Source organism: Squalius cephalus (genome assembly GCF_949319135.1).
Source record: "Squalius cephalus genome assembly, chromosome: 9".
NCBI classification, from domain to species: Eukaryota; Metazoa; Chordata; class Actinopteri; order Cypriniformes; family Leuciscidae; genus Squalius; species Squalius cephalus.
Genome location: NC_137130.1, coordinates 24,456,952 through 24,601,130, shown reverse-complemented (window position 1 = coordinate 24,601,130; position 144,179 = coordinate 24,456,952). Strand labels below are relative to the sequence as shown.

Below are 144,179 nucleotides of genomic sequence, written 5' to 3'. Positions count from 1 at the left end.
ATATCTGTTTGTAATAATGAGAATCAATTAAAATTGAGAAAACAATATTTTTTACCCAGCCCTAGTGAATATATGTCTGCTAAATTTATATGTCTGAATATATGTCTGTTTAGATATTTGTACTGGGACACTATAAAAAAAAAAAAAAAAAAAATATATATATATATATATATATATATATATATATATAATTATTATTATTATTTTTATTTATTTATTTATTTATTTTTTTGTAGTGTATAGGCTAATTAATTTGTGTGAGGAACAAACATTATTATTGAAATGTATTGCTGAAATTATTATTGACATTTGCTCTTGAACTCTTTGCATTGTTTGAGAAGTAGCAGTATTGGAATGTTAATAATCCAACCATGAATGAATCATTCTTTGGGCTGATATTTTCAATTATATTCAATTTTCAGCTATTCAGAAAACTGGTCAAAGTGACAATCGCAAATGATTTACTCAGTGATCCATTCACATCAGTTGACGGTTCAGTGAAGGGAAATATATTCAGCGAGTAACAACCTTAATTTCAGTCTGTTTCTCACTGAAATCTGTTGTATGGATTTAGAAGAATTGAAATAAATTGCAAGTCATATAAACTGCTTTTATGATATGTTTATGGTGGTTTGGAATTATTTTTGAAGCTGGAAAGCTGCAGTCCCCATCCATGGAAAAGAGCGGCCAGCACATTTTTCACAATTCAGTCAGTCAATCATTCATACATATTCTGTATGAATAAATGACGACATCATTTTGATTCCCCTTACAGAGAAGTCAGTAGCCCATTCAAAAGCAGACTAGCAGTATCCTCCTTTAAGTTCTGTAATCTATCCATGACTACCCATGAGTTAAGACATTTCTGAACCGTTTACACAGCGATCTGTGTGCAAACATGATAGCGCTATCACGCTCTACCAAATCCACAAGTATATAAATAGCTATTTCTATTTGTAAAAAAAAAAAAAAAAAAAAAACACCAGAGAAACTCTGTGATTTAAGGGAGATGCATTTCACTGGGCCAATCAGATTTCAAAGGGCCTGGCTTTTAGAAGTTTTTTTCCCTCTCAAATTGTGGGTCGTCCTTGGAAATACTCAAGGTGGACGAGCGATAAGGCAGAAACGAGGAGGAAAGTGGAACAGAAAAGGGGGTTTAAGGACTGGAGATAATTTCTTTAAGCCATTGCCACCCAGATAGGACCCCCATTTTCCAGACTTCCCATCTTAAAAGTTCTTGGCAGGGATTAAGAGAACAAAGGAAGGTAAATTCCCAGGAAGAGCAGAAAATTGGTCCAACTTTTAGAGAATGTCAGCACCCGCTTTTTATTTATGGCTTCGTAATTTATCTTAAAGGAACCTTGAGTTAAGAACATAAGAATGGAAACAGCACAGAGAAGAAGGTCATTTAGTGTGTTCCAGGTATCCAGTGGCACTGAGCTTTGCTCACCAGACATAACGTTTCATATCAGCACCTTGAGTAGCCATTTGAAAAGAAAAACTAGACAAAAATAGACATGGGAAGCCATTAAAAGACTTGATGTGTGAAGAGGCAGTAGTCATTAAAAGCAGCATGCATTTGGTTATTGACCTTTAATGTGGTTAATTGCCTGAGTGTCGGGGACTTGAGTATGTGACATTTCTTATTTTCCTGTTTATCCGGCTTTATCCTGAAAGGATTTGACATTTCAAATTAAGCATTAACTCAAGAGTGTGGATTGCGATTGAAGATCAGCGCTCCAGTGGAAACGCAAACAAACAGCCCCCGTTCGGTCCACACACACTCTTTTGTTATCGCACTATAATACGGATACGAGATTTGAAGTAATTATAATTTGCGGATTCATCTTCTTGTGCGCGGTTAAGAGTGAGAACGCTTCCATTACTGACAGTGTTGAGAAGCTCTCCCAGGTTTTACGTAACAAACCCTGGCTGCTAAAATTAAGTGGATGTGGAAGAAAGTAAAGTAGGAGGAAAAATGTTCTAATTACATGTGGGAGCTTCAGCACACTTCACAGAGAGGCCTCAAAGATACACCCATTTCCCTACTGCTAAACACACACATTTTCACACTTAATCGTACTCGCATCCACTTTTTGACACTCATATTCCATTACATCCTCTCACAAACCCACACACTCGCTCATACTCCTGTGGACATCCCTGAGGTATGCCTGACATTTCAGTTCGGGAGAAGAAGGGACTCCAGATAGAAGACTAGTTCTGACACTCTTTCAGATATAGATTTGAAGTTTTTGAAAGACTGTGTTGACTGCTTCTCTTCTTTTCAAGGCTACTCTAAAGAAAGAGTGGTAACACTTTACAACACGGTTCAGTTTTTAATACATTAGGTATTACTAACAGTTAAACTACAGTTTTGCTCCAGCAAAACTAAAAATTCATGTTTAATGTAATATTGCTAATTTTTAATTCCTGTTTGGTCATAATGCATTTACTTTTTTAGCATGTGTACAAATTTCCATTAACCAACATTTAACCAAAAGGAATAAATGTTTTGGTCATTATTTTATTCTAGCTTTTGCATTTTAGCTAATGTTAACACATACAGTACCGTTTAAGAGTTTGGGGTCAGTAAGATTTATTAACAAGTAGGTTATACATTAAATTGATCAAAATGGCAGGAAAGGCGTTTACGTTGTTTCAAAAGATTTTTATTTTAAATACATGCTGCTCTTTTGGGCTTTATATTCATCAAATAATAATAATAATAATAATAAAAACCTAATGTATCAGTTTCCATAAAAATATCAAGCAGCACAACTGTTTTCAACATTGATGATAATAAGTCATAAGAGCATCATGTGACACTGAAAACTGGAGTAATGATGATGAAAATTCAGCTTTGTTATCACAGCAAAAAAATCTATTTTAAAATATATTCAAATAGAAAACAGTTATTTAAAATTATAAAAATATTTCACAACATTGCTGTTTTTACATTTTTTTTTTTATTATTATTAAATTAATGCAGCCTTTGCAAGCATAAAAGATCAATCTTACCATAGTTCATACAAAAATCATTAAACCTGTAATTTTTATGTATTTATTTAAAACTAAAGATGTTTAGCCAAATATACAGCTGACTTTTTCCACAAAGTGAGAGTAAATGGTTACTGGGGCTTTTGAGCTCCAAAAATAACAAAAACGCACCATAAAAGTACCTGTTGACCTTCTGTTGTGTGAAGGACAATTATTATATCTTGTAGACAAATTCAAACAAGCTATTATTGGTTATCGATTGACCAGTAATTAATCGCGATTTGAATGTCATGAATTTAATGCAAGCTTTTTGCATGTGGGGAAGATTTTTAAATATAAAGCAAACAAACACACAACAGCTCTACGTTACCAAGAAGACGTTTGCAGAAGTTTGTTCATTGCAACCAAAAAGCTGAAACTAAGTCACGAAATAGTGCATACACTACAAAATGCTGAGCTCTACTGTTGGATTCTCAGTGGAGTGAGCGCGAGTAGTCACTGCATTAGCTCCCGCTCTCCCCTCGCAGCGTTCATGTCCTAGTTAAAATCAATGCACCCTCATTAGAGAAAATTATGAAAAATTAAAGCTATCAAATAGATATTTTTGTTGCCGAGTAAGAGTCTATTGGCCGTCGCAGTGGCTGCCAGCGGGAACGGCATTCAGAGACGGCTGGAGAGACTTTGTTAAGAGCCTTCACTAATTAGGGTTGGAAACTGATGGCTTTTCACAAGCCACAGCAATTACTGCAGTAAAGGAGAGCGGCAGATAGAAGTGGACTTGAATGAATGAGTTTGTTTTTCTTCTTTTGCCTCGTGACATTTCGAACGAGTTTGAGTGTTGCTGATGCCGATCGAATGAGAGCGAGAGAGAGCTGAGAAAGACCAAAGGTCAAACACAAAAATTATCATTCCTCTTACTGAAGACAGACAGGAATGCCACACCATTTAGGACCTTACTTGAATTAGTCTTGAATTAGCATTGTACGTGTTTCACATTGTCCGTTTTTAAGGGCCAGGTGCTCTTTACAGAGAGGATGACCCAGGCTGACACAGCCACAGGAAGGCTACTTTTGTTCCAAAAAGCTGGTCGGCGCTTGAGTCACCAGCTCGGTTTTATCAGCCCAATCTAAAACGCTCCGTGAACTCGTAATGCTGTATTTTGTATAACAAGAGCCGCATTCACGATCAAGATTCGACTGCTGATACAAAACATTCATCTGCCCTACATGAGCTTTGTTTTTCCAATGCTGAGAAAATTGCATGTGGGAAATGCTTGGCTTTTTTGTCTAGTTGGATGCCTAGACAGGGCAATCTATAAATATTCTCTCACCACATCCTGATATATTTATTGTATAATATTACTATATGCAAAACACAATGAACGCAACATAAAAGCAGTCCATTCTACCTCGTATGAAGTCATACGATAGCTTTGTGGAATGAACAGACCAAAATTTAGGTTATTATTCACTCTCAAATGTGATCATTATGCATCTCTTTAATAAAATATGGCACCTATAAAAATGACAAATATGACAGCTTTCGGGGCCATGACCTAGCAGTTACCGCATAGACTCCAGACGCTGCGTGACTCCAAAGTTGTATTAATGAGTTCCAGAGCTTTTCAGATAGGTGCAAGTGAGTTTTCCAGTGAAGAATCACAGGTCGTCTTGAGTACTATAGACAGTCTGTCACGGTTCCTCCCAAGTTTCTTCCACATGAGTGCACGTAGTGAGTAATTCTTCCATCATAGCCGAGAAGGTTGCTTCAGGTGGAGTGCTAGGGTTTCCTCTCAACGTGCGTCGCATTTGCCTTCGCATTGACATTTCTGTCAAAATCGAGGACACGGTTTCTTTACATTGTTATTTGTTGGTTACCAAATTAAAAGTCAATAAAATGTAGCAAAAAAATCCATAATAATAAAAAAAGGAAATAACAGCCATTTTAATCCGATCTCATATGAAAACATGGTGGCGATTTTTCTCGAATTCGTACAGCACGTTTTTTTTTTACAGAAATGTTTTTTTTTTTTTAAGAAAAACCTCTAAGGTTATAATACACTACACAACTTTTGTACATATTTTTGCCTTGCAAACTCGAAACGAACTTTGTTTCGGCCTGATTTTGTTTGAAATGGCGTCACATCAGTTCGATTTCGCTTGAAGTATATTAGCGCCTTAAGTGAATGCCAGCCATAATCAAGAAGGTCCATCCTTAACATAACTGTCAGTGGAGTGCAAGCAGATTTTATGTAAACATGCAAATGAGATTGTACAAATTTGCCTCTAATTTGCCAAAATGTAAAATAGTAACGAATTGTCATGAGAGCGGCCTTTTTAAAGTAGAAGGGCCTGATCATTTGCAGCTCAACTCCAGTTCCAGCATGCATTATGAGCAGTGTAACATTTCCGTTTTCTCTTTTAATTCATGGACAGGCCGTAAAAATATTTACCTCACTGCATTAGTGCCGTAGCCGCACACCTGCCCTTTGACCTTCTCCTCCTCTTAATTAAATGGCAGAGATCCTCAGAGCAGCGTTCAGCTCACATCAGCTCTCTCTGGCCCTGCGCTGGGCCGTGTGGAATCGATGGCCGTGTGAGAGGTTCTTATAATCTATAACTCACATCACTTGTGCAATGGCAGCACTTTGGCTAAACTCAATTAACAGTCAGAAGAGGGCCTGTGGTTTTGGCTGATTGGATGTGGGTGGATGCGTTGGAGTGTTTGTGTGTGTCTGTGGGAGAGAGAGATTGGTGTTTGAGATTACACTTTTTCAAGCCAAACGGTTCTGGAGTTTGAAGGAATTTTCGACTTTTACAGACCCAGTGTTCTCTCACCCCCCAATTTAAAAACTTTTCAGTAACACAATAACATATGTTGTTAACATCAAGCATTAACAAACAGTATTACCTGTCACTGTTCTTTTTAAATTTGCATATAAATTTAAATGGTCCCACTTTATATTAAGTCGCTTTAAATACTATGTACTTACATCAAAAAAATAAGTACAATGTATTTATTGTGTTCATGATGTATTGTAAAACACTTATGCTGCTTTTGAGGTGTGATACGGGTAAGGTTAGGGACAGGTTTGGTGGTATTGGGTAGGTTTAAGGTTGGGTTAAGGTGTAAGGGAAGGGTCAACAGTGTAATTACAAATGTAATTTATATTATAACATATATTAATTACAGCTGTAAATACATGCAGGTATTTTCAAAAAATAAGTACACATTAAGTCCATTGTATCAAATTATTAATTTCAATGTAAATACATAGTACTTAAACTACTGTTTAAAAGTTTTGAATCGGTTGGTGTTTTTAATGTTTTTGAAAGAAGTCCCTTATGCTCAACAAGGCTGCGTTTATTTGTTGAAATAAACCGTAATATTGTGAAATATTATTACCACTTAAAATAACTGTTTTCTTTTATATATATATATATATTCATGTAATGGTAAAGCTGAATTTTCAGCAGTGTCACATGATCCCTCAGAAATCAATCTAACATTTCTGATTATTAACAGTGTTAAAAACTGCTTAAGTTGTGCTGCTTAATATTTTCTTGAAAAATGTAAAACATTACTGTAGGATTCTTTGATGAATTGAAAGTTCGAAAGAACAACATTTCAAAATAAAACCTTCCTAATTATAATAAGTATTTATGCATTGATTCATACAATTATTATGTATTCTTGCATTGAAATTTTAATTTAGGCAAATTTATGATAAATGTATTACTTTTAGGAAAAACTATGTTTTATATGTCACGGACCCCTGCTGGACTTAGATTACCAAAATTGCTGCCTAACAAGCCATTAGAACATTTTGAGAAGTTCTTGTCCAAACAATAGAAGTCAATGCTAACCAAAACTGTTTGGTTTCCAAAATATCTTCTTTTATATTCTGCAGAAGAAAGAAAGAAAAACATGTTTATGAATTATATGGGGGTGAGTAAATGATGACAGTATTTTTCATGAATTTATGGTAATTTTCCATTGATTTCCTTTTTGCTATTGACTCCAATTTATATGGTGCGCCTAACCCAGGCTTTCTCCCCCACTACCACATACTTAGAAGGCAAGCTCCGCCACTACGGCCCAAGGGAACCAGCCTGTTCCAGTGAGGGCTTTGGTTATGCATGCATCATTATGCCAGATCTGACTCTGTTCTCATGTACAATCACAGATTGAGACATATCCTTCTCTGCTCATCTCCCTCCCGTACTCCCAGAAGCAAGCGGTTCGTGTTTGGAGCGCTGTCAGTATTCATATGACCAGTTCAGTGGAATAACTGATCGCCCTTCGGTTAGAATGATATGTTCATATGTTTCAGTACAGATATCAAATAAGCAACAAAGTTTCTGTGAAGCAAACTAAAAAATACATGAAATATTGAGAAATTTTAAATAAATAATATGATCATATGTCTGATCGTAAGTAATGACTGGCCGAGACGCACTTGTGCACTGGCCACTGATGGATGACGAAACACTTGAGTCAGCTGAAAAAGTATCCCAAACTCTGGGCTTTTCCATTTTTCACCGTAGCTTGTCGTTTTGCGAAGCCAGATTTTAACAAATTGCAAAGGAGCTGGATGTTATTAGCTGTCTGCAGTGTAGTTTTTTTCTTCCCCTGACTTTTTATGTTGCCCGTCGCTGACTGTGTTTTATGAGTGCTGAACGTGATGGAGTAATGGAGCCTATTTATCAATGCAGATATTAATATCGCTCCAGTCCTTCACATGACAGAACAGCGTGTCTTAGATTAAATACTGTCTGTCAAAAAACATCAGCATATTCGCCACCCTAACTCGTAGAGCATTTTAAACAGTCTCTACCCATAAAGCCCAGCACACTTGCGGTTTTCTATAGTCATCTATGCTATACGGTCATAAGCCACATATTGAACTAAAAAAAAACCCTGCAAAACATAATAAAATTCAAAATGTTAAAGCATTGCTCCACCTCTGAGACAACTTTCTTTTTCAGCTCACATAACCAAGGCATTGGTTAATGAAAATCAGTTGGCAAGCTCTATTTTAGTCAATGCAGCTTTTCTCAAGTCTTGCCAGCAGTTGCTCTAGCACTAGATTTAATGCTAGTTTATGTAATAAAGGTTTCTGCAATAATAGCAAATAATGGTCTGGATAATTTTGGATTATGTGGAGATGCTCCTGAGGCTGAACTTAAAAGGAACAGTTCACTTAAAAATAAAAAATTGTTAACATTCATTATTTCTACTGTTTTTTGCCAAAACGATTAAAGCCAGAAGGCTCTAAAACAAGGTTGGCCTCATTGAATTACATTGTATAGACAAAACCCCATTTTTCAGAGAATCTTTTTTTTTGTTTTCTATCGCAGAAGAAATAAAGTTGTACAAGTTAGACATGAAGGTGAGCAAATTATGACAAAATGTTCATTTTTCGGTGAACTATTCCTTTAACCTTCAGCTTTAATGTTGAAAAGCTTGCTTTTTATGATCCAATCAATTTTTTCTTCAAAAAATCAATCCTTTTCTTGTTAAATATCCTGCTTCACTCTATATGTTGCATTATGGAAGAAAATGATTTCAAATGTCACTTCATGTTGACTTTCTTAGTCTTGCGTCAGGGATGAATATATCAAACTAAGTTTCAGCACGGGTGGGTCGGGGCAAACGGAGGTCCAGGTAATGGCGCTGATGGCTCATGGATTGTGCAGTGTACGAAGTGATGGGGAGGGCGCTTTACGACTGGCTGTGTCAGTCTCTTCCGCCTGAATTACCCTCTCATCTCTCCTCTCCTCTGCTCGGCACGCCGTGAAATGGCTTTCTGTAGGCCATTAGCTTTGAAGGAGCAGGGACGAGTAGGATGGAGGATACAGCACCGGCCTGCTCTCCCACCATGCCATCCCAATGGCCGTCATTACGAAGCTTAGCTCTGACACACATCACCCAGCGTGTCTGTCAGTCAGACGCCACGGTGTTTATTGCTGCCCATCGTCACCCCAGGTCAAATACTGCAGGGGGACCGATTGTTGAACAATCCACTGGGCCTGATTTTTTTTACTATCATGACACACTTTCCGCACTTTCTGGTGTCTTGTTAAGATGAGACTAAAAGACAGTTGAACATTTCGAGGAGGATTATGAAGCTACAAGTGATTAGAGGCCTGGACATGAGAAAGATGGATGATGCTTTGTAGGATCATGCAGGACAAAGTCAGGGTTTTGAGCCTTAAGGGCCGTACACACCGGGACGAATATCGGCGCGCGTTATTCGCCAGTGTTTTTCAACGCATTTTTTGTGTTCACACCAAAGCGATTTTCGCTGACGATGAGCCGAGTGAACATGCAAATTCATTCCCTGACATTAGATGGCGCTTAATGTAAAACAGAAATACCCCGGTTTTGTAGTCGCTGTCGCGTTTGTCATATAGTTCTTTATGTTCCGACACCAACGAGACCAGCAGCTCTACATTCATCTTGCCTTGCATCTTCCTCGTCTTATTTCTTCACGGCAGTGTAGACGCTACTTGGCGTATATCTTCTTCGCCGTTACGTATGTGTGCTCGGCAAGACCGTTTTGTGTTTAAGCGCCCCCCAAGTTGTGTTTTACTGTAACTTCAGAAGCTCCAGACACGTGAGCAAAAGCGCCAATCTCATTGGTCGGATAGTTTTTGACGCGGCGCGTCAAACCAAAAAAACGAACCCGAAGCGGTTTTTAAAAAATGACGCTTTTACGCGTGGCGTTTTTCGCGTCGGTGTGCACACTCACATTGGCGCCCTTTGTTTAGTCACGAGGCGTTAAACGTCGGCGAATATCGCACGCGAAATTCGTCCCGGTGTGAACAGGCCTTTAGGGTTAGGGATATGATTGTATAAATAGATGTGGTTTGAAAAAGACAACAATTGTGCATATTTATTTGTACAATCACTGCCTTTCTCATGGATTTAACCATTGCATCTGTTTGCTGGAGCTGAACGTCTGCTATTTGTATACCTTCTGAAACTAACATAGATTTTAGATGCATATGCCTTGAACCTTACTATTTCACACACTGTAGAACCAGGTATGCTGTGTTTTGATATTTAACATTCTTTATCAATCATTATGTGCCACTAGACATGTATGACGTGTGTTAGCACAAGTCGAATGTATTGATGGTATGTACCTAGCATTTAAGGAGGCTGATCACACAGCGTATTTTGTTCAACGTCAGTTAAAAGAGCATTAAAAGGACAGATTAATCTGTACCGCTAAAGGTTTCTTCATGAATAAACTCATTTATGAGTTATTAACATTTAACAAGTGCCATTTCCAGCCCTGCGAGTTTTGGCCGGCTTGAGCAAACTCTCGATAATGTCGCGGGTGAGAGTTTGCACGGTCAGATCAAGAGATTTCTTTAATGGCGCCTGCAGGTGAGGTGATTTTAATGAGGCCTGGGGTGATGCCTGTTTGAGGATGTGAGTCAGCACACCCCACCCTGCCCTTCCAGCACACCATCCTCCACCTCTCCCCTCCTCGCATTCATTTGTTTACCTAGCCCGCAGTGAACTGTAAAATCAGACTGATTTCATCTCTGCGTTTTACATATGCATGAGCCCTGTGCAGCTCAGAGCGGAGGGATGAATACACACTCTCCAGAGAGAGACCTGCGGTGCCCCCTGAGCAAACACACACACACACACACCCCACACAAACACTGGCCTCTGTGCCTACACACACACACATCGATCACAATTAACTTAGTCATACACACCTACTCGTATATTCATATGTCAGAAGGGGTTTTCACAGATAAATGAAAAATGAAAATTTAACCCGTTTGTTGCTGTGGTTTTTGTTTAAAACTTTTTTTTTTTATTGTTGTTTGTTTTTTGCTGTGGTGTTAGATACCAACCGAGTTTATTAACTGAATTAAAATCCAAAATGGCGCACAAAGTCAAGAGAAATGTTGATAATAAATATACTTTAATTCAGTTCTACAAAGCATCAATAAAAATAGCTCTAATCTAATTTAAAATAGCCCTACTATTTGTGTATTGTGTGCAATTCCAGCAGTTTAGCAACATGCTAACATGCTAAGCTCTGTTATAATCAACTGTTATATCTGTATATGTGCGTATGACTGTTTGGAATGGATGCACGGCAAAGACATGATCGTTAGTTGTTAGTTGAGTCATTACTAGTGGGTTACCATGATCTTCACTCTAGAATACAGACCCAAATAATTAGTAATTTAGTCCTTTAGAAGAATGTAATAACGCTTGAGTCATTACTATCCCAAAACCTTACAAAAAACTCAAAAGTTTACAATGACTTCGGTGAATATTAAGGAGTTATCATGCTCTTCATTTTAGAATACTGATCCAAATAATTAGTAATTCCTTCTGAAGGATTTGGTAATACTTGTGTCATTGCTAGTGGGCTACAATCATCTTCACTTTAGAATTAATTATACATTATGCATTATTCGCATTAATTATGAACCTGTATATAGTAGTTGTTAATAGTTCTCCGGGACGTATGAAAAAAATGGTAGTTATTGATTAGCTAATAGTGAACTACCCCATTCAGCTGAGTGCTATTACTAACTAATTCATTCATTCATTAGTGTCTCTTGTTAGTTACTAGAATGTTATTAGTGCATTACTCATTTGTTCCTGTGTAGTTATTCATTAATGATGGAACAGTGTGCATTTCTTTTCTTTTCTTAAAGGGATAGTTCACCCAAAAATGAAAATTGTCAACATTTACTCACCCTCAGGTTGTTCCAACCCTGTATGAATTTGTTTCTTCGGCTGAACACAAGAAGATATTTTGAAGAATGTCTGTAACCAAACAGTCGATGGGCCCCATTGACTTCCATAGTATTGTTTCAATAGTTAGGTTTCCCATATTCTTCAAAACATCATTGTTTGTGTTCAGCAGTAGAAAGAAACTCATACAGGTTTGGAACAACCTGAGGGTGAGTAAATAATGACAAAGTTCAGAAAATATCACTTGTAAAGGGATTGATACTGTGCTCAATTTCATGGTACCTTCAGCCAATCAGTGCTGTATTGGTGTACATTTCCCAGGCCTCTAGATTGATTAGTCACATGACATTTGCAGCTCAGGAGATTGGCTCAAATACTTCTGTGGCCATGAGGAAAGATGGCAGATTTGAAATCACGTGTTTTCAGCTGAGCAGGAATGAGAATGCTAACAGTAATCTCTCTCCAGGTGTTATAAACCTCCTCAGGCACAGTAGTGATGACTCACTTCTTGCTCCAATCGAATCAGCAACCTTCCAGTTCCCAGCCTTAACTGCTGTGCCACACCACTTCTGTATCTGATCATCCCTTAAATGAGGGAAGTCATCATTGATCTCTTCGTCTCCTTTCTGGCCACAGGCTAGGTCTCTGGAAAGATGTTTTTATCCTTGTATGCACTGTTATCAGCTTTAGGGTTATGGTGTGTTAGTTTCATGCTCCTCAGTTTGTCCATTTTTTCCCTGATTGGCTGGTTTATGGTCAGCATGGATTGGCAGCTTCTGTCAGAGTTGAAAGCACAGATGGTGAGAGGGCAGAGCGTGGACACAGTTAGCAACATGGTGTGAATGTGAGGGCACAGCCAAATAATGAAGCAAATCACTGCCATCATTACAGTAGAACAGATCCGGTCAGATAGCGATGCCTGTCGGGGAAGGATCCTTAAAATGTTTCTATATCAAATATTGAACTTTAAACACCAAGGTCTGTATTTCTACTGTGTCAAATAGTGATATCTGTTCCATTCGGAGATAAGTTCTCCTCTTTAACCCTCCAGGGACATGATGGTAATCTTCACCATCATCAGCATTCAAAGACGCCCACTTCGGTTACTCATGGAGTTCATTGCGTGCGTGAAGGAGAGGCAAAGATAGAGCAAGTCTGTTTGAAACTGAGAACATTTCCTCTTTCATTCAGAAGCACTTCCATTCTGACCCCTCAATCAACTATCCTTTTTTTCCCAGGTAATGTGTGCCTGTCCTTTCATCATATATATTGAAGCCCTGAAGACATTTCAGTTTTTCCGAGGCCGAGAGAAAAAATGTCGCTAATATGCAGGCAGGAGGGCAGCCGTTATGAGGACAGTGGAGAGAGAGGTGGTGGCACGGCGAGCTGTGTATTTAAAATCAGCTCATTGAGACAGATGACACAATTTCACACATATTGCCCTCGGAAAAGCAGCCAGTTTTCCATAATGGCCCCAACCTTCATCTGTCAGGCCCTGCTAAATCTACTGGAATAATTTCCTCATGGATTATATGACAGTATTTATAATTTATTAAGTTGCCTATATGTGTCAGGGTACAATTCTCACAGTCCCTATCCTCTGTCATCTTTCTGCTTTTTCGGGTGAAGAGGGAAAAGAAGATTGCCAGACAAATGGGGGAAAGTCTCGCTGAAATGAAGATGCTGCTTCTAAATGTTTTATACAGGCTCTAAGCAGCATGATTGCAAACGATGCGAGCAAATCCCGTTGAAAGCGTCGGTCTTTAGAGGAAGGAAACAGGAGATACTCCTAAATCTGCATGCTGAATGAGGAGCCGGTCTTTTAAGAGATTGCTCATCTTGCTAATGTAATGCGCACAGTTAATCTGGCTCTTCCTTGAGCTTGAGTCAGGCTTAGTCCAGGAGGGTTGGAGGACTGCTCGACTTCATCCTGTTTTCAGAAACACAATCTGGGATCTGGCTTTTTACCCCCTCCCCAAGACTCCCAGTACTAAATCCCCCAATAAGCAGCCTTTGTGAGCAACTCACACTGCCTTTCATGGCTTGATTACAGGGCACAGCAGGTATTTCAGGGGGAAGGTGACTCTGTGATGAATGCAGAGAGAGTGACAGGGCCAGCGCTGGTCTAGAATGTGGCTTTGAATGAGTCGCTCGCATGATAATTCATGCTTTACACTTTACTCTTCAGTAATGTGACATAACAGATATTGGTGTCTGCCTAGGTGGGGAGTAGGTGTCTTAGCACCAAGTTGAGAAATTAACCATGGATCATGGCAAAAATGCCAGAGGTATACTTTTCTTTTCTTTTTTTTCTTTTCTTTTTTTTTTTATCATCTCAGTTAGAATCAAACATTTGACTTGTTTTATTACATGGTGTTATATCTGTCTAATTATTGGTTTAGTGCTTCTTCAGGCACAATAGTGACCTTAAACAAATAAATAAGATATCGTATTAATTAATAATTAAATCATTATATTTAGTTTGTTTAATTTACATTAATTTGATGATTGTATGTGTAAATATACTGTATTTCTGATTGTAAGTACCTTAAGATAGCATGATTAATCACATAAAATGATAAATTATTTTGAACAGTATCTTTGCATATTTTTTTAAGTTAAATTAATCGTTTTATTTAACGAGGATGGTTTAAATTGAGTGACAGTAAAGACAAATAATGTTACAAAATGATACTTTTCAATTTCAAATTATTTTCTATGCGTCAAAGAATCCTGAACAAAAATTCATCACAGTTTACACAAAAACATTAATCAGCAACTGTGTTAACTATTAATAATAATAATAAATGTTTCTTGAGAAGCAAATCAACATTAAAATGATTTCTGAAGGACCATGTGACACTGAAGACTGGAGTAATGATGCTGAAAATTCAGCTTTGCTATCACAGGGATAAATATAAAATATATTATTTATAATATAATAAAATAAATGAAATCAAAAACATTCATTTTAAATTGTAATTATATTTCTCAATATTGCTGTTTTTACGGTATTGTTTATTAAATAAATGCAACCTTGGTGTGGATAAGAGACTACTTTCAAAAACAAAAATCTTTTTCGAACAAGTATAATTTCCTCATGTAAATATATGTATTTAAGTTATAGAATTTAAAATGTATGACGATCAAGAGTAGCGCAATGTTCAATGCAACATATTTAAATCATGGTCATCTATATAAAATGCATTCCAGTGTTGTGATATTTTGAGCATTATTTAAATTATAGCTACTTGTGTGTTTGATATTGATTTGATTATGTCAGTAGTAGCCAAAATTGCTCACATTGAAACATTATGTACAACATGCTTTGTGTATATACTGTTATACTGTTGACACCGCCACACCCCCATGTGTATACCGCAGTAGCTGTATTGCTGTCTAATATAATATGATGTGTCATGTAAACATCCTCATCTCTTTTTCACTCTGCTCTCTTCTTGGCCTTTACCAGATGCCAGTGAGAAACCCTGACCCCAGACTGACACCACGATATGAGGATGCCGAGCGACAGTACGCTTCCCTGCCCAGGTAAGAACATCAAGTCATTAATCCCGCATCCTTCGTGACAAATCGGGGAGAGATGGAAAGCTAGAAAAGTAGAAGGCGAGAAGGAAGAGAGGGGGGAGAGCAGGTAGTCATCTGTCTCTCTCATGCAGAGCTGAATAATCCTCTTTAATGCGTATAATTAAATCTGGAGTGTCTGCCTTCTGAGGCCCTCCTATCCTGGGAATTCACCTGATCCTCTCCGGGGAGACGGCCATGCGGTCGCAGCTCTGTAACCTGATCACAGAGCACATTTCAGGAGCCGTCTAAAGTTACGGCTGCCTCTTTTTATCTGTCTTTTTCTCCTCCGTTGTTTCTATCGGTCTCAATCACATCTTTCCGTGTTTGCTGAGCCCGACTGACCACGACGGCCAGCGCAAACAAACAGGCAAGCGCACAGGCGTGAATGTTGGCTCGTAAAGTCCACAGCCTGTTTGCCCTCTCTGGTCTGTTTAAACAGCGCTGGTGTTAGTGTGAGGGTCACGGTTTATGAGTTTGGCACATGGAAGTGTGGATCTGTCATCACATGATTGTAGGAGACTATAAACGGATAACTGATAACAAATGAGACACATTAAGAAATCTAAAACTTGCAAGTAATGAACTTTTAAAAGTGTTGGCGAGGCACTTTAATTGCACGCAATGAATTGAAATAAAATGCTAAAACACTTATAAAGTATTTATCATTTTCCCTGCAGCATCATTACATGGGTGAACTAAGATTTCACTCCTCCAAAATGGCTTATCGCAACAGATTTTAGTATCAACCACCCCGGGGTCTACTTTCAAAGCCATTTCCTTTCTAAATAACGCTCCTCACCTCTGTTAGTCTCTAGGTCCATTAGGGTACTATGTGTTTTTTGTGCTGACGCAAAAAAGGGGCCAAACCTGGGCCAAAAACGCCTGTGGCAGACCCTCGCTTTCATTATTACACCATCCCGAACTCTGTGTCCGGCCCACGCAGAGGTCACTGGTTTTTGCAGTCAACTGAAGGTTGGCCTGGTCGCGAGATCGTGCAGCACCTCTGTGTGTGTCTAATTATAACCATTAGTACATTGATACACCCACTAATTGCCCAGTGTGCTCAGCTCGAGATCAGCCAATCAGAGGGTCCGTTCACCACCTGCCTCCAGATTATTGGATTAACTGGGCAAGTCAAAGTTGTGTTTCATTGTGTTAGGGCTTTCATTGGACCGTTTTAGTGATAATTGGGTGATGAATGCACAGATGGTGGCCCATCTCGATGAACTCTGGTCAAGAGGTACATTTTTGGAGCTGTTCTTTAGTGGACAAATCAATCACAATCAGTCATTCTTCCTCATCCTATCTTTCACTTTAAGACAAACCAATTCCTTTCTTAAAAAATGAAGAAACACCCCGCTAAATCTCCCCCTAGTCCCACACTCTTTGGCTTTTCTGATGGTGGCCTTCCCAGAGCTCTTTAGATCGGTCACAATGGTCTAATTGTTTATTCTGCCTCATCAAGAACCTTCTGTGTTAGAAGACCTCTTAGGGCCCTATTTTAACGATCTAAGTGCATGGTCTAAAGCGTTCACTTAGGGCGTGTCCGAATCCACTTTTGCTAGTTTAACGACGGGAAAAATGGTCGGCGCGCCAGGCACATGGTCTAAAAGGGTTGTCCCTATTCTCATAATGAGTAATGGGTGTGTTTTGGGATTTACGTTCGTTAAACCAATCAGTCTCATCTCCCATTCCCTTTAAATGCCAGTTGCGCTCGCGCCATGGCAGATTCGCTATTTACATGACGGAATTTGATAGTGGAAAGACCGAACGCGTCTCCAGAACGCAAACGGAACTGCTCGTGCACGAGGTAAAAGTGCGCAAGCAGACCATCTACGGGACAAGCCGGATTCCACCATATCTTTATGTACACAATAATAATCTTTTACATTGTAATCCTTTTATTTTTAATATTTGGCATGTTTGTGTGCTGCTGTACGTGCGTCCCTGCGTGTTTAATAAGCAGAGTGTACGCGCGTTGTGGACCCGCCTATAGACGCACATTACTAACGCACTCTTTAAATAAAATAAAAAATCTTGTGCCATTGACTTTAGACCAGGTTTCAGTTGGTCAATGGCACAGTCTATTTCTGTTGCCACAAAATAACAAAGCGCCAACAATGCGCCAAAACACACCTCGTTTTCAGACTAGCACGCCCATGGGTGCACAAATGCATTTGCTATTTAAACAACGTGGCGCAGGACGTGAAAATGATAACTGCGTCGGGCTGAAACTAGCAAAAAACACTTGCATCGCGCTTGGCGCTGCATTGCGCTGGGTGTAAGATAGGGCCCTTAGTGTGTTTGCGGTCTAAATGAGTGCAAAATTGGCTGTTGTCAAACCTTAGGAAAGCTTAAAAGACTCAAAAGCAGTTTGTACAAATGACAGTAAATCGTTCTCGTTTCTTTTATATTAGGCAGCGAGCTGTCAGTTTCAATGCTGCAAATGCCAGAAAAGAGCTCATGATGAGGGAAGAAGGTTACATTTGATGAGAGCTCTGAAAATAATGCCATATTTTCATTGTTCTGCCTGTTCAATGTTGCCCTGGCAACCAACACCCACCATCTGTGCTAGGCTGGACCTCCTCAACCTATCGTCCGATTTCTCACTTTTTCCCCCTGCCTTTTCTTTCCTTCTCTAGTCTCCTTCTGAAATTCATGAAATTTTCATCCTCCTGCGAGGCGCGTCAGGTTTGTAAATTGTCGTTGGCATCAAAAAGACATGATGGCTGATTGCTGTTCGGAGTCTCCCGCAGGTGAGCACATAGGTGTCCGATAAGCTGCAAACTGCAAGCTTCTGCCCAGACCGTGTCCCGTCCAATAGCAGGACAAGCAGGCAAAGCGTGACTTCAACAGAGCGAACCTCATTTAGCACCGTTCAACCCCGGCGTCCATTACCACACTGGGCAGGTAGCAGATGGAGAATATTAGGCTAATGATTAAATGAAGCTGGCGGAAATTTTTTGATGGTTTCACTTGCTACGGCAAATGCGCTCAATCATTACTCATTCAGCGCTCAGAATTTGCTTTGAGCTTTTGGAATAGCTGGGCATTTGGCACGGTTTCAGGGAGGTATTATTCATGCTTGGGCATTCTCAGCCTGAGATGCAGGATCTGCAAAATCCACGGATCTATTTCAGACTTCACGAGAATGAGACCACTTAACCGGCTGACTCATCTTTGAAGACATGTAAGACCCGTCATACACCTTTCATACAGTTCTCCCACATACACACAGACGCCTATTCATTTCACACTCTCAAGGCTGAGTGTTGTAAAAGAGTAAGAGTAAAAGAGTTGCTCATTTTCACTTCCCTTTTGTCAAAGCCATCTGTGATGCGAATCTTCAGTTACTGCAGATATTAAAGCAGTCGATTTAAGGTCGAAATTCAATTAGATGTGGCAAAATAATCAGTTTTTCAGCCTAATATCATTCCTAATGTGTATAATTACATTCTAGGCCGTACAATAACATTTCTGATGGATAGACACCTATCTTGTTAACCAAGTTTGTTATGAGAGCTGAATGTTGTGTTCGGTTTCTCCACTCCTAATGTAAGGCTAGAATTCTAACCAAATAATCCTTGCAGGACTTGTCCTCTCCGTGGGAGCCAACCCGGTGTTATATGACGGCCAGGGGTCAGTAAGGCCGCGTGTTTGTGTATGTGTCTGTGTGTGCGAGGGTAAGGTGCGTGATTCCCGAGGGCAGCTGAATAAACAGCATGACCTTCAGATGGTCCACGGTGTTACTTCTGCAGCCAGGTGCACTATAGGAGCTCTGATGTAATCTCCATAACATGGCTCTTATTTTACGGCAGCTCCTGTCTAGGATAGCTAGGATACTCTGGTTTGAACGTGTCAAAAAATGATTGTCAGCTACAAACTCCTCAAGCAAGGAGCTTTACAGGCAGCAGAACATGACAGTCCTCAGTGAAAACGCCAAAAAACGAGATAACAGACGTTCACTAGACAACATTCACCAATCAGACACTGGAGTTGATGTTCCGGGATGAAGGTTTGAGGAGCGAGCAGCTGGCACCTTCTGTTTATTTTCCTCTTTTCTCTTTGGTGATGGACGACGGAACTGTTTATCATTCATTATTTCTCACTTTACCTATATTGCTCTTTTGTTTTGGCTTCTCTGTCATTAAAGAGTCATTCAGTTGGTAATGAAATCTCATTTTAGGAGGGAAACTTTGTTACCTCAAGTTTCATAAGTGCTTAATGTGGTTAGGAAGCCCAGATGAAGACCGCAGTCTCTTACTCGCTTTGGAATTTGGCTGATATGAAGAGCCTGAGACAGTGAAGATGTCTCCGTGTATAACACGCTGGCTTATGGCTGTCATCACCATTTGAAAGTAATGGTAAAACAGTCCCAGAATATAATTTTGCCTGCTTCTGCTCACTGCATGATGGAGAACTAGCGGCAGATTTTTAATATACCTTTCATTGTTCATTCGGTAAAGGAGGATCATTTTGTTTTTTAGCTATTTACGTTGCAGGAGTTTCCCAGGGGACTAATTTAGTCTGCACTGTTTATATCCATGTGGCTATCAAAAGAGAATCATGCCGTAATCATTCTGAATGGTTTTGTAAAGCTCAAAATGTTTGAGGTACTGTATGTGGTACTTTTTTTTTTTTTTTTTTTTTTTTTGTGGAGCTTATTCGGGATTGATGCCGATGCAGGGTTTTTTTTTTTACTTTTTTTTTTTTTGGAAGGTTGATAGGTGACAGGAGTACAACATTACAATAAAAACAGGGTTACATGTTTCTACAGGCACATTTTGACCATGAAATAAAATACAGTACAAGACAAAATACAAAGTGGTTATCTACTCATTTTGAGACCTTACTGTAATATGTGTCCAGAACTCTTCCCAAAGAGACAACTCCTCCCGATGCAGATTTTTAAATAATATATATATATATATATATATATATATATATATATATATATATATATATATATATATATATATATATATATATATATATATATTATTCAGTTAATTATGTATGTTTTATTTGGCAGCTGACCCATCGCCGTGACACAGTATGTCTTATTGAACAGCCTGTACTGTCCCTCACAGCTTCATTTTCATTCAAGTCATTAAATATGCCGTCTACCCTGACTAAGGTCCATGTTGCTCAAAACAGCTGCTCCCAGCTGTTGAGCCCGCAAAACCATTTAAATAACTGCACATCAAGAATGTCTTATAATTCCCAACCAAGCTCCAAAAGTTATTGCACAGAGTCTTTAAACCAGGAGGGAAATGTGTCCCAGTGGGCCACATACCACTGTAGCACATTTAGTACGAAAAAATCAGGATTTCACGGACTGAATACTAAATTTACTGCCATGAGATACTTAGAAAATAATGGGTTTAATGTTTCTTAACTTCCTAACTTGTTTACTGATCCTCAGACTACATGCTTTTTCCAAATAACTTGATGCGTCTTCCTGTTTTCCCAGCTTTCTCTTTTTTTTAAAGGTGAGGCATGAGGGGTCAGAATTAAAGAAGGGGGGGGCAGTATAATACTGTAGGCACGTTAAAGGAATATGGTACACTTTTGTGTCCTAGTTTTAAACTCATAAAATATCTTTTAAAAATTGCAATTTTAGCCTGTTCCACTAGGTCTTGACCTTCTTGATAGATTCGATAGAATATTAACTCAATTCTATAGAATATTAACTAATTTTACCAGAAATTTCACCAGAAACCTGTTTGATTTATTCTTATTTTATTGTAGATTTAATGTTTATTTCTACAAAATATTTTAACTCTTTCCCCACCAGCGTTTTTTTTTTTTTTTTTTTTTTAAGTTGCCAGCCAGTTGCAGCTTTTATTTTTGATTTATATGCTGTTTAATGTTGATGATCGTGTTATTTTACATATGCATATGCTTACATATGATATAGCTTGTTTCTGCTGCTTCTTCGCCTGTGTTTTGATCAGGAGATTCAGTACTCTTTCAGAAGATGCCTAATAGCACCCCCTACCGTATAACAGTGAAAACACAAAAAGCCGGAAATTCGGCACAAATGCATTCGCTATTTAAACAACATGACGCACAACGTGAAAATGATAACTGCACTGGGGTGAAACTAGCAAAAAAACGGCGGGTGTATGATAGGGCCCATATTCTATAGAATATTAACTAATTGGAATTTTACCAGAAATGTCCCACATTTATAACACAAACCTTGTTTATTTTATTTTATATATTTTGATTTTATTATAGATGTTTATTTAATGTTAATTTTTAGGAAGAAAATGGCTTTAAAATATGTCTCAAAAGTTGGATTACAACAGGGTTTCAAAAATGGGAAAACCTATAGAAAATAAAACAGCTCTTTTGAGGTTAACATTCAATATTTTCTGAAGTTCAAGGACCTCCATACACTGACCATTTAAAAAAAAAGAAAGAAAGAAAAGAAAGTGTTTCAGGCCCTATTTTGTACCCTGCTCATGGAAAGTGAAATGGACAGTGCCACTGGTTTCCCCAGCTGTTGCTCATATTCACATTTTTCACCCCACTAGGCCTCTTGTGTCCTTCCGTCCCTATAGCCTCATCAAAACTGTGGGCTATGTGTTTTGTATTAGCTTGTTGGAGGACTATAGGTTTGAGAACATGAAAGATTAATTGTTAATGTTCTGGACTTGAGGTGAGCTGGCAGAACCAGGTGGAGGCAGCCACCGCATGCGGTAAAGCTGATAATCTCCAACAGTAATGATGATTTTGGCCTTCACTGGCCTCCAATTTGCAAACACACACATACACACACTGCTTATCTGAGACTGTTGAGGCTGTGACGTCACAGCCAATGATATGCAAATGTTTGACTGAGAGGGTCAGGAGGGAGTGCGTGCATCCAGACGCCCAGTTGTCCCGCTGGATGGGTGGTCACAGCTTTGGAGAGATTAAGAGGATGCTGATGATTTTTGGAATGCCTGTTTTCTTGCCCTCCAGGTCTTCAGGAAACCCTCCCTTAGTGGGAAGCCAGACCACAGCGAAAGATTGCGCTTTCCGTCAAGGGCATTCAGACTGATGTTTTCCACATTCAGTGGGAGTAATGCAATACGTGTGAAACACATACACAGGCCGTCTTGCACTAAAAGTAGCTAATTGATACTGCAGAGAGCCGTCAGACGGGAAGCTTGTTCACAGACATGTCGTACACGTAAATAAGTTAATGGGGATGGTCTGGAAAGTAGAACACAACGATCCAGGCTCCTTAAGACATCTGGCATGCCGAGGCTGTCATTGATACTAGCCTGAGGTATGACGAGAATGGGAAGGAGGGGAAGGAAGACAGCTGATTCGGCACTACAGCAAAACCAGACGATCGTACTGATCGTTACATATACCTATAGGTTACCATATATAAAACTAAAATATATACACTACCATTCAAAAGTTTGGGGTCAGTTAGATTATAAATGGATTAAAAGTGACAGGAAAGACATTTGCAATGTTACAAATAACTCTTTTAAACTTTATAATCATTAAAGAGAGTGTGGAAGGAAGACAGCTGATTCGGCAGTCAAGCGCGAGCGGGCGGTCATACTGCCCTCTGCCTGATTTTGTCTTCGTTCTCGTTCTCATCGGCCTCAATCTGGCCGTTTTTCAGCTGAGGAGTAATGTAACTGCCAGCTAAAGCCTCTGGAACTCTGTGTTCAGGGCACAGCAGCCCAAGAGCCGGAAAAATGTGAATTGTGCTATGAAAGGTGACCCCTTGCTGAATTATGGCGCAGTGTCTCGCCTTACAGCGGAGAATATACCCTAATCAGCCAGTGTGAGGAAACCAGAGATGGCCGACTGTCTACTGTCTCCAGGGACCCTGACCGCATGTCAGTCCCTGTCCCAGACTTTGTATGTGCTTGAGACGTGTTAAAATGTTTATGTTGCAGGTCCTTGGTATGTCACGCTTGCCTCAGCACATGTAACACAGGATCATGATACTGGGACTCACTCACTCTCTCCCTCCCTCCGTCTCTTCTCACTCTCCACAAAATGCCACTGGTCGGATTAGGGGTTACTGTATTATCTGTTCAACCTCAGGCACCTTATCCCTGCAGCATTTTAGCGTACAACCTGCAGATCCAACTCTTTAAGCTCCTAGTGATTGGCTACATTGCTCAACACGCAAAAGTGCGTTGTAAATAGAAACCTTTGATGCTTTCCAGAGCTCAAACACAGATACGCACTGGATCATTTGCCAAATCACCAATATGCTATTATTAGGGGGGAAAAAATATCCTAGAGCAGCAGTTCTGAGCAGCTTTCCCTCTAAAAGTGATCAGAAGCAGTAGCAGGTAGTGTTTTGAGTGAGCAACTCCAGTCATCCAGGGGAAGACTCAGCCTTACACACACTCTGCCTATGATTATTTTCCTTCGTTGTTCTTTTTGTTGGATTTTGTTGCAGTCAAAGCTGCAACACATTAAAGCTGCAGTCGGCAATTCTGGCAGATTGGGTCGACTTAGCCAAAATTTTGAATGTTTACAACTCCCATGCCCCTCCCCCACTACCAGCGAGCACCTCCCATCGTGGTCGTGCTCGTCAGTGCGTGTGTACCTGATTTTCTGTGAACGCGTCCGTCTCTTCAGTATCGATCAACACCATGGACTCGGAGGTAGGCTGCCCTGGCTAATCTATCCATAGATAGCAATAACCGAGGACTTGGAAGCTTGTTAGTAGATTTTCTCTCCCTGTTTGACCTAAGTCCACTCAATTAAAGATTTCTGGCCTCATCACTGATAGGTAGCTACTTTTTAAGGTAGCATTCTAACTAAAAGAGAAACTCATCGAAGCATTCTTCATAGGTTCCTTCATAGGTAACGATTACTCACTTGCTTAATGCAAACAGTGTTCGTTATGTGGTCATGATCCAGACTCCTGAAGAGCTTGAAACAGCTAAAATCATGTTCATCATGGAAAGTCATGCTTACACTGACCATCTCCTTCCAGATCCTAACTTTATTTCCTTTAACTTTCCTTTCTTGCAGAAGAGCACCAGTCGAACCTATTGAGTATCCAGTGCAGCCGTGGGCCGGACACAGGGACCCCTCGCACTACCCAAACCAACAGTCAGGCTACCACCCCAGCTACCTTCCCAGGGATAACTACCCTCACCCGGTGGACCCTCGGCAGAACGACTCAGGGTTCTATCACCCTCCTCCGCAGCAGAGAGGCCCCCTCCGGCAGGATGTGCCCCCTTCTCCCACCATACCCCTCCGAGGCCCTCGCTTCGAGACCATGAACCGCGGGGGCTACCGCAACAGCAGCCCAGAGCGATACGCGTACGGAGAGGCACGACACTCAGACCCGAGACAGAAGAGTCCAATGACGGCAGCTGTTTAACCTCACCATTTGTTTTTTACCTTGTGTACGATGTTTCTAGAGCAAGCACCAGTGCGCCCACCATTTTGGACAGGTGTTTACGTGTTTTTTACTAACAATTTTGCTGGGTAATATCCGTCTTAATAGCCAAAGCTACATCTTAGCATTGATTCACATGTAGCTCAGTCCCACTCAGACGGTCCCTCCATATGTTTTTGTGTTTGTAGGCTAAATGTTGGCCTTTAAATGATCGGCTAGATGCAGTTATAAACACATTCCAGCACCATTTTTTATTGACACATTATTGTACAATCTTTACAATGGTAATTTGAAACTGTGGTATATTTATACTAATGTTTGTCTGCTTGCACGTTTAAGGATGAAAGGGCGTTATTTTAGAGCACTCCATATACTCTATTTGAATTTAGTTTTCTATTACGGAAGGATATTAAGCCACTGTATGAGATGCAAAACGACGTGTCACTATGAACTGCAGCTTAGAATATTAACCTTTTTACACAGATTTGATCATGCATAACAGAAAGTACAACTATTTCATTCTATTTCATACTATTTTAGTAAGTCTGGAATATTATGTGAAAAATACCACAGTACATCGTAGCACTCATGATAATTGTCCTGAATGTGAAGTCATATAAACAGAGGAAGATGAAGAAAAAGAGGTTGTTTTTCAGGAAAAGGAAAGGAGAGTCAAAAGAACCTCTGACACAGAGGAAGGATGAGAACCACACGTCTTCCTGGGCTTTCAGTGTTCCCACCTGAATCCACACCTATGAATGGGGCTGCCTGCCTTTTTATCCCACAAAAAATGGGGTTTGTGTTAAGAATCTTTACTTTTTTGATAGTATTTCATGTTTAATGATTTCACATGTATTTTTGGTACAAAAAAAAAAAAACTCTCTCTGCATTCAGAGTTCAGGCAACATAATAAATAAAAGTATTATTGAATGCGATAATCATGTGAACCTTCTATGTAACTTTTTACAAAACAGAATGATCTGTGCACCTAGTATCACTTTATACATTAATACTATGTACAAAATGTTGTCGTTTATATAACACATTTTCAATAAATATGCATTTGAAACAATTAGTCGCCATAGTTGTCATTTTAAAACTTTGAAACTTACCTCTAGCTGCATATCTGAGGAGGAGAATCACTGAACTAGACGAATAGTCCTCCAGTATGATTCAATTTTATCTCCCAGCCCCCTGATAAAAACTATACCTGCATGTGTGATAATAGGTGGCTGCAAATTAACACAGCAGTAATTATCAATTAAGATGAAGAGGTGATATGCATCTGTGATTACGGTCCAATTTTTAAATTTGAGATGAAATTCAGGCTATTGGAGAATGAAGAGTTTTGTGTGATAATTACAAAGGGCGCACACCACATTATCTGCTAGGGATTAATTAGAGCTCTGTGCAGAAGAGGAATGAGAATGAGAGAAAGAGACATTAGTGTATGTATCGGCATTTGCTGAATGAAGTCATATCAGACCACTAGCGGCATCAAATGACATTACAAAACATAATGTCTTTAAGCAGGTTTCACAACCACAATCCCTTTTCCATCCCAAATTCACGCCATTGGCTGAGCAATAAATTGTCAACTCAAGGTCAATGAAACAACCAAACAGTACTGAAAGCACTACAATATGTTCAATTGTCGAGAAAATCAACATACACGACTTAGTATTGCATTAAAATGGAAAGATGAAAGTATTTAAAGAAAAAATTGGACACCTTGACTTTTAAAAGTCTCACTATTGGTTATGGACACATTCACCTTTTTTCAGAGCCAAGAGCCAAATTATTTGCATTCTTTAAAAGTTGTTGGTTAAAAACATTGTCTAAAATGCTTTGGCAAAAATATGCAATAAAATTAAATAAACATTGTCATTGTCTTCTCGTCCTCAAGTTGTTCAGTCTTGTAGAACATAAAAAGAGTTATCGAATTATTTTTTTTACAACATTACGGCAGTTAAAAGAAAGAAAGATGTCCCTAATGCAGCAATAATAATAAAGTACGGTATACAAAGATATACATGTTTATACACAAAAATGACAATGTACATAACAACCTTGGACCCTGATCATTTCTTAACCCACCCTCCCTTCAAAATCAGATCTATATCTTTAACAAATCTGTAACATCGTTATAGCTGTGGTGTGGACTATTCTTTAATATTGAGAACTATTTTTATATCTTGATCATTATCTTTATAGTTAGCCTTAATGGGCCTTATGCTGCCTTCACGTGCTATCGGAATCGTCATAAATTCTAGTTTCCTAGTTAAAAAAATTGGACATGGATGCCCTCTCACGTCACAATTTGAATGCAATGTTCTCATGATCACAAGTAATCATCTCGATAGCACGTGAAGGCCGCATTAACTCGTGCATGGTGTGTGTTGTCTGAGCGAGCAGGGTGTGCGGAGGAATCAAGCGGCAACCTCCCCGTCTCTCTCTTGAAACCAACACGGAAGTGAGTTAAACTGCAATTCATTGACAGGCCGCTTGAGGCTGGCTGCACAAGTGAGTCAAATCTGTATCTCCCCCATGTTAAAATTACCAACTTTACAGCAGAAAAAAACATGTTTACAGCCTGGTTCTCTCTGTGGCTTTGGTCTATACAGCTAATTTTGCCCTTCAAAACAACTGTGAGGGGGGTGAATTTTTTTATAACTCATCCGTTTAGTTGATTAATATTTAAAGTTCTGCATAATTAAGGGTGTGTCCACTTTTGAGTGACAGGTGGATTCCCGCTGATGTCAATGCTAGCCGTTTGTCTGCTGTTAGCCGTCACTTCACCTCAGCAAATTTTTGCTGCTGAACTTGCCATTTCTGCAGTGTTTGTGCTTTTTTCGGGATTATTTCATACAATTTAATACACCCATTACTTCGCCCACGGCTTCGGATTCCGTCGTTGTCATCGAGTATGGTTCGAGAGAACAACCAGCGCTGTATTTCAGTTGTTTTCCTCTGTGAACATGCACTAATGGATGTCTCACAATTTCGTTGGTTTTTGGAGTTTTCAGATTTAAAAACGTCAATAAAGGCTCGTTCGTTCTGCTCTCACGAAACAGATTGATTATAATATGCTTATGTAACGTTACCGTCAGATTAAATCCTGCAGGTGTCGGCGCTTTCTCCGTCCATGCAATAAATGCACATCCTTGAATGAGCGTGGATTTCTAGCGCATTTACTTGAACTATTTCATAGGCAATATATCTATGGTTTAACCCATTTGAGAGGCGGCCAAAATCAGAATTTAAAATGGACTGAATAAGCTCTCTACGAACTTGACGAGCGATGCCGCGCTGACGGACCATAGACTATAAAAAAAGAGTGACTGACATGTAACTGTTACGCACATAAATCACTCTCACACACACTCTCTCAGAGTAATAGTTACTGCATCATACATTTTCAACTAGCAGAATAGTACAGAATCACGATACACAGTCTCACTTGTAGCCATGTCTTTTAATAATATTTCGAAGGGCAAAAACAGGAACTTTTAATTGGCTTTACATCATCAACTGTCACTTTAGCGCGAGGCCCTGTGCAGTCGCAGACTTGGTACTTTCCAAAGGGTACTTTCAGTAGCATATAGCATTACCTCCCAAGCCTGAGCTAACTCGATCACGTCGAGCGGTGAGCGTGGTTTCAGATAGCCAGGCTCTTCCAGCTCCACCAACGCCCCGCCTCTTTGCCCATATTCTGTTATCCGAGAGTGACGCAAGGTGACGCGAGGCCAAGATGGCGACGGCCGACTCCGCCCACTTTAGGCTTCAAAAATGCTCTTCAGAAACCTACGGGTGACGTCACGGACACTACGTCCATATTTTTTTACAGTCTATGGGAGGAATGGAAACAGGCTGCATATGTTGACACATTTTTGATTGGACATTTTATGGTCAGATTACACCTTCCACAGAAGATACATTTAGACCCACTTACCTTAGTGATTGCTATCAGGACATCCACATATGTGAAGAGACTTTCAACCAGCATAACAAAAAAAAAAATATATATATTATTTGGATAAATCATCTACCCTGCCTTAAAGACGAAAATGCGTCAATTTCTGCTACAGTGCTACGTCGCCTCTTAAGCTCACGTTTGTTCCCTCCCGATGAGGACATGCATGGACTAGAAGAAACTTATTGTGCAAGTTTCAATTTGGATATCAAAGGACAAAAAAAAAAGTTCCACAAGGAAAAAAGCCAGACATGCCGTCCTGAGAAGCAACACGGACATGGAGTTTATGAAAATCCGAAGTATATGTTTGGTTTAATACTTTTAGCTGCAGTGGATACAAGCGCGAGAAAGAGTGCAAACAGAGAGAACTCTGTGCGTTGTGATTGATTGTTGTGTCACACCGTATTTCGCTCTCACAATTTGTGTGCTTTCTTTGCTACTGTTGAGGATTTACAAGCTAATGATATTATATTTATAATTCCTGTTTTTATGTCCCTGTCAACATTTTTTTATGGGAAAATAATTTCCCATATCATTCGTTCAAGGTTTGTCTGTAGTTTGCGATGAGTTTTCGTTGTTCTTGTGTGTGGATGGCTCATTTATCTCAGAGGCAGAAAGTAGGCCTACGCCACGCCGCCATAATTGCCTAGACGTTGGTCTCTCCCAGAATCCATTTGGGATGTGTAATTATGAAAATTATTATTAGGCAAAGTTTTAATTAGCATTTGAGTCCGCCGTAATTATACATTTCCATTTAGCGTGGCTGCACGCGCTGTCACGGCTGACAGGAGAGAGAGAGAGAGAGTCCGAGGTGCTTGTTTTGGTGATGAAGCGTCTCCCATACTGTAGATATATGCTGAATGACTCTGACACACTGCGATCAAATTATTGTGCTGTCATTCGTGCCACACGTTCAGAGGCTTACGGATCATTTCTTTAACACGAGTCATTAATTTGATACTAATTTAATTTGATAAAGCAAAAAAAAGGTGATTAGGCTCATGCGTAATGTTAGAGACGTTAGACTGAAGCTTTGTTTTTATTAAGTTCATCTTTCTTCCTCCCTCTCACAGTCTGTCTCTCCTTCTAATTCAATATCAGAAAGTCTCTGGTTTGAAGTATTTGCAACCCAAGCAGTTCTTTGGTTTGAAGATTTTATCTTCTGAGACAGTGGAAATTTTGTTGAGAACTGTTACAATGTGCCTGTGGAAATGTACTTTATATTGGAAGCAAGCGTCTGAATGTTTTCTTCTTTTTGTCTGTGTGTGAATGCATGCTGGGAATCTGATTTATGACAGTTGTGACAGACAGTCTGGAGTTGTTTCCTCTCGTCCCTCTGTTCGAGCTTTACAGCTTAACGGCAGCATAAAAACCCTCATTTTAACTTTTCCACGGCTCTGAGCTGAAATGTTCAGTGTCGCCAGCGGTGCTTTTGTATTGTAGTTACTGGTGCTCAAAACCTTACATTTGTCTTTTGTGAGATTTCAGTAAATACAAACGCTTTCAAAAGCCCAAGTCACATTGACTTGACACGGATTATTGAGTACAGCAACAAAACAGCTTGACAAAATAACAGATTATGTGCATAAGGAATTATTTTGAATAAGTTCAACTTGTTCAGAGGTATTCACTTATCTTTGGGTGCAACCTCCCGCTTCTTCCATTTCCTCATTAATAGGTGTTTTTTGTGCTTCTCACGGTCTCGGATAAAAAAATAATGTAAAATATTTATAAATCTATTCATTTCAGTGAACGAATGAATTGAGACCAATTGAGAAACTCAGAGTCTGATTTTCAGCCCCATATTGAATTGTCACCACTGTTAAATATGGTGTTAATGGCATATGGATTTGACAAAATAACCATATTTTGAATATCACTCATCTATTGTATGCAGGAGCTATTTTGGTTTCAACCTCACTGTAAAAAAAAACTGTAAATTTACAGGAAACGGTCTGTATTTTTTAACAGAATTTTGTCGTTTTGTCATTATACAGTGAATACCTGTTATTTTACAGATATTTGTTGTAATTTAAAGGTCCACTATTAAATTTACAGGTAATTGCTTTTATTTTGGTTTTACATTAATTTTACGTTTTTTTAAAGGAAATTCTCTGTAATTTTATAGGGTTATGTGTAATTTTACATACAAAATTAAGTAATATTTTACAGATTATTTCTGTGGAATTAGAAAACAAAGAAAATAAGGTATAACTGCAGAAATTAGCAGTCACTAAACATGTTTTCCTTAAAGATTATTAAGCATGTGGGGGTTAAAGTGAGTTTTAAGATTTGTACACACATTAGGCAAGCCTATTTAATTATTTAGTCTTTTAATTTTGTCTTGCAAATAGATGTTCATTTTGATCATCATTTGTAGGCTATTTGCCCGAAAATTTCATTTAGGCCTATATTTTATGTCTTTTATGAATCGTTTTTCCAAATCTGCGTGGCTTTGTGTGCGTTTGTATGTATGTGTGTGTGTGTGTGTGTGTGTGTGTGCCCGCGCGCGCGCGCGCAGATTCAAATTATCCGCCATTACGTTTCGTTGCTGCTAGTCCCGCCCACAACAGTTAGCTACCTACAGATCTGTCTCTGCCGTCGATCTGTGTCAAGGGCAAGCGGGAGATTTGAAGTTTCAGTCTACGCTCGTGAAGTAGTCGTGGATTGTGATCACAGTGGATCAAAGCTATAATCGTATTCGACAGAAGCAACCAGCCGTGAGCAGGAGCGCTGAACACATATTAGTTGTTTGTAGTCTGGGTGTCAGTCAGTCTAGAAATAACGCGCCCTTTTTCAGTGAGCCTGGTTCGTCGTCACAGCGGACCTCATTACATTTGTGTTAAGTGGTTAGACAGTTTCCATGCTAACGTTAGCATTCTTAAATGATGTTCAGTTATAACTGGGTCAGGGCAAAACACTGAACATGCAGCATGCGTTTTTTAATTATCGATCTGTGTTAAGAAAGATCAGTTGAACCCAACCCACATCTCTACTTGTTAACTTAAAGACCTAAAACAATCTTTAGTAGACTTGTTATTCATATTAAAGTCCATAATTGTGTATAAAATCTTCGTTATGATAGTCAGTAACATTAAACCAATAAATGGCGGGATATTTTGAAACACTGTCTGGAAGCTGAAAACTTTTCTCTTAAAAAAACATACTTTATTTTATTATAATAAAATTGTAGTAAACACGTTTTTAGCTGATTTTTTACCATTGTAATAGCCACAGTTTTACTAAAAATAGGCCTACTAGGTGTGCAGCTAGGTCACAGTAAATCATATTCATTTAACATTACTTTCTATAAATGTAACTTAGCTAAAATCACATGGCAGCTCAAAATATTACTGTTAGCCTTTCCAGCTCAGCTTCAAGATCATAGTCATTTGAGTTTTTGCATTGTCCCAATGGAACATATTCTGACATGTGTAAATCTAATACTGAGTTTTAAAATAACTTGTGTGTGTGTGTGTGTGTGTGTGTGTGTGTGATTTCAGGTCACGTGGAAAGCAGATGATCATGGCAAACAAGGTATGGGAAGAATTCATTAAAACATAAAAATCATAACGGTTCTGATTCCATATGTTCATAACAGTCTTCTGATTCCATATGATTGCACTAAAAGTATGCACAAGGTTTGGATTTGCTACAGCAAGATTACGATTGTGTTAGATTCCACCCATCTTTCTTTCTTTTTTTAATTTTTTTTAACTACCCACTAAGCAAAATTATGTCCGAAAGACTTCTTTTCAATGTCTTTGTTACAAAAATCAGACGTTGAAATGCCGTCCACTGAGGAGCCAGAATGAAAGTTATGACGTCTTTTTTTGACGTGTTCTGCACGTCCGATATAGACGTTCATCGAACCTTCGTACAAGGTTAAAACTAGTTCAGATGTGGCCATTGTGGACATATTTCAACATCATTTATGGTCTCATTTAGACATAATTACTTTGACTATTGCTGTCTTATGATCTTACTGAGAATTAACAGAGGTTTAGATGTTGATATTCGTTTAATTTGAAGTGTCACCATTGTGGCAATCCGTGTTTGCTTTAGTTGGGCTCTTGGTCCCCGTTCCTTTTATTTTAACTTTTCTTTGACTGCTGTAACAGTGTGTAACTGTTGTGTAACACAATTGTTGTGGCAGAGAAAGCCTAGAAAAAGTATGAGGTGTTATCAGTTCAATGTTGATGATGACATAATTATCACAAAATGGGCCTTTAATATTGTGTTTAAAGTTTTGTGTTTATATTTGCCATTAATAACCACCAACCTTTTGGAACTGCATTATTGGTGAAGGTGTATTTATTTGAAGGTGTATAAAAAGCATGTGCACATTATGTTTTGAGCAAGAGTATCATACAGTCACACACAGACATCAAGATTTTGGATATGAATCACAACAACGGTGACAACCAAAAAAAGCTTGGGAATTAAGGATGAGTTTTGTACTATGAAAGCTACCCATCATGCATTGCAGCATGAAGCTTTTTTTTAAATTGTCACCATTGTTGGAAATCATATGCACAATATTGATGTCTGTGTGTGACTGTATGATACTCTTGCTCAAAACATCATGTGCACATGCTTTTTATACACCTTCAAATAAGGGATCATTTTAATGTTTTTGGCACCAATAATGCAGTTCCACAAGGTTGTTGGTTATTAATGGCAAATATAAACACAAAACTTTAAACACAATATTAAAGGCCCATTTTGTGATAATTATGTCATCATCAACATTGAACTGATAACACCTCAAACTTTTTCTAGGCTTTCTCTGCCACAACAATTGTGTTACACAAACACACTGTTACAGCAGCCAAAGAAAAGTTAAAGTAAAAGGAACGGGGACCAAGAGCCCAACTAAAGCAAACACGGATCGCCACAATGGTGACACTTCAAATTAAACGAATATCAACATCTAAACCTCTGTTCATTCTCACTAAGATCATCTGACAGCAATAATCAAAGTAATTATGTCTAAATGAGACCATAAATGATGTTGAAATATGTCCACAATGGCCACATTTTAACTAGTTTTAACCTTGTACGAAGGTTCGATGAACGTCTATATCGGACGTGCAGAACACGTCAAAAAAAGACGTCATAACTTTCATTCTGGCTCCTCAGTGGACGGCATTTCAACCTTTGATTTTTGTAACAAAGACATTGAAAAGAAGTCTTTCGGACATCATTTTGCTTAGTGGGGCTCTGTCATTTAGAAACATGACTTTTCCTATCACTACTATCTTAATGACACATATCTCTACCTTTTAATCCAGCTAGATGATCTGACGGTTGCTGCTCGCATCTCAGCCTACCTGATGGAAAATTCTTGCTGGATGAATGACCTTCACCTTCAACTCAACCTTGCCAAGACAGAACTGCTTATGGTTCAGCTTTCAGCCAAAACATACTTGCTGTGATCCTGCTGATTTGCCTTATCATTAGGAGGATCAGGCCCTTCCTATCGGAGCTACACAACTCTCTTGTTCTATCCAGACTGGGCTATTGTAATGCTCTCCTGGCAGCTCTTCCAGTGTCAGTCAAACCTCTGCAACTGATCCAGATGCTGCAGCAAGAGTTGTCTTTAAAGGTAGCCCTATGCCTAAACTCACTGCTTCAGATCTATGTCCTCCAGAAGCATGTGTTCTGCAAGTGAACGGCGCCTTGTGGTGCCATCATCCCAAAGAGACACAAAACCACTTTCACTGACATTTACCTGGACTGTTTCCTGGTGGTGGAATGACCGGCGCAACGCAACACATTTTCAAGAAACTGCTAAAGATCCATCTTTTTCATAAACGCTTGACCCAATAATACTAAATCTTTGTAAAAAAAAAAAAAAAAAAAAAAAAAACACCTTTCTATGTGTACTGTGCTAGACTAACTGGGACTTGTCACTGCACTTGTTGCTTTTTATTATCTTTAATTATTATCTTAATTGGTTAGTCACTTTGGATAAAATGTAATTGTAAATGTTAAAATAAGTTATACTGTAAAGGTATACGGTAATTGCTTTTTATTGTGGATATTTTTACATGTTCTAAATTATATACTAAGCTTCTATTTCCTATCAATCACTTATCTTGATGTTTAGTGTTTGTTCAATTACTAATACTGTAAATATGCAGGTAATTTGTACTCATACATTTAGTTAATTTAAAAGAAATTGACTGTACATTTGCTATTATTAAGAACTTAATTAGAGATGTTGTGAAATTGGATCTGTACAAATAAAAAATAAAACTGTAAATTTACAAACATTTGTATTTGAATTTATGTACTTGTGTGCATTTTTTATACATAATTTCATTGTTATTTTACACATAAAAACTATATTAAAAGAAAATTACTGTAGATAGACAGCATTATTATATAAAATAATTTTATAAAACCTTAAATTTACAGTATTTAATTGTTTTAAAGGTGTATATGACTTTTTAAAACATTAAAAATCCCAATAATTACATAAGATTTAATGTAATATTAAAGATATAATCTGTTATTTAATTATGGAAAATTACTGTATTTTAACGAGATTGTTTTTTGCCGTTATTTTACGGTAATTTTCTGGCGCCCCAGCTGCCGGAATAATACCGTTTTTTTACAGGTTTTTTTTTTACAGTGCTGTGTGATGTTGTTGAACTCATGAAAAGATGAAATGTTGAAAGGATTTTCAAGATAAAGATTGACTTAAATATTTCCTGATTATTATTATTTTACAAATGTCTCATGGTGTTGACAAAATGTCATTCATAAATAAATGTATTTTTCCTTGTCCCGGGACATAGTAATGTTTCTTTAAGATAAAAATAAAAAAGTAATACATGTAAATTATATATATAATATACAGTATATGAGTTATGGTCTGATGACAGGTAGTCAGTGATAATGTCATTTTGATAAAATAAAGAAAAAATCTAAAGAAATCACACATTTGTATTAAGAATATTCCAATTGAATATCAAGCCTTATTTTCAAAAAGAATGGAAGACAAAATTGTGGGACTTGTTTTGTCTAAACGTCAATCATTGTTTTTCTTTCTAGATGCACATTTCTCCTTCATTTCCTCTGGAATTAGACCCTAGAAGTCCTGGAGATACGGAGAACACACGGTCACGCCACTGGCCCGATAGCAAGCTAATGCCTGCGCTGTGAGGCTCACAGGAGTGTAAACCAGTGCTGACGACAGTATCACTGATACCACAGCCCTGAAAATGTATTCTCCATGAAGGTCATAGGCAGAGTATTAAGATGCCTGGCTCAGCCTTATTAAAGCACAGTTGCATCTGGCCGGTATAAATTCCATTTCCTGTCCTCGTATCAGTCTAATGGTGCTTGCAAACACCGGAGCAGCTGTTTCCCTTCTGGCTGAGGTTCCCTGCCGTACCCACTCTTGACCTAGACGTATTGTGCAGGGTGCAGAGGAATGGCCAGAGAGCAAGAACGAATTAGAGCTTGGGAAAGAGAGCGAGATTTCTGGCATAGTTTCATTTCCCTCTCTATTAGGTCTTTCAGGAATACAATATTCCCTTTGTCTCTTGAGGTTGGCCCACATTCCTAGAGTAGCTGAAGGCTGTTGTGCTTTTTACTTCCTGTGGTCAGGCTAGCTGCCAAGGGTCTTATGATACAGGTTCGCCCAAAGAGTCCCGAGGGTCATGGCCGGCGTTGAGTAAAACCTAAGACACAGTATTTGGCCAACAACAAGCTGATTTAGACAGTAATTTGAAATGGTCTTTAACGCAGAAGAAGAAATAGTAGTATGACTATGAATGTGGCATCTTATTTTGGAGTGCATGACTTTCAGCATCTAAACCGAGCAAGCTTTCATCACGTCTCGCACTTTCATCAAGGCTGATGTTATTTGTGAGGGAATCTGCGAGCTGATTGCAAAAGAGTCACAGAGGCAAGTTGCCTCTTTCACTCAAAATGCAAAGAAACAGGAACAAATTGACCTGTATTCAGAAATCAAGTCTGATCTCATCTAGTTTGTTCTCGGCTGATTCATTCACTCAATCACTCTCTTTCCTTGAATGTTAAGAATGGTAATCTCTCCTTTTTCCTGTTTTTGTGTTTTGAGAGGTGTTCCTGTTCTTTGCTCTTCGCAAAATGACTAAGATAAGCCCACAATCTCCCTTGTACATTTTTAAAAGTTGAAGTGATGGCTTCCTCAATTAATTAAGGATGCAATGTGCTGGAAACAGTCAGTGTAACCTCAGCCAATTAATTTAATTAATTTGATTACCAGTTTGATGTATTTCCCTATTGGAAATCTTCGCTGCGCTGGCTCAAGAATTGTCACTGGAGAAACGGATGTTTTGGCCAAATCACATCAATTTCTTTCAACCAAAGATTTGGAGACTATTTTGCATGCTTTTTTTTTCTACACAATTGGACTGTTGTAATGCCTTATATTTAGGCATAAGTGAATCCTTGGTTGCATGCCTTCAGAGTATGTGCAAAATGCTGCAGCGAGACTTTTAATTAATACCAGGAAAATGGAACATATATAACACCTGTAATGGTATCTCTTCATTTGCTCCCTGTAAAATATAGAATCCAATATAAGGTGTTATTGTTTGTTTTAAAGCACTGCATGATCAGGCTCCAAGGCATACAAAAGAGTTGTTAAACCCCTACCAATCTCATGACGGACGATTTGATTATTGTTGTGGTGTATGATGTTATTTTATGTCTTTAATTATTGCTACAGGTTTATGCTATTTTATGTACAGCACTTTGGTCCTTTTTATGGTTTTAGGGACAAAAGGCCCGTTCACACCAAGGATAATAACTATTACAAAAACTATAAAGTTTTCATAATCGTTCTAATTCCACAGCTGATGATAATGACACAGAAAAACGACATTGTTGGAATTACTTTCAGAATAATTTTTTCCAGTTGATGATCGATCGATCGATCGATAAAAGCATTGACATCCAATCAACCGACATTAGAGCTCGAGCATTTAGGGTACGTTTACACGACAAAGATATGCTTAAAACGGTGAAGTGTTTTCCCTTGAATTTTCCTCGTACAGACGACACCATTGTCAAAACGATCCCCATTCACACGGATCCGTGAAAACGACTAAAAGCCCTGTATTTTGCTGCCAGGCCATTAGATGGCGATGAACCATTTTCAAAACTTTGCGTTTTCAGGCACCCAAAACGTCATTGTTGTGTAAACGAACGGCCAAAATGCATAAAAAGATTTACGTTTTTAGTTGAAAATGGTGTCGTGTAAACAGCCCCTTAGAGGATACCTTTTACTTAGTTTGTTTCATTGTGTTTTTGGTTCTGTCATGTTTGCCCCATCGTTTGACCTAGTTTGTCTGATTAGTCATTATGTTCACCTGTTGTCTGTTAATCATTAAAGTAGTGTGGTTGTGTCATTCTCCGAGTTTATCAATAAAGCCTGTTCCCTTTCATTTAGCTTCGTCGTGTGCTTATTACAACCAGTTCATAACAGGAAGGAGAACATGAGGCCGTTTTTTAAAAAAAAAATGTTAATGGATGTCAATAGAGGCTTCACTAAACTGAATAAACCGCTTTTGTGAGAAAACAGCTTATCATTTAATGAATCGACAGCCAGTCGGCTAATCTTCAACATGTTTGCTTTTAAGCTGTGTTTTGGTTTGATCTATTTTTAGAATTTATTCAAAAAAAAAAAATGCTGTAATGATAAGACCATCTTTGGCGATAGCCTTTGGTTTAGATTTACAGTGTACAATGTTGTGTAAGATTCAGTCCCCTGTAGAGTCCAGTTTGTAATACCTGATATAAGGCTTGTTGTGTTATAGCTATATCTTTCTCTCTAAAATCAAAGCATTTCCGGGTATTCTTTATTTTAGCACTCTTTCATTTGTTGCACTATGTTAGCAGTTAACACTAGCTTACTTCACTACAATGTAAAAAATATATAGTTTGAAGTTGTAAATAAAACAGTTTTTTTGGAGTAAGTTTTACAAAAAAATGCTATTTCAGATTTTATACTTTCTACTGTTTAATTCAATGGGCCCTATCATACACCCGGCGCAATGCAGCGCTAAGCGCGACGCAAGTGTCTTTTACTAGTTTCAGCCCGACACAGTTATCATTTTCACGTCCTGCGCCACGTTGTTTAAATAGCAAATGCATTTGCACCCATGGGCGTGCTGGTCTGAAAATGAGGTGTGTTCGGGCGCATTGTTGGCGCGTTGCTATTGTGAGGCAACTGAAATAGACTGCCCCATTGACCAACAAAAACCTGGTCTAAAGTCAATGGCGCAATGTTGTTTTTGTTAAAAGAAAAACACGTTAGTAATGTGCGCCAGAAGCTGGTCCACACTCTGCTTATTAAACACACAGGGACGCACGTACAGCAGCACACAAACATGGCAAATATTAAAAATAAAATGATTACAATGTAAAAAATTAATATTGTGTACACAAAGATATGGTGGAATCCGGCTTGTCCCGTAGATGGTCTGTTCACGCACTTTAACCTCGCACAGGCGTCTTTCCGCTTGCAGATTCTGTCATGTAAGTAGCAACCCGCCACAGCGCAAGCGCAACTGGCTCTTAAAGGGAATGGGAAATGAGACTCTGGTTTGTTTATTTCATGTTACGCCCAAAACACACCTATTACACATTAAGAGAATAGGGACAACCATTTTTCACGTTGTTAAACTAGCAAAAGTGGATTAAAATAGGGCCCAATGTGTTATTTGCCATGAAAAATGTACTAGCTAATTATGTGTAAATAAAATTCTTCTACACCAATTTTATTTTCTGTGTATCATAGCAAGTTAAACAAAATAAATGTTTAAATGCATATATTATAAGTTAATAAATATATTATAAGTAATATACTTTGGTATTTTGAGCTATACAAGCAAATGGATGGTGTCAAAAAGCACATTACTGCCATGATCACAGCACTCTTCTCTGCTCCATTCTGCATCACTCACGTCACGGTGCAACTAGAGCAACGCTTCGCCAACTGGAGCCTACAGCTAATTGCTTTGTTTTTGCACCCAGTTACTGCTGTCTAGGGAGCATTCTGTCTGCGTACTCCTGTACTTGAATCTCACAATTACTGTCAAAAAGGCATTCATTTCCAGAGAGTAAATTTCATTAAAAAAAAAAAAAAACGCTTGGAATTTCTTCAGCTGCCAGTGACGGTGTAAATAGTCTACGTCGACATGTGCTAGTATTTAAATGGTTTTGCATTAGGGAAGTTGAAGTCTAATCCAAAACCACTGAAGTGTCCAAGCGGAGTGATTTGAAAAGGCAAAGCCATTTAGATCTGCTCCTCACAGATACAGAGCTCTTGAGCAACCCTCAGAGAACTCGCAATTTACGCCACTGGAAGATCGCTTACGTTCTTCACACAGCTATTTGGGTGAGAAAATGCAGAAAAGGGATTTTCCACCACATAATTTACAGCCTAGATTACCAACATGTGTTGTTTTGTGGTGCCTCATGATAACGGAATAAATACATATTTAAATAAAAAATAGGCAAAATAAAAGGGTAAATTCCTTCCACTGGTTTGGCTCAGTTCAAACCGCAGAGAGAACAGGAGATGGAGTCGTTGTGGTAACGGATGGTGTTGACGAGTTTCCGTGCGGGAGCCAGACGGCGCAAGGCTCTGTCATTCTCACGCACTCTCCGCATTAATCCGCTCTGTTGGAGAGTCTTATCCTGCTTGTTAACAGGGTGTAAATTCAAATCCTCTCTGGTTAAAATGCGTACAGATGCACTTCCTGAGCTGGGTTTGGGGGCTTTCTAGCAGGGTGTCCTTAGAAATATCATTGACGGCAATTGCCATCTTGTTATAAACAGTTGCTATGGCAACCTCCTACACAGCATTGTGGGTCAGATCTCTCTGGCCCGATTGGTGGCTGAGAGGGCCAGGAATATTGGCCTTCTCCGGTCCTCTTCTCAAATAGTGTGGTGAGCTCATGTTGGAACATGGTGTGGAAAACAGGAATACAAAATAGTTGGGAGTATGAATGCAATTTCAGTGTGTCTGAAGTGTCGGACTAGCAGAGAACACCAAGACATCGTGTTTGTGCAGCAAAGTATAATTCGTTCCTGCTTACATAAATGCTCAACTGGCTCAAAATCTGAAAAATGTTTATACCCTGGCATATTGAAACGCATTCTTTTCTGCAAAACCAAACAGACAGATCGTTATTGTATTCTGATATCCATTTGCAGTCCATGCCAGTGAAATAAAGCTAAAAATAGGTTGCAGACACAAATATTTCAGAAATTAGTGTCAATCGGTTTCATAACAGCACTGGTGGAATTTGGTTGTAATGGGCATTCAACAGGTCTAGTCCATTTAGCTGAGTATATTTTAGAGCTCATCTCTCAAAAACCCCTTTCAAAGAGATTAATATACATGTTTGGAGAAGGAAAATGGCCGTTTTAAACAATTAGACAGTTGAAGTGAAACACTGTGCGATGTGGGACTGCTCCATCTTGTTGTTGACTCAGAGAGAGATAAGTGGTGAGAACACGCAGAACCGTGTCCGAGCGAATGTAAACAACATGACACCTAGCACTGCGGCGCTTAGACTCACTGGCGTTCTTTTCTCTCTGGCTCGCTCTCTTTCATACTTACGCCACCCGTCTCTCCTGCTGTTAACGTGCATGTTTCAGTTAGCAGGTCTGAGTTGGATGCGTTGCAGCACAGTTTATCCTGGATCCCTGGAGAGGGCCCATATGTCGCTGTGCTGCAACTCGCAGGGAAGTTTGCTGAACTTGAGTGTACACGTTTGTGATCTTGTTTTTTTCTGAAAGTTCTTGCAGATTATTCAGAAATAAATCTGCTGTATTGAAGCTCACAGGATGGATAGGAATCCCTGTTCTGAAAGTCCAGTCTCAAATTAAATTTATTTCACATCTCAGTTGATTCTCCTAGACCAGGGGTTCCCAATCCTGCTCCTGGAGAACTTCCTTCCTGCAAAATTCAGCTCCAACCCCATGATCAAACACAACTGAACCAGCTAATTTAGACCTTCATGAGCAAAGCCACTGGAAGGCAAGCCTGCAACCTTTAGCCAAAAAAAAAAAAGCATAATGGCTAAAGCTAACGCTCCGGCTTTGTCGGTAAGAAGGCCTCACTATGCTGAATAAACTGAGGAAATAGCTTATCATTTAATGAATCGACAGCTGGTTAGCTAATCTTCAACATGTTTTACACTAAATAATACTTTCATTGGGAACTGTATGTAGATTTTACCTTGATAAAAAATGTTTTTTTAAAGGACAACTATTGTGCCCCTTTTCACAAGATGTAAAATATGTCTCTGATGTCCACAGAGTGTGTATGTGAAGTTTTAGCTCAAAATTAATAATAATAATCCCAAATGACATAATAGAATATTGCAGGAAGTTGTCAGGGGTGACAAAGGCAGAGATCTCAGAGGCACGTGAGGTCAAAGGCACCTGCCAATACCCCTTTAGGAGATCGAGCTTGGTAATGTAACGAACAGAGCCCACAGTCCTCCATAAGTGTCAGGAGAAGGAGTCTGGTTTCGTTACATCATTAACCTTACAGTAATCAGTACAAAATATTACCGTCGAGTCAGGTTTTGGAACTAAAATACAGGGTAAGCTCCATGGGCTTTGACTGGGAAAGGCCAAACCATGTTGTAACAAATATCCGACTTCTTTTTTCATAAATTCACGCTTCATTGGGTTGAGCCGATATGGATGTTGCTTAATTGGCCTACACTTGGGGGCTCGTCCGGGATAATAATAATGATAATGCTTTTTAATGAATGAAGGTCAACCAAATATAAAGATTTTAATAAATAAATGTATACTTTCTATGGCTTCCAGATTTCAACAATTAAATTACAATTTACATTTTTAATGACTACATCACTGCTATGTATGCTCAATAAAGCTGTTTTTTAATGAACGGATTCAAATTAATTTATTGTATTTATACGTTTATTTATATAGGGACAGTACAAAAAAACATGATTCCAGTCGAAAACTGGAAAATATGTATTGCACATCGAGAGTATAACATAAGCTAATTTGCGTCTCGGGTCCCTCGAAAGGCTTTTCTAAAAAAGTTTTTAAAAAAAACTTCCAATCATAGAATAAAACTAACACAGCATGTCATTTATACACGTACAAATACATACCTAAATGACCTGTACCTATTGTAAGGATGCTTCCAACCCTGGCATGAATAACTAATTAAAACAAACATTTATTAAATGAACCATCGCTTTACCTTCAAGGTAAAATACTTTATTTCACGTACTGCCTTAAACTCATTTGGCAAACTCATGTTCCAGAGTTGGGTGCCCTTTACAGAAAAGGCTCTTTGCCCTTGAGTAGTTCTACGAAAATCAATCCTACAATTCCCACCTGCTGTACTCCTAGTGATTCTACTTGTATCATCCTGTCTCTTTATCAGTTTACTGTATATAAAACAGATGGTGCCTTATTGTGCAAACATTTTAAAATCAGTTTTAAATATGACAAATTTTTAAAATATATTTAAAAAAAGAAAATCAATATGGCAGTGATGCCATCGATTTGGCTTTTTATCCAATATTTTTAGAGCCCGATTATACAACATTTCATTTTAATTAGGGAATCACTTGTTTGAGTCCAAATTATAATACAGTATGAAATGCGGGACAAAATCATTGCATGCATAAAAAGATGAGCTGCTTCAATTGAGATGTATTGTCTAATAAGCTTAAAACAATTTAGGTTAATCCTTACCCAACTCATCTACAGTACCTCCTCTATTTCTTCATTATGAACCCGAATTGTTACTTTTTCTTTTTGCTTTCTATTAGAAAAGACCATAAAAACATCTAATCTTATATGTGGTTATAACATCTTGGGCCCTATTTTAACGATCTAAGCGCATGGTCTAAAACACACGGCGCAAGTTCACTTAGGGCGTGTCCGAATCCACTTTTGCTAGTTTAACGACGGGAAAAATTGTCGGCGCACATGGCGCATGATCTAAAAGGGTTGTCCCTATTCTCATAATGAGTAATGGGTGTATTAAATAGCAACGCGCCAACAATGCGCCAGAACACACCTCGGTTTCAGACCAGCACACCCATGGGTGCACAAATGGGCGCAAATGCCTTTGCTATTTAAAAAAACCTGGCGCAGGATGTGAAAATGATAACTGCGTCAGGCTGAATCTAGCAAAAAACACTTTCATCATGCTTGGCGCTGCATTGCATCGGGTGTAAGATAGGGCCCCTAATCTTATAAAAAAACATATCTTATATGTGGTTTTATGCACATTGTAGTGACCATTAATCTGCTGCTCTTTTTACCGCTCAGTAAAACACATTCCACAAACATTGCAGATCCACAAGACACTGTGTGTAACATAAACTGTGACTTACTACAGTGGACTGAAGTCACTGCCATATATATGATAGGATGAGGTGCCTCACATGATCCAAATTAGCGTTACACTTTTTCCAATGATAAGAGCATTAGACCCTCTCATCTCCCTATAATAAGACTTGATGAGCACTTGATAATTACAAACAGGTGTGTTTGATCAGGGTTGGACCTGAACTCTGCAGGTAGATCTCCTGGAACAGGACTGGGCACTCCTGTCCTAGACCATTAGTTTTCAATCCTGGTCCTGGGGACACACTGCTCTGCACATGTTGTCTCTCTTATCTGACACACTTCAGTTCATGGAGCTTTCACCTAACAAGCTGAATATCTGAATCAGGTGTGTTAAATAAGGGAGAAGAACAAAATGTGCACAAAATGGTGGATCCCCAGGTCCAGGGCTGAAAAGCACTGTCACTAATGAGATTAAATGGAGAAGAAGTGGGGATTTAAGCACCCACACACTACAAGGTAATCAGGCTGATTTTGGACCCAGTTCTCCCCTCCTGACAATCATGATTATCTTGACGGTTCTACAGATTACCTTATTAGATTTTCCTGTGTATTGTGAGGTGTGTTAAGAGTGATTGAGGCTACGTTTACATAACCAGTTATTTTCATAAACGGACATTTCACCTTCTCCGTTTTCAGAAAAGTGTTCGTTTACACAAACCCGTGTATATGCCGTCAAGAGCATGCCAAACCTGTAGGTGGCAGTGTATTGAGAAGCTCAAGACCATGTTAGCCAATCAGAATCCCGAAAATATAGGTCGCACCTTTGACGCAGTGCAAGTTCTGTCGCATACTGTGACGTCGACTGCCTAAAACTCTGTTTTTCTCAGTTTACATGCAAACGTGCAAACAGAGTTTTCCAAAATCTCCACTCTGGCCGGAGTTTTGAGAAAGAATCGTTTTCAGAGGCAAATTCTCCGTTTGCGTGTAAACGAGGGGCACAACCGAAGGGAAATGTCTGTTTTTCAAAATAACCATGTACGTGTAAACGGGGCCTGAATCTGCTCGGAAGAACGTCAGGGCCACACCAATCTCAAATGGTAAATATCCAGCATATTTACATAAAACGACTTCTAAAGTCACATTTGACTGTGAGAGATTTTGTGAGATTTCCCATGTTCAGTCGGGACTCTGGTTGTCTGTGAATGAAATCTGTTAGTGTGTGATGTGCTGTCTTGGTCATATGGAGATTTTAAAAATATTTTAGTGTGGGCCGGTCTTTAGGCTTAATTCTCATGCTTTTCAGATTTTACTCCTGAGAAATGGACATCGATGTCAACAAGATTTTGCTCTGATTTAACAATTTAGGTTTTTAAATTGAATCTAAAGATGTCTGATTAAGACCAAATTAAATGAGTTGTGTAACTCAAATCTCTTACTGTATGTCATTAATACAATATGGTATTATTTATTTTTTTGAATGTAGAAGAATTTGGTGGAATCATTATGAATATAAAGTTATTTTATACCACTATTGTCTTAACTAAGAAGTAACAAATAACTTACCTGATATATAACACTGGTCTCTGTGACCACATTAATCTCTGTAAATGGTCAAATTGATTTGATACAGTAGAAAAGTGATTCAGACTCTTTGTTTAGTCAATCACAAGGCTTGTAAAGCACTGTTGCTGTCAAGTTGTAAGCATAAAGTATGATAGATAACCTTGGGGCTGGTTTAATGCATTTTGAAGGTGTATAATGTTCACGATTTCTCATGTCAACAACAGCTTGAAGTTGGCTAACACAAAACGTGTTTTTGCATTCCAGTGCGCTGCGTCTGAATTGTTTTTGTATGTAAAAATGCACTAGTCTGACGTCTTTAGCCATTGTGCAGCCTCTCGCGCATGAGCACCACATTTTTAATACATCGCGTCAAGGTAAAAATGTGTTTTGAGACTCTGGAAGACCTAGGTGTACTTAATTTTAAGCATTCAAGATTGAATGTGCACAGCTGTTCATCACTGCAGCAAGCTTAAATGTGCTTGAAAACAGATGTCAAACTTGCTTTGCTTGCGCTCAACAGGTACAAACACCATGGTTGCACCAAGCGTTGGGGTTGTGGAAAGTGTCTAATGTGTCTAAATCAGTGGATGAGTCCTGATGTCAGAACAGAAAATGAAAGATTATACATATTTGCTTGGGCTGTTATTTGCTGATTTTCTCTGTTAGATCTTCACTCACTCACACAGAGCTGTCTGTCCTCTCTCCAGTCATGAATTAAAAGTGTAATGTCTCACTGTTCAGTATGTCTCCCTAGCAGCTCATAGCCGTCGTTTGGGTTTCTTATGTTTCAGTATAATGCCCATGTGGCGTTCCTCAGAGGACTGGATCGTATGGCCCTTCTGTGATGTGAGTAATTACGCCTGAGCTGTGAGAAATGATTATCACCTGGACGCAGATTGCATTTCAGCATCTCGGGTTTCTCGTTTATGAGCAGTTTAACTCCTAATGCTGGTTTCTTTCACTATTTGTTCTCTTTCAGTCTAAAGAATGTCTGAAATCTCGCTCTCTCATTTTATCAATGCATAGACAGTCTGCTGATCTGTTTTACTGGGTGTTTGGTTACTCTACAAGCCATCCCTAATGCCCTTGAAACATTCCAGGTTTGTAATTTTAAACAAACATTGCTTCGAGAGAGTGAGGGAGAGCAAGAGAGAGGCACAATCCTCTTAGAAAGGGGAGATATATGAGGTTTCCAACAGCAAACACACTGAGAGTTCTTGAGGCGCTGGGCCCTCACCTCTGCAAGTCTCATTAGGGCTGAAAAATGTCACCCTCATTAAAAATGCAATTAGACTTAATTGAGGTCTAAAGTAAAAATAAACGACAGGGTCATGTTTATTATTTTACCCTCACCTTAGACATTTTTTTTTCAGTCCTCACCAATTTTCTCAATTGGATTTCCTTCTTGAGTGTGTTTTCTTTGCCTGAGTGGCCCTCTCGTTTTTAGCACTTTACTGAGAGATTGAATTATTCTTTACTAGCCAAATGAGTGATAGCTTCATCATCTGTGATGTTTGAACACACACACACACACGCACACCCTGCAGTTCCACTCATTTACAATGTCTTGCTCTAGTTCGAAGTGTGAAAGTTTTTTTCCCCTGCTCTGCAGGTTTACATTTGGCTTGCTGTTTCAACTTGGCATGTTTTATGCAGATGACTGAATGTTGGTCTGCTAATGCACTCAATTTTTAATGAATTACTTCAGGTTTGTTTTTTTAATTCATTAAGAATTTAAGTAGAAAAAAAGAACGAATTAGCATATTTACAGTATGCCATCACAAGCTACTTTTCTAAATAAATGAATTATACAATAAACTCGCATTTACACTACCGTTTAAAAGATTCCTATTTGGAACAATATTTATACTTTTTTTATAAATTTATACAAATTTATACTTTTATTCAGCAAGGATGAATTAAACTGACATTTATAATTTACATTTTAATTTACAATTTACAATTTAATATTTATATTACAAATAAATGCTGTTCTATTTAACTTTCAAATCATTTCATCATTTTCTTAAGCATTATATCAGCATATTAGAATGATTTCTGGATCATGTGACACTGAAGACTGGAGTAATGATGCTGAAAATTCAGCTTTGCCATCACAGAATAAATTACATTTTAAAATATATTAAAAAAAACAAAAAAAACATCTTATTACTAAGTATTACTGCTCATACTGTAATTTTTGATCAAATAAATGCAGCATTGGTGAGCATAAGAGACTTCTTTCAGAAACATTAAAAACTCTTACCGACCCCAAAGTTTTGAATGGTAGTATATGATTTATGAAATATTTTATTGTAAACAGAGAAAATAAGTTTGCTGGATTTGTGCAAAAAAGATTGTATTGCCACACTAGCATTTCTAGCTTCTAAATATTGTCAAAACAAAGACTGTAATGAGAGTAAAGTGTTTATTTGCGATTTATCACTTGGCTTTGTGTTGGTCTTGCAGGTTGAGTAGTTTTTTTGTTGTTGTTGTTGTTGAATTTGATGGACATCATATCAGCCCATTCAGGTCCTGGTTGCTGGTTTGATCTTTGCATGTTCCTTGTGATGAATTACAGATGCTGTTGGTCCATATTAAAGATGCCTGAACAATTTCCACCATTGATAAATAAAGTTTGAGTCTTTCCCGTTGAATAACACATTGAATTAAACTGTCTGCTTCTCTGCCTTCATGCCAAAGAAGTAAGTTCTGAGGCTTCTCTGTCCCAAATTCCCCAGCATAGGTTGTGTTCTGGCACAGACCCCTCTGCCTGCATACCCAGCCATCCCAGGCCCTGCACACTGTCAGGAAAGTACTTTATTCTGTAGTGCTATCAGCACTAGAGGAAGACAGCGGTGAAATTTGCCGTGAATCAGCACTGTGCGTGCTAATGTCTCGGATCCTCTCCCGTCCTCATTTCCTGTCCTGAGAGAACCAGGCCGCAGTGTGACACTTCACTCCTCTGTAGTCAGCAGACGAGTAGGTCTCTTTCTCTCGCTGTCTCTCTTATCTCTCAGCCCAGTCGCAGCCTCACACACACAAATCACTTTGCTCCATTTGAGTTTCCAGGGAAGGGCTAGAAAAGACACACTTGACTCGACAAAGTTGGCTTTTCTAATGGAGACTTTCTGTGCCATCCTACAGGGGGAAACGGTACATTTTTGTCTAGAAGGTCATGGGAAAATACATCAAAAGCAGTCTTCATCAGTTTTTTGTTTTAGTCATAGTTATAGTCTTTCTTTAAAATATAGTGAGTCTTTTTTTATTTTTTTTGTCATTTTAAGTCTTTTGATTTTGAAAAATCTATAAACATTTAAATGTATCATATAAAGCATTTAAAAGATTGATATAAAATGTATAAAAAGATTTTTTAATGAGATTAGTAATAGTATCACAAACTGCTCTGAGACTCGGGTTGAAGATCCAAACGCAGCTTTTATTGGGGCAATCCAGAATCATAATTCTATGCAGAAAACTCAGTCAAAAACTGTGCAGATTATCAAAAAACTCAACAGGGCAGAAAAACAGAGGCAAACGGGATAATCCAAGAATCCAGGCAAGAGATCAAAAACCATAACACAAGAAAAACATAGAGAGCGCTCAAAGATGCAGTATTGACCCATACAAGACTTCACAAAGAATGACTGAAAACACAGGGCTTATATTGGCAGAGCTAAACCAGATAATGAGAGACAGGTGGAAGTGATCAAACAATAATGAGTTCAGGCAATAGGTTAAAGGAATTGAAGTTCATGATGGGAAAACATGGGATTAGGGAGCAGTGCCGTCTGTTTGCTACCATGTAGGCAATCCGACTGGCAGGCGTGACAAATAGTGTTAGTTATTATTAGATAATTAATATAATGTATTTTAAAGACTGCTTATGATATTGCATTATGTGTAGCATGTTGTTTTGACAATGTTTTTTTAATTAATCATGATGCATCCTTTCTGTATCATCTTTATCAATGAACCCTTGTTTTGTTTTCCAAAACACTGGTTGAAATAGAGTCTGTAATGTTACAAGGGAAGTTTCTGAACCCTTCTGGATGGCCAAGAGCATTCAGTCACATGGACTACTCAAGCGTCGAAATGTGGTGGTCAGTTCCCATACAAGCGGGCTGGTTTCCTCATCTCACATAATGACCCTTGTTGGCTTTCATAGTCTTTACCCACATGGTCCGCTCTAGCTCATTTCAAAGCTTGCTGTGTAAACCCTCCACAGGTGATGAGTTAGAGGCAGTAAAATGCACTGGGCTGTGACCAGTTTGGACCAGTATGAGTCCAACTGGGCCCATTATCAGACGTGCTTCACTGAATCGCCAGGAATAACAGAGAAACACTGGTTCAGACTATGTGCTGGGAAAGGTCAAAGGTCACAATGATGATTCCAAACCCAAACTGTGCTGACACTGGGAAGTGTGGTAAGACAATTATCCTTCATACCACATCTCTACCAACTCATACACTAGAGAAACTGTAAAAACTAATTTTCTCAATCAGAATTTTTGTCAGTATTCCAGTAAAAATATACAAGCGTCCTTAGTCCTTAAAAGAAAAAAAGAAAAGAAAAAAAATGTCAGTGACCTGCTAAAAATAAACAGAGAATTTCTCTCAAAGCAATATATTATGCAGATTTTGTCCAAACATTTGATAATTTGATAATATTTATGGTTCACTACAACCATGAAACTACAATGTCATGAACTACCAGAAGCAGATTTGGCATAGCAGATATTTCTGGTCACAACCGGTTATCCACTGTTTAGCAGGATTTTTGTCTTTAAAGTGCCCCCATTATGCTTTTTCTAATATTACCTTTTCATGTAGTGTGTAATAGAGTGTAATAGGTCTGAAAAGTTTTAAAGATCAAAGTGCATGAAAAATAAAGTTATTGTCTCCTAAAAGAAAGAATAGTCAACAAGTCAACAGCATTTCCAGTCTCACTTACTGTAACACACCTATGTAACAATGTAACAAATATGCATAATGCCAGCCTTTGTTCTTCATTGGCTGCCGGCGAACAACATCTACTTTCAACCGCCCTCAAACTCTGTAGTTGTAGATTAGGCTTGGAAGAGGTTGGTTCGTGTTGTCATTCTGTCAAGAAGATGCTGTTTTCAGTGCTACGAATCTGCGCTGGAATTGATACGGAAAAAACGTTTGTATCACTGTGCATCAAGCGCTGAGGAAGTGTTTCAGAAATTCAGATGTGGTGATGGGTGTTTTGTTTCTGAAACACCCTGTAAGCGGTAGACCAATCACAACAGACTAGCCCGCCTGGCCAATCAGAGCAGAGTAGGCTCTCAGAAAGGAGGGGTTTTATAGAGACTGAATCTTCTAACTAACCATTTTCAGACTCTTCGAGAAATGAGGTGATTTGAGAAAACTAAAGTATTTGTTAACCTTGGTACATGTAAACCTATTGTAGGAGACCTCCAAATTAGGAACCTTTAAGATAGCTTAATAGGGGCACTTTAAAGAGGTAAATGAACCAGGAGCCTCAGTTGCTTTGCTGATGTATCGAGAACTAGCCTCTCAACACATTTGAGGCCCTGATGTTGAGTCTTGTTGGAATAAGAATATGACCCAGATGGGTCATTCTTTTATCTAATAACACAACACCTCAGTCTCAGCTGCCCCCAACCTCATCTAAACATCTGCATGTAGCTGCACACAAAATCTGCATAAGCTAATTACAGCTAATCACATGCAGTTGGAGATGGAACTATTGAAAAGACCTTTAAAATATTGGAACCGTTCTTCCTCCTTGATGACGTTCATTAAAGAGAAGGTGAGGGGGAGGGCCTGTGGTGTTTTTGTTGCTCGAAGTGAGAGTGTTTCAATTGTTCTGTGTGTGTGTGTGTTTGAATATGTTTAGTTTTAATTGCTGAAAGCAAATTTAGGTTTGAAGATTGCTCCCGGTTTGTCCAGAGTTCACCATGGCAACACCAATCAAATAATAAAAAGTGTATTAATAATCAGCCTCAGATTCATCGCCATTTTAATAAGCCTCACTTCTACCGCTGAGGAAAGACAGGGACCACAGATTGTCTGGCTTATCTTGCAATTATGCAGTACCTGTGACATTTCTCCAAGGCGTTTTATATAACCTAAGACCTGTGCATTGTTGTGTGGACTTTTTTATACTGTAACCTCTGCCGAGAGACCTGAGTGTTCAAAATAAATGCGTTGTTTAAAACAAACAGGTCAAACTGTAAAACTGAACCCATAAAGTGTAATACTCCTACCCAGACAGTAACAATTCATAATTATTTCGTTATTTGTTTACACACACTTCAAAAGTTTGATTTCAGGTGGAGAAAAAACATTGTCTTTTTAAAATGTCATGTAAATGCTTTAGTCTGACTAAACTCACGCCAGTCTTTTCTTTTTTGTATTTATTTTTTATTTTGGTGAAGTCTGACTTACAGACCTTGATAATGTCTATGCAAAAACTCGGTTATAACTGAGCAGTGTTGTTTGGTGATATTAAGACAATGGAACAGACTTACCAGCTGAGACAATGGAGAACCAGTACCTGTACGGCCAAAGAACCAGAAAATATTAGAAGCCAGAAGACTAACAAAGATTTCACGTCGATAGATGGTAGTGCTGCGTCTAACACCATTGTGGTATTGTACTTAAACTACACAACTATTGAATGATCTTTTAATGTTGAAATGGTTAGATGTTTCATCTTCTCTTTAACCCTGTTGAAAATTTGATTTTGTAATTGTGTAGAGACTGACCTAAATGTTGATTATGGTTAACATTTTTATTTAGCACTTGCCTCTATGTTCGGGTTACAAATAGTTAGTGACAAGGTGTAAATACAGGAAGTTCCACTTCTTGGCAGCGCCTCAGTGCTAATGAAAGCATAATTAGATGCTTTTCCAATTGCTGAACTGTTTTAAGTAAACTGCTTTTCAAAGATTTAGCATAGAGCAGCGTCTGAGAGGTGAGAATAGATTCCATGTGCTTTCTATTAGGAGGTCATCCAGTTGGAACTACTTGGGCTTGGACAAATTGCAAAACCAAGAAAGATAAGAGATCTTTTCCAAACACTCGAGGACACAGGCGGCTCTGTTTTGTGTTCCTGTGTCCACACTGCAACAGACGAGTGACCCCTCCTTCAAACAAACAGCATCCTTGACCTGCCTGGCAAACATGGCTGAAAATTGGCCTTTTTATGCCCATCTTATCTGACTCTCCATCCCAGCCCACCCTCCACAGGGCAGCCAAATGCACACCCATAGTAGCCGGGTACACCAAGCCCTGTAGTCAGCATGAATACAACCATTGATAACAAAACACAAGCTGATGTTGTTCAATCTCCCCACTGCACAGAAAAAGGCTCACGACACACATGTTTGGCAGCCGGTCTTTCGAGTGGCGCATGAAAAACGTCTTTTATTGCTAGCTTTGGCTTTTGTCACAAAATAACGTGCAATATTTCCCCCTCTGTGCCTTGGATCAAGATAAGTATGGCGTGAGTGTGCGTTTGGCTCTGCACAAGGACAACAGCCCCATTCTGACACAGTGAGAGATTTGGCTTTCGCCCTCCGTGTTGTCTCAGTGGGCCAAGATGTATGTGCCACATAAAATAACACATCAGGGCTGCTATAAAAGACCTCATATCTCTCCATAGACACTAAAACGCAGTCTTGCGAGATGTTTCGGTGTGTGTTTGTGCGTGTGTGTTGGATTTAGGCAGTCGCTAAGCTTCTTAAAGGTGTGTGTTGGTTCCCTGGAAGCTCCAGTCTGAGGGAGTGTGTCAACGCTTTAATATTCCAGGGTAATTCTCCTCAAATATCTCCTCTCATTCCCAGCCACTGAAATCCTCTTAACGTTGGAGTCGGAAGCATCTATTCACCACGTTTCCCTTCCTCCTCTCTTTTGTTGTCTCTCTTTCCTCTTCTCCGGAGAAGTAAGAGCTCAGGCAGTGAGTTTTTCTTGTCTAAATTATTTGTTTGTGTCTGTTTACCGAGACGCTCTTCTTTAGCCGCAGATCAATTGTACATCGGTCTGGCTGTGTTTGAGGGAAAGCCATTTCTCTGTCGCTCTCTGCAAAATCTCAGACAGATCATCTGAATGTCAAGCGCATATTGATGCAGCGTGGTTATGTTTGGGTCCGGAACGAGAGCCACCCTGACATTTGACGATACATGGGACGATAATTGACTTGTTAGAGTTGCTATCAGTTGCGCAGGTGCTCACCTGGTGGTGTCAAATTGGCAGGTCTCCACCATCCAAACCACTTGTCTGAGAGTCTGGCACGCGTTTACACACAATCTCAGCTTGATTATAGAAAAAAAACACACCCCACCGATAGATACCAAAGCTGAACGGTACATCTGTTGCGTATCAGTGCTCTCCAACCTGACAGGAAACAACAGAGTTCTGTCCAGTGAACGCTGGAGTCAGGTACAGGCGGCTGTGAATTAAATCTATAATCCCCAACAGTCTGAAGTCAGTCTGATTCCCACATACATTTGTTTAAAGTTCATGAATTATTTATACGTAAACGCTCTGTAAATATGTACATCAATACCCAATGCACGCGCGCACATGCACAGCTTGTCAGCATGATAAAATGAGGCTATTCAAAGTGCCCATTTTGCTTGTTTATGGCGGGGTGGATGCACTCTGTGCTCAGAATGGCACAATAATGACGGAGGCTCTTAAATTATGAAACAAAGGACGGTGTGCATCAATTAACAGCCATTTGCACATACGCGCAAACAGTCTTGTCAAAGAGAAGGGGTTTGTCTGTTTTTGCCGTTGACGTGTATGTGCGTTAGTTCATTCATGAGTGTTTGTGTATCTAGGCGACTACAGGTGATCTTGAGACAACAGACGACTCTATCAATTAGTCATGTTAAAGACATCATCACGGGCTGCTTGACATTAAAATGATCTAGTGTTACAGTAGAGGGGTGTGTCTGACTAACAGTCTCCCTCGGTGTTGATGCAGTGGGAGGTGTGTGTGTTGCTTTATCTGCTCACCGTGAGAGTGTGTTTGGAGGGAGGTGGTTCTGATCACTGATAAGGGAAGGTGCTCTGTTTATTTTTTTGACCCTTTACCCTGGGTGCTCAGACAAGTAGGGGGCTGTTGAAGTCCCCAAATTGCTTAAACCTGGAAACACAATTGCAGGGACCTTCTTCGCTGTATGTTGAATTCCATAGGAAAGGAAAGTGTTTCATATGAGATCTTAATGTTTCACCCTGTGCTGGAGAATGTAAGCTAAATAGATTTCAACATGAGCTCATTGGAGCGACTCTGTCCACTCTTATTGTTTGGCAACAACTGTCTCATTTGTTAATTTGTAACATGCAAAATAATTTTTATGGTATTTATTCATCTTAATAAGAGGGGCCCAAACTTTTTACTACGAAAGGCCAAAAATCTAGCTTGATTGAGGGCCATGGGCCAAAATTAAGTGTTGCATTATATCCAACTATAATAGCTATATTAAAATTGACTCTTTAAAATCAAATTCACTTCTCTTCTCCACTCTACATTTCAATACAAAAAAAAAAATTATTAAAAAAATCAATTTCAAAGATATGAAGATATGCTCTCTTGTGATATGGAATGGCGGCCCCAATCAAAGGTCATCACGGACCAATTACATTTTTTTTAATATATATACTGCATTATTTAAAATGCAATGGACAGTTTACAATAGTATATTTATAAATTACCATTACTGCATTTACTTAAGTTTATTAGTTCATGATATTTAATGCATTACAGTTACCAAATTAAACCTTATTGTGTAGTGTTACCTTGAATTCTGCTGAGGAATTTAAAGAGAAAAGTCTTAGATAATGGTGATACTTAAGTCTTCATAGCAGCCAGTCTGAGCAGTAACATTTTTTTTCTGGCAGTCCATTTCAAGTCAATGCTGAAACCCAAAACATCACTTTCCAAGTGGGCAGTACTGTCAAAACACTGTATTTGGACATCTGCACCGTTATTTCACACTCTGATAACTCTTTTTAGAAGAGATGCCTGGAGATGCCGTTCCACTGAATTCTGTCTTGATGAGAGTAATGAAGCTCAGAGAGAGAGAAAGATGGGAAGATAGACTGATGTTTGACCCGAAAAGCTTCGCCATGCTATCCAATCAGGACTCATTAAAGCTGATGGAGTTGGAAAGCCATGTGTGTGCATGTGTGCTTTTGAAGTGAGGAGGGGGGCGTGCTTGGATTCGGCTGTTGTCATCTTCTTTTGGGTTTTGCCTGACAAAATAAGCCCCCCCCCCCCTCCCTCCCTCTCCTGCTCTGTTCATAACCCCCCTCCACTTTACAGTGCCCAGTCTCAGCCCACAGGACTGCAGTAATTTACAGATGGCCATTTGTCTTTTGTCTGCCTTTTACAGCGCTGTTATAAAACTTGTGGTGTTGCTTATGCCATAAAAGAATAGAGTTAGAGTGTGCAAAGGCGCTTCATTAAATCTATTGTGCCATTTTAAGAAGCTTGTTCGGACGCTGCGGTAAAAAACAAAGACGGGATGGAATTACTGTCTGCTGTTGGTTTCCTGAGCTCATCAAGCTCTCATTCCCTTTTTCAAATAAATCAGACCTCTTTCAGTTGGTGTATCAGCTACCTGTCAAGTACCTCCTTCTCTGCTGCCACCTTTCTTATGGAAAATGAGCTTTACTTTCACTTTCTTGACAAACAATACTGGAGTTCTTGCATCTGTGTCTTTGTGTGAAATGTTTCCCTATCTTTTGCTTTTTATTTGAATTTGCAGCAAACACAGCAAGGCTCAAAACCAGGGATTATATTTATTTATGGTTTGCATATTGAAGGGTTGGTGGTTTTGATCTTATTAAAGGATTAATTCACCCAAATATATATATATATAATTTATTTTTATTTATTTTTTTCTTTTACTCACCTTCATGTCATTCCAGACCTGAATGGCTGAATTACTTTCATCCTTAGAACACAAAAGGAGAAAAAAAATAATGCAGTTGGTTTAAATAATGCAATTTTTCCATACAGTTATAATGAACTGAAACTTTAAAGCTTCAAAAAGAGCACAAAGCAAAATAAAAGTATATCATAAAAGAAGACCATATGACATGTTCCAAGTCTTCTTAAGTCATATATATGTTCCAGTGAAAGCTAGGGCAGATATCAAGATTTTCATAAAAATAGGTTTGGATTCCCAAGCCTAACTGATTCCCATTCTATGGAAACCACTATCCCCCCCTCCCACCCCCCCACCCCACCCCCCCCCCCCCCCACCCCACACACACACACACAGACTTTTCTAAACTAATAGAAGGACATCAAAGCGTGCATTGAGAACCTCCCCAGGTTCCCTGCTCACCACACTGATTGTTGCCGAATCCATTCACTGAGCCCTCCGTCCATACATCAAAGATCCTTTAGCCAATAATGTGACTATTATGCTCCCTTGCAAAAGAGCACAAAAGCAATGAGGATTTAAATGGAATTATATTGGGATCTGTGTGTGTGTGATTGTGTGAGCTTGATTGTGAAACTGTGTCTGTGTGTGTATGTGGAATGCAGAGGCTAAATTCTTCACTAATACTCAAATCCTCCCAGGCCTGTTTGAAGAATGACAGGCAAACACTTCTTGGTTGTGGGTAATGATGGTGTGAGGTTAGTTTGAGTATGTGTTTGTGTGCATGGGTAAGTTATTGAGTGATTAAATGGGTATGCGAGCAATATTAAATATATCAGTGAATATGCTGCGCAAAAGATCCAATATAGGTTCGTTCATATACAATATGCAATGATATTGGAGCCAGTGCTCCAGCATGCAGAACGGTTGAGTTTGTATCCTTCCAATCTGTCTCCCTCACTCTGCCTCTTGTCTATTCTCTATTCAGATCTAAGAAAGGCAAAAAATGCCAAAAATAAATAAAATATATTTTTTTAATATATATATATATATATACAGTATATATTCGGCTGTCTCAGTTTCTACCATCTAACTTTCATTTTGACAGAAAATCACATGAAGCACTTGTCTTTTGCGATTGTCTTTTCTTCCCTATTGTGAAGAATATAGCCTACTCTCACCGGCCACTTTATTAGATACACCTGTTTAACTGCTCGTTAATGCAAATATCTAATCAGTCAATCACATGGCAGCAACTGAATGCATTTATACATGCAAACATGGTCAAGATGATCTGCTGAAGTTCAAACTAAGCATCAGAATGGAGAAGAAAGGTAATTCAAATGCCAGATGGGCTGGTATTTCAGAAACTGCTGATCTACTGGGATTTTCATGCACAACTATCTCTAGGATTTACTGAGAATGGTCCAAAAAATAAAAAAATATCCAGTGAGCGGCAGTTCCGTTGGCGAAAATGCCTTGTTGATGCCAGATGTCAGAGGAGAATGGTCAGACTGGTTCAAGCTGATAAAAAGGCAACAGTAACTCAAATGACCACTTGTTGCAACCAAGGTCTGCAGAAGAGCATCTCTGAATACAGGGCGAACCTTGAAGAAGATTGGCTACAGCAGCAGAAGAACACACTGGTGCCACTCCTGTCAGCTAAAAAAAAAAGGAAACTGAAGCTACTATTCACACAGGCTCACTAAAACTGGAGAATAGATGATTGGAAAAACATTTGCCTAATCTGATGAGTCTTAATTTTTTGCTGCAACATTCAGATAGTAGGGTCAGAATTTGGTGTAAACAACATGAACGCATCCATCCTGCCTTGTGTCAACGGTTCAGGCTGGTGCTTGTGGTGTAATGGTGTGAGGGTATTTTCTTGGCACACTTTCAGCCCTTTAGTAACAATTAAGCATTGTTTAAATGCCACAGCCAACCTGAATATTGTTGCTGACCATGTCCATCCCTTTATGGCCACAGTGCACCCATCTTCTGATGGATACTTCCAGCAGGATAACGTACCATTTCACAAAGCTCAAATCATCTCAAACTGGTTTCTTGAACATGACAAGAAGTTCGCTATACTCAAATGTCCTCCACAGTCACCAGATCTCAATCGAATAGATCACCTTTGGGATGTGGTGGAACAGGAGTTTCGCATCATGGATATGCAGCCGACAAATCTGCAGCAACTGCGTGATGCATGCTATCATGACAATATGGTCCTCAAATCTCTGAGGAATGTTTCCAGCACATTGATGAATCTAGGCCTATGCCGTAAAGAATTAAGGCAGTTCTGAAGGCAAAGGGGGTCCAACCCGGTACTAGCAAGGTCTTCTTGAACAATGGACTTGATTTTCAAGTCAGGAATTGATTGGATCTTTGAATAGTTGTGGTTTGTTATTATTTCAATATTCTTTTTTTTTTTTTTTTTTTTTTTTTTTTAAATCGTCAATTTTGATTTCATTGTAACTTTAAAACGTCTCTTCTGTTAAAAAGTGCTTCTCTTTACTTAGGATAGTAAATGACCCAAACTCAAAGCAGAAGCAGAGATGGAGTTTGTGTGGAGAAGCATACTGTGATCCGAGCCACTTTGAGACGCTGTAAACATCAGCGTATAATGAAACGCAGCACATATATTTATTTAAATTTTGTGTCATTTGCATTTGAGGTCAGCTGGTTAAAAGTGAAAAATGGCTCGGGAAAAGTTAATTCAGAGAGAGTTCTAGCATCATTAGTTTGAAAATGCCACTTGGATTCAGTTTTGTGGTTTTGACATTCATGTGTTTTTAAACGTGGCTTTTTAAGTGTCCACTGTATTTCCACCATCACTTATTTTGGCATTATTTGAGCTTCAAACAGGACCTCTGAACTCCTCACTATTAGCCAGTATGACTCTAATAACCTCCACAGAGTAATCCAGCACGCTCTCCATGAGTCCGACACTGAATGAAGGTCATTTTGATAAATTTTGTTAGTTTAGCTGAAGTCAATAATCAATAGCTCTTCATTTCAGTGAGGCTCTGATTTACTCACTAGGTCACATTAATCACAGTCTGTTTGAATGGATCAAAACCAGAAAAAGAAACAACAATTAATCATATCTAATTAAAAATTAATGCTAGCATTCAATTTTCATCATACCTTCAGTTTTTCCACATCACTTCCTGTGACTGCTGGATTCCCAGTGTTGTGTGTATGTGTGTGTGTTTGGTTTGTGGGTATTAGAGCAGAGGGTTTTGAGGGGTAATGGGATAAGGTAAAGCAGGGGGGTTTCTGGGAAAGCAGCAGATGTTGACCCCCTTGTCTCCATCTTAGTTCGCCAGTGTGACGCTTCTCAATCAATTAGCTTGAGTTAATCAGTCACTCATATCAGATGCTCAGTGAACCATCTCACTGACACTCCAATGGCAAATTGAATCTGAGGGCCACGTACACACACACACACACACACACACACACACACACACACAATTACCATCATCATCCCCTGCTTTTTCAGCCTCAAGCCCACTAACATCTTTAAATCAATCCTTAAAATCCAAAATCTGAAAGCTATGACGTTTAGACCCTTGAAGTTATTTCACTTACTCTGTTTCTATATATAGATTTACTAAGTCGATCACTCCATTTATCCTAAACAGTCTTTTCCTTTTCCTGTCTTTATCCATTCTGTGTATGCTCAGAGAGCCATAGCACCCTGCACAGTTTAAACAATGCTGTTTAGTGATTCATTACTTTTAAGTGTCCTTTTATCATGCATCTTCTGTTGTCTTATTGTCATTGGCAGTCTTTTTAACCCTCAATAGAGGGTTTAAGATCACTGTTCCACAGAATGCAGACTGTGTAAGATTGCTTTTAATTTAATTTAACACGCTTTTTTTAATCTGAAATTCTGTATATTTGTATTTATAAATATTTGCCAACTTTCACAGCCAGACTTTCTCTACATGTAATGTTGATTTTAGAGCATGAGTGAAATATGGAAGTTCCAGCAACATTTGGCAGAATCAAAACAATTTATTAGAAAATTGTAATTATTCAATTCATTTTAATTGTGATGTGACTATCAGAATTGACAAAGTGCTTTGTAATCTATCAGATACGCAGTGATGTAAAGCCTGCAGCAACAGGGTAAAACTCCATGTTTCAATTACATTTCATTTTACTGCATCTCATAAGAATCTCAGAGAAAAATGACCCAACAAGAGAAAAATGCAGATGTGTGAATTTTTGTGTTCATTACTCAAATTAATTACCTAAATGGTGACTCGCTTTGATGGCACGCAATGAACACACAGCAGAAATGTGCTCGCTGCATCACTCCAACATTCGCTTGACATGCCATTTATTATGCAATCACATGATTACTGTCTCAGTTTATACTGCATTGTTTTACGTGTTTACTTTTGATTAATCAAATGTTTACGATCGCAAGGCTTCTTACTGGGAAAGTACAAATTTGCAAGCTTGCTGTGCCTGGGGTACCGCTGCAAATATTAATCTCAAACAGTAACGCACAATCATCAACTCCCCTCATTTATACTCATAACTCAAAGAATATATTACAAAAGTGCTGATATCAAAGCACTCTGTGGTTCCTGCACTGATGTATGTTGTGAAATAAGACTTTGCTGTCAAGGCTTTTTCTGCCCAAATAGCTTCACTCTATATTCCTCCAGCCAATAAAGTCGTTCCCCTTCCTCGTGAACAGGAACACTAAAGTTTACCAATCAAACAATGAGATGTCTTTGTATTATGTCTCCAGATTGTGTTCCTTGAGGTCTGCTTCTGATAAGACACAGAGAATGGGGGAAAGCCCGAAGACGTTCTTCACTGAGGACAATCCCCTATTTGTTCATCCTGCTGGCTTCTACTGGACTGTGGTATTTACAGTAAACAACTGAATGACCTCAACACAGAAGGGAATGTTAGTTCCAAACATGTAATTTAAGAGAAACTCAATAGGGGAAAAAAATAGTTGGAGGGCCAAACATCTCATTCATGCTGAGTTGTAGATAAGCAGTGGCATAGGAGACTGAGTAGAGTAAGAGGGAGGAGACCTCCGTATTTGATCAGTGTTCCTTCACATTCCCTGGCCTCCAAGCTTGCTTAGATCCCAATCAGCTCCATGGGATTCCACAGACGCCCTTATCAGTGTTAGAAACCCTGACCTCTGACCCCCAGGCTTATCAGTGACCAGTGTTTGAGGTGAGGGGGGGAAACCCATCAGCGGTTGCACTTACCCCAGGCGTTTCAATTACAGCGTGTGAGTGTGAATATGGGTTTCATGGCTCTGAGATGCTGCAGTTGTGTAATTAAAGCTGAGATTAAGAGGTACACATTTACCTACTATTACCTAGAGAGGCACTCTACCTGTTTTTTTCTGGTTATTTGACAGCTCATTCAGTCCCTTACAAATAATTGCCTGCAGTTAATGTCATATACGTGAGAGATGGGTATATCCAGTTATTACAAAATGAAATCCCAAATCAAAGAGGAGGAAATTGTGTTTACAGATATACGGCAGGCCGCCTTTAATACCGTATTCTGGAGGAGGGTGTCAACGCACAAGGAATGAGCTATTGTGAAGATAATTAGAGACGACTGAATATCATTTGTCATCGTGATTCATCAGGTTTAGATATTATATTGTTATTTAATAAGGACGTCTCTCGTTCCTCTGTGGTTTGACTGAAATTCAGCCTGCTGTTGGTTGAAACTGTACTGAAATTACACCGTCCCATCGCTTTTATGCTTTTGATTCAGCATGAACGTACACATTATCATTTAATTTGATGTGAGTGTTTTATCAATAGTCTTTAATTCTCCTGTTTGTTCCCTGATCCTGCCATGCTTTCATCTGTCTCCCTTGGCAGACACCTGCCCCCTCATGGTTCAAAGGTGAACTGCACTGGATCTGAAGACAACTAAGTTCAAATAAAAGGATGGCTGTGAAGGTCCTCTGTTGGATTTTCTGAATTCTAACAAAATAACTGCATTAATTGCTGTGATTTCTTGAACATTAAACAATATATATATACATTAGGTCAATTAAATTCTGCCCTTGTTTATAGGCTACAGTATTAGCAAGGACCAACACACACCGCTCCTGCAGGTAAGTAGCTATTTCTTCAGGCTGGTTTAAATGAATGTGAGCGTATGGAGACGAAAAGGCCTTGTGGGAGTTGGATGGCTTTGTGGATAATGAGAACTACAGTTTCCTCCACCACTATTCTTCTGTATGAACCCCAGGACACAGCTTCAACCTGCAGTGATAATCACGCCGGAGGCGGCCACAGCTGACACACAGCAGTAAATAGAGGAATAAAAGTCAGCTCCTGCAGACACTAGGACCTAAGATCTACAGCGTTCAGATTTAGGTTTACTGCACCCAGCGCAACTTCTGTACACAAACAGGCAGATCAGAGAGGATAGATGTGATTACTGGATGTGAATGTTTGTGTGTGTGGGCAGCGGGTGAAACAGAAAAGCAAGATATAACTCAAAGAGTCGTCTGAACATGGGGACAGTCTGATGAGCTGTGTGTTTGCCCCCAGTAAATAGGCAAAGCTGCAGTGTCTCAGCCGAGCCACATTAGAGAGTTGCCAGTGTATATGTGCTGCTGATATAATAATTTACTGTTCTTCTGGGCAAAGGTGAGTTTAATGAGTGAGAATATCAATGTGCGTGCTTTTGTCTGTGTGTGGCTGTATAACTCACTTAGAAAGACATGAGTAATGCAAGGTTGTGATTTGTCTTGTTTACTTTGGAACAATATGAGTAAAAGTCTTTATTATACATTTTGCATGAGTGAATAGTGATGCACCGAAATTATTTTTTTACTGAGACACTGAAACTGAAATTAAAGTTTTCGGTTACACTTTATGGGTGGCGTAGTTATAGTACTTAAATAAGTACTGAGTAAGATTAATTAACTACATGTACTTACTACAGATTTATGGTTAGGGTTTGGTTTAGGCTTAGTTTCTTGTAACTATGCATAATTACGTGTAACAACGTCACCTTAAAATAAAGTGTTACCAAGTTTTGGTAATTAAATATGGGTAGCTGGATAACCCAGTCATAGTAAAGTTCTTGGGCAACAAGCTGCCTCTCAACATTTCAGCCGAATTAAGTTTACAGATAGCTATTCTAGCATCATTTTTGGTTACAGCTGAAGTGCGCCCCACTGTCCACACAGCTGACATGTTTACCGGTTGAAGATTATCCACGTTGTGTGCACAAAAACATAAATCCCGATACAGTCAAAACATGACACCAGAGAAGCGCTAACTAAACTAAACGTCACTGTTTTAGTCAATGATTTCAGCCCTTGTTGATAAGAGTTGTGAGGGAGACAACAGACACCATGTTTGCTATTCATCTTCCATGCAAACACCTTTTTGTTGATGCTCAGATCCATAGTAAACATATTTGACTCTGGTTAAACTCTGGTTCTACTTTAGCCCTGTGTATCTGTTGTTTCCTCCACTTTGTGTGTTTCTCCTTTAGATTTGATATGGGCAGAGAGCTGGTTCCAGCTGTGGTACACTATTTAGCCCCAGGGCTTGCTTACCAAGAGTAATTGGATCTGGGTGTTAATCTGTGCAATACGTCCAGAGCAGTTCACTGTCCCACTGACAGTGAGAAACTCATTCGTGCATTTGACTGCTGCTGGAGTGTTTTGGCTGGCTTACCAAAGAGCTCCTTCAAACTTACAAAGAGTTGAGAATGAAGCTGTAGGAATGCTGACTAATACCAAACTGAGGAATCACGTAACTCCAGCACTTAAACCCCTTTACTGGCTATCTTATAGACTGATTTCGGGATTGTCGTATTCGTTTTTAAATGTCTTCTAAGTGCTACCCCTACATACTTAGCAATATGATTGTGAAATATACTATGGCTAGATCACTCAGTTCATCCAAATGATATTTGTCAAACATGGCTGAAGAGCACTTTTTGAAAGTATCTAAAAGCATACTATGGCACTTAATTATCTTCTGTTTTTAAAAATAGCACGTATTGTGATTAAATTTGTGATATATTATAAAAAAAATTTGGTACAGATCAAATGGAGTCACCTTCAGAAAATGTATTGATATTCATGATTTGATAATCTTTCGTTGTATAAACTCACATGCAATCAAGGTGGAAACAAAAGAAGTATTTTAGTGCTCTTTAATTACTGGTTGCACTACTTGACAGTTTTGCATTGTAGAGCATTTCCTTAACCTAATTCTCTTCTCTCTTCATTTATTTAAAATATATATATGTTACATATTTTGATTGAAATGTGTGATGTTTTTACAAAAATGCATGTTTTGTTCAAATCAAGAAGACTATAACTTTAAAAAAACTTCTTTATTCATGACTTGATATTCTTGTATTCTTATATCATGATATAAGTTGTGTAAACTTGCATGATTCAATGTACATGAAAAGTATTTTGTGCTTTTTTTCTTACCCCACCTGACAATTTTTGGTTTGTTTTAGAGCATTTCCTTAATTTAATTCCATTCTCTCCTTATTTTTTTAAATATCACACGTTGATTAAGAAATCATTAAAATGCGTGTTTTGTTCAAGTCAAGTGGAGTAACCTTAAAACTTCTTGATATTCATTAAATTTCTGTATATCATGACTTAAGTAGGTGCAAGAAAAGTGCTTTTTACTTGATGGTTACAGCACTTCACAGATTTTTACTTTACCCTTTTTTGTTTATTCATTTATTCTTTGTTTGTGAACAATGTAATGTAATGTCCGTATATGTCCTCAGTGACTTTCTTCTTGTACTTCCTTCCTTCCAGACGTCTATAGTCAACAGTGGTACCTGTAAACAAGCAGATGTGTCAGCAGTGGCTGCTTTTTTGGCTCGAGCAGGACTTAAGCTCAAATGGCGTAAGAAGATGAAGTAGAGCCACTGCTGGGACCGCAGCGGGGACTTTCCGCCCTGTATGGCAATCATGAACTCACACACACACATACACTCAACACTTCCCCCGTGAGGCTGAGAGTGTGGATAACCCCACCACCACGCACAGAGGCTCCACTGTTCTCCACTGATCTCCTCATGCTCAGCCTGGCATTAGCCAATAAGATGGATGATCACAGGTCTGCTGTGGGTCGAGGTGTGTGTGGACAGCACAGGCCAGGCCTGTCAACACTTCAAAGGGAAGCTGTTATTTCGCCCTGATCCAAGACCAGCCCTCACTATACCCAAACTCTGACCTCATCCGTGATAGGTGACACCACAAGACTGTTCTGAAGACTGTGTAAAAAGAACAACCTTTATCAAGCATTACTGTTGACAGGCCCAAGCCTCGAGGTCAAATAGTGCAGTGGTCTCAAGAGCTGATAGATGGAGTCAGTACTCTCAGAGAGATAAGAGCGCTGCGACCTGATCTATGAATCATCGCATTGAGTGGTTTGTGATAATGAAAAGAGGTCCATTGTTGCGAAAACAATCATGTTTTCCTCACTTCCTGTTTTCTCTGTGATTCTCAGAATTAATACATGGCACAGCACATGACAAACCATTTGACTTCAATAAGACATGACCTGAAACTGACAAGGCATCAAATCGAAGAAAAACTTCCCTGTGCTTCCCCGTGCTTCCCCAGCTGCCTGTTGTCACAGCGTGTGCAGAGCGTGTGCAGGATAGTTGAAGATGGAGAAGTTTATTTCAGGATCTGCTGGGTAATGCTGTGTCATTAAAGCCACTATGGTTAGTGGCGAATTGGGGCCCTCGTTGGCCCAGTGTTGGGTGGATATGAAGAGATCTGTGCACAAGAGTTTGGGTTCCTAGCTTTGATTTGCACAGTGTGGTTGGTGAGGTTGATTCTAGCCGTTCTTTCTAAACCCCAACCTCCCGCTGTACTGTAGTGTCTCATTTCTGTCTTCATGTGTGTTTTTGAGTGCAGAGGGCCAAATTAAAGGACTCAGGATGGGCAGAGCCAGAGGGACATTGCTCTTCCCAAGATCTGCTTTCTCTTCTCCTTCAGTGTCCCACACATCCTACCACAAACTTCTGCTTTCTGTTCTTATTTTAACTGTGTGTTTGTGTGTGTGATTGTTTTCAACAGTGCATCAGTCACAAGGAAAGAAAAACAGATGTTTTTAGTTGCTGTCAAACATCTGTCGTCATGGAACGTTTACCATTGGATTGTTCAGTTTCTTGTATTTTTGCTCAGGGTTTGACCCCTATACCCTTGTTGATCTTTCCTTGGCTTGCTGTCAAAAGCATTTGCATTAATTCAATCTCAGCCACACATTACCATGCACATTGCCTTACCTAATGCATGGCTCAACTCAGCATTTTCACTTTTCTGCTTAAAGTCAACTGGAGGGCATCAAAACTGTTACGTTTCTAACATCAATCATGCGCCAAGCAGTCGAACATAATGGCAGCTTATACATAATGATCATGATTACAACAGTTTCCTTTTGTCGTTCCCTTGCGTAATTGCTATATTTGGGTCTGATGTGACAACGGGTTTTTTTTTTTTTTTTTTCGGATTTTTTTCTATGCTAGTTATGTCATTTTTACATTCTTGTGGGACTTTTTGGGATAATTAAAAATGTCTAGGTGGTGTAACTGTGCAGAGTAAAATAAAACAGAATGATTACAACTTTTTAAGAGATTAAATTATTATTTGTTGGAAATTATATATATATATATATATATATATATATATATATTTTTTTTTTTTTTTTTTTTTTTTTTGGAAAAAAAATAAAATAATAATAATAATAATATATAGTATTAACATTATTAACATTTTTCAAAAATGTATAAAAATAACACTAATACAAATATTGTTTTGCTAAGAACGTGTGTTTTAAACCAGAATTTTAAAGGATTTTATTATTTTGTACATCATTATTTGTCAGTGACCAATTGTAACCAGCATATATACATCGTCTACCACCTTGAAGAACCTCTCCAAACCAGCCTGTGGTTTCGCACAGCCACGAGCGTTTGACGAGCCCGTGTGTCTGTGGGCGCTTGTGTTTCCCTCGCTCGCCTTTTTATAGCGTAACTGTGGGACTAGTGGCTGGTCTTTAATCAGAGACTGGAGAGGCGGGCCGAGGTGCTGACTGTAATGCGATAGCTGCGCCCGTCCTTAATGCTATTACATCCACATGCTGCTGCCGCGCAAGACTCAGCGCTCAAACGCAGAGACGCGCAGTGCCAAAGAGACAGCGCGTGGAGTATCTCTTTCACAAGACTTCAGTTACGGACCCGCTGCACGGAGGACCTCATCAGAGCTGCACTTTCCTGACAGTTTTCCGCCGTGGCCAGTGTTTCCCATGCGAGATAGAGCTTTTGGTGGTGGATTCTGTGGGGACGAGACCGGGAAAAAGCTTCATGTCAGTTGGATTTGAAGGCGAGAGAAAGCGCAGCTCACCTCACTCACTCACTCACGCGCTGCTGTAGCTAGAGGAAATCAAGCCAAAATATGTTTTTGGTCTGAACTCTGGGTTTTAAAGAGAAAGTTGTTTAGTTTTAAAGTCAGACGCTTTTCGTTGTTGCTGCTTTTGTTTAGGATATAACTGGAAATGTTAAACGGCCAAGTCTGGGTTGAATTTACGCATCCAGCATTTTGAAACATATCGAGAAAGCAGGCGGCAGAAATTGTTATCAGACACAAGACACAAGTGGATACATCATCACTGGACAAGAACATTTTCAAAGAACATCACAAGAACTTGAGCTTTTCCTCTACACGCACTGGGTGAACGTTCACCCAGAAAAGATGGATTTATTCACAAAGCTCTGTGGATCTTTACTTGTTTTGTGTGCGGCATTAGTTTATGGAGAGGAGGGTAAGTTTTTGTTGTCTTGTCATTTGTTTATTTGTTTTTTTCTGAATCAGTACATGTTTCCATTTAATGTTTGAGCTATTATGTGAAATTGCACATGGCACGGGGACCATATTATTGATACATTTCAGTTTTTAAGACATTTAGGTCATAATGAATTGTATAGGTCTGTTATAGTACCTTACAACTGACAGGCAAAAACGGCAATTATGCCATATTTAACACTTATTATTAACTAAAAAAAAAAAGAAATACAGCATCAAATAAGAAAACTAAAATGACATGATCAAAACGAAGAGCTTCTCGTATGCTAGTTTCAGCTGGTTTTAGTGTGATAATGGGTGAAAGCTCACCGCGTGTGCTGGTAGTCTCTTGCCCGCTAGTGGCGACGCGCGCTCGGCATGAGCTCCGTCAAACGCCGCGCTTCATACTGGACTCCACCGCACATTTTCCCAGCACTTTTTTGTTTTCTAATTAGCTGTGTAATACAATCTATTTGGGTTTTTCAAGGATTCAGGGTCTTTTGTCCCCATCAAAAACGCACAGATAAACTCCGGAGTAAATTACGCAGCATATTCTCTTCACACCACAAACGGGATCCTAAATCAAACAACCTATCAGATAAACCTTAAACATGCAATAGCCTATATGTATTTTTTTTTACCTTATAAAGTCGTAACCCATCATTTACGGTGTTTTTCTAGTCATGGTGTTCCCGTGTCATGGTTACTTAGTCTTGACGACTGTATTTGTGCTACCGCGGGCACATATGAGGCACCTCCTGCGACTATCGTGAAAAATATCAGCGCAAATACAGAATATAATGACAATATTATAGTCTGCAATATATATGTTTGCACATGTGTATACTCGATTAAATTTGCGGTTTTCATATTTTAACAGTCTTTATCTGAATTTTTTTTACACTTCTCGCTGGTGTTCCTCGATTTGAAAGACAGGTTTTGCATGCCAACTATCTTTACTGAGAGTTTAATTAACATGTCTGACTGATAAAACTCACTTCAGTCACCGATACATTGATAAATCTTTCAAATAAACAGCTGAAATCCTGTAACGGTAACATTATTTTCGCAATTCAGGGAAAATCTGGAATAGGCTGCTAACCTCGAAATTTGGGAATTATTTGAATAAACGTGTGTAAATGATAACTTCGCTTTTACGAAGTCAACGTGGTCTCTTGTTTCTGTCTTGGCTGAAAACTAATGCCAAACGGTTTGAAGGGGATTTTTACTGTTGTAACCTTTTGCTTTCAATATTAGCATACGTATTACGCGACCATTCTGTGTCTCAAATATTTATATATTTCTCATGATTTTTGTTACAACTCTTTTTTACAATCTCTATGGCAAATGCTGCATGTTTCTATATACTCATTTACTATAAATATAACAATATGCAGTTGCCAGCATCTTCACAAAATTGTTACTTTTTTCGTTTCATTAGATTTACTGAGATCTTAACATGACTAAATTGTGAGTACATTTCCTGTCGGAACACACGAGATAACCTACTTATAAGAGGATTATTTCACCCAAAATAAATATTGTGTCATCATTTACTCACCCTCATGTTGTTTCAAACTGTCCTCCTTGGAACACAAAAGGAGATGTTAGGTAGAACATTTGTGACTGACAGTCTCAGTCACCATTCACTTCTATTGCATCTTGACTTGATATAATGAAAGTGAATGGAGACTGCCAAACATGTCCTTTTTTGTTCTATGTTAGAAAGCCATGGGGGTGAATAAATTAAGACGGAAGTGTAATTTTTAGGCAAGCTGTTCCTTTGAAGTTTTTGTTTGGTAATTTGTTGCTTCCTTTCTACTCTTTTAAAACATTTTTCCTCCAGTAAAGTTTTTTTGGGACAAGTGATAGCTTCATTTTCCAACCAAATGTCGATGACAGTGCTGCCAGACCCAACAGATCTGCGTTAGGATCTGCACCTGATCCAAGAGAGAGCTCTCCACAGGGGTCCTTCTAAAAGCCCAGCTATCTCTCCAACACAACAACAGTGCCCTAATTAGTCCTGTTAAGCTTCAGACGGTCTGAATCAGATGGATGAATGGTTTTGAGAGAGGTAGAATGGCTTAACCATCTACTGCTGGGACAGGAAGCCCTGCTGAAGTGAGCTGGACTCAGCACACGCTAGACGATGGGGGGGCTGAAGCCTCTTGTTCTAGTGCGGACAGAATGTAATAAGACAGAACGACGGAGCTCTAAGTGTCTCATCACTGCGATTAAATATCAGCTATTCATCAGCAGGCGTTCACTCAGTGAAAATGAGAAACCATATTGACTTCCGGCCAGTCAGCCGCTCATATTTTCCAGCTCCTCTCCCATGGCTGCAGAGCAGATGAGCCGTGTGTGGTGGTAGCATGCGGATGCGTGTGAATCTACATGTTTGAGCCTGAAACACAGCATGTCCGGATGCTATTCCATATTTTCCTACTGGTACGAGCGCGAAGAGCATGTTGTTGGCAAAGCCTTGGCCACCTGCGCCTGGAGGCAACGCTGCGATTGATTACATGCTTATGCAGCTGTGCAGACACACCTGACCACCTGCAGAAGCTCAATACACTCCAGAGAAACTACAGCTACTGGGGCAAACTCAACGGGTAGCTGCTTTGAAATCGCGGTTTAGCACACATCAGTATCCCGATAGAGACCGCTGCGTGTCATTCTGAATTTTCGGAGGGAATATGAGAGCAATTCTCTCCTGGCGCTGGTTGTTTTCCGTGGTGTACAAAGCGAATGGGATCTCTTTAAAGTTTCAACGGATCCCTGCTAAGCCCATTTGTCATGTTCATTTTTTTTTTTTGCTGTTCAGTGGCCCCGAGCTTATTTCATTTTCCATGCGCACATCTTTGGTTTTATAGGCGATTGGTTCTGAGGTTCACTTTCGAGTGGTTCATCCAGCTCTTAATGTGAGTCACCTGCTTTAAGTCTGTTAGAGCTTCACTTTGTGTGTGTGTAGCGTTAGGTTTCGTCCAGCAGCACCTCCTCTGAGCCCTGTAGACTGTTGACGCTGATGAAAGGCAGATGTGGACTTCTGGCAACCTCTTTGTGTGTGTTTAGGGTACTCTGTGTACCACAGTCCTCTGTTCTCTAACACTGAGTTTGATACCAATGGCACAGACGAGACCGAGGCGATGCATTCCATGTCTAATCTCTTCAGATTGCACGTATTCCGATGCCCTTTGTAGAGTATGCCACCTCTGGTGAAACATACTGGTGATGTTTCTTGATCAGCAACCCAGTGAACCACGGCGTCCGAGCAGTAACACATGCTTCAGTTTGAGTGATGGGCAACACATAAGTTTTTGCAATTTATAATCAGTTTGAATTGGTAAACGCACAGGATCTCCACCAACAATGGCCATTATGTAAATCACAGCGGTTTGTTGTCATGTCTGCTCACTGCCCTGTTTTCTTCTCGTGTAATGGGTAATATTAGCACTCCCTCAGCAGAAAATGGGCCTGTAAATCAGCTAAAAGAAGGTCAGATATTTGTATTCGCTCCAGCAAATGCGGCGGCACTCGTTCACTCACTCTCGTGTGGCAGGCGCTGGAAAAATGCTGAAACAGTGCTATCGGGATGAAATTCAAAACAAGCAAGAAACCCATAAATAATGCAGCTCCATTCTCATTCCCCCACCCACCTGCTCAGCACCGTTTACAGTTACTTATGGCCCTAAAGCGAGGGGGCCGGCGGCAGGCCTACCCACCGGCAGCCTCTTCAATCCTGCAGGAAGTGAGGCGGGGTGAGACGTCTCATATCTGAAGAGAGGAGAGGAGCGGGGTTGTGCGAACTGACAAAGTGCCGACACCGGAAGCCCTGACAGGATGAGATCTGTGGCTGTTGTTGTGTGTACTCAGCAGAACTCCAAGCTGACTGGGGTTGTGCCGAATAGTGAGCATTTTGGTGCTGAGTCTTATGCTAAGTGAGGATGGAAGATACTATTGATTTGCGCAACAATCAAAGCTATTGATTGGTTCAGCCAAGATTTCATTTTGTCAATCGAAGGAGCTCTGTTAGTAGATTTAGTTTCTATTGAACAGTGGGACGTACTACTGTAGTGTGGGGCGGAATATCACAAGGTGAGATTTTTTTTTCACATTGTGAGCCCAACTTTGGACAGTTTTATTTATCCAACTATTATAGTTCAAATTACAGTGCGCACAGTAATTTTTTGTTTGTTGCGCTGGGTGGTAAGGCAGTTGTCTTGGACCTATACTGACACCTGGTGGTATGGATGTAGGATTTTTTTAGTTGATGATGCCATTTTAGAAATACACTGTTCGTAATTATAAGGGCTGTCGCAATATCAGGTTTTTACCTACATGATTATCGTGGCCAAAAGAATTAACGATAACGGTATATTGTGATATCTACAGAAATCTTGAAAAAAAAAAATCATTTGTTTTGTTACTTCTCGCTTGTGGACTTTCTGTGCGAGGATTAACGGTACGTGCCCTATGAATTTAACAAATAACATGTGAGAGTTTAACACTGTGTGCTTTTCATTTTATGGTTTATGGTTATCGTCATTATATTGCAACACCCTCGTGAACACAATAACAATATTTCATTCTTAAATATCACGATTATCGTTAATACCGGTAAAAACGCAACACTCCTAGTGGTTATAGTTAATTATATATTTAAAAATTTATTTAAAATGTCTCATAACCAAGAGTTGCATGGTGGTCATGTGATCTCTACATGTCTGCTCCACGAGGCGACCTGTTCCATGTAAAATTAAAAAGCTTTAATTAGCTTTTATTATTAATCTCATGCGAGCAGACATCATTTTTAACGTAAGTGCTGTTCATTTCTTTATGTGTAAAGCTTTTTGATGAGCAGTGCACTTTTAAAAAGGTATGTGAAAAACCAACAACCTTCTATGTTTTCAGCGTAAATAATGTTTCCATTCCCCAAGACACCACCTTCATCTGTATTTGGTGCACAGCAAATGTAAATCATCCACAAGAATGGCAAACACAACCAAAGTCACACACACTGGGTGTTGACTTCGGCCCAGTCGCCAGGGCTGCGTACTGCTGGGATAGCATGTGGCAGAGACTGTAGATGGATAGACTCCTTTAGCAGTACAGACACTATAATTCATGAGGCCACCACACATAGCAATACAACACTACTGCAGTATCTGTCGCTTTCCCTGCTCGGAGTGGAAATGAATCTCTGCACTGCCAGACCGGTTCTGTTGAGGTCCAGTGCTTAGGGAGGAAGAACACCTCCTAATGAGGCCCATCAGCCTGTCAACCCTCCTCTTCTTTCTGCAAGAACACGCATACACAAACGAATCGACCCGGAACATACGAGAAAGTGATGATGCTGGAATTGTTCTACTGCAGCCCACAGGAAGTGTTTTTGGTGCAAAACTACATATTTCCAAATTCAACTAGTCAGTGGGTTGCCGGAACGACTAGTTGGTTTGTTTCAGATTCGGATGGGATGCATTTACGTAAAGACACACTGTTGTGTTGGAAACAGCTGGACTGGGCTCAACAGAACAGGAACAGAACACAGGGTTTTGTTCTATTTTTAACTTGGCATGCTGACTTAAAAATGTGTATGATGGGACACTCAGAAACAGCATGAGATCCGACACATCGACGAAGACAACCATCTGCATGTGTGTGCATGTAGCGGTGATGCTTTTGAAGGGATGTATTTTAAGACTTCCAGAGATGTAAACTGTTTAACAGCTAAAACACAGCATGGTAGTTACAGTTAAAAATCTAAAATAATTTTTATACTTATACTATACTTATATACACACACATATATATATATATATATATTTTTTTATGTAATCATGTTATTGATACATTTAAATATTTTACTATTTTTAAAAAGTAGCCTAGAAAAAGTGTTCTGTTGTTAGACAACTAGACCAATTAGACCATTGTGACCAATCTCTAATAGGCTATATAACGGTATATGCAGGAATGTTTTTTTGTTTTTTTATGTTTGGTGGTACATAACTTGATTTATTGTTGTTTCCTGAAGTCTTGTTTTCTGTTGCCAGTATAGACCTTTACACACCTCAGTTGTCATCATAGCTTTCCAAAATGTCACCACTTGAAATTCTGTTGTGTTGCGATCACCTGATGTCATCGCCCTATTCAATATTCGACGAGGCACCATGTTAGAGCAGAGGTGAGTGGTCTGCTGAGTTTAAGAATCAGGACGCATTTAGTCAGGTTTAGTTGCAGTGTGCTTTGAATGCAGTGTAAATCTGGAAGGTATGAAGAGGTCGCATCCCACCACATCCATCTTGTTTTCCGACGGTGAGAAAGTCGGTGACTGAGTGTGAGAGATCAAGTGTGCAATACAGATGAGTTGTAATTGTTCGCAGAAAGTGCTGTGGAAACCAGCCACAGACCTCAAACTGTCAATCAGAGCTCTCACTTCCTCTGAACTCCTTCCCAGCGTCCCCACTGGGCCACTATGTGTGACGCTAGAACATCAGCTCTGTGCATGCCGGTTGCGGTGTATTTGTTGTGAATTTCAAGTAACGGCAGCAGAGTGCGTATGTTCCTCCTTGCTGCGTTACTGCGGGTGCGCTGCAACCGCTGAGCAGGACCACACGAATCGCCGCCATAGAATTCCACAGATTCCCATTGAATAGAATGGCTGTTATTTGCTGAGTTTTGGGTGACTGTGCGGTAGTTAATCATAACTACCAATATGATTGTAGTACTCTTGGTTTAACATTTTTAAAGGAACAGTTCACCTGAAAATAATTGCTAAAATGCTTTTGTCCATATAATGAAAGTCAATGGGGTCCAAAACATCACTGGACCTCACTGGCTTGCATTGTATGGACAAAAGCATTTGAAACATTTTTCAAGTTCTTGAAGCCATCTTGAATCATTCAGTGCCTCCGCACCTTAAAACATTCATACACCGCCTCTCCTCGAACATGTGTGTTCGGTGCATGCTGACAATCGTACCACTCTAGCAGAGGTTAAACAGCTGTGCCTCAATACTACGATCAGAGTAATAATGAATGAGAGCCATATCAATTATTTGAGCTGTGGGAGCCGAGGGCTTGTTCAGGAAGGGAATGGTAAACACAGGCAGGGGAGAGAGCAAATGAGTGCACTATCTATGCGCTTTCCACACAGAAAGACGTCTTTGTGGCTGATCACTACACTCCTCACAGCATTGGGTTGACCTTTGACCTTATGCAGACACACATCCTGTCACTGAATAGTTTATCCTGTGTGATAGACTGGTTATAATTCTGAAGATACTACTGAAGATTGTCCTAATGTTTGCAGATTGCTTTTCAGTGATACAGTTGACAACTGGGATAGACACAACAGATTCTTTGATTTCCCAGTTTGTGTTGATTCGTATTAAAAATCAGAACACAGAACAAAGGCTTTTAGTTAGTAAGTCATGACTGCTTCGCTTATTGACTAGCAGAGGTCAGCCATTTCCTTTGTGTCAATTAGAATCATTAGTGTCATGTTGACCCTGTGTACTTAAATCACTTCAATAATTTGAGAAATTACCATTGAGTAGCATCCAAATGAACTTGTTTTAAGTCAAAAATATGATTTAATATGATTCAGTGAATATAAATACACTTAAAACACATTTTCACAGTTTATTTGAAGCATTTGAGTGAAGCTTAATCACATTTTTGAACTCTCATCTCCACAGAGCCATGCGGTGGGAATTTGGACGCCAGTGACGCAGGCTACATCACAACACCCGGTTACCCGCTGGAGTATCCGCCCCACCAGAACTGCCGATGGGTGATCACGGCACCCGAACCGTCCCAGCGCATCGTCCTAAACTTCAACCCACACTTTGAGCTTGAGAAACTGGACTGCAGGTGAGCTTCATGGCCTATACACAGCTGAATTTTGAATGAGATTAAGAAATATTCATCATTGCCAGAAACAAAGAGTCAGTGCAGTGCAGTATAACAAAGCTGATAAGGGTGCGTTTCGTACACACAAAAGAGGCGACGTGGCAATCTTGTTCTCTTTCTTTTATAAAATGAATGATTTTTTAAAATTCATTCTGCTGCTTAATATGAGTCATAACTGTAGTGGTTTCTACAGTGAGTTGATTTGGAAAGACTGCTGATGTTTCTTGCCTAGTGATTTTTGGGCCTTCCCGTGATGCCCTGCTGAGTCTGGCTCTAGTCGACATTACACACACTCGCTTCACTTTAATTAAATATCCAATCAACAAAGCTTTGACACACATTTCTGGGAATCATGAAAATGTGCAGGCTTGAGCTCTCAGCGTGTGTTTCACCGGCAGCTGTGTCGACTCCTCCCTCTATTGGACAGCAGCAGAAATGCACAGAACGTGGTCAGGATTACAACGGTACATGGAGTTTTAGTGTATTTTCACAGTTTGGGCGGATTTGTTTTAAAGCGTGTTTCGTAAAGTGGGACGAATTTCGGGGGGAATTAACAGCTGCTACTGAAGACTCTGACATTCATGAGTCATGTTTTACAAACCCTTCTCGGCAGAGCCACAAAGCCTGTCACAACCTGCCACTTTCAGCTCTCTCACTCTTCTCACTGAATATTGCCCTTTGTCCTTTTGGCATTTATTATCATTTTGGGCGTATTAATTATACATAGAAGTGTTTTTAAAGAGAGATTTATGGGATGGCTTTTGACATTCCTTTGTTGAAATTGGAGCATTAATTTTTTAGAAGCTTTTGTTGAAAGTGTCTTCTCTGAGCACTTCCAGTGAGCACAGCAACAGAGAGAGAGAGAGAGAGAGAGAGAGAGAGAGAGAGAGATCAAAAGACAGAGACAGGAAAGTCTGATATGTGTTTCATTCCAGCACTTTGCTTACCCCTTAGTGGTTTGAGAACGGGATAGTAGCCTACTGTTGTTATTTTCGTCTCTCTTTTTCCCTTCACCCCTGCTTGATTGACAGAAGATGCAACACGTTCCATTACATCACACATCCTTTTCCGTGCTTTCCTCCCACAGGGGATTTCTTTGCGCGTCCATTAGTAAACAGAACTCCATATTGAATCAGACACATTGCTACATTTGGAAAAGAGGAAAGTGGACAGTTTCCCAGTAGTTCTCAGGTTAGCACAACCAGATCTAAGACTTAAAACAGATGTCTCTTTTTTAACCTTCCATCTTCACATCCATCTGCTGCTCTGCTATAAATGTTCAGAGTAGATTTTTACATCTTTTGAAGAAAATGTGTGTGCTGTTTGTCTTCGCAAAACTACAGTAGATGCTAAAGTGTTGTGGGTGGTTAACAGGGCGTCACTATAGCTATTTTGGATGATTTGTAGCATGTTGCTGTACAGACATACAGTATGGCTATATACATATATGGTTGTATATATATATATGGTTGTATATATATATATATATATATATATATATATATATATATATAGTTGTAATGGTACACAAACTCGGTGTGGGTTAGGTACAGCAGGGGGGAGTAAACTAAACACAAAATTGCTTCTTTTTCTTTTCTTTTTTAATCAAACTGTGTTTTTTTAACAAAAAGTGTATATGTGTTTAAATAAATTCTATTATAAAAAAATCTATCTTAGCTAATGCTGTAAACTATATAGGGACCCCTTAATTACCCATTATTATAATATTAAAGGTTACAATTAACAACAGATCTCAAATTATTAAATTGAGTTGTTATTTATTTTTAGTTATAATAATCAACACACAAATAAATAAATAAAACATGTACTGTAAATTGCACATTCTAAATGTGTTTTAATTCTAAATGTAATTTTCTAGTCAAATTCATTTTAGAAATATAATCATTTACACAGTGACTGTCATAACTTGTTTTCATGACAAATGTATTTAAACATACATTAAATAGCCTAATCAATACATTACTAACAGGTTAAGTAAATATAATGAATAGGCTAATATGGTGAATATACGAAATGCTTCTCTCAGTTCATTTCTCTAACGAACTAACCTGCTGTCGACACTAAATGCCTGAGATAAATGTAATGCTAAGTGAGATATTATTCTCAAGTTGTTTTATTTATATTTTTCGCTGTTGAAACACTTCTTCTTCCTCTTGCATTGCCGCGTGCGCCCCCTTCTGGATTGGAGTTTGGATCGCCTGTGACTGAATGTATTTTTCGTGTGACTGCATGCACCGAACCTTGATGTCCGTACCGTACGGTTCGGGACAAAAACGTACCGTTACACCCCTAATATAAATATAGGTGCCTGCAGGATTGCATACGCAAAGAGGTTTTTTTTTTGTTGTTGTTGCCAGAAACGACACTAAAAAGTAAAAAAAGAAAAGAAAACTAATTTGTGCATCATATGATGCTCATGTTAAAAATTAAGCTCAGAGCGAATTCATGTAACTATTACGCACTTCTATGAGACTTGAGACTCTTCGGACCATACGATCAGTGAGAGCAGTGGTACACCTGAGCACAAAGAGCACAAAGGCCTATATTTACATATATAACAACAACTGAGCATCACAGGCGGACACAAAAACACTTTCGGTGTGAATGACCGCTTACTTACATGGCACAGCAGTAGCCTAGCTAAACTTTCTAAAAAGTTAACTCTCAAAAATAGCCTTTTTTTTTTTTTTTTCTGGTGAATATCCAATTCATCCAACGCTGTTCTCTCTTTACTGTCTGTTTCTTGACGAGAAATCGCTTCAGATGATTAAGTGAGAGAGCGGTCCGAATGAATGAGAATCCATTCATAACATTTTGCGAACATGCTTGGCCAATTCATTGAAAAGTAAGAAATCGACTCAAAAGAATGATTAAATAACAAATGATTGGAATCGACAGAAATACGGGATACAACTGCTGAAATATTTGCACGCAAATGTTCTCAGGTCAGTCGGCACTCTCATAGTACACAGTGGTGTGGTACAGCTGTAGGCACCAATATATATATATATATATATATATATATATATATATATATATATATATATATATATATATATATATATATATTTAAGCTAATCACCATCCTGACCCTATTCTCTGCCTTTCTTTCTCTCTCTGAAGCCTTGTAACCTTTTGTACCACATAAAGGTTAAGTATGGTTATTTACAGCCAGTGATTTCTGTGCTGTAAACAAAGATGGGGGAAGCTACTGTTATGCCTGATCTGTAGGCCTCGTAAATGCACAAATTATATATCAGCATCTTCTGTTTAACACAAAGCCAGACTTTTCTTGGCTAAAATAATCTCCCTAGCTCTTTTGTTACTTTAAACTCCCTGACTTGTTCCCTGCTGTTTTTCTAGTGATTATTGTTTTTGTCCCTTGGCCAGGGAGATGAATTAAGGACAAAGTTGGGAGTATCGAGTTCCATTGGGGTTCGACACAATCACAATTGTTAATGCTTTTTAAACGCAAGCACTTTTTTAATAAACAAGTCGTAAAATGATCTATCCATTAACATGCTTAAAACACAGCCGCCTCTGATTCTTCCATTCGCATTGCAAGAGAATACTGCCACGTGACGCCATACTGGAGAGGTGTTACAACAAACTCTTTGTGAAGTGTACAGATCGTTCAGTTGCGTCGTTGAGACTTACAGACGGAGGGCAGGGTGGAGTGAGGCAGTTCCACTAGACTAGACTATACAACCATTCAACCCTGCCTTCATACAGCATGAGCTAACCCGTGAATATAGTTTTGTTCTTGTAAACGAATGTATAAAGGATCATTCTGTTATGCTAAATTAGATTTTTGACTTGAATGAAATCAATTAATTTAGATATTACCACATGAGCACATTTTTCAGTCTTTTCTGATGAGAATACCATTCTATAACAGCTCTTGTTTTGAATATGTGTGACGTGATAGTGCTGTATGCATCGCAAGCTCTCACCCTTCACACATATTGTGGTATAGACACTGTGGGCAGACTATTTATTTGATCTATGTTGATCCCGAGGTAGTAACAGCTCAGTATCTTTCCACTGGACACAAACTGGCTCCATCAGCAGCTAAGCGCCATACTTAATTTATTTAACCTGAAGCGTTTTCCCTGTCAGATATGATTATGCAGCTCAGGGATCATATCCAGGCATGCCTCTGAGTCCTAACTGACAGATGTTTATATGCACACTTGCTGAAAACTGGCTGCACTACATGATTTCTACTTTGACCTCGTGAAGTTTAGTCTGCTCGTCTGCCACCACACCCTTATGTTTCATCTTTCCATTCATTTCTCCTTTAACTCTGTCATAAGCTCCTTTTTCATCCATTCTTTCCTCCTTGGTTTGTAATTCGTCCTCCTCCTCCACCCATCTGAAAAAAGCAGATCATACTTACATGAATTTCCATACTGGTCCAGGCTGGTATATTGTTGGCTTGAAGTTGGTTCACAAGTATTGCTTTTCTAGTAAAGCTAGTTGACTGAGGACTGATTAGCTAGTTAAAAATCCTGGTACATATGAAACATAGTGATGATCACTGATGTTAGTCTCTCTCATTCCATTTCCCCTTCTCTTATTCCCTTCTCTTTCTTTCCCATCATACATTGCGTCTGATTAAAATGACTCATCTCCCAAGGCATGGCCAATTCTCAGCATTGCTTTATTCCACGTTAGCATCAACTCTCTCTCTCTCATTACACATACAGTAGATGCGGTAAGCAGTGTTGATAGTCCAGCCACGCTGTCACTGCAAACACTTCCTCCACAGCATTTCCAGTTCTCTGTAGAGACTGGAGGTGGGAAAAGTTGTTACAGTACTTGTTACTAAAGGAAAGGATGCCACTTTGCAGGCAGCCAGTTTTTAAAGCAGCATGGGACACTCAACTCAAGTTAGCATGTTGCTAAGCTAGCATTGCAATACAGAGCGCACACATTTTACATTCATTTTTTTATCAGTGCTTTTAAGAAACATTTTTAGGCAACACTTTATTTTAGTGTCCTTACACTTGAATGTTACTGTAGTAATAACAGTGAATTATGCATAATTACATGCAACTAACCCTAAACCAAACCCTATTTTAACCCTTATAAGTATGTTGTTGTTTAATATTACTCAGTACTTAAAATAAAGTATAACCTATTTTTATTATTAATTATTATTTCTATTATTAATTAACTGATTGTTTTTATTTATAATTATTATTATTATTTATTATTATTATTATTCATTATTTATTTTATTTTATTTTATTTTATTTTTTATAGCATTAAATGTACAGTGCTATGCATAAGTTTAGACACCCATACTAAAGTTGACTAAAAAGAGGAATAAAAAATCATCTTTTGGAAATTGAACTTAATGCCTTAATTTAAAAAATAATTAGTAAATAAATAAATGTTCTTCCTTAAAATACAGGGTGCATAAGTTTGGACACCCCTATGTTAAATTCCCATAGAGGCAGGCAGATTTTTATTTTTAAGTATTTTTTTTTTTTTTTTTTTTTAGGATACTATGCATCCTGATAAAGTTCCCTTGGCCTTTGGAATTAAAATAGCCCCACATCATCACATAGCCTTCACCATACCTAGAGATTGGCATGGTTTTATTTCAGTTAGCCTAATAGCTAAATTGATTTGCATTGAGAGATGATCTTATGGAAAGTACCCCATGCCAATCTCTAGGTATGGTGAAGGCTATGTGATGATGTGGGGTTATTTTAATTCCAGAGGCCAAGGGAACTTTATCAGGATGCATAGTATCCTAAAAAAAAAAAAAAAAAAAAATACTTAAAAATAAAAATCTGCCTGCCTCTATGGGAATTTAACATAGGGGTGTCCAAACTTATGCACCCTGTATTTTAAGGAAGAACATTTATTTATTTATTTACGATACATTATTCATTCACAAAGAAAATTGGTGTCCTTAAAGGTTGGATTTTTCCTAATTTTTTAAATTAAGGCATTAAGTTCAATTTCCAAAAGATGATTTTTTATTCCTCTTTTTAGTCAACTTTAGCATGGGTGTCTAAACTTATGCATAGCACTGTATATACATGTAAATATATTTATATATAAATATTTATATTAATTGTATTGATTATTATTTGTTTCATTGGCTATTTAATGAATTTTAAGTATATTTCTATATATAAATTATTTATAATTGTTGCGGTGCATTATTGGATTGTCTTTTCTGTTAAGGATACCTAGCAATTTGGCTAAAAGAAGATATTTTATAGGGCAACATAATTGTCTTTTTCCCACTCATGAACTTTACTAGTGAGCTGCCTACATAGTCAGCATCTTGAGTGCACTAATCATCCTTTCTACTTTTGAAACATACTTTATGTCTGTAGCTCATCTTTAAAAGTAGTATTGTGTTATTCTCCTGTTGCCAGAGAATGTGATGAAATCCAGAGCTCTCTGAAACATCAGGTGGATGACAAGCACCAGACACAATGCAAAAGAGTAAATTTATCCAGGTTTACAGGTACCACTCAGAGCTTACATGAAAGACACTGTCTCACTCGTCGTACCAGCTTCATCCTAATTCATCAGATTGTTCCACGCCTCCTTGGCACAGCATCAGATGTGTCCCGCTCCTAAAAAATTATAAATAGATTATTGTGGAATAAATATAATAAGCATGGGTTGATTTATCATGATATATCTGTAATGCGATCAGCAAAGCTGAATGACATGGGTATAGAAACGGGGCTGAGCAGGTTGAAGTCATGGTTCTCTCTATCTTTTACCACTTGCTTTCTCTATCTCTCTTTCATCTTTATCTGTTTTTCCTCCCCACTCTTTACACTCTATTTTCTTCACTCTGGCACAGTATTCCAGTTTTTGATACTATCTATAATCACCATATTAATACATAAGGAATGGATATTCCATTCAGGTATTTTATTAATTCAGTCGAGTGATAACATCCCTGAGGCTTCAAGACCCATCCCTGAGGCTTATATGTGCAATATATATATATATATTAGCTTCACACTCTTACTACAGCGAGGTGAGCCAAGGCCTCGCGTTTGGTGACGTCTCTGTATTGTCTTCTGTGATGAAGGAGATCCGAACTGACGATCGCTCGAGAGCATTTTTAGACCTCTCAACTCCAGGCACATGCAGAGCAGTGATCAGAGACCCCGGGACACCCCACCGTCTCCAGCTGGGGAACGGAGACAGCTGCCTTTGTTCCTGTAGTAACCTCACGGGGGACAGTAGTGACACTACAGTATGCTAGCCCTGTGTGAACGCACTAGCCTCTTAATTGCTCGTGACTGACGTTAACGTCTATGAAAGGAACAATTTTACACAGCAGCTTCCCCCTCTGTCTCTCCACGTGGGGCTTTTTCCATGATAGATTTGACAAATGGACGCATCTAACCTCACAGCTAGATTTCCTCTCGAGTGAGGCCAACAGTAGCGGATGATATCATCGCGCCGTGCGGCTCCCCAGGGGTCCTTCTGATCAATGCGCGTTTTCCGCTTGTAATGAAGAATCGATGGATGGTGTGAAGCCGGACAGGACTCAAGGGGGTCACACAGGTCTCCCACACATATCACATCATTCTCAGAGTACAGGCATATCTGTTATGACCATTACAGGCTTTGCTAGGCTTACAGGCCAGAAGGTCTTAGATATGAGAGGGTTAGATTGGTGTGTTTATGCTTGCATTGTACAATATTCCATTAGAACTGTGAGAATAGCGGAAGATTCAGTAGCCATCGTCCCAGATTTCTCTCTGACATTTCAGATTGCAGCACTTCTGTTTCTTCCTTCATACCTTTCCTGGTTTTATGACCAAACAAATGGTAGATGAGCACGGCCTGGGAATGCTCTCGGACAAGCAGTTAATATTTTAGAGGCACTTTCAGCATTTTAATTCTTCCACTGGGTGAGATTGAGGTTTTTAGACAAAGCCTGTGATTATTCACTTTCAGTCAAACGGGAGAGACTTCCTTTCACTTGGAGTGAATCTTAATCGATTCTTCTAAGTAACAAGTCTGAGATATTTTCATTTTTTTGGTACAAATGTAAACATGTAAAATCTTTCAGTTATATTTTATTCTATAGTCGTGGGTTAAGAAAAGGTTGCTGGCCTGTAGCTGTCCAGTATCTGTGTAAGTGTAATACTGTATGTACAGAATGTGGTTTTTGATGAAAAGCTATTGGATGAAAATCCTGATAAAATCCAGTGAAGCACTGTTTAATCTAACAAGACAATTATTTAAAACTTGCTCAAGCAGAACATTTATGGTTTTCCAACTGTTTTGTCCATCAAGTCCCAGATTTTGCTATCAACATGGCACCAAACATTACTCATATTTAATGTAGTTTGGATCTTATTTCAACCTTTCGTAGTTTTTTTTTATGGCTTTAAAGGATGATGATACATCACACAACCTGTCCATGTTGGCATTTGTTTAATTATACTAGCTTCTACCAAGTCACGAATGAACTTATACAAGCAAAATACCATAGAGTTTGATTGGACGCACATCTTTTGAAATCAGCAACAAAACATTTTCTTGTCTTTTGTAAAAGATTGTTTCATTTTATCATTTATATTTAGCTAGGGATATATATACATATCAATTTAAAACAGCGCATGAAAAACAATTCCAGGGTGCAAATTTTGCATCATAAAGGTGGGTTATGTGTGATTTCCATGAATGCCTCCAAACTGAATTGAAAAAATAATGACAAAAGAACTTTTAAACATTCATCCTATCTTCTGCTGTCAGTTGAGCCAACGTCCGACCCATTTGATCCACTCAAAAAAGAAAAAGGTGCAAAAATTACCTTCACTTTTACTAAAAACTCGATATATGACTCTCATTTACAGTGTGTTGCTGTCAACTACACTGTAAAAAGTGAATAGTTGGATCAACTTAAAAAAATTACTTCAATTGGTATCACCTAAAGAAATTAAGTTTTCTCAACTTAAATTATCACGTTTTTCACGATAAAACGTGATAATTTAAGTTGAGTAAACTTAATTTCTTTAGGTGTTACCAATTGAAGTAATTTTTTTAAGTTGATCCAACTATTCACTTTTTACAGTGTACAAAATAGTCTCATTTTACATTGTGTCAGCAAAACTGTGCCTGGATCTGCAGGGGACGTCTGATGCTTGATAAGTAATTTCAAGGACCAGGTTGAAATTAAGTGGTGACCGGGCATTTGTAGCTCCAATGCGCTGGAATAATCTACCTCTACATCTTAGACTGACTCCTTCTTTAGGTTATTTTTAATGAAACTGGAAATTACACTACTTGAATTAGTGTTTTGTTCAGTAGGCTAATTGGCAAGAGGCTCTTAACAGATGTTGTTAGTCATTGTTTGTCTGAAAGTACATTTTATTTGTGTAATTTTACTGTGTGATTGTACAGCACATTGGTCAACATTACATTGTTTTAATTGTGCTTTAAAAAATAACAAAAAAGATTGTGCTGGTGTGAGAAAGTACTGGCTCATAGATACAACATGTGAAAGGCAATTAGCATGCGTCTCTGATGGTGGAGGAGGGGTACATCTGCAGATACTTACTCTGCTGTGGTCAAGTCAAACACATTATTTAGAGAGCACACACACACACATACACAAACTCAGGGTGCCAAAGCCTGTGTTTACCCTAGTTTGCTGGTGCAAAGTAAGAGCGAAAACAAGGCAGATCAAAAGAAAAACAAGTGGAAAAGTGGCCAACAGAGAAAACAGAATCAGTCTTTGACACACAAAAATGTGGCGTTTACGTGGTATGAACACATTTTTCAGGGTCGATCAACAATGGCAGCATTCTCACCCCAAACAGATTCACCATAGTAACAACATTCAGGAATAAGATCCATGAAAATCGTATTACCGTCGCATCCACTGCAAATACAAGCCAGTGTTTGTGCTGTTGTTTGCCGCCCATGTGACTGTAATGGTCCCACACAGCATGTGTCCTCAGTGTTAGATGAATGTTGTTTTTGTAAAAGGGTTTGTGTCTTAGTTAATTGGTGACTGTGATGAATCAGAAAAAGTGAGAGTAACTTTTAACTCTGTACTAATTTGAAATGAAAAGCACCTGAAAGTTCACTAATAAAGAACAGAATAGTGTTTGTGTGGTTGTGTTCTATGTGCCAAGACGTTTATTTGACGGTGCTGGTGTGTGTTTAAGGCAGGTTAAAGACAGCTGCTGGCATCTGTCAGATGGTTAGTCTGTGCTTTCATCTCTCTCTCGCTGTCATGTTTTCATCCTTTATCACAGAGTGTCCTGTCATTTTGAGGAAAGAGACAGAAGTGCGAGTTGAGGTGGGACATGTTATCAGAGGCACAGAGGAGAGCTGTGCAAATGTTTGATTGGAGAGTGTTTGGTGCCTTCAGCTCCTGAGATAGCCTCCTTTATTCTTACGAATTCTGTGAACCCCACAACCTGTCAAATAGAAGACAAACAGACAGGGTTGAAGGAATTAAGATGTTAGTACACTCGAGACAAACTTTGAAAACCGAAAGTTGGAAAGTTTAAAGAAGTTTAAGTTTGAATGTTTTACAGGCTTTTAATGTAAATAATGGACCAGGATGGAAGAACACTTAATTTTCTAGAATGCAGTGCAACCTTGAATTCAGTCAGTTCCACTTTTGTTTAATTCCAAATCCAATTCCAGTTCAGCTTCCTGTAAATTGTGGCCAGTTTAATTTGAATTACAGTATAGTAATTAAAGCTACATTACAATTTGAAAGTTTGGGGTCAGTAAGATATTTTCGAAAGAAATTGATACTTCTTGTTCAGCAAGGATGCATTAAATTGATCAAAAGTGACAGCAATTTATTTAAATAAATAAATAAATCCTGGGGGAAAAATCACCGTTTCCACAAAAATGTTAAGCAGCACAGCAGTTTTTAACATTGATAATAAGAGATGTTTCTTGAGCAGCAAATCACCATATCAGAATGATTTCTGAAGGATCATGATGCTGAAAATTCAGCTTTACCATCACAGGATTAAATTACGTTCTTAAAGAAAAAATGGTTCTTTCAAATGGTTGTAATATAGTGTTTTACTGTATTTTTACAACAAGCAAACAGGGGTGTCTACATTTTTAACAATATTACTGTAGTCAATAGCCTGTTTGTATCTATTTTTATGTCATTTAAGGAATTTTAGCTGAAACCTGTGAGACTTGAGTTGGTACATCAATGAATCCTAACTGAGAACTCCATTAAGCCTCCCAAACTATGACAGAGCAATGCATTTGTCCTCTAGGAATACACCACACTGAATAAATATGTCAGAGGCGAGAAAGCATAGTTTCTCCAACTCGAGGCTCATTGATTTCTCTGTCTGTGCACTGGTCTCTTGAGTTGGATCAGTGTTTTAGACAATGACTCTCCAGCGCTGAAGGGTACAGATGTTCGAAGGGTCCACAGGCTTGCTGAATTGGTGGTTAAATGAGGCGCAGCATGCTGTGTGGAGTCACGCTCTTCTGCTAGTACAGCTACATAAACCTCAGCCTATTAACACTACAGCGCTGTGCTAAGTACTGTAGCAACGCATTTTACTCTCGCTGCCTGCCAGCTGGACCCAGAATCCCTTCTGTCTGTTATATTATAAAAGAAACTCTTTGATTCACCTTTCAAAAGAGAGCAGATAATACACCTTCCCTTTTGCTGAAAAGCTTTTCAGAGAAAGAATTTATTTATTAACCAGGCAGAAAGTATAATATGTGAATAATTGACATAGTTTCATATAGTTAATTGAGATCAAACACCTTTTAACTACAATACCATTGTGATTTTCTCTTCCAAGGCTGTTGGTGTTTCCAGAGTTAACAGTGTGTGTGTGTGTGGGGGGGGGGGGTGTTAACCTTTAACACACATTGTGTTGTGTGTCTTCTCCATCTGTTGTGTTTACAGTAATGCGAAGATCTCGGAATACCTGTCTTTAAGAGACTGTTATTATGGATTGCTCTCAAATGTTTTGCTATTAAATATTGCTACCGATATTAATAATATTGTATTCCCATTGCATCTATTTTTCTATTTAGATTGCTGTCACTTAAAGCTAATATTTAAAAACACGTCCATTTCACAAAAACTGATAAACGCAATCTTTTGCAAATCTCAAAGATTTTTTTTATACTGTACATTATAATGGTGTGATGCATACGTTCACTTGTAGCAGTTAAAATGACTGATTTCATTTTTTGTGTTTTATTCATTATTTATTTGAACAAAATAGTATCCATTTTTAATATCGGCCATTTATCAGTAATCAGCCATAACATGGAAATAATTATCGTATCAGCTAGTGTTTCTAGCGCACAACTGTCAAACTGGTATCTATTCCCGTTCAGAGAATGACACAACTTGGATAAACTTTCGTTTTGATGGTTAACCATGCATCCGACCTCTTAAAATACGTCTTTGTGTTTGGTTTTCTCCATAGGTATGACTTCATTGAGATCCGCGATGGTAACTCAGACAGCGCGGATCTGTTGGGGAGACACTGCAGCAACATCGCACCCCCTGCGATCATCTCCTCAGGCCCCGTTCTGCACATCAAATTCGTCTCAGACTACGCCCACCAGGGGGCAGGTTTTTCGCTGCGCTATGAAATCTATAAGACAGGTAAGCGTGTGCTACCCAGCAGGATGTAGTTCATCATAAACAATGTGGTGTCAAAGCCTCGCCTGCTGTTTACGCATCTCTCCTGTGTGCTTTAAGCAAGGGTTTTCTGTTTTAGCGCTTGTACTAACACAGCGTTTACAGCGTGGGGTGAGTTCATGTGGGTCCATTGAGCCTGTAAAGGAAGCAGGATTTCTGTGTCTATGTAACTGTCTCTCTTAACACGTATCACAAATTCTCCCTTTCACACAGGAAACATGTACCTCACCTCTTCCTTTATCTACCCACCACTTCTTGCAGCATGGGCTGCAATGTGTCAAATCCCACCTTCCTGAGAAGTGTTGATTGGCTTTTGTCAATCGGAGGGAAAAGTCCCTATTGGTCAGTGTGGTGTCATTGACAGCCCACCAGTTTTATTACATGGTGGAAAGGTGTAGATTTATTTTTGTAAACTGGCGGGAAAGGCTCTGATTGGAGAGTTTAGAATCAGGAAGAAAGGATTACCATTTATGACAAGTTCCAAATGGCTTTTATGGATTGGAAGGAAAGGCTGTGATGGGTTATTGGTTAATGCAGTAGGTTACTATAATATCCTTTCCTCTGGAATGATTTTATCGCTGGAGGTCACTACCCTGTTTATCACCAGCAGGGTTATGCACCATTCAGAATCGAATTTAGAATGCCTTTCCAGTTCCTGAATTGGAATTTGAATTGATGTTGCAAACAGGACGCAGAATTTGAATGTGAATGTAAGGAAGTAAAATTTAAAAGAATTGAAATAACTAAAAAAAAAAACTAAAAAAAACTTTGAATGATTCCATATCAGTATTGTTTGAATAAAAGACGAAAAAAAGAAACCTTGAAGGTTTTTAGGCCTGATAGATAGTTAGATAGGTGGTTGGATGGATGGATGGATGGATGGATGGATGGATGGATGGATGGATGGATGGATGGATGGATGGATGGATGGATGGATGGATGGATGGTTGGATGGATGGATCCAATTCAACCTCCTGTGGGGTGTGGCCAATTCAAATTCCCATTCATGAATTAAAAGGAGGCCAGTTCTTCAATTCTAAATTTTGCACAACTGTGGTCACTAGTAGGTGTTCCCACTGCTGGATGCCTTGATGTTATTAATGGTCTGCGCAATTGGCCATAACTTAACATAACTTATTCTATTGTCATTATTACTTATCAAAATAAAATAATCAAATAAGCTTTTGCTGCTGCTAAAAAACAAAAACAGACACATTTTTTAAACCTTTCTGCAGGGAAATCACTTTGGGTTTTGCTACTGTATGTGTGAACGCCCTCTGAGCCACCAGGTTTACTGTAGTTCACCCCTGGTGCCTTCTGACACGGTACGATTTCTCTCTCCTTCACGGAGCCTGGTCAACATGCACCGGCAAAAAATTCAGATCAAGGCGGCTGCTGGCGGGCAAAATAAACAGCGCGGAGACATCCCTTGTTCCTTTTTCAACCTTCTGAAAGCATTCCGGGAATGCCTCTTTAATTGACTCCTGATCTACCCTCCCCTGAGGCTGGGTGGATGTGGGGGGCAGCTGGGGTTACTAACACAACATGTGTGATGGTCTCTCCTCTTAGCTCACCACAGTAGTGTACTGGGATATTCATGCGGAACAGCTGTCATGAAGCTGGAGGAAGACATTGGTCGGAAATGACCAGTTAGTAGTGTGCAGTTGGAGGGTCCAGGCCTGGGTTGGAGTGACAGTTGTGTCTGAGGGACTGAAACACAAAATCACATCCTTAATGAGATCCACCAGGCAGATGACAAGCTAAACTCGCTCATTAGTGTGGACACCCGACTCTGAGAGATATCAGCGAGCGCTTTACCGTGAACAGAGGCCCCACACCTCTCGCTTTACGGAGGAAGTGATGACACAATCCGTTGAGTGTGATCTGATAGTGTGAGAGCTCCATAGCAACCTGGCTAACACAGTGCAGAGGTATGAACAAAGACAGTGATGAGCGCTATAACAACGGCAGGTTGCATGTTTTTTTAATCATAAACAAGCAATAATGATGAGACCCGTTGGCGTGTGGAAGCTCAGAGTTGCCATGGCATTAACAAAATCTCATTATACTCAGAAGATGCGTGTGAAAATGTGTGGGAGTGTGTGTGTGGATGTGTGCGTGTTCAAAAACAAAGAGATTTTTTTTGGACTGAATTTGAAAAATTAACTCAATGACTTGAAGATTCCCATAAACACCTCTATTTGTCATTAATACATATCCTCTGACAATTTGAGGAGTAGTGATCGTCGAGACATCCGATGTGTCCAAAAGTGCATACTGTCTGAGAAGGTACTATATTTCAATTTGAGCTTACTTCGCAACTGTTAAAAAAGTGCATTCCGTCTAGTATGGATGGAATTTGGATTTACTACAACCGTCATGTTATTACTGTCACGTGACCTCGCTTCACTTCCCGTCATTAAACCTCTCCCATGGCCTCATGGGATAGTAAAGTGTTCATCAAATTAGCACTTCAGAATCTCGGCAAAAGTAGTAGGTCTTCCGGTTTCTTTTCGCATACTGTTTTTTAAATATAAGTGCTGCATTCAAAATCACATACTCTCTTACTTATTTTGAATAAGTAATTACTTCACAACCACTAAAAAAGTGCGTTCTGTATAGTATGAATGTGTGTAGTATGAATATAATCTGGACGTACTACATCCGCCATGTTGTCATTATCATGTGACCTGCGTCAGTAACGCCAATTCACTGGCATTCACAAATCCTCTCCAGTGGCCTCATGGGATAGTAAAGTGTCCATCAAATGCACACTTCAGAATCTCACCGGAATTAGTAGGTCATCTGGGTACTTTTTGCCTACTCTTTTATGAGTACTGTGAATTCGGATATACGCCTACTAAATAGTCGAGAAGTATGCGATTTCTGATGCAGCTTACTGTATGTATTCGGGCATACTACTCTGTTGGCATACTGTTTTTCGCATACTATATAGTAGGAGAAGTGTTTGATTTTGGATGCAGCGATAATGACTTTAAATCAGACTTGTTATTTTCTGATCCTGTTATCCACCATTATTATATATATATATAAAATAATGATGGATAACAGGATCAAAGAAGGAACACTTAGTAAAACAGAGAGGGAAACATGAAGGAAAATTCAACAAAACAGAAGCAATTGGAACACATCCCAGAATCCCAGAGTGTAAGTGTTGTTTATTTATATTGGTGAATGTACTGGACGTGTCCTGGCGTGGCCAGGGCAGTTTTCTCTAGCAGTGATAGGGATCTTGGGTAAATATACAGCCTGGAGGTGTGTCTGTCGTGCGCTGCACAGCCTGCTGGGAAGAAACACTGCATCAATTCTCCACCTCCTGCTGCACACGGGAAATCAGTATATCGTCGCCCTTGAGCCGCACAACAGCTACCTGTGCCACTACGCTCTGGGATTTCAGCCCCTGCCCTTGAGAGCAAAATGATGTGTTACTTCTTCAGCTATCTGGAGCTTCGGTCTGGAATCCAATCTTGCAGAATTAATGTGCGCAGTAGGGATGGGTCAGGGGAAAACACCCCAAACCAGACACTTGTTTTCAAATGGTCAGCTTCAGCCATCTTTATTATGTTGTTAAGTTGTTGCATTCAGAGTGTTTGAAAGCCCAGTGACCTTACAAACTGACTTAGATCTGAACCTTGTTCATAATAACCACTTAGTTTACTCAACCATACACTTAACCACATGATTCTGTTGCCACGGTTACAATCTAAAAACTCTCAGCCAATCATCTCTTCATCAGTGGAGTTCCAGAATAGTGAATTACAGCTCACAGTACAACTGCCCTGTAGCTATAGTGATGCTCGCCTAGTAGTGACTGCATCCCTTCTACTGTCAGAATTAAGAGGCTAATGGATGGAGATACTGCCCTAGAGATGATTTGATGCCCTGGAATGCTCACCAATCAGATCACAGCAATGAAATGTTTTATTTTGTTGTGATGCAGAAAAAAGAACTTCTTGAAATATCTATCTGTCAGATAAATAAGAGACTGCTGGAACCTAAGGAGACCAATGAAATCAAAAAGTGCAGAGCAGGATTTGTGTTTAACTTGAAGGGATAGTCATTATACCCCTCATGCCATTCCATGTGCTTTTATGCTGTTAATGGAACACAAAAGTGGAGATTTTATGCTCCACTTTTCCATACAATGGGCAAAATGGCAAAAGTAATCCATACGAGCTGTGCAAGTTTTCTGAAGTCGTATGATAAATTTGTGAGGAATACACCAAAATATAAGATTACATTTTATAATAAAAGTTATAAATTTTTTTTTTTAAATGCTGTCATGTATATGCTTGTATATAAGATTTTTTTTCAGCAATAATGCATTACATTTACAGTAAAGACATTTATAATTTAAAATAAATTATGTTCTTTTGAACGTTCTTTTCATCAAAGAACCCTAAAAATGTATTACAGTTTCCAGAAAAATATTAAGCAGTTTTCAACATTGATAATAATCAGATATGTTTCTTGAGCAGCAAACCAGCATATTAGAATGATTTCCGGAGGATCATGTGACACTGAAGACCAGAATAATAATGCTAAAAATTCTGATATGCATCACAGGAATAAGTGAAATTTTAAAATATAAATATATATTTTAAATTACAATATTTCACAATATTACTGTTTTACTGTATTTTTTTAATCAAATTCATGCCGCCTTGATGAGAATAAGTCTTCTTTCAAAAACATTACAAAAATCTTTCTGACCCAAAACCTTTGAACGGTAGTGTATATTCGCTGTTAAACTACCATTTTACTATAAAAGACTTGCACAAGACATTATTATTTTAATAATAATGATTTAATCATTATTTTATATATTTTATTTTTTCTAGTTATTTGCCCAACATCGGCATTTTGCTCATGCATGTGTATGGCATTACAGCATAGATGAAAATCATGCCAGCACACCTCACACACACTACTGTAATCTCTCTTACACACAGACTCACACCATTCACTCATCCATGACAAACATTCCTATTCTACCCAGCAACGCTCCTTAATAACAGCCCCCCCATTTCCCTCCGGCCACAGACAGACCCAGCCACGCACGCCAATCCCGGCACTGAGCCTCCAACGCACTGCCCAGACGCGACTTTCCCCTACTGGATGAGGGGTGGGGGAGAGTTTCCCCATCCTTGCAGGCGGGCTGGCTGTTTTTACCATGATCACAAACATGAATTAATGAGATCCAACAAAAAGGCTGATGGCGTCGGGGTCACTCATGCATACTGCAGCGCAGTACAGTAGAGGCTCAGCGGGGGTCTGGCATACTGTCTGAGGTGGCGTGAGTATGAGGGGTCAGTGCATGACTGGCAGGGTCTCATACGCTCTGATATACTCATGCACGCACATACACACACACAGCCTATCTGAGAAATAAGCTGTAGTAAAGCTTAATGCCACCGTTGCAGGGTAAAGGAAGTCTGACAGCACATCTGACCTAGTAATAGAGCAAACGTGCCAGACTGGATGCTTTCACGCAACTGTATTTATGTAGTATTAGAGTGTCACGGAGCGGAAGGAAACGAAATGCAATGGAAAAAGGAAAATTCACAAATGGAATATTTTCTTTAAATCTAAAAATGTAATATATATATATATATATATATATATATATATATAAACTCTTCACATTTAATAGATCTTAATGTATATAATTTTCATTTAGGAGAAACATATGACACAAAATTGTTAGTTAAATGAAAATTTCCCAATCCATCAAAGAACAACCTTTGTGAAATTAAATTTGGTTTCTGATTTGTATTGTATCGTACTTTATGTCTGTGGTGAGAAAACTCATGGCAATCACCATAAAGGCTTCAGAGTAGACTCATTGGTGAAACATTGAAAAATGGTGTTGTCTTTTTCATTGGATTTTTAGGCTGCCGGTGTGGACAGGGATAAGACTGCTGGATCAGTCACTGTCATTGTGTCAAGATGTGCTGGGTATTGTTGTAGAGCTGCGTTTCACCCACACAGACATACTTTTGTAATGGGTTATTTATATCACTGATCACTGCAGATGGGAGAAATAATAAGGAAAGAGAGCTTGTGCTGAAGAGAAATAACATTCAACTCCTGACGCGTGCAAGCAGGTGCTAGTGGAAATGCATGGCCATTTTGCAGAGGATGTGAATCTGACAGATACACACGCGCACACACACACGTAGGCCTTGAACAGATGTAGTGTGCTGTATTAGTGCAGAAGGGTGTAACATTAACCCTGACCTGCTGTCTCTCTGGGACCTGTCTCTCTCTCTCAGCTGCTAGGGTGCCAGACAGGCCCGGGTTTCCTGTGTGCTGCCCTGCCCACACTGAGCGCTGGGTGCATGAGCATAGGTCATTCCACACCCTATTTAAGGGGGGCTTCAGGCATCCTCGTCTATCATCTTAACCTCCCTAAAACTCTAGCCTGTTTACGCCTCAGAAGAAATAACAAAAAAGGGAATACACATTTATATTTATGCATTTGGCAGATGCTTTCATCCAAAGGAACTTATATTGTATCCTAGGTATATACAATTTTACCCCATGAACTTGTTGGCACCATGATCAACTTTTTGAGCTACAGGAATGCACTTAATAAAATAGTCATATTGTGGGATATAAAGCTGGAAGTATGAAAATAAATGTTTATGTGGCACTGGGGTATCAGGGAGAAAACTGAATGCAGTGGGGAAAAAGAAATGAAAATTCACACTTAATTCATTAATTAATTTGAATAAATAAATAATTATAAAAGTTAAATAACAAATAATTACTTCAATAAGCGTTTTTTTTTTTTTTTAGAACAATATATTCTCAAATATGAGAAATCACATTCTTATTTTAGTTTTTACTCAGTCCCTCTGTGATTGCCTATATATATAAGGAATATATATATATATATATATATATATATATTCAAATGTGGTGTGGATTTATATATGTGGTGATGGATTTATATATTTACACATATTATATATGTGGTGATGGATTTAATGTGGTGTGGATTTATATATATATATATATATATATATATATATATATATATATATATATATAAATCCACACCACATTTGCTTTTTGGTTATTAAATGTACACTATGTAAATGTTGGCAACTGTAGCCGTTAATAAACAAAACTGCATGCATCTTGCGGAAGAACATTGTCAAGAACTGGAGCTACTTCTCTCTGTTTATGTCTATGACGAGTCATGTAGGTACTGGGCTTCTGGGCTACTCCGCAGTGGTTGGCGTCCCTCGCGGCCTAAAATAGTCGGAATATAAACACTTATTATAGGCCTAGCGTAGTGATTTAGAATAAGTCAAAAACATGGTTTGGATGATGTACTCATCGCTAAATGTTACTGGGGCAATATTTGGGACGAAACTCAAAAGATGTACCTATAAACTGCAGCATCCTACAGTCTCTGTAGACTCATGTGCACGAGCGTGTTTGTGAGTCTCAAGGACAGGTCCAAACCCGTCCACATGGGGTCACTGACCTGTCATTAAGGCCTCAGACATTATACTGCTGTCTCCGGCTCTAGTACTTTAAATAGCGCTCTGTTAATTTTGCATCAGGACTGAAGGAAGATATGTGTATAGGTGATTTGAGGTTATGTGAAACAGTTGTCACTCCCAGCCTGTGCAGTTGGGCTTTGACTCACGCAGCTGCTCTGCAAGCGCAGAAGTAGGCCTAGTTAAAGCGTTTCAGTTATTGAGGAGTTCAGTGTCACAGATCACTGAACGTTTGTTCTCTGATCCGCTGATGTTTTACCCCCACAGCTCCTGTCAAAAGATCTCTTTTTAGTTCTACACTAGTATTTTTTAAATAATACAAGTGGCAATTCATGTGCCTCAGAGAACCTTTGGGAGTGCAGGAATGATATCATGGGATTCAATGTGCTTGACTGCATACTGTGTGTGCATTAGCATGAGCTCTGTGACTCTCTGAAGAGGTGACATTACATGTGAACGTGCTGTGCATCGTGTCAAAGGCTGGTGTGTAGGACGTGTGTCACTGCTGAAGGTGAAGCATGACTGTGCATGTGTTAGCATACAAGAAGCACTACTAACCCTTGTGACTCAAAGCCAAACACTGGCCAGCACAGGCTTAAAACCAGCATAAAACTATATAGGTTTTACTAAACAGTCTTAAAGGGATAGTTCAACCAGAAATGAAAATACCATAATTTACATATTGTTGCAAACTATGATATTCTTTCTATCTGTCAATGCCGTGAATCAGCTTGACCGACTTGAACCCTTTGCAAATTCTGTGTGGGAAATAATTATGCCCTCATGCGGAATTCCCATTGAAATGACAAAAAAGTTGGCGAACAACAGCAAATATGACCACATCTTAAGTCTGATGAACAAAGTTTGGATTGCTGAATAAAAACATATCTGAACCAAAAACTAAAAAATGACCTAGCTTTAAATAACATACGTGACCCTGGACCACAAAACCAGTCATATGGATCAATCTTTTTAAACTGATATTTATACATCATCTGGAAGCTGAATAAATAAGATTTCCATTGCTGTATGAAAAATTGCCTTTATAGTTGTCCATTTATGTTCACGATTGTGCTGCATTCACTCACAAAAATAAATGTTTTATATATTTGCGGTAGGAAATTGACAAAATATCTTCATGGAACATGATCTTTACTTAATATACTAATGACTTTTGGCATAAAAGGAAAAATCGATAATTTTGGCCCATACAATGTATTGTTGGCTATTGCCACAAATATACCCGTGCGACTTATGACTGGTTTTGTTATCCAGGGTCACATATGATCACAGTACATTAATATATATTGTGTAACTAAGTCGAAAATATAGTAATGGTCTAAATGTTATAAAATATGCTATGGTGGGGAGTGTGGAGTCAAATCTGTGAACCTATTTATAAGTCTGTTTATTACAAGAACCATTCAAATTAATTGATTCACTAGAATAAATCAGACTTTGAGAGAATGAGAAAGCGTTTACTTATACAGCACTGGCACAACGTTCATACAACATCATGTCCTAAGATGACCCCTTAACACGCTCTATGCTGCCCTGAGCACAACTACGTTACTACGTGTGTCTGTTTCACTGAAATCGCTCCTTTATTAGATGCAAACGTGCAGTATGAGAAACCCTGAGCGCTATCTCCGACTGTAGCTGTAAATGAATATAGACAGCAGCTGCAGGGATGGGAAATCATTCTAATTTAGCACTTTTGCAGATGAAGGATTTTTCTGTACATATTTAAAGCTCCGCTTTGATGAATGTTCCCGTTTTCGTTCACATCAATATGTTTTTCTCAGCAAGCTAACCGAGTGTGTCTCTTTCCCTGTCTGAGATTGACACAAGAAAGCATGTAATGTGCTTCTGCTGCCCCTCCAGAACAAGTCCACTCTGATATTTCGGTCAATACAAAACCATCACGTCTCACACATACACGTAACTGTGTGTTTCAGCTGCTGTCTTCATGTATTTTCTGATTTCTCTTCCCCCAGGCTCCGACTGTTCCCGAAACTTCACCAGTCCGTCAGGTGTGATCGAGTCGCCCGGCTTCCCTGACAAATACCCCCACAATCTAGAGTGCACCTTCATCATCATCGTCCCTCCTCACATGGACGTCACCCTCACCTTCCTGACCTTTGACCTGGAGAACGATCCCTTGCAGGGCTCGGAGGGCGAGTGCAAGTACGACTGGCTGGAGGTGTGGGACGGCCTCCCGCAGGGTGAGTCTAGATGTTGTAATCCCGAGGAATTCTGTTTGGATTTACAGTCGGGGTTTGGATTAGACCGCGGTTTTCCAAAGTCCAGACCACCCGTGTCTTTAAGAGGATTGCATTTCCCATTTCCCTCTGACCTCATTGTCTGCCGTGCATAATTTGGTCACTTAATGATTTCTAATCCACATACCGTTCACTATCACACTGTATGGGCCATCTGGTTGGTTTATCCACCAGTCTATACAGCTGTTCGCTCTTGCCCTGTGACACGCAACACCCATCCGTTGGCCGCTGCGCTAGCAGCTCCGCCGGTATGAAACTCAGGCGCATTGCTGTCATGCTGTTACTGCGGCTGCCGCTGGAGCTATTTTAGTATCGAGCGTTGGCAGATGAAAGCGGAGCCCAGGGCCTTGCTTTGCCTTATCTGCGCCAGGCGGGGCCAAAAAGCCACGGCACCCGTACTCTTCCGCACGGAGGGGTGGAGGAGATGGGGGACGGGGGGTAACAGCAGCCATGGTAACCTTTATCAGGAAAGTGAAAATGGGGCGTGAATAACACTGCAATAGGATTTAATCCTTGTCTGGAACAGAGAGCTGTGGAATACGCTCTTTTCCCCCAGCTGTCTTATTAATGCTTCAGCCCTGAGACCCCCGTACTGCCCCCACCTCTCGCCCGTCTGCTTCTGGGTAAAGCTTCATATTGTAGCATTGCACAAGCACATATAATCAGACGCACAGTAACTGTAGACACTAAAACAGAACAGTATATTTAAGGTGGTCTGTAAAGCAGCTTGACCAAGATCATATTTAATGTAATTTGAGGAAAAAAAACAACATTAAACTGTAATGTGTTTCTGTGCTATTGTAGTATTTTGTACTACCTAATCCTTATGAATTACTGTTAAGAAAATATGGTGAAAAATATGCTTAATTGAGCACCATCATCTTCATTTGCCTCATGAAAAATAAATACTTTTATAATATAGTCTACTTAATATTATAATATTTCCAGTATGTTTAATATATTTTTGCCATGAAAAGGAAAGCCTATTTTTACATTTAATTGATTTTATTTTTAAAAATATGAAAAATATGGTGAAAAAAATTCTTAATTGTTCTTAATCATTGTCAATTCTTTACTTATATGCACTAGCCTACTTGTAATTATGATTATGACTTTATGAAATATGCAAATATAATGGAAAATATGCTTAAATATGCTAAAAAATATGCTTAACATGCTCAATTTTCTTCTTTATGTGTCTATATATATATATATATATATATATATATATATATATATATACTGTATGTATATATATATATATATACTGTATATATATATATATATATATATATATATACATACACACACACACATATATATATATATATATATATACATTTTTACTACTTAATATTATATTTTGAATGTGCTTTTATATTTCTTGCTTTGAAAAAAGACATCTATTTTTACATTTTCCTGATTTCATTTACATTTACTTGATTTAATAATGAAATATGATTTTTGGGGAGATTGTAAGCAACTTTCGACAAGCAAGATTCACATACACAGAGTCCTGATCAAAGTTATGTACAATAGCCACCTGATTTGATCATCAACACCATCAAAGGCGAGAGAGAGAGTTATTTCTACCTACCGAAAGCACTTGCAGTATTAAAGCCCTTTCCTCTCCAAAAGAGAAGAAAATCAATGTACTTGATTGATACTAGGCTATTTCACCCATCCGGGACTCTGTGTGTGCGTGTGTGTGTGTCAGGGTGGAGGATGGATTCATTACTGTGAGACAGCAGCCTCTCTACAGCATTACAGCCTGACCAAACTAAATCACATACATCTGCTGACAGACAAATGTCCCAGAATTCAGAGAGGTGCTGTTGTATAGGTTGTAGGCACATATAAAGAATAACCAGTCTGGTCTTATGAGTGGCCAGCAGGAGCAAAATGAGACCCATTCACATCCCAACACTGAGAAACCATTTTTGTGTTTTGCAGTGGGACCTCTGATTGGACGACATTGCGGTACCAAAATCCCCTCTGAAATACAGTCGTCCACTGGTATCCTCTCTCTGTCCTTTCATACGGACATGGCCGTGGCCAAAGATGGATTCTCTGCCCGCTACAACATGACCCTCAAGGAGGTCAATGACAGTATGTGATCCTTTTTTTTATTTCTACTTTGAAGAAAGCCACAAATTTTAAAACTTGGTTCGCTAGTTACAAAGAAGCTAACTACATTGAAGCTCTTTAAGAGGGTGTCTTTATAAAACGGACTAGATGAAGACATTCTGAGAAAACTCTGTGTGTTCCTCAGATTTCCATTGCAGTAATGCTCTTGGCATGGAGACGGGCAAGATCAGCGATGACCAGATCATTGCATCGTCCAGCTTCTATGATGGCCGATGGTCTCCAAGACAGGCTCGACTTAACTTTGAAGACAACGCATGGACGCCCAATGATGACAGCAACAAAGAATACATCCAGGTGAGGTTTCCTCTCTTTCACTCTCTCATGCACATCCACATAAGGGAGAGACTAAGGAACAAGTTCTCGTCGCTCTTTTGCAAACTTATTAACAATCTCGAAAGACTTGTGAATGGACAGACCGATTTGAGTTTAATGATTCTGGCGGGATGTCGCTCGGGTTAGATACTACACCAGGCCTTTAGAATGAGACTGATTACTTTTGGTGTTACTTTAAGTGGTGTGTCGTATTTGTGTCAGGATGCTGCTGAATTGTGGGCTTCTGGAAGATCTCACAGCTGTTGTGTTGCGTTAACACCTGACATCACTCCCTCGCTCTCAGGGTCCACGGCCCAGACATCCATCTTGACAAACAGCTGTCGTAAATGCCAACATGCCCGAGGACCATACTTCACCTCAGACGCCTCTGCTCTGTTGTGTGTGTGTGTGTATGTGTGTTCAGAGTGAGAGCCATCATTCTGTTTTAGGTTTGTACATGCATTTGAGATTCGAGTATCATTGATATTCATTAAAATCACCCAAGGTAAATTAACTAATCAAAGTACCTTAAAGGAATGCTCCGGGCGTAATACAAGCTATCTGTTATGGAAAGCATCTGAGGCATGATGTGCCACAGTAAGGCACTTGCAAGTTGCAGCCCATAGAGTGGTGCAGGTATGGCGAAGTCTAATTCGCAGCTGGTTCCTTTGAGGTTTTTATAATGGGGTTTTTCAATTTATGTGTAAAATAATAATAAAGCCTGTGGTAAACATAACTTGACGATACTTTGACGTTTTGTTCTACAATGCAAACTGTACATTCTCACACCCCAAGCTGTCTTATCTAGTTACTTATTAAAAGCATACATAACTGCTTCAAAATATGCATTTTCGCTATAGGTGTGTGTAAATTACATAGAAATAATTTTATTGTAGAAATAAAAACGTCAAAGTATAGTCATGTTTACCACAGGCTTTATTTTACACATAAAACGAAAAACCCCATTATTAAACCCTATAGGAAAATCTCAAAGGAAGAACCCAGGACTTCTGGGTTAAAAAATAAAAAAATAAATATAATTGCCACAAAAGGCTGTACCGTATTATTTATTTTATAATTTTTTTTTTTTTTTTTTTTTTTTTTTTTTTTGACAAAAAATATTAAAACAGTAAGGCACTTGCAGTTTTGGGATAAATGTTAATGAATGCTCTATTCTATTCTATTCTATTCTATTCTATTCTATTCTATTCTATTCTATTAAAATAGGACTATTGAGTTCATTCACTGACCTTGCTTGTGCAAATTTATATATATATTTTTAGCTCAATATTTTGACCATGTAAAGCTGGTAAAACTGATAACTTGCTGTTATGGACTGGTGAAGTTTTGGTAACAGTCGGAGCCTGGGGGATGAGAAATCAGAAAAAACATGAAGACAGCAGCTGAAAAACACTGCTCCAATAATACTTTTCTTTTCTTTCTTTTTTTTAACTGAGGGACGACATAAAATTATCGTCTGTGGTAATCAACATGATTCCACATGTGCTGATGAGAGAGTTTAGCTTGTTTTGAACCCAGAACATCTCTTTAACATCTCATCACATCTTCTTGCGTGCCATTTTCCCATTGTTTCTCTCCCTCTCTTTTTATTACTATTCATCAGGGACTCACTTCTCAGACGTGGTAGGCTGCATCTCTCTCTCTCTCTCTCTTTCTGGTCTCTGGGCGAATGCAGGGGTTGATGATGCACAGCCTACTCTGATGGTAACAGCCACTTGATTGATGAGGGTCCTTTCCTAGGAATAAATAGTTAGCAGCAGTAACTGGGTTCTATTGATTTTTTTGTCTAGGTGTGTTTCTCCGTGGCCCTAAGCAGCTTTACAGAAGGCACTATATGTGTGTGTGCTTGTATCTGTGTGTGAAAGCCACACCTGTCTCACTGACAGATAACAAACGCTGCAGTTTTCCCGCTCATGTTCGGATGACATCCCGCTGAGCAGGGAGAGCCGAGGATCATGGGTAACAGCCCTCCTCTAGGACGGGAGCTGAATGCCTGATTAAAGACCTCACTGCGGTAGATGCGGACGGGCAGAGATGCGGCTCTCGCACCGCAATCATCATCATCATCATCATCATCATCACGGGGGGGTCCGGAGAGCAAGGGAGGGTGATAATCTACGTGGAGAGAGGGAGAGTTGAATGAAGGTGGTTAGTATCGATCAGAGCTCAGGTGATTGATCTTAAGGCTCTGATAACACCTTCGCTGCCGCCCATGATCTGCAGGGAGGGGATGCTCCATATTCCCACAGCTCTATCTATCTTTCAGCTCTTCCTTCTATCTCATGCCTCTCTCTGCCTCCTTGCTTATCTCCCTCCCATCACTCTTTCATCATCCCGTTTTCAGCGCGGAGTGCTGTACAAATGAATGTACAAATTTATTTTGTGAATGTACAAAAATTATTTCATATTTAATGATATATTAATTAACACACTGACTTAACTTTAAAGACACAAAATAAAACTAAATTAACTGAAATTATAAAACACTGAAAAAACTAAAACAGTCACACAGTTAAAACTAATGATAACTTAATTAAAAATACAAACTGAAAATAAAAAAAATTAAAAACTATAAAACCTTGGCTCATATTTAGGGTTAGGGTTTTGTTCGAGTCTCTTATTCTAAGCTTGAAACTCTACAAGTGACAAGAGTTTCATCTGTCCACACTAGTCGTGAAACTGCTGAGTGACATGAGACAATCACAACCAATCCGAAGTCATATGAAGCAGGATTTTGGACCAATGAGATGTCACGGTGGGCGGGACTACTCAGTTCAACCCGCAGAAATAGAAACAAAATGTCCTGTCACAGTTACTTAAAACAAATCCCTTAATCACAAAAGAGATTTTATTACATTTTTGCATTTTTCCTCCTCAGGTGGACCTCCACTTTCTGAAGGTCCTGACGGGCATCGCCACCCAGGGTGCCGTCTCCAAAGAGACACACAAGACCTACTTCGTCACCAGCTTTAAGCTGGAGGTCAGCACTAATGGAGAGGACTGGATGACCTACCGCTACGGCAAGAATCACAAGGTACAATCACGCGGGAATGGCATGTTTGAGAATGTGTGAAAGATAAAGCAGTCAGTTGTTCTCTCTCTTCCTGTGCTGGTTATCTATCAGAAATATGTGAAGTACTGTCACATACTATGTGTGTGAGACTCAGAGAACGAGAAAAGAACTGATTCATTTTACTTCGTTTTGCAGTGGTGGGCTAGCTGAAATGCTGGTGTTCCCCTCAAACTTATTAACTAGCTTCCAGGCCCCCTGAAATCAAAATGTAAGTTTTTAGCTTTTAGTATAAATATGTTAGCCTTAAGGTTATGAATAAGCTGGTGTGTTCCAAAACAATGGCAAATTCACATTTAGGTGATAAGCTTTCAAAATTTACAGTCTCTCACTTCTGCTCAAATGGATCAAGGATTTTTATGACATCACTGCGGACTTCAGCTTCTCATCACATCTTCTGTCCAATCAAATGCTCTCTAGAATCGAACGTATTATCAGCGCTCGGATTCGCTTCCATGGTGCTGTCAAGTACGACTTGTGAGGTAAACGCTATTGGCTATTTGAAAGGGGGGAGGAGCCATTCAATATGTCCCGCCTTAGCTTCCTGTTTCAGTGGAAATTACGTCAACGCATCATACAAAGTTGCACGTTCCAAGGCACTTCAGTGGGCCTTTAACTCCCAAGACTTCCACAATAGAGACTATGCTGGTCATGAACCAAAATGGAAATTCATGGGGAGAATTCCATTCTGATGGGGAGGAACTAGACAGGACTCCATTACCCAGAAACCGAGTGAACAGACAGATTTGAAGGCTTGAGTGAAAGGAAAATGAAGGGAGGTCAGAAAAAGATGAGAGTGTAAAACTAATCATCCCGTGTGGTACATGCCTCTAATCTTAACTTATTAACAAATCCCCTGGAAATCCTGTATGGAGTTGATTGCATGACAGGGGAACATGTGAAAGCTCTGATGTTAGTGTAATGGTTTTGGAAGAAGCTGTACAAAACATCAGCTGCCACTGAGAATAACCTGCTGGATACAACCCTGGGCACCACCAACTGGCGTTAGGGTCTTTAGTCCTGGACCCCCTGCTGAAATAGCCTCTGGCTTTAATCTTCCCGAAAATCTCTGAGCTCAGTCCTCCCTTAATGTGCTCAGTGTTTTTACGGCTTTGGTTTCAGTTGGGCTAAGCACAGCGTCTCGCTGTGTCGGAATGGGAGATTCACGCCTTTTATGGGAGACGTGGCAGATCAGTGTCCATTTAGAAATTGTACTATTAAATAATGTACTATTTATTCAAATGCCTGGAAGAAATATATTTTTATGTCAGCAGCTATCTAGCAAGATGCCTGTCATGCCGACTGAATGCGCTCAGGCGTGGCTTTTTTAATATTGCCAAATACCAAAATATAGATTAACAGGAAATAGTGTGTCGGCGTTGAAATGAAAATGTAAATTTGCAATACTCAAACAGTTTTGCATGTGAGTGTCATGTAAGCGGACTCAGAGTCAGACAGGTTATTATTTTTCAGTGCTGTGTGTTGATCATTAGATTTGATAGCACCACATCAGGCTCTAATCGGTCTCAAATGATGGTGGTGGGTGTGTGTGTGTGTGTCCCTGGTTCAGAGGACACTGACAGATTGTGTGTGTTTACGGACAAACAGGAAGAGCTGCTGAAGAGATCACTGTAGGCTGGTGGCTGATAGTCTCATTGTAAGTGTGTGTGGTGTAAGTGTGTTATCAGCAGAGCTGGGCTTAATTTCTTCTCAAACCGCTGTGGCGGTTCTTTCTGTTCACTACTAGATTACCTGCAGCACACTCATTCAGTCACTGCTAAATCAGATCTGATAAGATGATCACACACACACACACACACACACGAACATAGCTCCGTTCCAAAACTTTCCTGTGTGCTACGTATATAGGCAGGTACAGTACAAGGCAGTATTGTCACATCATAAGTGACTGATTTGAAACCATCTTTTTTTTATATATATCATGCTACTAAGCTAACTACTAATACACGAATGAGCTCATACAGACCATTTTTAATTAGCTTGAACATTTTACATGTATTTAATGAAATATAAGTTCACTAACATTCAAAAGTTTTGGGTCAGTTCGATTTTTAAAGAAATGAATACTTTTATTCAGCATGGACACATTAAATTGATCAGTAAAGACATCTATAAAGACTGTTAAGACTATAATGTTACAAATTACAAAATGTTTCTAATTCAAGTAAACATTGTTCTTTTGAACTTTCAATTAATCATAATTAAAAAAAAATTCAAATCACAGTTTCCACAAAAATATTGATAATGAAGACTGATAATGATGAGAAATGTTTCTTAAGCATCAGCATATTAGATTGATTTCTAAAGGATCATGTGACACTGAAGACTCGAGTAATGATGCTGAAAATTCAGCTTTGCCATTATAGAAATAATTGACTTTTTGAAATATATTTAAAATTCTTACCGACCCCAAAATTTGAATGCACTGCATTATGGGATTGCCACCTCTGTGAAGGATACATACAAAACGTCAGAGGTGGGAGTAAGTCACACATGTGCAAGTCACAAGTAAGTCTCAAGTCTTAACCTTCAAGTCTCAAGCAAGTCCAAGTCAATTTTGTGAAAAGCAAGTCAAGTCACTGCTTTATGTCAAGCAATTCAAGTCAAGTCGTAGCTTGGGTTAAGCAATTTACTGGCAAGTCATACAAATGTTTGACGATTTAACTGAATTTATATATTAAAATAAGTTAAAACTGTAGTAGTTACGGACTATGGGATTTTTATTTGCAACAAAAAAATTGCAATATGCATTTCTACTCAAAAGGACTCCACATACAGCTGAGTTGTTAATACAATAAAAATCTAAAAATAAAAAAATAAATAAAATGTAAAACTACATAGCCTAAAATGTAACTGAAATTAGGCCAACATAAAAGCATATAAAATACTGAAACAGCTGCTGTACCTAAATATGCCTCAAACATTGCAGAAGACCATTAAAAAGTATTAATCAATGCAAGTATAATGGTTTCTATGCCACCAAATGGCATTCTTCAAACAAGCATCCCCTTTATGGAACATGAACATATATATCCTCAAGTTAGATATTTCCTTTTTTTTTTTTTTTTTTTTAAGGAAAGAGAAAGAGAGGTTATTTGATTTAGTATGATTAAAGTGAGTGAATGTGAGTGAATGTGTGTGCATATGTATGAGTGAAGAGTGTATTGTTTGCATGTGCATGGTTGAGTTTGACTTTTTTTATTTTCGTGTGTGTGTGTGTGTGTGTGTGTGTGTGTGTGTGTGTGTGTGTGTGTGGAGAGAGTGAGAGAGAGAGAGAGAGAGAGAGAGAGAGAGAGAGAGAGAGAGAGAGAGAGAGAGAGAGGTGATTTGAGTGTGATTAATATTTGTGAGTGAATGTGTGAGCATCTGTATGAGTGAAGAGTGTATTGTTTGTTTGCATGTGCATGGTTGTGCTTGCAAGTTCGAGGTTTTTATTAATTTTTTGTTTGTTTTGTTTTGTTTATTTGTGGATGCATGGTTAGGTTGCAAGTCTGTATGAATTTTTTTATTTGTGTGTGTGAAGGTGTATACAATCTTTTATGTGCATCCCCAAAAACTATCCATAGACTTTTCACTCAAAGTCTAACACTGAAGACAAATTATTAGACCGTGTACGATTGCAAAAAAAAAAGTTTACAGTTTGACAAAAGCACAAGGTTGTGTTTTATTGCGAGTGTACACAAATATAAGTAAACACTTTGCAGTTTGAATGATATCCTGTACTATGAACTAAATAACAAGAGTATGTTTTTATGTTTCCACTGTTTGATCGCGCCAACGCCTCTCTTTCACACACACCCACACCCACACACACGCACGCAACATATTTCAGCATTGCAATCTTGACATCGCACTCGCAGCCTGTTCATTATAGCCACAGAGCTAAGGCGGGACAGATTAGGTGACCATTAAGAACCCGCGTATCTAACAGTAGTTCCGCATTACATTCATTAATTTGCACGTGAGTGTTATTTATTTTTATACCGTGTAAATTCATGCACCAACCGTGACGCCCGTACCGTTTCGGTTCAATACGAATACATGTACCGTTTCACCCCTAGTCTGTGCAGCGCCAGTTCCAAGTCGAACAAGCCTGATAGCGCTCTCTGCTTGCCTGCTGCGTCACGTGGTTAGGTTGCGGTGCGTTCTTAAACAGATATTTATTTAACAGAATACAAGTTATTTCGAATCATTTAACTCAAGTCAGAGTCAAGTCTCAAGTCATGAATATAAAGTCAAAGTCAAGTCAAGTCTTTTATAAATATTTGTCAAGCAAGTCTCAAGTCCTAAAATTTGCGACTTAAGTCCGACTCGAGTCAAGTCATGTGACTCGAGTCCCCCACCTCTGCAATGCTGCCTTAAAATCTGGCCAAAAACCACACATCTTAGAAGACAACATATTTATACATATTTATACCTTTTGGAACAGGTATAAATATGCGGAAATATTTTAACTGGGAGGGCAGCTATGATGCCGTCAAATACTGTCTAGCTGTTTTGAAGCAGAGCTCCAAATTCATTTCTCTTTCATTGGAAACCTAGCACAGCACACAGAAACACATGCATATATAGCCAATCCCACATTTCCACATATTTCCTCCTGAGACTGTATCTGATAAAGCCATCAATGTAATGACAGAACTATTTTCTCAAACATACTGTTTCAAATTGCAAGGAGGTCGAAAGGTCTCAATCCTATTTCCACTGGTGGGGAAAATGAGTGTGTCCCTCATGTAAGGTCCCACACATGCTCCTAAGGTCAGCATGGCCGTTTTAAGCAGCCTGGTCATTGACCGAGATCATTATGAAGGTCTGGTAAATTCCTTGCTTATTTAACAATACTATCAAGGGGTTTATATAGGGAGAGAGAGCATATGGTATGTGTGTTAACGTGTAAAATCCTGAGGCGAAGCAGCCGAGAGCGCTGTCATGGGAGATGACATCAACTCGGACTTCAAAACAGCAGACTGACAGATTCGTCCGTCTCCGTGCATTCCTCCGCTTCACATGGAGCGCGTGGATAATGGAAGACCGCTGCCAGATCCCAGGAGGAGTCCGCTGTTCTTTGGGAGTGTACCACTGAGGGTTTAACCTTTAGTGATGTCATAGACTAGAGAATAGATGCTCTTTGAGTCGAGTCGTCTGCATGAAGCACAGGCAGAATGTGTGACGGAAGGCGTTCAGTGGACTGAGGAAACCGTTTCACACATACTCAAAGAAAAATACACAGTTACCTGTCTTTAGTGGGGTCGTGTAAATGTGGTTTTCATTCACTGTGACAAATGGTGGTTTTAGAGGAAGCATTTACACCTCTGAGGGTCATAAAATATATCATCTGTTCTTCCAATTACTGTGTGTACTGATTCCAAGTTGACTTAAAGCAGCAGTGTGTCATTTCTACGCTGCTAGTTACACCAAAATAGAAGCAGAATTGCAAAAAAATGATGCACATTTCCAAACAAGTTTCCCAAACACTCCCACATTGACAAAAAATCAGTAGGTTTTTCCCATTGGCTTTTGGATTACTGCAGAAAATAATCTGTGACCAACAAAAGTTTATGATTCTTACACGTTTTGCTCATGTTTTGAGTTTTGAAGCTTTAATACAGTTGCCAAAAGCGAAAGTTAGCCTATAAACGAACTTCACCATACACCTTCCAACAACTCTTTCAGTCTTCATTTAAAGTTGGAAAGTTAGTTAGAGTTCGAATAATTTGCAAGAGTTTGATTGTAAACACAACTTTTGTAGTCCCGTTTAGCCACTTGTTGACATCCACATTTTCAAGACATGTAAAAGCTTACAAAATCAGGAGTGGGTTATTACTAATGTATTTATTTTAATAGAATAAAATATAAAAATATCTGAAGCTTTTGTTAACCACAGACCTTATTTCAGGCATTTAACCAAAAACCCATTAAAAAAAAAAAAAAAAAAAAAAAAAAAATTGATTATGAGAGGATGGAACCATAACTGCAAGAATGCTTATTTCCTGATTTTAGGACTAGATCAAGATAACATCAAATTAAAAGGGGTTCTTTACTTACAGTTGTTTGTGTACATGAAGCCGGGATAGGAGAAAGTGTTGTAACAGAAATTTCCAGTGTTTTTTTCTGAAACACAGTGGGAAGGTAAAGGGAGGAGGGAGGGTTTCCACATTCCAATCTCTCCAACTCAATCTCACATGCAGACTGGGAATTAAGAGGAAAGCCGGAACCAAATCAACATTCTACACTTTTTCCCTCTGAACAGTAGCCTGACAAGCCAGACCCACATTAAGATGTTGGGTCTGGGAACACACCATTGGCAGGGCTCAATCCGAGGGGCGGGATAACCGGTTTTCTTTCAAATTCCCTCTGCACGCAATAGGATAGCGCTACAACCAACCACCAGTGGAGCTAGTTGATAGATTAAACTTTTGCCGTATCTGGTCGGCAAAACTCCGAACACATCTTCCTTTTTTTAAGAATGACTTCAGTGTCGTTCATTGTTCTTTTCTCAAAGAAAAGCTTAACTCCAAGTCTTACAGAGTCGCGGCCAAAGCTGATTCGAAAGACCGCTGTTCACCAGCAGCAGCCGCCATCTTGTTTTTTTCACATAGCAGAGAATTCACGCGGAACCGTCACAACTCTGCCGTCATTTTGTTAAGCCCGCCCACTGACTCTATACACGATGTGATTGGCCTGACTAGAGTTTGTTTTTTCCACCTCGCAAGCCAACGGAGAGTTTCTAGACGACCCTGGCTGCAAAATAAAATTAGCTGCCGCTAGGGTGCGTCTACATTTCTAGGCTATCTGAACAGGATTTACTCTGTACATTGCAATCCACAAGATGAGCTTCCACACAAAATTAAGTTTTTGCAGGGATTTTAATGTTTTATATTTGCATCACACAAGTTTTTGATTCATGCTTAGTATTCGTCAAAGATATCACCAGTATTTAAAATTCATAACCTATCACAAGCCTTTCTAGACAATAAACAGCTCCACTCATATGTCATATGGCAATTAGTGAATGGCACCAACACAGCAAATTTGGCCTCAGGTATCTGAGCCCCTCATCAGTCAAAACCAAGTATAACAGCAGGACATATACAGCCAAGGGTCGTCAGGGACCCGGAGCCAGCACACAGCCACACATACCTCATCTAAAGCTCTTTTGAACTTTCTAATTCTTGTATAATTATTGTACATGCAGTTTTTTTCTCATATTAACCTAGAGATTACATGGAATATTTGTACTTATAAAATAATTTGTCACAGGACTTTTTCTGTGGGTTTCTCTCTGTGTTTCTCCTCCTCTGAGGCTGAACCTGCACTGGCCTGCAGCCAACTGGAGCCCGGCTGCTCTGTCAACATCTTCATCTCGGCCGTGAAGGTGTGGGAGAGAGCAGGAGAAGGGCAGAGAGAGAGAGAGAGTAATGACTCGAGCAGATCTGTGAACGTTGACCACATTTCCCAGCGGCCGCATCAGTCTGAGGGAAAAAGAAAAGTGTGGCAGCGAGCCAATGCAAAGCAGCGAGAGATGGAGAGAACGAAAGACAAAAAGACAGACAGGGGGAAAGATGGACAGGGCGGGGAACACGGCACCTCTTTCAGCTCCCGAGACCCCAGTGCGGTCGTGTGGCTTTCTGTAACTCAGCCTGAGCAGTCGGGCATTGTGGGAGAGCGTGTCCACTTTTATGCGACCATAAATTCTCTCTGTCGCTATTATATTAACAGTGACAACATCTCACAGGAGATGTGTGTGTGTCCTCAGACTCCAACCTCACAGAGGGTTCACTTTGGGAGGTTTTTATTATTTCAGTAGGCTGCCCTTGTGCCAGACATTTGAATAATTCAAACAAATTTTTTAGGAACTACTCACTATAGGAACCTGCCCTGTTGGTCCCCACTGAGGACCCCATTTCACCTCATGAATATTCCCGCACAATATACACGGTTTCCAGCGCTGATGAATTTCTGAGGAGTTCTTTCAATATAACTACTCCTGGACTGTCAGACGTAATTTTTCAATAATTCATATAAGAGTTAATCTACATCCGCCCTCATTGATCAGTCTGTGTGTGTGTGTGTGTCTAGACAGATCAGCAGCACTACGGCCATATACGCTGTCAACAGATTCCTGTTTTTCCACAGATATATGGCACAATCCTTTTGTGTAAACAGGAAAAACATGTGTTTTTCCACAAAAAAATTTTTTATGACTTTATTGTCATTGTTTTGTGTCAGACTTGGTGTTCGTCAAGAACATTGAATCATGGCCACCGGTCGCATGTGAGCTGTAAAAGTGTGAATGAAAATATTAGTATATATATTTGTTTAAATGCTTATTTTAGAAGCGTTGTATGATCAAATTAGAAGTCCCTTGCATCTTCATGACGGACAGTATTACAATAACCATTCCTCATAGTCTCAGTGCTCACTTTCACACAGAACGAAAACATGGAGGAATCACCCCAACCCTCTTGTAGATGTTAGAGCTCAATATGCTTTGCTGGTTGTTCTTCTGTGATCAGTTTCAGATCCATCTTTACGCTTCAAACAACAAGCGTAACACATTCTCTTTAGTTCATTCTTTACTAAAGCTGTGCTTGATCATACATGGGATATGGAGTTTTCCCCTTTTTAAAAAATACTGGCTTTTCCAAAGGAACAGATTTTTCCTCTTTTTAAAAAAGACTGGCTTTTCCAAAGGAACGATTTTCTGAAATAATCAGTAACGTACCATTGCAAATAGCTGTTGATTTTATATTTTATGTACTACATTGACTATATTTTTGAATAAAAATGTCATGACCCCCAGAATATATTTTGTTGTAGGACATGCAATTTGTCAACAGAAAGGCAAGACCCTCTGCTTTTAAGCAAAAAAATCCTGTTTTATTATAGCTTAAAGGGATAGTTCAGCCAAAAATGATATTTAACCCATGATTTACTCACCCTCAAGCCGTTCGAGATGCATATGTCAATCTTTTTTCAGACGAACACATTTTCAGTTATTTTAGAAAATGTCTTAGATCTTTCAGTGGTTATAATGTCAAGTTATGGGGTCCACTCCTTCAAGTCCCAAAATGTGCATGCATCCTTCACAAAAGTAATCCATCCGGCTCCAGGGGGATAAACGAAGGCCTTCTGAGGGTAATCCGTGCGGTTTTGTCGTAAAAATATACATATTTAAAACTTTATAAATGAAAATATCTTGCTTCCGGCAACGGTCGACGCGCGTTCACGGCAGATGGATGCCGGCGTATGACGTAGGACGTAGCCTTTGATTTAGCTATACTTCGTTCTACGTCACGACGCTTCCTACGCTACGTCCTACGTCATGCACCAGCATCCATCTCCTGTGAACGCGCGTCGACTGTTGCCGGAAGCAAGATATTGAAGGACAAGTTTAGAGTTTAAGTCAAGTTTAGGCTTACAATCCAAGGTTAGGTGCTTCTACATCTGTGTTATTCACATATCATTTCCCTCTGATTTTAGGGATGAGTTATGAGTATAGGGTTAGGGGACGGGATAGGGTTAGGATTACATTTTCGGACAGGAATGTTTTTCCAGGATCAACAAAATATGTTGATCTAGGAACATGTCTTGTTCTTGGTCATGAATCATGGTGACCTGTTAGATGCTAGGTCTATCGACATTGATCCGTTTGATTGTCTCAGCTTGAGTTTTAAATAAATAACACAGATACTAGTGAGTTTTAGAGAGCGTCTACACAATAATTCATTCCCTTACCTTTCCAACAACAACAAATATCAACTTGGCCATCACTGCTTAAAGGATTTTCTCTGTCATCAAAACTACTCCAACTCGCTTATCAACAGAGTCGATGAGAGTGAGGATTTTCTATGACGTTTAGTTCTACACTTCTCAGATCCTTATGGTCTATGTTTTTAATATTGTTTATATAAAAATTTGGCTAGTTTGATAATGCTTTCATCTGCCAATAAGAGTACTCACAGCTTTGTTTAACACATTTTACTATGTGTAAATACCCTCTGCATAATAGTATAGCAGAAAAATGTGGAAAAAAGTCTGCTTGTATCTAGCACCAAATATATTCAGAACCGCACACATACAAAACATCATCACCTGAGACAGACAACACATACCTCCTACTCCCCACAGACTGCATGCTGGGAAACACTAGCAGCCCTGCCGGAGGGAACGTGATATAAGTAACGTACGCAAATGCATGATTCATGAAAGTAATTTAGCATAAACCTTCCGATGACGGCAGTGTCCATTTGTTATGTCTCTGGCTACAGGCATGCCTGCACACACAGAGAGTGCATCAATCAAAGATTACGCTGCATAGTGAGAGAGAAACAACAGAAAAACGACAGTGTGAGGACAAAAAATAGAGGGAACGGGTGCGAGGGTGGGCTTGTATCAGTAGACGGCCCGTGACAGCAGGGTTGACAGCAGTTCTCCTGTTTCGGTGTGTGGGAGTCTGTCATTACCAGCACCTGTGTGTCTGTCAACACAACACCAGTCAGAGGCCCTTGTAGCTTAGGGATGCAAAGAAAACATTAGCAGGTGAGCGTGTGTGTGGGAAAAAGCGAAGGGAACAACAAACGTACAGTTTCATATCGCTAATATATGTTTGGCTAGAAGCAGTATTGGACTCCACCTCCACTATAGATTGACTGCTGCTGTCAGAATCCGAGACTTTGTCATTTCTGTCATTCCTCTCGCTTCCCCTTTTCCTCTGTCTTAGAGGACCAGTGGGAAATCACCGTTCTTTAGCTTCATCTCAGCCTGCTCCCTAACGTCCTCGCAGTAATTGGACTGCTCAATCCTGTTATGCCTTTTAGTTTCTTCTGTGCTTTTTGATCATTTTGGCATCTTCATGGTTAATACTCTCTTCTTAGTGCTTGGAATTTTATCCATAATGGCCAGTGTTCCTTCTGTCCCAAATCCCATGTGATATACATCTGGTCATCTGTAGTCTCACAGCTCTTAGTTTTCTGGTGGTTTGGATTAAACAGGTTGGCTAATCAGAAGCCAGGAAAGGGAGCCGTCCAATCAAAGGACAACAGTAAACTAATAAGACTATGTTTTTTTTTTTTTTTTTTTTTTTTGCCTATCATAAGTCTGGTTAGAAAAGTAATAGCAAAACCACATGATGCTTGATGTAACTATAGTGTGGGAGGTAAAGATACTATTTAATAGTATATAAATGATACAAAAAAAATACAACTGCAATGAGTACGGCTCCGGAATAGTTCATATTTCACAGGCTTCTTGATCTAGCTGCGTTTGTTTTTTTGTTTTTTTCAGAAGTGCTGGGTGTGTGTTAGGTTATGTCAGTGAATCGTGAGAAATAGGACTCTCCCACACACTAAAGAGGTGATATATTACACACTGCTTGCCCCCAGTCGTCACACACACATACACACACACACCACTTGGCTCTCACATACTGTGCTGTGTTGAAAAACTTCAGAGGCAGTGAAGGGGAAAGGTCACACACTCCATCATGAGGTCATTAAACAAAGGCAGATTTCTGCGAAGCATGTCTGCATCTTCCTACTGACAACAGCTTTACACACTCACGTTTTCTTCTAAAGCATCTCTCTCTATCTCTCTCTCTCTCTCTCTCTCTCTCTCTCTCTCTCTCTCTCTCTCTCTCTCTCTCCTCAAACACACTTTTTCTATCTTTCTATCACACATCTATCTATCTATCTATCTATCTATCTATCTATCTATCTATCTATCTATCTATCTATCTATCTATCTATCTATCTATCTATCTATCTATCTATCTATCTATCTATCTATCTATCTCCTGAGTCATTGTATTATATTTCAATATTGTGATTGAATCTTACGCATTGTTCAAATTTTATTATTTAATTTACCAAAAGATGGCAGGTATATTTGTAGCAATCTGTGAGTTATGATGAAATATGTGAAAAAATGAACAATTGCCCCAGGTCTCCACTGCTTTTAACTAAACATATGCACAATGATTAATGACCACAGGTCCTCAGTTCATAGTTTCCTACTTTTATTTTATGATATATTGAGGCGATTTCCCAAAGGTCGGAAGGTTTTTTTCTTCTCATTTTTCTAACCCGCCTTTAATCTCCTCCTTCACTCTCAGCACAAGCCAGCCTAGGACGGACCTGACCCAGGCCAGCTGGCCCGGGTGTCATTGGATCCTGAGATGGGTCAGGTCCTTAGGGTCCAGGCTTTGTTTTTTGTGTGTGCAGTGGAGCAGGACTCGCCCTCTTCTGATCCTTCTACTCTTTCCTACTTCCTCTCTCTGGAGACAAAGATCCTGACAGAGGCTCACGTCTCTGAGGAAGAAGAAGAGATGGAGATTTGCTATCAGAGCTTGTCGTCTTGTCCATCCTCACCATCCTAAGATGCAGTGACTGAAGCATATGGCATATTTCTATGATACCCTGTGAACTGCCTGTGAAATACTAACCATCTGACATACTGATGTAAACAATGACTACGCCCAAAAACATGTGGTAGCGCCTGGTTTTATGTCTTTATGTGACAACATTCAAGCCCATAGATTGACAACTGATTTTTCAAACAGTCTCCACACTTTCTCACCCATGTCTGTCGTCTTTAACTCATTCTGGAGGAAACAGCATTTCATGTTTGAATTTACGATGCTAACTTTGGCGTCTATGTGTGTAGTCATTGGTGTGTGTATTTTGACAGCGATTAAGGTCACAATCTCACTTGACCCCAGTAAAGATCTCTTACTGTGTGAGAGTTTGTGCTTGTTTGTTTGGTTAGTTTGTTTTGAATGAGTGGCCTCAGCCAAACCACCTCCTGAATAGTTGTAACTCTCTCTCTCTCTCTCTCTCTCTCTCTCTCTCTCTCTCTCTCTCTCTCTCTCTCTCTCTCTCTCTCTCTCTCTCTCTCTCTCTCTCTCTCTCCTTAGGTTTTCCATGCAAACGCAGACCCCTCAGAGGTGGTCCTGAACCGGATCCCTCAGCCAGTCTTGGCTCGGTTTGTCCGAATCCGACCTCAGGCATGGAAGAATGGAATCGCTTTACGCTTCGAACTTTACGGCTGTCAAATCACGGGTCAGTAAAACTCAGACCACACAACTTTTTTCCAAATCTATACACAATCTAAAATGTTTCACCAGCCCTTAAGGGAACTGATTTGTGGTTGTTAACTTTTAGAATTGACTAAACATTGTTCTTATATAGGCTGTATTAAAATACAGTATATGTTTTATATTTCTCCATTGTTTTTAATATGATTATGCTGTTCGCAATGCTTCATGAGATTGTTGTTCTTTCCCTCACTAAATAAAGATAGATAGATAGATAGATAGATAGATAGATAGATAGATAGATGGATGGATGGATGGATGGATGGATGGATGGATGGATGGATGGATGGATGGATGGATGGATGGATGGATGGATGGATGGATGGATGGATGGATGGATGGATGGATGGATGGATGGATGGATACAGTGTCTCGTGAACTTTCGTGCGCAGCAGGCCCACAGATACAGCACGTGACAAATATTGTTCCAGACGCCCACTGTGTCCCTGTCAAGTGAACTCAGATGTGTATTTATCAGAGCTCTTTAGGGTCCTGATTGAGTTTGGTTATTTATGGAGATGGGGAGATAGCAGGCACCTAATTCTGTTAGCATGTCCTGCAGCAGAAGAAGGAGGTGAGCTGCTTTTGCACTGATGTTATCAGAGACATCACACTCCATCATTACGCTATTAAACAGTGATTCGCTCCTTTTTTCCTCGACACTGAGCAGGACAAATGCGCTTTTAGAGACAGGGTCTTTTTCAACACTGACACAAACGACGCACGGACACGCCACTGGCCTCCATATTAGACCTGCTGCAGTCCCGCGGGGGCCGTTGTCCCTCGGGCATCCAGCCCAGAACAGGCTGCTCTCAGTGAGGCTTGTCGCTGCCCTTCCTGTCTTTCCCACAAAAGAGTGATGCTCGGCTCACGGGATATCCGGCACTGCCAAGCCTATAAAGATGCCTGTGAAGCCATCGATCACATTCGCGCCGCTAGCCTCGATCTGTGTTTTACTGCTCTTTCTGTCAGGAGTGTGGGTGTACCTCTGGGTGTAATTCAACTGAGATTGTTAGGATGGGCTTGAACCAGATGCCCCAGCCTGTTTTCCTGTTCTTTTGTTCTGTGTTTAAGCCATAGGCCAAAATCAATCATTTATTTCTGGTAGCTTTTGTATTTGTGGCGGTTAAGCCAGAGAATGGCTGTTTTGGGCTGAGTGGGTTTTGCTTTTAACTCTGTAGAGGTGAACCTAACAAACCTGGAACACGAAAGTCTTCCTGTAATAAATCCTACACACTAACACCCACTTGGCAGACCCAAAAAACACACCCGCACATGCTCTGTTTATTTATTATTTACTCCTAAGGCCTCTCTCATGACATAACGACATGAAACATTGATCTCTCCAGCCTTAAAATGTCAATTCCCCTTTGCTTCACCATAACTCATCTTCTTGTCCATCCTCCGTTCAGACGCTCCATGCTCCGAGATGCAGGGAATGCTCTCCGGCCTCCTGCCAGACTCTCAAATCTCAGCCTCCTCCATGAGGGACATCCACGGGGCCACAGGTGCCGCCCGGCTGGTGGCCAGCCGCTCAGGATGGTTCCCCAGTCCCGCGCAGCCCGTGGCCGGAGAAGAATGGCTGCAGGTGGACCTGGGAGTCCCCAAAACCGTACGGGGTATCATCACGCAAGGGGCCCGCGGGGTGGACGGCAGTACCAGCGCCGAGAACCGGGCATTTGTACGGAAGTATAAACTGTCCCACAGCTTGAATGGAAAAGACTGGAGCTATATCATCGACTCCAAGACCAATTTCCCAAAGGTGAGAACTAAACTGGATTTTTAATGCTATCACAACAATCAAGTTTTTCTGGTTAATGAAACTGTTATTTATTTCATTATTTTTAATTATTTTATTTTTAATCTGCTTCAAACTATGGTCTATTGATCAGTTGAGAAAACAGGTTAAAGCAGGGTTCCTGCCCTGCAGAGTTTACTTCCAACCCTAATCAAACACACCTGAACAAGTTAAGGTTAATAGAAAATTGCAGATGGGTAAGTTTGATCAGGGTCTGAACTAAACTGCAGGACAGTGGCCCTCCAGGGCTGGATTTGAGGAACCCTGGGTTAAAGAGTTAAAGTGATAATTAGTTAAAGTGAAGCATCGTTTTTAACTGGTCCAGTCTGGTTCAGGTTGGTCTAGATCAGGATTGCTGAGTTTAGCTCAAACTCAACCATTTGAGGAACACTGGTCTAGATGGTTGATCAGCTGGGTGAACCTGGGTTTGACCTGGTAGTCCATTTTTGTCAAGAACTGTTTAAGTCAGTTAGGCTTTATTGGACCCTGCTTTCCCATCTTAAGCATTGTATATTCTGCTTTTTTCAGCAGAGGACTGAAGTGAAGAATTTAACTGGAGTTGAATTAGGTTAATTAGTTAATCGTGCTAATTTAAATATTGTGGGTCGTTGAAAAGGCTACAGTAATGAACAGTTCACCAGAATCAGATTATTAAAAGACTTACTTCATTCTTTCCTGCTCATCGCAGCGACTCAGCATTTCACTTCTAGATTCCCAATCTCCCACTCTGAGAGCAGAATTCAATTATGCTGCAAGCTTTGATAACATTCCAGTGAAATCATCCACGGTTGTGTTAATTAAAACCTGAGCTGCGTCAGAGACTTTCTCAAAAAGAGAGAATATCCACTAGCTTTCCTCTCAGTCACATAGCTGTGCTAAAGTCCCTTTGTGATTCTGCTCCACCAGATTTTTGAGGGCAACACACACTACGACACCCCAGAGATCCGTCGCTTCGAGGAGATTGTGGCCCAGTTTATCCGGGTGTATCCAGAGAGGTGGTCGCCCGCCGGCATCGGAATGAGACTGGAGATACTGGGTTGTGACTTGCCAGGTAAGACATGTGTTTTTATTTTATTGTATTTTCTTTTTGTGTTTTTGTTTTGTTTTGTTTTGTTTTGTTTTGTTTTGTTTTGTTTTGTTTTGTTTTGTTTCGCTTTGTTTTGTTTTGTTTTGTTTCGCTTTATTTCGTTTTGGTTTAAATTCTTTATTCTATGACTTTAGACAACACAAAATAGATTAATAGTAATCACGATAAACTCTTCATCCGCTGAGTAATACAGTTCATTAGCCTAGCTGCAGGCTGTTTACATTACCTGTAGCAACTTCACATTAATGAATAATAAAAAAATGATGTGCGGTCACAGGTGTGTGTATTTATTGGCTATTGGCAGCAATTTCAACGTGGCTTATCCATCCAGATTTTTTAATCAGAATTATCAGTTTTAATTTAAAATAAACACACTGCCTCCAGCTACAGCAGTAGTAAGAAAACCACTCTGTCACTTCCATCTTTGCTCTCTGTCCCCGATGTCCTTCATGTATCCTCCTCTTGAATCTTTTACCTGTCACATCGTGACGATCAGCCAAAAGGACACTCGACTGTTCCCTCTGGACCTGGCCTGGGCTTTATAAAGCGGCAGGCCGAGGGGCAGTAATCGACGGGCTGTCTTCATGGCTCTGTGTCTCCAGGAATGCCGGGGGCGAAGGAGCATTAGAGGAGTTGCTAGAAAGGATGATGTGGGTGGAGGCCAGGGGAAGCCTCAGGGCTGAGTGCCCAGGTTTATTAGCATGGAGACTGCAGGAGGAAGAAGGCATGATGAAAAGTCAGACAGAGAGCCGGTGCTGGCTCAGGGTTAGTTGGTGGCACTTTGCAGGCAGAAGATGAGATCCGGGCTGAAAACTTCATGTGTTATCGGCGGCGCTTGGTGCGATACTGGCACAGGTTTACAGAGCCTATGGGCCATAAATGAATGAGAGCGAAAGATCAAGAGAGAGAGAGACGATAATCAAAGCGGAAGAAAGAAATGAGGGATGGATCAAAGCCAGTGAGTTAATGAGTAACGAAAAATGGACTGACGGGCGATTGTGTTTGTGTACACACGCCGTTATGTTTGCGTGAGGGAATGCGATGACAGTGCGGCGAGGCTCCGCAGTGCACAACTGCGCACCAGATGTTCGAGACACAGGGGGCTCAATCTACCCCACTCAATGTTGAAACTACAGCCCCAGTTCCTAATCTCCACAGTAAATCTAATCACATACAGATCCCGAGACACACAAACACACTTGAGTTATATACACTTGCATGTGACTTTGAATTTTGTGTATTTTCCTTTAGTATTATCTTTGTTTCCACACGTACGCACAACATTACACAACGTTTCGTTTCCTACCATCTGTAAAGCACATCCACAGTCATCCATACCAGTACCGGTCCTCAAATGAGCCGTCTGACAACAAAACAACATATAGACCTGTGCTTTGAGTGTTTTGTTTTGACATTTTTTACACTATGACTTTGCACATGTCACAAAGAAGATTAATTATAATCATGATAATCAATTCATCCGGTGAGTAATAAAGTTCATTAGCCTAGCTGTAGGCTGTTTACATTGCCTGTAGCAACTTTATATGCAAATGATGTGTGGTCACAGGTGTGTGTATTCATTGGATATTGGCAGCCACTTCAATGTGGCTCATCCTGTTTGATTTTACAGTCAGAATTTAATTGAAAATAATAAACACACCGCCCCCAGCTACAGCAGTGTTATATATACTTACATGTGACTTTGATTTGTGTGTATTTTCCTTTTACTTTCTTCGTTTCCGTCCATAAGCCCCAACATTATGGCTGTTTCGTTTCCTACCATCTGTTAAGCACCTCCACGGTGATCACCAGTACCGGTCCTCAAAGGAGCCGTTTGACAACAAAAAACATACAAACCTAGTGAGTGAGATTGTCCTAATTCGGTCCTCCAAAGCAAACTGTACTTTTGTAAATGATGGTTGTTTGCAGCTGTGGAGCGAGGGTGAGTGACTCAGGGGCCGGGGCTGCTGTTGTTCTGATTTTGAGCGGCCGTGGGGATTCGCGGAAAGAGAGAGACGTTAAATATTCACAGGGCTACATCAGTCTCACTTCACTGCACAGAGATGTTTACGCCAATCACACACATCTGCCACCGCGTTCATAGTCGTCTACTGACTGAACACACACGCACACATTTATTTTCATATAAAGAGAGATTATTAGAAGTTATTATTACATGGCGCTCTGAAATACTTGATTCTGATTGGTCAGTTGTGACGGTCAAGTATTTTTATATAATGACTGCATAGCTGTATAATTGACTATTGTCCCCAGCAACCAGTTTCTCTCATATCACTCCACAGTCTCTTTCTTCTCACGTGCTAAAGTAATTTAGACTCAAATTAATATTACTGTCCATTTATTTGGTTTATAAAGTCATTTATAAAGTCATATCCCCTGTGTCGTAGTTCTGATCACCCGGACAGATTATAATGACAATCTGACTATAAATATATATTACATACATACATCATACTACTTCTGTATCCTGTACATACTCACACAAACCAAGGTCATACATTCCTGAAGTTATTCTGAGCTGCGGCTAAGCTACGATTTTGTCCCCAAATCCCATCACTCTCCCAGAGGAAGGAAATTTGGAGTGAGGGACACAAGGAGAGAAATAATGAATTGATGAATAAATAAACAGAGGCGTGGCAGGCAGACCTTGTGTGAGCAAGACCGTGAAAGACACACAGAGGGACTTTAGATATTTCAATCAGGCACCCTTGTCTATTATTCATTACTGGACTCAACGTCAAGCCAAAGGTTCCTTCTCTGGGAGGGAGAGGGAGAGAGAGAGAGAGAGAGAGAGAGGTAGAAAGAGTGAGGACAGTGACCTCTGCTGGGTGCAGTGCATCTCAAAATTGAAGAAGCTGGAGGGAGACATCTTCAACACAGCATGCAACCCTTTGAGACTAGGCTCGGCTAAACTTCTCTCCCGCTTAGGCTGAGTGAAGGTGCTGAGATTCAGGAGCACAGGGTTATTGCAGTTCACAGCAGACAGTAAGGCCTTCAAACAACAGCTGTGAATGGAATGGCTAACTGCCTTAGCCAAGAAGTACAAAAATCAGCAAATATGTATGAAAATTATGAGTACAAATATATCAAAAAATGCATGTGAAGGGTTGGGGGTAGGGGGAATTATATATTCATTACTGTTCAAAAGTTTTGGGTCTGTATTTTTTCATGTTTTTGAAATAAGTCTCTTATGTTCACTATGTTCATTTAATCAAAAACAGTAATAGGTTACACTTTATTTGAAGGTGTCATTGTTACAGTGTGATTGAGTACTATAGGGTTAGGGTAGGATTCGGGTTTGGTTGAGGGTTAATTGCATGTAATTATGCATAATTTACTGTTATTACTATAGTAACTACATGTAACAAGGACACTGTAAAATAAAGTTTTACCTAAATTGTAAAATATAATTTATTCCTGTGATGCCAAAGCTGAATTTTCAGCATCAATACTCCAGTCTTCAGTGTCACATGATCCTTCAGAAATCATTCTAATTATCAATGTTGAAAACAGTTGTGTAAAACTTTTTTTCAGGATTCTTTAATGAATAGAACGTTTAAAAGAACAGCTTTTATTTGATATAGAATCTTTTGTAACATTATATATGTCGTTACTGTCAGGATGTGCAGTACTCACTGATCACTCTCAGATGTGCGGGCAGGGCCTGTGGCTGTCCGTCAAGGGAACAGTGGGTGTGGTTTAGAGCGTTCCACTCTTCGTTCCTTGCCGGGGCAGCTGGGGATGTGATGGAAAATTGTTTCCTGTTCTTATCATCTTTGACAAGGAGGGTGTAATCATTTCTCTCTGGCTCGACCTCATTCTCTCGCCAAAACCGAGTGTCTCCCTCGCCATCTTTCCCTGCTATTTCTCTATCAGGATGGATGCATGTGAGCTGAAGGACAACCGCTCCCCTGATCTAGTTAAATTGGCGCTTTGAAGTTCTCATCCACATGTTTCTGTTTAGTGTAGTCCCCCTACACAACCCGTGTTTGCACACAGGCATTTACCCACAAAGCCCACATGTCATTCTTCATATCCTCCCAGTGTAAATATTTAGGTTGATCTCCACTCCTCCCCTCCTCTTTTTCCATACTGCACATCTTCCCTGCTCTTTATTATAAAATAATGCCTACTTCAGTCTTTGTACAGTACAGCTCTCCTACTGGAAACTGAATTTAAATGATGTCAAAGCCTGTATGACCTTCTTTCTTCTGCAGAACTCAAATGAAGATATTTTGAATAATATTTCAGCTATTCTTGTCCAAGCAATGACAGTCAATGGGGTCCAAAACAATACTGGACCCCTTTGACTTTCATTGCATAAGAAATAAAGAAATGCATGTTTGGAACGACATGAGCAAATGATGACAGAGTTTTCCCAACACACTCTCATGCAATTCATAACTATTTTATGTTTTGCTGAATTAGTGGCAATTTCCTATGAAGCTGTACGTTTCTGTATGATCTGCTTACATCCCACTGACAGTTAAGTTTGGGGTGGACCTTCATGCTTAGTTTTTTTCTTTCTTTTCCTTTTTTTCAAAAAACATACGGTTTCATACGAATCAAATATATGAATTCATTTGAAATCGCCAACTTGTAGAATAGCTACTTTTTCTCATGAGATTGGGTTGGAATTTTCATCTCTTGAGATTTTCTGAAACATAATACTAAATGGCACCGTGACTTCCAATTATTGGTTTGTTTAACATAATAACACAACTGCTAAATGGATATTTAATGAGCCAAGCAATATGTGATTGGTTATATGGTGTTAAACAACCCGCCGTAGCATTCTAGCCATGGTTAAGTGCAGTGTATAAACTTAAAAACTGTTTTGAAGAGATTTGAATTGTTTGTGATAAGCATTCGCTCTCTATCAAGCCGGTTGAAGATTGTTTTTTGAAATCGCCGTTGTTGTTTCTGAAGCAGGGTTCTCTGAGGACATCAGATGTGAATATGAACACTTTCGCCCTGAACATTTCTAGGCATGTGAAGCATATTAGATATCTATCTCCTGGAGATGATTTGCTGGTTTAACTGAGCTCGTGATGAAAGTCCTTATCAGAGGCCAAGCACAGGCCTGTCTGAACTCAGTATGTATCTGTGCGTTTGTATTTGGGGAATTTACTAGCTGAGATATAACACGATAAACCATCTGTTACTTTCTGTGTTCAAAAGACACAGAGACAAAAGCTTTAATTAGTTCAGTGCCGCTGGAGAATGGCTTTGTTTTTGAATTCTGGAGGCCAAAAGCCTCGTCTTTCAAGTTGGAAATGTTTAATTAGGTTGCCTATGAATAAGCATCAGTGATTAAGAATGCGTTTTTGTGTGTTTGTGCATGTTTGGAGCATGCTTACTATTTCGTTTAATGTGGTTGTGTACATGAACACATTGTTATAATTCGCCACATCAACTTTGATGATCACTTTCACAGTTGCTGATCCGGTCTGACTCCTGTTCTTTGTTTGTTACTCCACATAATCTCCCAAACACACATCAGTCTTTGTTTTTCCTTGCTACAGTCTCTGCTCAAGATCTCAGTCAGGCGCTGAAGTACAGCCGGTCTGCCTGCCAGGGGCACATTTACTCCAAGGCTTTCTATGTAATTGAACATTTTTTCCATCTTGCTATGAAAACGCTGAGTCAGAGATTGCCAAGGCTCAGCGGGACCCATGAGGCTGGAAACAGGGCTAACTCCGCTCTGTGCCCTGAATGCAGAGGTTAAAAACAAGGTAATCCTTCAGGGTGATGAGGAGTGACCCCAAAACTAGCCCTTGCTTGTAAATATCTGGTCTGTCTTTGAGACTGGTAAACATTTCGTGGCCTTAATGTGTTATCAGGCTGTTGGAGGAAATCTCAGGCAACGCCCAGAGAGTTCTGGGATCCAGATCAATTGGCTGCAATAGAGCTTTAGAGCATATTGGAAATCTATTCCCGTGTCTTGCTCTGATCCATAGCTGGAGCTTCAGGTATAGGGAGGAATTAGCAGCATATTTCACATAGGGTATATAGAAATCACATTAAGGGAAATATCTGGTGTCAGTTTAAAAATAATTGTAAATAATGTTGAATATTGTTGAACATTAGCTAATTGACAGGTAAATGAAAAGACTTGTTGAATGAGCCAATGATACAATGATGAACCACTTGTGCTCATGTTGGTTCATTTTGACCTCCCTGTTAACACCTTTAACAGAAACATTTTTTAAAGAAATTAATACTTTTACTCAGCAAGGATGCATTAAAATGATTAAAAGCGATTAAAAGTTTGTAATGGTATAGATTTGTAATGGTATAGATATATACAGTACATACTTTTGATTAAACATTATTAATGTTGAAAACAGTTATTTTTGGTTTCCACAAAAATAACTGTTTTCAACGTTAATAATGTTTCTTAAGCAGCAAATAAGCATACCAGAATGATTTCTGAAGGATCATGTGACACTGACTGGAGTAATGATGCTGAACATTCAGCTTTGCCATCATAGAAATAAAATAAACTTTACCATTTATTAAAATATAAAAAAAAGTTATTTTAAATTGTAATACTATTTCACAATATTACTGTTTTACTGTATTTTTGATCAAATAAATGCAGCCTTAAAAAACATAATAAAAGAAAAAACATTACACAAATTCTTACTGAACAGTAGTGCACATTATGACAGGAGAGTGTCCTACTTTATGTATGTGAGGCTAAAGAAAGAAAGGTGTGTTACCTGACAGAGAGTTCTCAGTTCCCAGGAGGTTAATTGCATTTGTAAAGGGCAGAAAATTAATAGAGTTTAATGTCAGAAGCCGCCAGCTGGTGCATCCCTTTCATGTACGCACCCGCTTATAGAAATTAATAACATATTAATATTACAGTAGGCCTCTCCTTTTCATGTTGTGCTAAAGTGTCTTCATGATTAGTGTTACGCCACTCACGTATTTGCCAATTAAGCAGGGAATTGTTAAGAGTAATGACATTAATGACTTTAAGAGCTGACAATCATTACTCATTTACGCCTCGTTGTCTCTAAATCTTCCTCCGCTTGATCCCCCGCAGGGAACGAAGAGAGATGCAACGGCTGATTTAACATTTTCCGTCATAACAAATTATCACCGCAGAAACCATGTAAGAGCGCTGTTGCAATTGTTTTGTTGCTGTCTGGCTCGTGCCATTTTGGCCAAAACTCACGTCACTTATGGGCGAGAGACGTGGAGAGAAAGAAGAGAAATAAAGCTAAAGAAGTCAACAACTGTATGTTGCTGTAGAAAAATGAAAGCGAGCGAGAGACAGTCAGAGGAGGGAATGTCTTTGGAAGTCTTGTGTTGTGACTCATGGAAAATAGCTGTGGCAGCAATGGTTTCACTTTTAAATGCATTGTGGGTAACTGGTACAGTAACTGCAGTTGTCTGAGGTGGAATGGCAGTGGTGATGAAGCTATCATCTAGAGAATATGCTCTCTCTCTCTCTCTCTCTCTCTCTCTCTCTATTAGAGCACTTCACAGTAAATAGCTCTCAGATGCTTAGAATTTTTTCTTTTCAAGTTGTGGTTTTCTAATATTTCTCTTATTGTAAATGCACAATGTGCATGTGGTGCATGTGCACATTTTTAATTGTCTCGGCCTGGTTTATGTGTCTGGTGGCTGTGGCCACTTTTTGGAGGACAGATGCTGGTGTGCATGCATGCCTGTGTGCGATCATGTGTGATTATTCTGTCATTTCTTATTTGAGGAGTGTTTGCCAGACACTATGTGTGTGTGTCTAAGTTAGGGAGACTTGTGTATTCATCAGCACTGGTACAATGATCTTCTTTAGAGGATATTAATTGTGCCTCGCACGTTTTTTCCCATTTCTAAAAAGTGCTGTTTTTTACTTTATTTTAGAATCTACCACCATTCCTGACACTGTTACGCCTACCCTTCCCCCTCAGGACGAGACAAGTACCGCCCACAGGACACCAGGTAATCAAACAGAGCACCTTACTTACAGAAAATATTACTATAGTGCACGAGATCAGATCTCACTGTAGAGTGAATATCAATATATCCAATCAATTTAATGTATATTACAAAATACTTGGCTGAGGTGTAATGGGAATATCTAGTAGAGCATGTCTCATTAATGAATGTTTTTATAAGCAATTTTAGTATATCACACATGCACTTTTATTTACAGTACTCTGCTGTGTAATTGCAGCTTTGCTTTTCCCAGAGCTCTAATAACAGATTGCCGCCCCTCCATTTCTACACACTTATGTGTTGATGAGTAGAGGCTCGCAGCATGTAAACTGTGAGACAGGATTCTGTGCACATACAGTGAAACAGGAAAATGTGCACATACAATGAGACAGAAATCTATGCACATACAAGGAAACTGGAATCTTTGATGTACATTAGAAACTGGAAATAAATACAGTGAGACAGGAATTTGTGTATGTAAAATGAGACAAACTTGTTCTCATATAATAAATAAAATATACATGTAGAAAATGCATGTACAGTAAGAATATTCAGGTTATATATATATATATTTCATGAGGAAATACATATAGTAGGACACATATAGTCATAGGACAAATATAGTATGTGTGTGTTATGGGAGAGCCTACAACCGGTCATGGAAAATGAGTATGGTTTGCTCTTTCTCTCTTCCCAGCTCCCACCACTCTGTCATCTCTGGGTGGTCTGTGTGACTTTGAGCAGAGTATGTGTGGTTGGACCCACGACCCCATGTCTGATCTGAAGTGGTCTCTGTATAGTTCCTCCAGTCCTAGTCTGGACCTGACACTGGGATCTGACAGTAAGTCCATCTTAATAAAAGATATTACATACTAATCTCTTCAAACATAAACAAAAACAGTGGGAATTGTGGTATAGCATTGGGAATATCAGGAACTTTGAGAAGACAAATGTGCTTGATTAATAAGAATTGTTAGGAAAATAAACAGGGACAGCAGAAGATGGTCAGAAGGAAGTATTGTGATGTATGGTGACCTACTGTGACCGTACTGCACAAAAAACTTTTTAAGACCTTCTTTTGCCCTTGTCCTCTTTATGAATCCATACACTCACACACATGAGCTCACCTCTCATTTCCCATCCATCCGTCTCATTACTGGTGTGTAATTAATATGATGGTTGAAATCTGGGAATAGTATCTGTCATTCTCTCAGTCCATCCTCGTTCTTCCTATGGGAGTTTGTTCATCTCTTCACATCCCTGAGCTTACCTGACCTTTATCAACCCTACGTGAAAAAAAGATGAGTGCTTCACTAATTCTGCATGCACGCACACACACACAGAGTTCTCCATGTCCTCACTGCTTTCCTGGAGCACTCTGCCTTGTGAGGCTGTTAAAAAAATATTGCACTGTTTTCCATATGTCAAGTTTTAAAGAGAGATCCAGCAGTAAAGAGGAAAGAATCCTGTCCTGTTTTAACCATTCCCAAACCAAGTGCACCCCCCAATCCCAAGACTTTCGCCTCTCTCTCTCTCACACACACACTCTCTCTCTCTCTCTCTCTTTAACACCAGGGGTGTCACGTCACATTCCTCACCTTCTCCAAACAAACTGTGTAGATCCCCTTACACAAAACTTCTAGAAACTCAAACTCGATTTCACACAAAGTTGGTTTCCTAAATGTATCTCAATGCAATTCATAACACAAGTACACATTGTATTCTTAGTATTGTTGCATGTAGTGCTTTAGTACTGTAGCTAGACTCTTTCCGATCAAGGGGTCAAGGTTTGGCTGGTAAGCTTGTAGGTGATGTAAGTCCATCATCTGGGGCCAAAAAGCTACTTTCTCCATTGACTGCCAGATTCGAGTAGATGTTTCATATGGAAGCCTGTTTCTTCTCAGTAAAGGAAAGAATTCAAAAAATAAAAATAGATATGAAGTCACATTAAGAAATATAAAATCGCAATTACAAGATAAAAAGTCCAAGGTGGAAACGGCCTTCTATAGTTATGCCAGTGATGTTTTTGCATATGGAGTATGTTTCTGGCTTCCCAGCATCTCTGGACAAGAGCTGCTCAACTCATTCATTTTATAGCACAGCTCACTCCCATAAAACGATCCAACATCACAGTAAGCCGTGTAGATCCCATGGCTCCTGGAACAGCACTCTGAGCATTCCAGAGTGTTCATACCCCAGTGGTTTAACCAGGAAACGGAAAAACAGAGGGCCAGAAAGGGTTAATGCGCAGTCAGCCTAATTAACTCTAGGTGTAGAAGGTTCCACTTATAAAACAATAATCCCAGAAGTACCTTTCCCTGCCCTCTGGTTACTTCAGGCACATCAACCTAAGCCAAATAGTGTCTATGCAACGGTGAACTTTCCCTGTGAAAGGGTAATTAATTTTCCTATATGTATACCCAAGATCAAACACAGGAAGTTCTTCTGCTTTAATTAAATGCATAATCTATTTAGGCATCTCATAAAGGAACACCAGTGACAGCCTGATTTCAGTGCTGTATTTTCAATAAGTTTGCGACGAGAAATATGTCAAAGTAGGGTGAACGGAAATGACTATGCCATTTCTCTATACATCAGTGTAGGTAGGTGGGAGCATTTGAATCATAGCTGAGGCAGCATGGGTAATGATGATAATTTCTGGTGCCACGCTGTCCAGTCAGATCACTCACAGAGTGTTTCCCAACCTTCGCTCTGATTGTTGTTTTCCGCTCTTCCTCTCCTCTCCCATTCATTTTTCTTCTGCTTTACTGAGACGTCCACAGTGGGATCTGACAGGGATTGCGTTGTAAGGACTCTTTCCTCTTAAAACAGGGGGGTGGGAGGGGGTGTTTTTATGTCTGAGCTGAGTTTCTGCTTCCCTCCGGTTCAATTATTTATTACTGAGCAACATAAAAAACAAACCAGATTGTTCAGTGCAATGTAACGGCGAGAAAGAAACAGAAAAAAGGAACATTTTAAATTTGGCTTACAGTGATATCACTAAGTAGGACATATTCCTAGATCTACATTGTGGTTGGTATAGGGTTAAATATTTGGTTTAGGGGTAATGATTAGGGTTGGGAAGTTGTTGGAACATGTTTCTTTTTTAACATCATGTTTAACATCAGCACTTGCTTCTGTCTCTCTTCAGATTTTGGGAATTTCCTGTACGTGGAGGTGAGTCCTAAGTCAGAGCCGCAGCGTGCACGGTTAATGAGTCCATCGGTGGGACCCGAGCGCCGTCCCGTCTGTCTGCTCTTCTACTACCAGCTTCAGGGTGAAGGTCAGGACAGTCTGCGTGTGCTGCTCCGGGACGATGACCAGGAGGAGACGCTGCTCTGGGCACTGAAAGGAGACCAGGGTCCCATGTGGAGGGAAGGCCGCACCATCCTGCCTCAGTCCCCTAAAGAATATCAGGTGCACAGAGACTCATCCAATAGAAATCCGTGATGTATATAATGATAAACATTGACTTGAGAGTAACAAAGGAAGTCAATTGACACCAGTAACACAGTGCTAATCGAAACGTACAGTCTTTAATTCTCTTTCTTTTCTGTTTAATTTGCAAGGTTATCATCGAGGGCTTCTTTGAGCGAGGCAGTCGAGGGCACATCTGGGTTGACAACATCCATATGAGCTCCAGCATCGAGCTTGAGCAGTGTACACGTAAGTATCAACATCTGGGCCTTTCTTTGTCTTGCTTTATTTCCCTCTTTCAGCCATCACCCACCAAATTTGTCACCAGGGACCTAAATGAACTCATGCCAAGCACCAGATGCAAGTAAAATTGGCTTTGACGAGTAAACAAAGGGGAATTTTCTTTAAATTAAAATGTAAATTAAATTAAAAATAATAAAATTGCATTTGTCATTTATATATTTTTAAATGCATATTGTTTATTGGAAAAAAAGAAACAGCAAAATTGTTTCTGGGCTGGTTGGAAATATTTATACATTTTAAGAAAAAATTCATAAATTTGATAAATTTGCATTGGTACAGTAGATGTGACAAAAACTTCATTTTGGACCCTGCCTGTCACCAAACGATCCATTCTGACCGCATAACTGTGGCTTCCCATGCCCACCCTACTCTTCCCATTCAAGCCCAAGAAAAAATTAATCACACAGAAAGTGTTTTTCAAGTGCTCGGCTCACACAAAAAGCTGAAAACTAGGCCACACTCGCCCTGTGGGCTCTGATCTCAATCTATCTTTCATTAGTTTCTTTTCCTTCTCTCTTATTTGTAAACAGAGCTTTTCCAGAGCCATGCCAGGGAATAACCCATCAGGCCTGCTCTCTACGGTGTAGCTTTTCACAAACACAGAACAGACATTAATGTCACACAAAGCACTTCGCTACACGGCCAGTCACTCACAATGCTGTGAAGGTTATTTACTGAGCAAAAACATTGCTTTTCCTCTGAGGACATATTATATTTAAACAATGATCAGCAAAAATAGGATTAGTTATGAATCAAGATATTGATGTGAGCCGCCACTCACGTGCACAGGCCCCCGGCTTTGGGACTTCACTTATTAATTAAAGTTGTTCGGTGTGCATGCGCCAGCCCCTGTGTCACTGCCAAATCTGTCCCCTGCCTCTCTGCAGAGTTCCCTTTTAAAGCGACTGCATTCCAAACATTCTGAACTGGCATTCTGTTTCTAAATGTGTGTGCGTGGCACAGTTTGCCAAATGACACACAGCCCAATCCTATTCTCCTCCCTTCTTCACTCTTTCTGTCTTATTTCTTCTCCTTAACCTGTGTTTGTGATTTCAGACCCCTCTCCAAAAATTTTCTTTGTGATGAGCTAAAGTGTTTCTGGGGAGGTCTGTTAATAATTTTACATTTGTAGTTAAAGGGGCTGTAGGAATTTTAATGAATATCAAGCAGGAAATGTCCCTACCTGAGAGATATCACTCAAACAGGTGTCCTGTTTGAGTGATAAATAATATAAGAATTTATTCTGTCAAAGAATAAGAAATCTACAGAATTGTACTCATAATATTAATCACACTGTGTCAGAATCCCACTGCACTGTTGTTATTTATGTGAATAGATTTTATTTGTGCCATTTTCTTTTCTAATGCATATTTTTTTCTTGTTTCAGAACCCTTCGCTGCATTCCCCCCTGAAATGACTGGTGAGTTTCTGGCATATTGTCATTTCCTGTGCCAATGTTTGTGCTTCCTGCTTGTTGCCTAGCAGCTTTCATCACCTAAAGGGCTTTTGATAATCATTGTATTTTTGGTTAAGCTTCACACCAGCAGCGCACAGGGATTCTGTACAGTCTGTTTCCAATCAGATTCAACACCGATTTTATGTGTTTAGTTGTTCGTTCAGTGACGTTGGTGTCTTGTTGCCAAACCATTGCCGTCATCATGGTTAATGTCTTCACCATCATTATTGTCATACGGACATTTGGAGCATGGGCTGAATCCCAGCATGCATCTGTAGCCTCACATCATGTGCTGTGTTACTGTATATGGTGTCGTTATCATGCTAAACATCATCAAATGTGGCCTATAGATTCAGCTGGTCTAATACCCCTCGTATGTCACCCCTTGACATTTCAATAATAGTCGTAGTAGTGGTAAATAATAGTAAATCCTAATGATGAAAATATTTGTTGTTTTGCACCTTAAATACCAAAAAATAAATGGCTATTCAAGGTGCTTCACAGGTCAGAATGTAAAACTTAAAAATAGACACATCATTTTCCTTATGGACTTTTAAGAAACAACTGAGACAAAGTTGATAGAAATGATCACTGTGAACTCTTTTAGACCTATTTCAGTCTACGGAGCAATGAAAGAGCAATATCTGAGCAGAAGCATTTTCCTCTGGGGTGACATTCACGCATTTACTACTAGTTCATTGATAACAGCAAAGAACTCTAATGTTGATGGTAGACCTTATCCTTGTGTAAGCATTGTTCTGGTGGTGTGTGTGTGTGAGCTGCTGTTCTGCTATGGATGTCATATGTTTATTCCCCAACAGCTGCATGATTGCGGTCAATCAAATTCAGCTGCAGTGGAATAATATTCATACACTCCATTTTAAAGGATTGTGGAGCACACAAGCCCTCTAATATCCTATTCCTTTAGTAACTAACTCCCTTTTTCTTAATTGAAGTGGAAATGATTCCCAGTGTAAGTAGATTCGTTTTCCCATAGCAGTCAAAATTCCTAGATTACATGCGTGTTTATGCATAGACGAGAGTAAGAAGACATGGAGGGAATTGGTGGAGGTTTGTGTGTGTGTGTATACACATGTGGTGGGTGAGCAGTTTTTATGCACTGCTGGGTTGGGTTCATGGAAGACTTTGGCTTGAGGCAGATGAAGCTGGCACAGATCCATGCATGCAAGAAAACAAAACTTTCCCCCTAGAAAGAAGAACTACAGAGCTCACGCACACACACACACACACACACACACACAATTGACAAAATACAGCATTACAAAAGAACGTCTGAGAGAAGGTGCTGACACCAGCCGGTGTTTTATGACACAATATGCTTTTATGACCTTCACATTTGGTTGCATAAGAAATTAGCACAGATTCCACAATGCATCAGCACATTTTAAGTGAACTATCTGAGATGTATCATCTGTTCACACCCCGTGAAAGACACATGTCTGCATTCTTAATGTGATTTAGAAGGACAAAACTCTATCTGAACAGTTATCGAGTCCTTGCGAAGGGGCCGCTGACAGGCGTTGACGTGCATGTGCATTTGCGTGTCTGTGTTTGTTTTGTTTGTATGCAGCACCAAATCAGAGCAAAATCATTCACATACAATCCAAGATGGCTTGAAGCTATGCAGTCTGCATGCCTCTCTACCCCAAGCCAATTCTTCTGTGTCTCTCCACCAGGGGGAGCCTCACCTGGCTGGAGCGACCCCACTGTGGACACGACAGTGTCCCTGCAGCCCATGCCCACCTACTGGTATTATGTAATAGCCGGAGGTGGTGCCATTTTCCTCCTGGGCTGCGTCACGTTGGTCATGGTGCTGTGTTGCCATCGCTACCACATGGCGGCCAAGAAGAGCCAGCACTCTGTGTCCTACCAGAGCACGTACACGGGACAGTACGCAGGCGGTGGTCCCGGGGGTCTCGCCAGACCTGGGGTGGAGCCGATGCTAACTATTAGGTTAGAGAAGCAAGAGCCCTGCTCACAGTGCTGAAACAACACCGGCGAATCTCTTCATCCCACTATTTCACAGGGACACCTGCATTGGTGCCACTTAAAGTCGAGGACGATGCGAAGAAGATGTGGACAGATTTGCCGACTCTTTTGTGGAGCTCTGGTGCTGGAAAGGAGGAGATCTGCTGTGCCGAAGGGACATCCAGCCAAAATCCTGACTGGCAGAGACCCCCTTTCCCCCTTCACTCTTTAGCTGTGTGTGTGGATGGGAACCTTACTATGAAAGCTCTAATCTCCTGTTCATGACCAATCCTATTGTACAGTCAAAAGAACTCGGCAGCATTGCCAAAATCAGAGGAGAGCCTGCGAACAGCGACGGGAGTGAGGCATCGGAACAAAAAGGAAAACCGGCAAACACTTCCTTGCATGTGTGCCGCATCTCATGTGCACATAGGAACACTTGAGGCTCGAGGAGTTTGACAAGAAGCTTCAAAGAGACAAAGCATGAATGTCAAACACTCTGGGACAAATGTTCTTGCTGGAGAATCAGGATATGTGTGGAAGGCTTAGGTACCATGTAATGTACTGAATTTTAAAACTCCTGGTACCTTCTTTGACTATTGAATGAAGCTTCTTAAAAGCATTTTGAAGAATGTTTGTTCTTTTTCAGAGAGTTCATTTTGAGTATCTGTCAATATGTGTCTATATATAAACTCTTCTTTTCTGAAAGTCACTGGGGCTTTGGCACTTACAGTACGTCTGAAGAGATACAGTATGTTTTCCGCCTATATGCAAAGGTCACATGACCTGCCTTAGCCAGCCTACTCCTCTGATTGGCCGACTGACTGATACAACATTGGCCTTAAGACGCTTCAGTGGCATTGGGCTAGTTCAAGCCAATCACTGTTCTCATTCATTATTTAATCCTTTCGTATTCATGCTCAGCCGAGATCAACCTAAGTGTATATGCAGCTAACTGATGCACTGACTTTATTTTTGTAGCTAACGTTAAAGCAGTGTGTGTATTTGTGTGCTGTTCCCCAGAGATTTTAATTACACATAGTCTTGTAAAAGAACAAAAGCGGAGAGCTTTGTAAATCTGCCAAATGTAAGACAGTGCAGGAGTGCTTCGCTAGCTGATTTTGCTTCAGGGAGAGAGTTGGCACGTTAGCATGTTAGCTGAAGCCCATCTCCAAGTCCACCTTTTATAGTGTCACTCAATACACCTGCTGATGTCTTACTGAATCACTAAACAACCTCTTATCTTATCTTTTTTTTTTTTTTTTTTTTTTTTTTTGGATGGCTTTTGCCATTTTATCAGCCGAGTTAGACAGCAGACAGGGAAAAAAAACAATTAGCATTTTGTTTTATTAGCATTATTTGCATATGACAATCTTGCTACAGATTTTTTTCTTTAATGTATCAAAACATGCTATATATGCAGGAGATTGTTTTAAAATGCACTTCAAATGTGTGCTGCGAGTATTCGCTTCATCTTTTTCGTGTGCTACTTGAAACGTAGCGGTATACCTCTGAAAAACAAAAAAGAACAAAAACATGCTATGGTCTGAGGTGTTCTGTCCAAGTACATAGTGTTCAGTGTTTTCTTCTGCACCAAACAAACACATAAAAATAGGCACCATCAGAGCTCAGGATGGAAATTCCCCCAACAAAACATTTTCCTCTTTACACATAAAGAGTCTGAGGCTTCATCTATTACTGAAAGCATCTGTCAGGCAGCCACGTCAGATTTTGGTTTCATCTAAAGCAACTGGGATGAAAGGAGAAAGTAAATCCTGATATCTTGTTATGTCCTCCATCTGGCAATAGGTGAAAATAATCCCCCATCACGGACAGGCTGGCCCTTTTCTCGCCCGTTTATCTACTCTTCACGAAAGAATGTGTGGGGAGATGGAAGGCGAGATCAAACAAAAGCCTGCTTTAAATATAGACCTTCTCTGCAGAATCCAGGGTCTGAAGGGGTTTGTTTGAAACACAAAAGCACATGAAAGACCCTTGCAGACAGCCAGAGAGACCACCTGACCCGGCAGGCACATTGTTGGAGCATTGTCTCCTCTTTTCCCACCTAATCCTCTATACAGTAGAGTGTGTTCTGGGGAGATGGGACACACGGTAGCTTGCGAGACGTCAGTTCAGTTCAGTTTTGAGTCATGTGGTCTCTGTTGCGCCGCCATATTGTGAAACCTCTCACTTCTTTAAGGCAGAATTTGCGATATGCAACACATGAGTTTCTGTGGTCCACCCGCCCCAATTGAATGTGTAACAATACTAGCGTCAAAATTGTCTTGTCTCGTCTTGAGCAATTATACCGTTTGATTCCTTACATTTGACACGTGTTCTGGTTTGTTTCATATGCCTGTATGATTAATGTATGAATTTATATCAAACTTTTAACCCAGACTAAACAATCGTGATTCTGTATGTTGTTTTGTAGACTGAATGTATTAATTAATTTAATTTCATTTTCAGTTTTTCTCTTTACTATTTATTTTGAGTTGCTTAAAAATGACCTGTCAGCTCATCATAATATGTTTTTAAATCTACTGTGGCTTTTTTTGAGGGTTTATTTGAACCATTTCATATTTCTAATTAGGTAATGGACCAGATTACATTTTAAGCCTGTCGTAAGCATTCTTGCTTGGAGTTTTTTTTTTTTTTTTTTTTTTTTGCCGTCTCTCAAAAGATATTAATGAGCAAAAGCACTCAGAGGGGGCCCATATGATGCCAAGAGTCTGTCTCTGATAGTACCTGCACAAAACAGCATATGCTCTCACCCCTCCTCAGAGACGGAGACAGGAAAAGGCGTCGACGTCTCAAGTGTCCGTCTGGAGAAAATGAATTTTAATGTAAAAAAAGAAAGAAATCCAGGTTGTATACTCTATATGTTTGCTTAAAAACAGGTTAACTATTCCACCTACAAATCTTGAACTTGATTAAATCAGTTCGGTCTATTGAAGTATTTACTCATGTTTGCTGAACATGAATTTTTTATGTTCATTATGTCGACATTATGCTTAATTTGCATCAAGTTCTGATGGGTTTGTGGTTGTGTGCACTTTTTTGTCCTTTGTGAATGTGGGGCTTTAACCCTGCCATCTATATAAGCTTTTTCTTTTCTCTATACAACGCAGCATTTTCAGCCTGTTTAAATACATACAGTATGAGGTATATTTTAGCCTGTTGAATTTCGTGGTCTTGGAAATGTGGTATGGAATGTTACAATAAAGTGATATTTTTCTACAAACTGCAGCTAAAGTGGTTTGTGCTCTTTTTTTATGGGTTTTTGATGATGTACTGTATAACAGACGATGCAGCTGTTTGTACCCAAGTCTGTGTGCTCATCAATGCACAGTTTTTGCTATTTATGTTGGCCATTTTGTGCTCATACATTGCACTGCTGTTACTGGCTCATAGAACAACAATGCACACGTTGTTTTCTTGGAATGTACCAAAAGAGCTTGTTTTCATGTAGCCTCTTTTCAATTTGACATTGGGTGTTTCATTTGGGTTGTGTTTGTCTTCCAAACAGAGCGAAGACCTGAAGACCTTGGAAATAATCGTCTATTCAATGGCAGAGAGCGCACTGGTCAAGGTAAATCTATTCATCAACCTTCAAGCATAGACTGGTGTATTTTAATAATAAACACAAATGGTGTCTTGGACCAGAAACAGAAAGTATGTACACAAATGCGGATGTGAATGCCTGGCCAATGCAATAAAAAATGACAAATTTTATCACAGATACGAATAAAAATATTAAGCAACACAGCTGTTTTCAACATAAGAAAAATCCTGTAAAAAAATGTGATTTCTGAAGAATCATCATGATTTATCAACATTTTTTTCTTTTGTCAAATCAACTCAGATAATTAATGTGGTCCAGATAACATAATATTTTGAGTTTCTGTTGATTAAACCAATCTCCTTCATTGTATTAACTCAAAATTTTAATTTAAATGAACTCAAAATTTTAAGGTAACCAGGTCACTTACTTTTTTAAGTTAAACCAACAATAATTTTTTACAATGTATGACACCGAAGACTGGAGTAATGATGCTGAAAATTCAGCTTTGCCATCACAGGAATAAATTACATTTTAAAATATATTCAGATAGAAAACAGTTATTTTAAATTGCAATAATATTTCACAATATTAGTGTTTTTTATTAAATAAATACAACCTTGGTGAGCAAAAGACATAAACATTAAAAAGTACCAACCCCAAATTTTTGAATTGTAGAAAACAAGTCTTATTCAACCCAATTTCGCTACTCAAGTGAATGTAACTAATTTTAAGTATGTTTGGATATTTTTACTGGAAAAAAAGGCAAAAGTACTGAGTAAATAATGTTTTGCAATGAATGGCATGTGTTGCATTTATTGCAGCCCTAACTGTTTATTTTTATCCAAAAACTATCTAGGTCACAATGATACTTGCGAAATTTATTAACTGATAAACATTCTATTCCTGTTTCCAGGGTTCCATTTCCCTGCCTGGACCACGCCCAACCCCTCACGAGAACCTCCGGTGACACGGTACTCCGAGAAAGACAACGCCTGGCTGTACACCCTTGATCCCATCCTGGTCACCATCATCGTCATGAGTTCCCTGGGCGTTCTGCTGGGAGCGGTGTGTGCCGGTCTCCTGCTCTACTGCACCTGCTCCTACAACGGCCTGTCATCCCGCAGCACCACCACACTGGAGAACTACAACTTCGAGCTGTACGACGGCATCAAGCACAAGGTGAAGATCAACCAGCAGCGCTGCTGTTCTGAGGCCTGAAGGGAGCCGATCGGGAGAGACGCTCCGTCCGCTCGTGAACTGGTGCCGGCCTGATCCAAAACTGTGAATGGACCTCACGCCGCTAATATAGGGCTGATCTCTGACCGGGATTGTGGAAGGATCACTGGGAGCGTAGAGGCTTCCTGTGGACAGCTCAGCTGGAGTGAAACATGATCAACACATATCAACCTAATGACTTTACCCCTTCAAAAATGAAAAAGAACTTTAAATAAATGTATATTGCTATAGATTTGTAAAGAAAAATACAGTCTAATAATGCTTAATGGAAGCTAGAAGAGAGAGACAGGCACTAGGACTAGAAGACAGATCGCTTGTGAAATCTTGGCCTCTATTGTGTGAACGCTGTGGCCTAGAAAATTGTGGACATTTGCTTTAGTTTAGACTCGTGTCTTTTTGCTGACTTGCTTAAGTTCCCATCCCATCCCGTCTTTTGCCACTTTCTACAACCGGTTTGAAGTGTCAAAGCCTCTTATGAATGTTTTATACATAAGTTCAATCTGTCTGTAGCATAATGTTTTTGTTGTGGCCATTAGAGAACGAGGAAAGAAAATGCTGTATTACATTCAGAAAAAAAAAATCCTTTTAGATTGAAGTATTAGGATTGTCTTTTGAGTCTCTTTTTTTCTCCTTTCTTCTTTTTTTTTTGGTTTTGCTTTTTACTGTTTGATTTCTAAGCATAGCGTTAAAGACTCTGTGCTGACAATTTCAAACTAATTTATCGCAACCTATGGATTGCTAAGGATTCAGATCCACTGAGCTAAAGAGTGTTAAGAGAGTGGAAAGAGAGTGAGAGCATTTTCTGTTCTCTCCTACTCTCTGTACCCTATTCTTGAAGGAACAAAGACTCAAGCTGGCAAAGCGACTTTGGTGAAGGAGCTGGAAAATCCCCAAGCCACTTTCATGTACAAACAATCGAGCCTTAAGCAAACTGTTTTGGAGGAGAGCCATTTTGAAACACCAGTCTTTGGGTTTAAAGCCACTGGGGCCTCGGAGGAGTCAGGCCTTGCGCTTGCTTTCTTTCATTTCACCTGTCTGTTTACTCCATGGTTTATTTTGGGCTGCTGAAAATGAAGGCTAACAAGACCAGGTTTGGTGTAAGCCTGGGAGAAGGGTGAGAATTTCACAGAACGTTTCACCTCGAGGTGAAGAGAGCGGTAGACCGAGTATGCACATGGGAGAAATGTGTGTACATTTCTTTTATTGTACCTCGACTGGCCTCTCACTCCCCAGAGCCACGCTGGGAGTTCTGTTGACTTGTGGTTCAGGGTGGGGGGAGAGAGAGGCCTTGTCTTATTGGGGAGTGCGGAAATCAGCCGGAGACATGGATTGTTCAGTTGTTGGTGGAGAGAGCAATGAAGGAGGGAGAGATTGTGTGTATTCAGCTCGGTTTTCATTGGACTCTGTTGACTCTTTTCCAAGTGCCTTGGAGCTCTGGCCTGTTTTGGCTTTGCTGCAGAGCTGTGATAGTATTACCTCGTCTGTCTGGGACAGGAGGCCAACACCAAAAGACATGGAGATCCCGGCACTGGTCAGAACATTCAAAAATTGTTGTTTGTAGACTTTGTACAGAAAAAAAGTTCTTTTTTTATTGTTATTATTATTATTTAATAAAGTATGATTAACGATACTTGTGACGAGTGAACTTTATTTTAATGGAGGTCTATCTGTCTGTCTATCATCAATCCATTTATCTGTTTTTCTATCTCTATCTATCTTTTTATCTATCTATCTATCTATCTATCTATCTATCTATCTATCTATCTGTCTGTCTGTCGATCTGTCGATCTGTCGATCTGTCTGTCTGTCTGTCTGTCTGTCTGTCTGTCTGTCAATCTGTATATCTGTCTGTCTATCTATCTATCTATCTATCTATCTATCTATCTATCTATCTATCTATCTGTCTGTCTGTCGATCTGTCTGTCTGTCTGTCTGTCAATCTGTATATCTGTCTGTCTGTCTATCTATCTATCTATCTATCTGTATATATGTCTGATTTCTGTCAATCTATCTATCTATATCTATCTATCTATCTATCTGTCTGTCAGTTTCTGTCTGTCTGTCTATCTGTTTGTCTATTTGACTGAAAGTCTGTCTGTCTGTCCATCTATCCATCTGTCTGTCTGTGTCCTTATCTCTATCTCTGTCTCTATCTCTCTATCTATCAGTCGATATGTCTGTCTGTCTATTTGTCTATCATCAATATGTTTATCTGTGATGTCTGTCTGACTATCTATAGATGAACAAATCTCAAGCTGTCTATCTGTCTATTAGCCTGTCTGTTTATACGTATGTCTCTGTCTATCTGCCTGTCTGTCTAGCATCTGTCTATCTACCCATTGCTTCATCAATCTGTGCATCTATAATCTTTATCATATCATATATTTATCTACAAACACTTTTCACTTTACTCCAGCTCTACTGAGTTTCATTGCACATCGATCCTGAAGGAAAAACTCAAAACACTGGAGTCCATTTCAGTCCCATGTACTGTAAGTTCAGCTCATCTCAGACAATCCATTGAAATCTGTTTGCAGTCTTAATTCAGCGCCTGACCTCGCTGTGCAGCTGTGCTGAACGGAGACAGAGGAGAGGTGAGCGACACGTCTCCAAAACACCTTGGCACAAAGCACCTTCTGACTAGACCACACACAATCCAATCAAACGCATAACCTCCATACATGGACAGAGATTCAAAAATAACAGCCCTCAATGACTAATTAAATGTAACGCTGTGATCTTGTATTTCACTTTAAACATAAACATAGCAAATAATGAACACAGAAGTAGAAAAACAGCATCACACCATGCATGCATTCAAAACTCTCATTGTAGTGCAGCTTGCTGTGCATCACAGAACAGCAGTGGTCTCCATCTCTGTCTAAACCCAGATCCCTGCAGATACAAGGGCACATTTGTTTGTTTCCTGTTTGATGTTGACTTGACTAATGATCCATGTGCATAATTATTTTGTTCTGGATCCTGACAGCCCCCAACCAAATAATATCATGAAGCCTCAGTTATGTGGCTCATTCAGGAATGTGCTGTCATGTGGATGCCTGCCGTCCTTCCTCATTAACAGTGATGCCAAGTGTGAGAAATGCCAGTCACCATCCATCAAGGAAAAGCGAGGGGCACAGAATGGAGCAGGGGATTTTGTCAGTGTGATCCGGGCTGAAGTCTTTGCTGACTCAGTCTTGTAGATTCTCTGAAAATACGTGATGTTTAGGTTTGTTTGGTTGAGAAGGCCTTGAATTGGACTCCAAGCATTAGTGTTACTGGTTGGGATTGTTTCTATCTGCTATTTCTTGTGATGGTCTTTCTAGAAACCCAAGATGTCTTGGGCCAATACTCTCATAACAGCTCACACTGGGCTCTGTTTAAACAACCCCACTAAGATCAATGAAATACATTAAAAATTGAATGGTTCAATAAAACAGCAGAGGATAGAATAAATTATCTATAAATGATCTAATATACTTTGTAGCTCTGGGCATTGAAGGTAATTTTTCATTACAAAGGGGATGTGTTGGGAAGTGTAGCTTTCTTTCTGGTCTGTGTTGTATATATGTCTGACTCTGGGATTTTTCAAATGATTTTGCTTATATTCTGATGATTTTGCCATAACCGCAACTCCTGTTAAAGGAGAACTCGGCAACTCTAGCGAACTCTAGTCACTTCTTCGCTGATTTTTCCTTTTGTTGTCGCATGTTTTCCCCACGAGCTCCCCCTATAGCTGTGGGGGGGCGTATATGTCACAACACGGTCGTAAAAAACTCACTTGCGGCGGCCTCCTCCCCCTCTCTACCGCTGCTCATGTGCGTTTGTTTTGATCGGAGCAAGCCAACTGTATCGTGTGGAGCTATGTCTACCGAGGTGGGTAATCTGGTAATACATCATACATGCGTGTGTGTTTATGTCGAATTGCC

General features: G+C 39.5%; 2 protein-coding genes across 6 annotated transcripts in view; both read left to right on the top strand.

The window, feature by feature from the left end:
• The window catches only part of pard3bb (par-3 family cell polarity regulator beta b), a 316,476-nt gene extending 291,149 nt beyond the window's left edge, over positions 1-25,327 (top strand). For all 4 annotated transcript variants that reach the window (XM_079882104.1, XM_079882103.1, XM_079882105.1 and 1 more), the window contains 2 exons: positions 15,212-15,288; positions 24,334-25,327. In XM_079882104.1, coding sequence (XP_079738230.1) covers positions 15,212-15,288; positions 24,334-24,688 — 432 coding nt within the window. In that variant the 3' untranslated portion in view covers positions 24,689-25,327. The remainder of the gene's footprint in view (positions 1-15,211; positions 15,289-24,333) is intronic.
• A 42,157-nt stretch (positions 25,328-67,484) lies between these two features.
• On the top strand, positions 67,485-141,879 carry nrp2b (neuropilin 2b). Of its 2 annotated transcripts, XM_079882109.1 has the most exons (17): positions 67,488-68,331; positions 76,048-76,222; positions 88,726-88,907; positions 98,476-98,703; positions 100,714-100,869; positions 101,033-101,202; positions 104,120-104,275; positions 117,246-117,390; positions 118,838-119,187; positions 120,130-120,274; positions 128,210-128,287; positions 128,982-129,125; positions 131,436-131,701; positions 131,854-131,950; positions 133,392-133,424; positions 138,979-139,041; positions 139,928-141,879. In XM_079882109.1, the coding sequence occupies exons 1-17, from the start codon at positions 68,262-68,264 to the stop codon at positions 140,230-140,232; spliced, it is 2,763 nt and encodes a 920-aa protein (XP_079738235.1). In that variant the 5' UTR covers positions 67,488-68,261; the 3' UTR covers positions 140,233-141,879. The 2 variants fall into 2 exon arrangements, with proteins under 2 accessions (XP_079738236.1, XP_079738235.1); XM_079882110.1 differs by lacking the exons at positions 138,979-139,041; positions 139,928-141,879 and adding an exon at positions 135,158-138,691 and having other exon boundaries at positions 67,485-68,331.
• The last annotated feature ends 2,300 nt before the right edge of the window (positions 141,880-144,179 follow it).

Coding starts and splice junctions, on each gene's coding strand:
- nrp2b (XM_079882109.1), top strand. CDS start 68,262: ATGGATTTATTCACAAAGCTCTGTGGATCTTTACTTGTTTTGTGTGCG. Junction 101,203..104,119: donor GCAACAAAGAATACATCCAG/GTGAGGTTTCCT, acceptor TTTCCTCCTCAG/GTGGACCTCCACTTTCTGAA. Junction 119,188..120,129: donor CCAAGACCAATTTCCCAAAG/GTGAGAACTAAA, acceptor CTGCTCCACCAG/ATTTTTGAGGGCAACACACA.